Genomic DNA, 144,179 nt, shown 5'->3' with positions numbered 1-144,179 from the left:
AGTAATACAGTGTTCATGATATTAATTGATACTTCTGTGACATTGATTTGATATGAAGTGTTTTTAGGGATTAACAAATATCTTTTATTAGTTTGCAGTCCATGTTAGAAGATCTACTTGTGGCTACTGCTGATGGATTTCTCCATCTCATTCACTGGGATGGGATGACCAATGGGAGGAAGGCCATCAACCTATGTACAGTTCCATTTTCTGTAGATCTGCAGTCTTCCCGAGGTAGGTTTTAGGGATTCTATTGGTTATAACAGTTACCTCTTAGTGACATACCATCTGACATAAAATATTTTCTCTGTTCTTAAGCAGAGATGGGAAAATTTTGCCATTTGTAAATGGGAATGAAATAGCCTGTTTAAATCAGGTTTTCTCATTGAAGTAATAAGTAAATATCTGAAATGTCTGTTAGTTTGCAATATTTCTGTGTTCACTTATTTTTAAATTGCTCATACTTTCTCAGCAGGTTCACTTATGGGATTTGAAGATGTTTACATCAGAGATATGGAATACTGTGCCACGCTTGATGGCTTTGCTGTTGTTTTTAATGATGGCAGAGTTGGTTTCATTACACCGATGTCAAGTAGATTCACTGCTGAGGTATGTTTCCTTTAGCATTTCTACCATGCACAATAAATGTGTTTTCCTTGGTTTCTGCATTTCAGTCGGCTTTTTACTTTACATTCTGTTCAGCTTACAAAGAAACTAAAATTTAACATCTGCTTAAGAGATGACATAAGAACAAGGCTGCATTTTGTAGCATAATTTGAGCTAGATTTTTATAGAGTTGGTACCACTGGGAGGCCATAATTGATAATAACTTCCATTTATTCATTGAAATTGTCATTACAGACTGTGTCTTATTGTGTTAGACCAACAGCCTTCCTGTTAGAAGTTACAAGTGGGATGACAGGAAGTGGTATCTCCTAAGTACTATGTCTAGGACTTAGTTCTTATCAAGTCTGTCTCTTTCTCATAGTGACAAGCATACTTCAGAATTTCTTTTACAGGAATCTTTTCTAAGTTTTCTCACCTGTAATTCAGCCTAAAAACTATTACATTTTGTTGTTAAATATCTGTGTTTTAGCTACAGAATACTGAAAAGAATAGATCTATATCAGATTCCTTTACCCACTTAAAACACTTGTGATCTCAGCTGTTGCAGATGGAAACTTACTTTTATGTTTTTCTTTCTTTCTTCATTCTTAGTACCATCTACCATTTTTTTTTTCCCTAGACAGTGTTAGGAACTTTTTTGCCTTACAGGTATTGACTTATTTTGTTATTAATAAGTTTTTCTTACATACTGTTATCTCTCTCTAATTTATATTAAGAAGAATGAAACCTGTTTTGCATTTACTGGATTTTATTTGTTTGAGCCATGTCATTTGGTCTCGACATGAATAGAAATGTTGAGATCATAAAGGTCAACTGGCAGATGTGTAATATGGTGGACATGGATAGAAGCTGACTGCTATTAATAAAAGCACTGTTTAACAAAAAATCTTCTGAATTCCTTTCTCTACAGCAGCTCCATGGTGTTTGGGCACAAGATGTAGTTGATGGAACTTGTGTGGCAGTGAATAACAAATACAGGCTAATGGCGTTTGGATGTGCCAAGTAAGTTTTTTAAGGCTGGTTCAGAGCAGGGGGAGATTGTTTCATTATAAATCTGAATTAGTAGTTACTTCTTACTAAGTTGGGTTGCAAGAACTGTAAAGATGAAAATAATCAGTCTGCCTGGAGATAACATAATGTGCTGTCAAGGAGTCAGGAGAGAGGTGGAAAGAAATGGTTGCTTGGTTGAACTACAATTGAGATTCATGTTTGCTGTTCACGTCTGGGGAAAAAAAATTGAAAGATGGCTTGACCAGTAGCAAGGATTGGAAAGTGATACAATCCCAGCTAATCTCAAAGCAGGATTATAAAGTGAGTTTTAAGTAGTTAGTCATAGTAATATTGGACAAGAATCAGCACTTGGCACTCAACTGAGAAGATGCTCTGTGCAATTATGATTTGGTCAAGAAAAATATTGCCTGCTAGAATAACTGTGAATATTTGTAAATTAAATCTTGCAGAAGTGCTTTTAGTTGTGGTATTTTGCATACTGCTCCTTCAGGTCCCCCCTGTGTAATACTGCTTAAGCTGACCTTGGAGTGCAGCCTTTTATTTTCTTTGATTGTATTTTGCTTAGGTTTTGTTTTATAAAATTTTTAAAAATCTGTTTTATTTTTCATCTGTCCTCTTAAGAACCAGTATTCTTATTTGTAGTAACAATACAGTGTGTTGGTGTTTTCTCAGAAACAGGAATAGTTACTTTGATTAACTGATCATAGTATGCCTTAGTACATCCCTGATGAAACTTTGGCACTGAGTAACTACTGCGTTCCCTCATGGGTTGTCTGGCAGTTGGAAGCCATAAATATATGTGGACTGTATGTACATATGTATCTTAGGAGAATGAAGTCTTTTCAGTACATGAATTATTCTAGGGCTGGTGGTTTGGGTCCTCTGATGCCTTCTGGAAAACATCTTAGAAATTTGTTTCACAAAGTTCTTTGACTATAATTTGATTCAACATCTCTGTTCTAGATAAATTTGTTACTGGTGAGAGAAATAGCATCTTTTCTTAGCCTCTTGAAACTGGTAAGAAATCCAAATGGTCCGTAGTCTAAAGCATGTGTAATGTCTTCCAGTGGCTCTGTGCAGGTTTATACAATAGATACCACCACTGGCGCCATGCAGTTTTCTCATAAATTGGAACTGACACCAAAACAATATCCTGGTGAGCTACTTTTATTGCTAGAATTTTCCAGCTGCTTTTAGGGTATTCTCTATTTTTTATCATTGGCTAGTTAACCTCTGTTTGTTTGCATAATCACTGATGTGAATAGTATTTACTCCTGTCTGTTTATAGTAATTAAGTCTTGTGTCTTTGCACTTTTAGCGGCTTGCTTTTTAATTAACTTTTGGATGTGTTTTGTGTATGTGAGGGTTCGGGTGGGTGGTTTTTGTTTTTGTGGGGTTTTTAACTAATTCTTAGTCTTGAAATTAATTTTCAATAACCTCAGGAAATTAAAGGTTATTGCCAAAACTGATAATGAGTATAATAGAACTGTGAATTAATTTGAAGTGACTGATATACAGAGTACAGAAAAAATACTGAGTAGTGCAGCTTTCTTCCTGCACTGCAGTGTATTTTTTCATGTAGTATTCTATGCTTGAGAGTAAGAAGCATATGAAGTAGGTAAATTGCATCCTCAACTGAAAATGTGTGTGTCTATTGGTTTTCAGTTAAAAAACAAATCCATAAATAAGTTTTACAGTTGTGTTAAGTGCCTCTATTGTCTGAAAAATTATTTTATTAGAATTGTGGTTCTGTGGTTGTCTTATAGCAGTGTACTTCTGGCATGTTTTCCTGTATTATTAGTTTCTTATGAAACCAAGCATGCATTGGAAAGACACTATTTTTTGTTTGCTACTTATTCACTTTAAGATAGTCAGTTTGATAAATGCATCAGTTAATTGAAAAATCAAATATTTACTTCCATATATTTTTGTTTATACTTTTACAGTGAAACCAGTTGACGGACTTTCACTGTTTTCACTTACTTTGTTGTCTACTTTTAAACAGATATTTGGAATAAAACAGGACCCGTTAAACTAATCAGATGGTCACCTGATAGCTGTGTTGTGATGGTGACCTGGGAATGTGGAGGTTTGTCCTTATGGAGTGTTTTTGGTGCTCAGCTTATCTGTACTTTAGGAGGCGATTTTGCGTGAGTATTTTTAATGACATTGTAAAGAGTTTATTAGAAGTGTTTGTTTTTATAATTGAAAGCATTTAAGTAGAAATTAATTCACTGAATTAGCTTTTTAAAATTCTCTTTTTCCTTTATGATTTCTTAGATATTGATATATCTTGGCAAATATTTAGGAGGGGATCATTTAAATATAAAGAAAAATATATTATTTTTATTTTATAATAGTCTTTTTGTCTGTAAAAGAAAATTACCCTAGAAGTAAGCTCGAGCAAGCAAATATTAAAATTCCCTCAGTGCCTGTATTTCAAATAGTTTATGCTAGACATCTGACAGTTGCATTGCCTTTTCTGTAGTGTTGTGGATCAAACAGGCTGTACCATTTGAGATGAGGTTCAATGTAGAACCATATGAAAACACAAGATAGGAATTTAATTTATTATTCTGATGAAGTCATTTGCAAACTCAAACTTGTTCTATTCTGTTTTTAAGGTATCAATCTGATGGTGCCAAAAAGGACCCTCTAAAAATCCGTTCCATGGTAAGCAGGAATGTAAAAACACTGTAGTAGGATGACTCTTAATGTTTTTAATTGTTTTTAGTATAACAGATTTTCAGAAAATCAAACTGTCTTTCTTTTGCCTAATTAGTTTTCATAGTATGATGCCTTTACTACAATGTTTTATTGAAGGACAAAAGGACAACTGATGAATTTTTTTCATGAAGTATGCATGACATGCCTTTTCTTGCCTTTGCTTTTAATATTAAGAATGAACACTTGTGATTTTTACTTAATTTTGCTTTTTTATCTGGTCTGTATTTCAAAGTGCAGTCAGACACAGATCAACATTAATTGTAGACTCCCTTATTTCTCTAAATTTACTAGCTGGCCTATGACACTTAAAGTAACTTTACTAAGATTATTAATTCCAGAGAAACTGAACTGGTTTTTTTTAATACAAACTAGTTAACATTAAATCCAATCTTGCTAGTCTGTAAAATCAATAAATAAATAGAATAAATTAGAGTAAATTTTAAATTAGAACAAATTTCAGACACAGTCTACAAGGCCTCATACAAACCATGATGAATTTTTTGTAGTATTTCTAAAACAATTTGGTTTATTTATCATGACATAGTTGCTATGAATATTGACAACTCTAAACATGCATCCCAAGCGGAGGTACATATATGCAATGACAGTACTTTTAAATTTACCTCTTAAAAAATTTCAAAAATTGAAATTCTGATATAATTGAATTTGATGAGCAGCAGCCAGTGTAATTTTGGAAATCAGGATTGTTTCATACCTGGCTCTTTGTTTGAATTTTTGTTTGTTGCCCTAAACTGCGAACTAAGCAGTCTTCACTACTTATGTGGGTGTCTTTGCACAGTTACGCTTCATTTAATCATTACTTTTTTAACATAAGACAGGAAATTATTCAAGCTAGATTCTTACTGTACCTTGTGAATTTTACTGTTTGATTCTTATAATGATATGGTTTAGAACAACAAAATGTGTGGATTTTTTCCAGGCTCATGTATATCATAAGATCAGTTGCAATCAGTTTCTGTAGTTCTTGTTTTATGAGAATATATAGTATTACATTTATATATGTGTATGTAGTGTTGGGCTGGTAATTTTTTTATTGTTATTCTTTTACCTTCAGACCTGGGGATCAGAAGGGTATCATCTCTGGGTTATTGATGGGAGTTCTTCTTCAAACATGAAACCTGAAAGAAATGCAAATAATGAAGCTCAGCAGTTTGGTATTCTGCAGTTTCAGTTCATCAAGAGTGCACTCACTGTTAATCCTTGTATGGTAAGTTTTTTTGTTGATAAATATATCCTTGTTTTAGATCATACTTCCAGTTTTGGGTGACCTCTGAGTTGTTCTCTCAGGTTTTAATTCTGTTCTGCAGCCATTAGAGTTGTCTTTCTTTTTTGTCATAGAGCCTTTAAAATGGTACTGTGAAAATATTGCTATGAAATATTTCATATTGTTTACCTAGAATCTCTTAATATATTCATCATGTAAACATAAATACATAATTATATGTATTTATACATTTATATGTATTTATAATACATATAAATACATACAAATAAACCTTTGTTTTCTGTATGTGGAATTCAAAGTTGCTTTTTTTTCTTTTGTTTTGTTTTTGTTTGGTTTTAATATAGAGTAACCAGGAGCAAGTCCTCCTTCAAGGAGAAGATCGCTTATATTTGAACTGTGGAGATGCAGCACAGACTCAGAGTCCCAGAAATACTTTGGCACACTCTGAACATAACCACACCAGGGAAAGAGGCCCATTTTCAGATGGCAGTTTAGATTCTCAGGGTTTAAGCACTTTACTAGGACACCGGCATTGGCATGTTGTACAGGTAATTGATCCTGGTTGCCCGTATGTGCTTCGTGCTTGCAAGAATTTGTAGGAATAGAATATGCAGCTGATCTCCTCACTCTCTGCCGGACCTTTTTACTCTGGTATGAGATCATTGCCTTTTTATTGTCTCTGGGGGTTTGCCATGGTGCAGCTTTTTCTCATTGACAAAAGGTAAAGCGGTGTTGGTCCTATCAGCCTTGTGGGTATGAGTTTGCCTCCTAGCCAATAAATACAGTCTTAAAGCTTTTATGACTTGGGGAAGGAGTAGTTAATTACTTTCCTGGGCTTTGAAAGAGAGAATAAGTGCAACACACAAGAAATAATTTAGGTGTTTGTTTTTTTTATTTATGCAAAATGCTTTAAAATATATTCAGCTGATGTATATAGTCTTCTGAGTCCATCTGTATTTTCAAACATAAAAAATGGCATCTATTTAAGCATATAACTAAAGCTTCACAATATCAGACTTTCAAAGAAGAAATTGTTTCCAGGGTAGTAATGGGACTTCTATTTTTCCTGTAATATAAATAAAAAGATAAATATCTTTTAATCTGTAATTCTAATGTGTATTCTTTGATGTTGAATTGGTGACACTTTTAAAACAGAGATTTCTGAAGGATCCCCAGTATTTTGTTCTTCACATAGCACATGAATCAGTAGCATTAAAAAGTATTTGATTCTAGGCATATCAGGCAGGTTCTAGATACTGTTGAATTTCCACTTTAGCTGGCCAAGTAGCTCTTCTGTCTTCTAAAACTGGTGTAGGAAGGAGATATCTTTGTTCTGTGGTAAAAGTAAAGCTGAAACAATTAGAATTACTGTGCAGAGCAGCATATCCATAAAAAAGGACAGTGCCTAGGTCTCAATCAAGAGTACCTACCTTCCTTGTGTGAGATCGGAGAATGGAGTTCTAGGCTGATTTTGTATCATCCCATGTGACGTGAAGAATACCAAATTGAGATTGATCTGACGTATTCCAGTAAGGTTCTCTCATAGGAAGGCTTTTGGATATGCTGGTGTATATTTGTGACAGGATTAGAAATTTCATCCCTATACTGAAAGTCCTCTCTGAAGACTGTATTTATCAAAATCTTTATTTTTCTTTGAAATATTCTCTTAGAGAGGGAAGTAGCTGGGAGGAGAGATGAGCAAATTGTGACTATTAATCTGTAATATAATATTAATTGGTGTGTGTTGCTAATGCATTTCGATGTTTTGTGTATTCAAAACAGGGTAACATTTAGGCATCAATAACTTTTGGTGAGTGGGCTGTAATTGTATTTAAAAACAAATTTCCAACATTAAATACCTTCACGATAGTGTTTTGAAAAGAAACCGACATTGTCCAAATTCCTGTAGGATGTGGCAATTAATCGGTACTTTAATGGTAGTTGGTATAGTCATGTGGTTTCCATTTTCTCTTTTTTTTTTTAGATTCATAGTACATATCTAGAGAGCAACTGGCCTATAAGGGTGAGTTATTTTAAGAATATGTTCATTCTTATTTAAAAATATTGGAGGGTTATCCTTAGGATTGGCTGAACTCTGAAAATGAAATCATTAATTTACATTACAGAGAGAAAACTGTGTTAGCAAAGTATGAAACGTGAAGATACTTTACACGTTTTGAGTCTGATGTTGTTGCCTTGTGGTGCATATTTGGATAGGATATATAGTTTAAATAAGTTCCCATCTGAGGTTCTGGCGGCTTTTATTTCTTTTTTACAGTTTTCAGCTATTGACAAGCTTGGACAGAATGTAGCTGTTGTTGGCAAGTTTGGTTTTGCACATTATTCTTTACTCACCAAAAAATGGAAGCTATTTGGAAACATTACCCAGGTGAGAGGTTATGGAATTTTATTCTGGTGCACAGGGAAGATTTTATTTGTTGGGATGTGAGACTTGGAGAAAATTAGAGAGTATCATTTTCAAGTAAACGGCCTGTAGACACACTTGGGATTAGGGTTGCTGGTTATACATGTGTTTCTCATAAAGTGTCTGAAACACAGGTCTTGTGGTTTTGACACACTTAATTTGTGTCTGAATATTAGCAGAGTGTTCCAATTTTGCATGCATATAGTCAGTCAATTCCATTTGTTTTATCTGAGAGTTCATGTGATGTAGCTTTGGATGTAAAGCTTGTAAATTCAGGCTAGAAACACAATTGAGAGAGTCCAGGGATGCCAGTAGCATGAAGAACTGTGGAACTATATTTTGTAGGATGAGGTTTGTCCTTCACATAGTAGTCTTCAGTACTTTGGTTATTTTAAACATTAAGAACTTCTTATTCATAGTCTTGCCACTAAGCATAAAGCTTACAGAGATGATGCATGGCTTTAAGAAATTACCCATATAATGTACATGTCTGTGTGTGTAAGTGTATAAAAATACATACCTATATGTCATCTGCTTGCTTTTTTCAGGAGCAAACTATGATGGTAACAGGTGGCTTAGCATGGTGGAATGACTTCATTGTTCTTGCATGTTATAATTTAAATGATCACCAGGAAGAGGTGAGATACTTTTCTTCAAAGTAAACATATAATGATTAAAATATCTGATCTGTATGACAGTAGTATTATAAACATGAAATTTATTGTGATATTGTGAACATGTTTATACATGATAAACTTTGGTGGCTTTTGGTTATATTCAGAGTTTATATATTAATATATAAGTAATTCTTTGCAGAAAATTTTTGTTGTTGTTATTAAAAACTGTTTACTGCTGACTACAGTGAATCTACTAGTTCTGAAAACTTTGTGACACTTTTGCATATTAGCATGAAGTGTGTTCTGAGATACCTGTTTACAGTATTTTGGGAGAATTTTGCAAGCTTTTAAACTATATGGGCAGAGGAGATTTACTTACTCTTTGCTTTTTAAAACTGGTGAATAAAATTCCTTCCTTATGATTGTGTTCAGTACTTCAGCTTTGGCTGTACTGTGCTTTAACTGCTTTAGTTATAATAATAAAATGGATGCAATGGATAAAATACTTGATGAAACAAAAACTCAGTAGTGTGTCTTGGTAGAAATTCTTGACAACCATTCCACAATAAGAAAATAATCAAAAGTGGAATTACTATTACCTTCCTGGTAAACAGAACATGTTTACAAACTACTCCTTTTCGTTTTAGCTGAGAATCTACCTGCGAACGTCTAACCTTGACAACGCGTTTGCTCACATCACCAAAGTGCAGGCAAACACGTTACTACTGAGTGTCTTCCGGGACATTGTGATATTGTTCAGAGCAGATTGTTCCATTTGCCTTTACAGTATTGAGAGACGGTCTGAGGGGTGAGTGTCACTATTGGAATGCTTTTGCAGTAAGGTACCTGTGGACCTACTCTTAGTCTGAGTAAAATCCTACAGTAATACAAAGGTATTTGATAACTGGTGGAGTCAGATTTTTAAAATACAGAGTGGTGTTATCTTTATGCACAAGTTCATGAGTGTTTTCATTTGCACGCATACTGATAGGCCCATGCAAGGTAGAGGTAGGTAGTGGCTGATGTATGCACATTTCCAGCTGTCTGAACAAACATGTTCCTAAATTGTAGGAACTTGAAAACTGAATATGAATAGGACAAAAAGGGACTAAAAGACACCCACATATTTGAATATTTTAAAATAAAAACATGTTTCTAATATTAGAAGCACTAATTAGTGAAGGGAAGGTGGCAGCAGGCCTGCAAAGATGAAAAGGTTTGGTCTTGGTGAGGTGTTGAGGAATTGTTTTAGTACAAAAGGAGTAGCAATGTGAAATATGCCGGGTGCTTTCAGACAATTAAGATTAGTGAATCTAAGGAGGAGATAAAGATTCAGAGATGGGGGGTTTAAGTCCCTATGTAGGTGATTTTTCTTACAGTAATGGTATCTTCTTTTTAGCAAGAGGGGACCTTTTTGTGGTAGAAAAAAGCAAGTTGTTGATGAACTTCAGAGAAAAATATTTTTAATGCTTTTGAAAAAGCTCCCAACAGAACCCGATCCTGGAAACTGTCTCATTGAAGAGTCAATAGAGTCATTTTCTGAAGTATCTGATGTTGTCTTCTATCCATGCATAGCTGTATTTCCCAAAGTATCAAGATCAGTAACCCATTTTTCTGATGTTGTCTTGTATCCATGCATAGCTGTATTTCCCAAAGTATCAAGATCAGTAACCCATTTTAGGTTTGTTTGGTAACCCATTTTAGGTTTGTTTGGTAACTTTATATAGAGTAGATATGTGGGCATTTCTGCTGATTCCTGATTAAAGGAATGTCATTTGTTTCACAGAGTAAATTGTTTGCTAAGGGTAAGTTGCTTATTTTTGTTAGGTTTACTTCAAGGTAGTTATTTCATGTTAAGTACTGTTGTAAAATTTCTAAGTGTAGTCATTTTCCTTTCAGTCTTAATCCTACTGCCAGTATCCAAATTCTTCAAGAAGTATCCATGTCTCGGTACATTCCTCATCCTTTTCTTGTAGTGTCTGTTACGTTGACATCAGTGAGAACAGAGACTGGCATCACCTTGAAGATGCCTCAGCAGGTAACAGATCTCGAAATTTGATAGAATTGGTGCCTGAATTTGTTAGCTTACTCTTTAAAGATTACCTGGCTGATAAATCAGTCATGAATCAGTGACTCTTCTATATGGTAAAATCCAGAACGTGCTTTTTCTGATGTTCACTATATAGACATGTTATGTGGGAATTGGGGATGAGGGGGTGGATAGAGATGTAAGAGTTTAGATTTTATTTCGTACCTTCTCTTCTTAACTTGAAAAGTTTGAGACCAAGTCTTGGTGAACAAATTAAATTTAACTCTATCAAGGGTATGTTGCTCTATCATGTATTAACTGTCAAAATCCAGAACAATCCATGGCATTAGGACTTACCTTTCTTGCAACAACATGCCCATTACTCAAAGAATAAATAGAAAAAATGAAAAGATGGCATATTGACCCTATGAGGCACTCTTTGTAAATTCTGCTACAGCCAAACAATGACTTAAGATGTGAAGATCCCTGTCTTAACCTTCAGAATTTTGTCAGGGCACTGAAAGCACATGCAAAGAGAACTTGGATTTTTGTCGTAAATCAAAACGGAGTAGACTTAACTGAGCAGAATAGTTTGCTTTCTTGACACACCTTAAACAATTTTTCTCTAACTGCAGCTAAATAAAAGTTCAAGATGCTGTACAAGTGTGGCTCAGCTCTTTTTGGCTCAGCTTTTGGGTTGTGTACCAATGTTGTCTTTGCAGTCAGATACTGGCAATCATACTGTGATGATACTGATAAGAATACAGACTTTTATTTTTCTTAGAATGCTGCTGGATTGCCCATTTTAAGACACATGGTTGGAAAAAGTCCATATTAAACACATGGAATGAGTTTGGTGAATAAGAAACCTTCCAGTATTTACTCCTTTGCACAAGAACTTGTTCTTGATTTTTCTGAGTCCTTCTATATTGAATTCAGCTGTTAGTCATCTCTGTAAAGTGGGACATTTAATTTACATTTTTTCTGGGTTTTTAATGTGGTTATGAGTAAAATTATAATTCAAAAAGCTTAAATAATTTGCATAATATTCTTTCTATCCTTAGGCTTGTGAAGCTGAAAGTATTATGCTTAACTTAGCAGGACAACTTATCATGTTGCAAAGGGATCGATCTGGACCCCAGATACGAGATAAAGATAATAATCCTAATCAAAGAAAGCATGTGAGTAAATATATGTGGAGTACTGTGTATGGCTTCAAAGATGGCAGTGATGGAAGAAGCTATGCAAAAGAGTGGTCCAGACATAAAGAAAATAAGACTATCAGCAAGGCAGTATTTGTGCTTACTGACGGAATTGTTGGCTGGAAGTGTATGAGCATTTGCTTGTGTTCGCTAGTTATATTGAAATAAAAAAGACAAGTTTTAAGAGTAAAGATACTGCCCAAAATTTCATATGCACCAATAACAGAAAATCTCTAGTCTGTCCAGAATGGTTTTTTGTGTTTATGGAACATTATCATTTTTTGCAGAGTACATTTACAGAGTTCTTGGCAATAACAACAATACAAATAAATTACTGAACTTTCAATTCTTCTGAGCTGATGAAAACCAATTCTATGTGAAACAAGCACATTGGGAGACTGAAATTTGGAAAATTCAGATAAAGATTTGTCAATTCTAGGTTGGACTTGGGGGCTAACTGAAGAAGCAGAGAACAGGTTTTTATTTTTCACCTTTATTCTTATCTCTCTGCTTCCTGACTAACTATTAAGGAGGTTACAAAAAGAAATGTCTTGATTAATAGTTATAGGTATTAAGTGGTGTTTTGTCACATGCTAGGATGCAGATAAGAGAGAAGCAGATTTGTTTCTTCTCTGTTAGAAGAATAACATGTTTGAAGACAGTACTTAGCTGAAAAATTGAGTTCTTGTGAATAGGGTAAAAATAAAAGGAATAATGGATACTCTTTTTTTTTTTTTTTTTCATTTTAAATAGCTGCCTTTTTGTGCTCCAGTTGTCCTAGCCCAGTCTGTTGAAAATGTATGGACTACTTGCAGGATTAACAAACAGAAACGCCACTTACTGGAGGCTCTGTGGCTCAGCTGTGGTGGGGCAGGTATGAAAGTCTGGCTTCCCCTGTTTCCCAGAGATCATCGAAAACCGCATTCCTTTCTGTCAAGACGGATCATGCTGCCTTTCCACATCAACATATACCCATTGGCTGTTTTGTTTGAAGATGCCTTGGTTCTTGGTGCTGTTAATGACACTGTGCTCTATGACTGTTTATACACTCAAACCAGTGCTAGAGAACACTTAGAGGTTCTCTTTCCGTTCTCCATTGTTGAGAGAACCTCTCAGATCTACCTCCATCACATTTTACGCCAGCTCTTGGTTAGGAACCTCGGTGAACAAGCCTTGCTTTTGGCCCACTCCTGTGCCACATTACCATACTTCCCTCATGTACTAGAACTGATGCTTCATGAAGTGCTGGAAGAAGAAGCTACCTCGCGGGAACCCATTCCCGACCCTCTCCTTCCCACTGTGGCGAAGTTCATTACAGAATTCCCCCTCTTCCTGCAGACAGTTGTTCATTGTGCTAGGAAGACAGAATATGCCCTGTGGAATTACCTTTTTGCTGCTGTTGGAAACCCGAAGGACTTATTTGAAGAGTGCTTAATGGCCCAGGACTTGGACACAGCTGCCTCTTACCTTATTATCCTACAGGTAACAGCACCAGATATATTGCAAGAGTACTGATATTTACTAATATTGCAGTATTTTAAAAAAAAGTCATATCAAAGTTGTGCATGTTCAACAGATCTTTAATGTAACAGTTTTCTGTTGATATTATGTCCAGTTATGAAGGGTGGTAAGATCATGCAGTGTAAGTAGTTAGTTTACTGTTTTAAATGGGAAAATTATAGCATGAAATTTATTGTTTATAATCTTTGGTATACTCGAATGTGAAGTAGTGTGGCTTGACTTAATAGAACTTCAGATCTTCTATAGTAAAACTAAATCACTTAATTATGCTTTGTTGCTTGCAGAATATGGAAGTTCCAGCAGTTAGCAGACAACATGCTACTCTCCTATTTAATACTGCCTTAGAGCAGGGAAAGTGGGATCTCTGTCGTCATATGATTAGATTTCTTAAAGCCATTGGCTCTGGAGAAACAGAAACACCCCCAACTACACCAACAACTCAGGTTTGTGATGAGAAAAGTAAATACTGAGCATCATGCCTTGTATGATTAATCTTCGTATTATATATAATGTTTGGTACTTTCAGTGTATGTTTTGGTTTTCTTGCTTTTAGGAACCTAGTTCAAGTAGTGGTTTTGAATTCTTCAGGCACCGCAGCATTAGTTTATCTCAATCAGCGGAGAATCTCCATAGCAAATTTAATCTGACAAAGACACTGAGTATGCCCTCTGGCCCCTCTGGAAAAAGGTAATGTCTTCTCATTCCCCACTTTATTAGGTAGAGGACTGACTTCTTACTAATTTAAGTTTTAGAAATAAATGATTTGATAGATTTGTCATAATCTCCTTCTACATTTTTTGCATTTATAATTTCACAACTTTTGTACTGTTTGTGTCTCATAACATTCTTGGGAAAATATATTCTCACACATGTAAATACATGTATGTATGTTTGTATGTATGCACAGGTATGCTTACATAGATATTGCTGACCCAAAGACTCTGAAACCACTGGATGTGGTACATATTACATGTGTAGTAATTTAAGTAGCTAGTGAGATCACGTGCCTCATATTTAAAGGACCTGTTTTTCTGAAAAATACATTTTGAACTGCTCACAGTTCACAGCATCACAGTGTCCTGCTCTGCTACCGTGCACATCTTGATCTGGCACTGTGTTTCCAAGCTACAAATAGAACCTTTTATGCCTTGGGGTGAACCCCTCTAAAGCTGCTGTGTACCGACTTGATATTGATAGGTATTACAGTTCAGAAGTAGGATTGAACTGAAATTATTATCTTTGCTTTGGCGTTTTTCCCCATCCTGATTTCTAAAACCATCCTAGTATAAATTCTGAATTTAGGAATTTTTGATAGAGAGTACTGTCTTAAAGGTTTGGATAGGAAGGGCTGTGGGCCAATACTTGACTATTTCTCTAAACTTTGCGGTGTCATCTGCCTTTTATCTCCTACTTTACTTTTTTCTGTATTGCTAATAGTTTAATGTTCTATAAAAACTGCTGCTGTTGTAACTTAAATCCTTTATTTCACCTACCTGTTGAGGCAGTGGGATCTTTTAGAGAATATAAACAGCAAGGAACTAGGGAAACTGCTTCTGCTGTTACATAGAAAGCTCCCCTTTTACTGCTCTGGTGACTTGATGTTCTGCATTTGTGGCCTTTGTGACTCAGCTTTATCAGTGTTCACTTGGCTGTTCTGTGCTGTGTGTGTAGGTGGAGTAAAGACAGTGACTGTGCTGAGAACATGTACATTGACATGATGCTCTGGCGGCATGCTCGGCGTCTGCTGGAGGAAATCAAGCTGAAAGACCTTGGCTGCTTTGCCGCACAGTTGGGCTTTGAGCTGATCGGCTGGTTGTGCAAGGAGCGAGCCAGAGCTGCCCGTGTGGAGGATTTTGTGTGTGCTTTGAAAAAGCTACACAAGGATTTCCTCTGGCCATTTCCAGTTATACCAGCTTCATCCATTAATTCACCTTTCAAGAATGGAAAGTACAAGACAGGTACAGTAGCATCTGAGTTTGATACATTTCAAACTCAGATTTCCCTCCTGCAATGCTACATCTGTGAATCTCTGTTCTGGTCTGTTCTGCCTCTGTTTAGCCAAGATAAGAACAGGCTGAGGCTTGCCACCTGCACAGCTTTCTCACAGAGAGTGTATTTTTTTAAGAGATTCTGTTTAGCATAGACAGTACCTCTCCTGCTTTCTCAGGTGTACTGAATTGGACATCACTGTAGATGTTGAACTCAACATGGAAATTGCTTCAGTGTAAATTCTGCTGCAGAAAATAACTAAAATCAATATTCTTTTGTAGTCTCTTGATGAGCTTTTGATTAACTTCTTAAAAATAAATAGTAATGTTCCTAATGTTTGAAATTTACTTTGTTAGACAGTAAGAACTTAGAAGACTTCTAAGCCTCCTTTATGTTACTGATCTCTCAGTTCACTACCTTACCTCCTTACAGCAAAGTTGACATTTGCTACCTTATCTCCATATGGCAAGGCTGACATTGCTGCCAAGTCTTCCTCTTTTTAGTAACAGCATCATTATTTACTTCTGTTGATGCTAACACTTTATTACATCATGCTTCTTTTATGCCAGTGCTCTCATAAAAAGCTGGTTAGAAATTCCTGAAATGCCTAAACTTGCTGCATTCCCTTGAATTTCATTGGTCCCCTTAATATTGACTTAGATGCAAGTTTTAGCTTCCTGAAATGCCAGGAGAGATCTGTCTAAATTTCCTTCTGGATACTTGCATGATTTTTCTATGGTGTGTTTTGATCTTTCTAGCTGTGGGGGAACAACTACTAAAATCTCAGTCTACAGACACCTTTGTAAACATGGAAATGGACACAGGGATTTCAAACACACCTCGCAGTCGTAGCTGGCTTGGTACTATCAGCTCTTCTCAGAGAGAGATTGATACTGTTTCATCCCATGGACCACACATGCAAGATGCATTCCTTTCTCCTTTGCTAAGTAAAGGTTAGTCACTCTTCCTTCTATCTGCTCATTGGAAGAATGTGAAGTGTGTGCTTATATTTTGATATTTGTGTGTCACTGTTGTATTGTCCCTTCTCAACTACTGATAAGAAAAATTCAGGAAAAAAAAAGAAAGGACTTACTGAAAAGTGAATCAAATTTTTTACAGCAGAAAGGTAATGCCCATCTTGTACATCTCTAAGTACATGAAGTTGAATATGGAATATTTGCTGAAGTTTCTATCTGTGGTGATAACTTGAAGTTCAATATTTTTTCAGTCTGGATAGGAAGAGTGTCCTACGTTGTGGTTTTTTGTTTCCTTGTCTCTTGCATAAATCAGCCTCTTGCAGGTGTTCGAACAGCTCTAATTGCATGAACTTTGTGCTTTTGGGTTTCCTAAGAATGATACTAGATATATCACTTATTGAGGAAGTTGAGGAAATTAGAGATCCATATAGTTGTATTTTTTCCTAAGGCTTTATGTAAATTGCTTTTTAAAAGGTGCAATGTATGACAAGCTTACTAAAATAGAAATTGTACTTTGTATGTATTTTTTCTGAACACAGAAGGATATGGGAAAAGTTTGTCAGACCATTGTAGTCTTTTTAAAATTTTGTATACTTCCTCTTGTCCTTGAGCATAGAGCGTTTTCAACAGTATCTAAATCATGTGATTTCCACTCCATTAGGGCAAAGATCTAAGTACGTAGTGTGAGCTACATTTTTTTTTCTTAATTTTTACAACTGTAGAGCCTTCTGTGAGATTCAGAGCATTTGGAGATGTTTTCTGTCTGCTTGGGCACGGTCTCATTTTATTTTCACTCCTTTTTCTCTTGTTTTTTAAATCTGGAGACTGCAAGAAAATAGTTACGTCTTTTCATTGCATTGACTTTACTGCTGTCTGCCACTACTGGTCTTTATATAAATAGGTGTATGTGGGGGTTTTTGTCTGAGCTGGATGAAGACCTTTGAGTTCAATGGACTTTGCTACACATTTTGAAGCAGTTTATTTCTAAAGAAACGAAATGAATAGCCTTCAAAATATTGCAAGCTGAATTCTAATAAAAATTTCAGAAATTACTAATCCAGCACTGGTATTTATGGGCAAGAATATAATCAAATAACCTTTTGACTTCCTAAACTTTTTCCAAGAAAAGATGCATATGCTTTAATATGGAAATAATTCTCAAGAGTAGGTGCCTTCATGACTCACCACTGTAATGTTTTTAGCTTTGTTACTGTTCCTCTGAAAATTCTGTTACTGCATGTGCTCTTCATGTTTTTACTGGAAATACTTCTTTTTGTATTTTGTGCTGGTAAATATTTACATTACAAAACATGTGAAATCTTCATGGTTTTGTGTGAAGAAAATAATTTTATATTGAAACTTCATTTTAACAAAATTTAAAGTTAAATAAGCAGAATTTTAGACAGACTGTAACCCTTCCTGGACTTAATTCTATGACTATAGTATGCAAGATGCTGTATTGGTGCTTTTATGATGATTGCCAGCAGATAGCTAGGATGCCTTACTGATAATAATTCTCCTGAATTATTTTTACTGGATAGAAAAGCTATTGCATTCCTGCAACATTAGTTCTACCATCCAGTGTGACAAGAAGAATGCTGAAGCGGGATGGACAATATGCCTGAAGTAACTGTGATGCACCGTAAAGCATTACTGTTTGTCAATTTTTATAGGAAGTAGTTCAGAAATTCTGAGTCTTACTAAAGTAAGTAGTTTCTTTTTTCCCTTATGTTTCTGAGTGTTTTTGATAGGTGATGAATGCAGCATTGGTTCAGCAACAGACCTGACTGAAACAAGTTCTATGGTGGATGGAGACTGGACCATGGTGGATGAAAACTTCTCCAGTCTAAGTTTAACTCAGTCAGAGCTTGAGCAGCTCTCTCTAGAGCTGGCCAGTAAAGGGCCACACAAGTCACAGGTGCAGCTGCGGTAAGTAATGACACCTTTGAGACTGAGAATTGCTGGCTTGCAGCATTTGGAGAAAGAAACAATCTGCACAATCACACTGCAATTTTTGTCTTGGGAGTAGAAAAATAAACAGCCTTTCTCTCCATATAGGTATTTGCTACATATCTTCATGGAAGCAGGATGTCTGGATTGGTGTGTTGTCATAGGCCTTATTCTCAGAGAATCTTCAGTTATCAACCAGGTTTTCAGTATCATGCAGTCCTCTGATATTGATGGAGAAATCTGTCAGAATATTAAGACTGGCCTAGATGCTGTTGACAAGTGGGCTTCTACAGATTGGTAAGTGTTACTTTCTATCTTCACTTTCATTTGAGCTGTAGATATTTTGTTACCTAAAAAGTAACAAAAGTTACTACCTTTTCCTTATCTCAAACCTCACTTTAGAGAGTTGTAATCAAACTGGGAAAAAAAACCCCAAAACACAAACCAAACCAAAACAAACCCAGAGCTTTCCAACTTTTATTGTTTGATCAGGGTTGCCTTTTTCTCTTTATTTATAAACATTTCTGCTTTTCAGGCACATGACAGAAGTACTAATTTTAATTCATTTATGGTGTTTCATCCCATTCTCTTCCTAGCCCTGGGTACAAGCCATTTCTAAGTATCATCAAACCACAGATCCAGAAACTAAATGAAATAGTAGAAGAGCAAGTACAACCAGAAGCATTTCAGCCAGTGAATCCTTCTAAGGTTCCTGAACAAGCGAACCCAAGAGCTGAGGAAAGCAGGACTTCATCTAGCCATGGCACTAATCCTCAGAGTGATGCTGGAAGCAGCAATGCAAGCAGACATGAAGAGGACAAGGCTAAGACAGAGGATGAGGATTCATTCCAAGAAGGCAGTTATGACTGTGTTGTGTCTTAAATGGAAGGTGAACAACCATTTGTTCCATTTGTTCAGGTGTGAAAGGAAGCAAACCAGCTCTTAGATCTGCTTCTGTGTTTTGGATTTGAACTCTCTTTTTAATTTTGTTTGTTTGTTTTGGTTTTTTAATATTTCAATCTTTGAAATTTTTAGTGGGGATAACTAAACACCAGTTTCATCAAATAATTTCAAAAGGAGGCATGACTCTTTTTTGATGCAATGGCCAGACTGCAGCTTTACATTTTGATACTTTAAATAGTGTTGGAGAGTGAACACACATGGAGACAGATTCAGCCCGTGTTCATCAGTACCTTTACGTCACCAACACGTTCTGAAGAAACTACTTATATCTTGCTTGAGTTTAAAAGGCGAACAGGGGATTAAATATAAAAACTGTTTTCTTTGCAGCTTGCCTGCCTAATAAATGTCTGATCAATGCAGTTCAGATTGGTTTGATACCGATATTTTGTATTAAAGGACTGTAAAATATGTTGTATGTTTTTGTGAATAATCTTGTACAAATACTCAAGACTGTACCATATTTGGAGGTACCTATGTGTGTTTGCATGTTTCTAGATGACTAGTAAAGTTAAAGCAGAGTTGCACTTCTTTCTGGATGAGGCATACTTTACTGACCTAACACTGACACAAGGTGGCTTACCTTTTTTTTTACTGCCACTTAACAGATCTTGTAGTTGGGTTAAGGGACTGCTGAAGGTTATTTATTTAATTGTAAATTCTTTTCTGATAAATGGATTTTTAAAATGTAAATAATCATCATATACTCTTGCTATGGAAAACTAGTTTAACAGCTCATACTTAAACATTTTTCAAACATTTTATAATATGCATACTTCTAACTAAGACATATTTAACTTTCATACAATGTTATGAAAACCTGGCTGCAGAAGTCTGTTGCTTTGAGGTACTTATTTTTTCTAGCTGCTGTCCCTATGTAATAACTACCTGTAACAGTATTAATTTAGATATTAGCTTGTTTGTACTGTGCAATCTGAACAAAAATGCAACATTACTCATTTTATACACGATAAACTAGTTTATTTTTTATAACATCATTTGATTACTGACATGGACCAAACTAGTCATCCTATGGTAGTTACAGCATCTGTTGCTTTTCTAGTGTAGTTACTAAATGCACATCCATTTAAACTCTGAAATTAAGACTATTCACAATTAAGTTTTAAATGAATTGTGGTTTCATCATCTTTATTTCCTTTGTAGATAAGATCAAGTGCTTTAAAATGTACAGATATTAAACTGTTGCTTTAGAATGGCTTTTCTAAGCCAATACAACCAGTACAAGTGCAATAATCGCGAGTATTACGTGGAAAGCTGGAGCTATTAATGAATGCAACTTGAACTTCATTTTAAGAGTTGAAACTTGAGACTGAAGTTAGAGGAAAGAAACTCAGTCTGAGTCCCAGCATTAAGCTTATTCTGCATTGTAGCTACTGGTTACAGATAATGTCTATCATACCTACAAGCCTGTTGTGACCTGACGTCAAAATTCATTATTGTTTTAAGGGGATAATACTTAAAGCTTTTTTTATGATAAAGAAACCTGCTTAATCTATGTTAAAAGAAATAAAAACTGTGCTTCAAGTTAATATTTTTCTGTGGTTCTGTGGTAATGACGTAAGCCAAGCCCATCCTGGTCAGCGTTCTGCTGTTCAGGTTTTGGATCTGTGCAAGTAAAACATACATTAACTGATATATTAACATTCTTAATATTCATATCTTACTACTGTGCTACTGTTGTTTTGCAGGTAAATCTTTTTAGTTGTGAAATTTTAGAAGTTTGTACTTCTTTAGTAGTAATTATCTCTATGCAAATCTTACATGCTAATTTTGTATTTTGATTTCACTGCTGTTATACTTGTAATTAAAAGACAAATATATTCAACTTTACTTGAAGTTACTCCTGTGAAAAAGAACTATTTCTGACTGCAAGCCATTCAGGTAGGCCATCTTAGAGAGACAAAGCTCTCAGAGAAGCCACCTGATGAAATTGTTTTTTATACTCCTGCAGCTTGTTTTTTACAGGATGAAGGAATAGAGCCTTTGCCTTATTAGTGCATCTTTGAAGTTACATCCACCTGCTGCTGTGAAAAGAGATGTAGTGCGTTTAGGTGGCAAGGGTGTGGTGGCAAGGGAGGGCTGTGTCAGACAGAGCCAGTTCCAACAAACATAAGCTGGTGCCTCCTCTCTGTAATTTATTTAACAAGGAGTAAAAAATGCTGTGGAATATGAGTGAGGAAGAGTCCTGCACAGTCAGCCAGGCCCATAATGGAGGAGCAGGTGGAGATAGTCCAGGCACTGGAACAGAGATTCCCTGGAGCCTGTGGCTCAATGCAAGTAAATACACACATTAAATTATATACCAACAGTCTTGCTAATCAGCCTCTTAGTGCTGTGGTACTGCTCAGCAGCTCAATCCTTTAAATGATGAGGAAGAGGCTCTACACCTGCAGCCCACTGTGGAGCACTCTGGAGCAGATACCCACAGTGGCAGCCTTGGAGCACCCACACTAAGCAGGTGGATGGATGAGCCCTGAAGGAAGCTGCAGCCCAAAAAGCCCACACAGGAGTAGATTTCTGGCAGCAACTGTGGCCCACAGGGATCCATGCTGGAACAGTCTCTTCCTGAAGGACCACCCCAGCAAGAGGAGAACAAGAATCCACTTGGAAGCAGTTTATGAGAGACAGTATCCCATGGAGCAGACCCCATGCTGGAGCAGGGCAATAGTGAGGAAAGGAAGGAAGCAGAGAGGAAATTGTATAGACTGACCATGACCTGACTCTTAACTGACTATCCCCAGTTCTTCTACACCACGGTGAGAGAGAAGGCAGAAGAATGAATCTGGGAAGGAAGGGGAGGTTCGGGGAAAGTGTTTGGTTATCATATTTTAATTTTAATTGGTAATAAAATAATTTTCCCAAGGCCAGTTTGTTTCATCTGTTGTGGGTACCAGTGAGTAATGTCCCTATCTCAACCCATGGATTTTTCTCATCCCATTTTCTCCTCCTGGTCTGCTGAGGGGAGGGTCAGCTGTTTGATAGGTACCCATCAGCTACCCAGGGTTAACCGTCCACAAAAGGTCTAGTCATCCACAAATATGCACTATTTAACTAAAGATAGGAAAAATGGGCCACTTGACCAGATGAGGATAAACATCTTTTTATGAAATCCCAACATGGTGGCACTCTTTTCACTTTGTGTATCCAGCTCACATAAAACTGGCTGATGTAAGATTTCCTCCTTCACAACAATTTGCACATCATCAAGTTTTCTTGATCTGTTTCTCATCCTGTGCAAAACTGTTCCAGAAAAACAGGAATACTCTGTATTCTTTGCTATTAGATCCTTTCACACCAGGTATACCTACAAAACTGCTTGAATCAAATTGCGTTTCTGAAGGTAATTTTTCACTTTCACTTTTGTCAACCCGAGTAAACTAATTTTTCCTCAGCATGTTTTAGGTCAAAGAAACCAGTTCAAATGGTTTTCAAGCCAAAGTGTCTCTAAGCTACAGGTTTGAGACCTACTGTAAGCAGAAATACCTGAATTCATAATCTAGGCCAGAACCTGTACAAAGGAGGGAGAGTGGTGTAAGTCATCCCAGTGTTTAAACAGAGAAAAGAGAGATACAAACTTGAGTGTTCTGTTTATCATGTGGCCCCTGAAATGGGAAATTCCTTGGGCTTACTTATTCGGAGAGCACTGAGAGAAGGCTTTAGGAGTCCAGAGCTGGAGCCTAAAGCTACTACATAGCAGACACAAAGCACCTAACTACTCTTTCCTTTTTTATCCAAAAAACTCCAAACCCCCCAAAAAACCCAACAAATACAAAAGAATAAAACAAAAAAATCCTGCCCGAACAATACAAAACAAAAACCTCAAAACAAAACAAAACCACCCAAACAGAACAAGCCACCACCTTCTCCCTTGAAAAAAACATCTCCAAATAAACTCTGCATGGGCAGCCTTCTAAGATGGTTACTTAAATTCACCTGTCCACTTAGTGGCTTTGAAGCTTCTATTTGTTCCATTCTCAGAACAGATCGAAAGAACTATTCCTTTTTAGATGAATCACTGCTAGTTTTTAGGACTGATTCTTTAATCTTTCTGCAACTGATTTTTTTTTAAAAACATGTTTGCTGAGGAACATTGATGCTTGACACCCTGCTTGAAATACAGATCTCCCTAAACTGGCTTATACTTCCTGCTCAAGACTCTGCTTTAATGCTTAGCATGTTCTTAAGCTGCACCCACAGTTTTGACAGAACCATGAAGAGTTGCAGCCCAACAGAACCTCTTTCACAGTGAACAGGAGAGCCTGGCTAAGTTCTAGGATCAATTTATTCCCCCGAGACTGAAAGGGATTTACATGAAGGTTGAGAATGAATGTTCTGTGTTCAAAACGGAAGCCAGTTACATAAATTAACAGTAACCACAGAACGTAGGTTTACTGATCTTGCATGTCTTTCTACCATTCTCCACCAAGACCACATACCAAGTTCTAAAATGGGTCATCCTGCAGGTCCCTTCCAGACAATTATCAAAAGTCAGATTATGTTTAGCCCTCAAGGGAGAAAAGTATGGAACAGCTTTGCCATGCAGACAAACTGTTCTTCAGCTACAACTACCTGCTACAACTACCTCTGTATAGACTTGTCAGATCTTGTCTATTGGTGTTTGATTGGTGTTTCTCCAGGAGAACTGCAATCCAACACAGACTGACAGACATCAAAGACAGGTCTTACTAGCACAGAACAGCCCCACTCAGCTCAACAGTTTGTGTATGATAGCTGAAATTTTCCTGTTCATTGCACCTATCCCAACACTTCTTTCTTCAAATGCATGCTTCTACTTGAAAGACAATCTTGAAGGTATGGTGACACACTGTAAGGATGCACTAGATTGCATAACAACAACATGTAGGGGTCTCCTTTGCTTAAATTGATAAAATGCTTAGTACTCAGCTTCAGAAATACATATTTTAATAGAAAACATAGTAGATTCTCAAAGCCATCAAAATGAGGGGAAAACCAGAAGAAAGCAATTGAGAAAATGCTGTGGATGTAAATTGTTTCCAATGAGCACAAGGTAATTTTAACCAACTGTTTACTGCCTCTACTAAGAATAAATAATGTTTCTACTCTATGCCCTTGTATCCTTAAAGTTACTAGCTGCTTGCATTTCATACATTTCAGAGAGTAAATCACACATAGCTTTTTTTAGGAGAAATAGTAACCCACAGTAGCAGAAGATTCATCTGCTTGTACTTGAATAGGGAAGCAGATGGACACAAACAGAGAATTTTCTCATCCTCTTTTTTTGTCTTAGATTAACAATAAAACTGGTCTCAACCATCAATTTTGCAAAGAGCACTTAGCTTGGCTCCCAGTGACTCCTCTGTATCACATCTTTTTCAAAAACCACCCTCTCCAGGAAACCAACCAGAATTCCCATTTTGACTTTTCTCAACTCAGATGATTTTTGCATTCTTTGGCCAAGCTTATCTTCCACACAGCTCTAACACCAGCTGTCTAACCCAGCAGTATTATACTGCTCTTAGCAGTATTTCTACCCCAAGTTCAAGTAAAACATTACTGCAATGAATGGAAACGCAAATATATAGCCTTTAATCATGCTAAAAATCAAGTGTCACCAATCAAGTTTTGCTTTTATTTACAAAGACAGAAACTTGCAACAAACCAGATATACCTCATAATAAATTTATGTAACAAGGATTAAATCCTGAGACAGCAGAAGTTATTGCTTCACTTAAAGTTTCAGATTGCCAACAGGCATTTTTATATTTTTGGCTCCCCATATGAATTCTTCACACAGCACTTCCAAAGCTTTAAATCATAAGGAAAACACAAAACTCAAAACTAAGAAAGATGGTAAATATCAGTGCAGCTTTAGTTAACTAGCTGTGCATCAGCTAGAGTACAGTACAACACATTCGTTGAGATTCAAGACACAGGAGTTTTAGTTTATAACTCTGATTTTCAAATCATTAATAGCACTTTTAAATAATACAGGGATTGTACTTTCAAATCAGATACAATCAAGTGATGATTAATGCACATTAATGTATAAACCCCCAGGTTTTAAGATACTGATGGCCAGTTCATTATGATTACAGTAATTAAACCTCTTACCCTAGTTCATGAGTTAGTTGACAATCTCTGTTAATGTCCCTTGACCAACCAATGAAACTGGTTCCTTCCACTATTACACACTACTACAGAACAATCTAAAGGAAAAATACCTGACTGAAGATCTGTTATCCATCACAGCTCACACAAATTAACTGTCACACAATTTTCTTTCATGTGCTCTGCAAACTTATCAGTACTAGCATGTTTCTACTCGAAATGATGCCTGCACGAAATCTGCTCTGCATGACATTAGGCAATACTCATGAGATTAACTATTTAAATTTGTAGTGTGATATTGATATAGCCAAATGTTTTATATATAATTTGGAAAAAACCATTAAGTTCCTTCAGATATATCAAGTTCTTTGAATTTCAAAAATTACCCTTAACTATTAACCACTGCACTAAAAAACCCCAAAAAGATGGTAAGTATAAAAAAGAGGTCAGTAGCTTCTGGTTTCAAAGCTTGCCAATTAAAATTGGAAGATACTCTAAAACACAGACATTTATAAAAATCCATCCTATGAAAATAAAATAAGAGCAATCCAGAATATTAGACATCTTTTCAAGATTACTCTTTTAGGTGCTTTTCCTTAAGGAAAGGAAACTTTATTTTAAGAAATAGTAAAATGTATTAGCAAGTGCAATACTGACACACTACCGAAAGTTTCTCCAGAGGAGATACCAAAATTACCCAATTCTAATAAATTGGAAGGAAACTAAAAATTTAGAGTAGGTTAATTATAAGACATCCACTTAAAGGAGTAAGGACTTAGCACTCTCATGTATGAGAGAGCAAGTCACATGCTCATGTGCTGATAGTGAAAGATCCCAACAGGAACAAAACCACAAGATGGTAGTTAGGTTGAATTTAGCCACTCATGCTGTAACACCAGAAAGACAGGAAAAGGGGTAGGACTAAGTTTTTTAACAGAAACATACAATTTGGATAAACAATTACCATGTCCCATCATAATATTGATTTCTCTGCATTGTGCATTTGCCAAGGACTCAATGCAACCAACATGAGTACCACAGCTATCAGTGACTTCATCCAGTGACAAAAGTAATGCCTGGGACTTTGCCACCTCTGCCGTGCTTCCACAGGAACAAACACCTTCTAGCTGGAGATCAGACTTGAGTAGGACGGATAGGATTGGTAGGTGATACTCCATATATCAGTCAAGTACAGTTGTATTTTACACAGTATCAAAATAATTCCATGAAGCCCTCCCATTACAATTGCCACTATTTATTATGCTAATATTACCTCGTCAAGTGTAGTTTTCATTTTAAGAAACCCACTAGCCAAACTGCCACTTCAGTGGAAGAGCCAAGGTGAACTGCATTCAGAAAAGTATCATTATATCCCCAAGATAGCAGTAGTCTTTAAACAGTCAAACTGCCAAAGAAACGCATTTGCTGAAGTATTTTAAATTCTTGCTGAAGTCTCTGGCATCTTGTTAGAAAGTGCTTGCCATAAGGGCATGCTGCATCAGAGATAACCCTATCAGCCCTGCAGCATTGCTGTCAAAATTAAAAGACAAAAAGATCATAGGTACAGGACCAGCCAGAAGAAAACGTCCAGTTTGGAAACCTCTCCAGTAAGGCATAGAGTTGAGGTGACTTTTGATCTTCTCCAAAAAAGTAATGTGCTGCTATGGCAAGGGAGACTATTCCATCAGAATGCTTCTCTGGGGCCTGAAAATGAGAAAAGGACAACACAGTCTTTATGATTGTTCCTGACACTTCAACATATATCAATTCAGATGTAGTTTTCTATAGACAGTATCTGTCCTGCAGTTCTTTGTCCATCCTGCAGTTCTTTGTCTTCTGTGTTAAAACACTCCCTATCTTCAACATATCAGTCTGATTACATGACGAGTTCAATTTGAAAGGAACTGGCAACCAGATGTTTAGATCACAGTGCCTCTGATGTGTTACACAGCTTCCACATGCTCCTGCTTCAGTGTTTGTCTGTTTTGCTGACAAATCAAGACATGGACTCCAACACAGTGTTTACACTGATCCTTCTACAGCAAATCCCCTTCTGCCTAGCTTTGCCTCTATCTGGCTCACAAGGCTTGTCACACTTGAGACTCCAATCTACCTTACTGAGTACCCTTTGAGGATTATTTGTGTTTAGACTGCCTGGTGCAGGAAGGAAAAATGGGCTTTCTGACTTTTCAAAGATACTTGTAATATTTACTCAAAGGATAAGTGCTAAACCTAAAGTAAAAACATACATACAAAAACATACTGCTAAACCTATACTAAAAACATACAGGTCTGCAAAAAATTATTCCTTTGCAAGTTAGAAGGGTGGGGAGGCAGATAGATAATAGATGGACAGTACTATGCTCTCTAAACATGGTAGGGCTGAGATTAGGTGGGTTCAGTGGAAGGCTAGGCCTGGGCTGCTTAGGGCAAAGGCTGAGTAGAAGCTTAGGTGGAAGCAGGACATAAAGTTATAGGGTGAGAGCTATAATTTGTTGAGTCGAATCCCACTCAAACAGGAAGGCTGGAAGCCTTGCTTCCAGCTGAAAATAATGCAAAAGAAAATTTAGAAAACAAAGGTTTTACAGCTCTCTTCAGCTTCAGGACAGGTACATTTTCCACCAAGGATTCTATAATTCCCCAAAACCAAGCAAACAAGAGAAAAGAAAGGGAAAGAGAACTACTCATAATAATAAAAAGTAGTAAGGATAAAACTTCAGGAACTGTGAGGGGAAGATCAGAGAAATCAAAACTTATAATCAAAGACCATGCAGACAAGAAAAGTATTTTTCCCTTGGCTGTTTAGAAGCTGGTGGACTATCATGGGAAATACATGGGAGCTGATGTATAAAGCTGACCTATCAAAAGAAGGATACTAGAATTAAGATCTACCAAATAAACCAAAGCATTAGGAAGTTACAGTGACACTTTTCACACAGGAATGCAGCCGTGGTGGGAAGAGGGTGGACCAAGGCATCACCAGTTTCCAGCAGTGCCGCACTCACCGTCAGTTCCACCCAGAAGTGCCAGGGAGCTGCATGCAGCCCATGGGAGTAGAACACAAAGTAGTCTCCCCCCAGGCTGGCGACCGGCGTTCCATCCCCGAGGGACCAGCGGGACAGCGCAGAGCCCACGCGCGGCCGCACGTACAGGGACATGTGGCTTGGGCCTGCAGGGACAGAAATGTGTCCACAGGGATCAACAGGCAGAGGCAGAGTAACCACCTGCTTTCCCTTGGAACAGCAGGGCATCCTTGAGCTACTATTCATGTCTTCCAAAGCACAACAGAAATGTCTTCTATACAGAAGATGCTCCAATTTTTCGTAAGCACTGGGATAAGTGTGATGTTAAGGTAACAGAGGAACACAGGACATTTTATAATAATAAATATAAAAAAGACTTATACATACTAACATATAAAATACTACAAGACCCAGCTTAGAAAGGACCTTCTGTAAAATCAAGACTTACTCAAGACAGATGAAGTTACCAGTCACAGAAATAAGAACTGCAAGACTTATTTCTCTTCTTATAAAACTACTCACAGTTTCTAGTGTGCTATGAAACTGAATTAATTCATGCTAATCTGAGAAAGCTCACTATCTTGGGAACTGCACTAGAACCTGCAGTACTGGAGTCAAAGCCTGATTTATTATGGGCATAAAAATAAACACAAATCATAAACCAGAAGCTTCAGTCACTCACCAGATACTTCAAAGCTTAACCTCACAGAATTCCAAGGCATCAGCTTCTTGGACAGAAGTTTAAACTGAATGGGGCTTCTTGGCAAAATTTCTGGAGCAGGAAGATACCAGTTTTTCCTGTGGAGAAAAAAAAGTTTCATGTTATTCTCAATGCAACACCCTGAGGTCAGAAGACAAGAAGTTTCTCCATAGTAAAGCTGACTGTGCTGCTGCTACATGAAATATTCAAAAGATGTTGATTCTAGCAGAAGACAGGTAAAATCAGCTTTTGGCCAGACAAATATTTAAAGGTCATATTAAGAGAAAAATTGTCACTAGTGTGTCAATTAATTACCTTCATCTGCCTTAAATTACAAAACAAACAAGTGAGAACATTTTCACCTTCAAACAGATAAACTTTTGCTCTCAAGATTCTTGTGGTGTGAGAAACAGCCACAGCAGCTGGTTTCCTTCTGTAGAGACCTGCTACTCTAAACATCCTCTGCTGTCAGCTGCAGTGAAGGAAGGGAACAAGGGAGAAGATATATATCCTCCTCCTCTGAACTGCCCTTTAGGAGGCCCCCCCTTCACCTTTTTCTCCTCTGGTGCCTACATCTAATTTCCACACATTCACTTCTACAGCTCCTGCAGCAGACCCACGGCAGAAGACACAGACGAAGGATTATTTACTTTTAGACCAAGATTATCCTTAGTTTTTCCTCCCTTATGTAAGTGAAATTGCATAAATGACCCCTGTACTTTGCAGTAAAGTGCTCAAATGAGGCAGAGTTCACACAAACCGGAACATGAAATGGACTGGCAGAATCCAAGGAAGGCCACAGAAGGGAGCCTGCTCCTCACATGGAGTTCTAATGGTGTCATTGATTTCAGGTACATGGGGTGTTATGTGAGATATTCCATTATAATCGAACCCATTGATCCATATACCAGAGTCACTTTTAACCACATTTCCATCTAGATCATGAAATCTTCTGCTCGTATGCTAGAAGGAAAAAAAAAAAAAACAAACACAGAAAGATAATGGAGCCTCTGGAGTTTGCAAGAGCCATAGGTGATTCTGAAACAGCCTTAAGGTCTGAAATACCTTAAGGTCTACTGCATTTTCAGTAGGCTTTTCAGCACTGAACATGTATCTGAGTATTTATGAATGTAAATGCAAGAATTACTCAGATAAAAAACATATCATAAAAACACTATCAGAAGATGACTGTTTTAGCCCACGTCAAACCATATTCACTTTTTAAATTACCATTTGTTATATAATTCACCTACTTAAACCTCGCTAAAACCCCATGCTCTTCTGACAAAGGTGAGCTGAACACAGAGTGAACAAGAGGAACATTATCAATTGTTTCAAAACCAAGAATAATCATTAGAGCTTTTAAACCAAGAAAGAAAGGGGATATTAAGCCTTGAAAAAACTAAACATTCTTGCAACCAAAAGAGGTCATACAACATGCAGACATTTTCTTACCTGGAGAAAGACTCGCTTAGGCTTTGGATTAGCTGCATCAGAACTGTAAGGAAAGAAGATTCCACTACAAACGAGAATCAGAGTGACTACAAACACAGTAGTTAAAGTTACTAGCGTCGTTTTTGTACTTTTGACAAGGTAAATGAAGTTAATCTAGAGAATAAAAAAAACAGTCCAGTTATAAAACTGCAACATATAAATATAAAACACTACTTGCATAATTCTAAAATTCAATTATCGAACTGAAGGTACATTAAAAAGAAGTGTCTTTGTGAGGTGATACTTGCAATTATGTCTTTTTAATCTCAGTATTTAGAACTAGTATTTTTAAGATGATTTCTTTTTTAAAAAGAAATAAAGTGAGTAGTTCCTGGAACTTTCAAAATTTTCTTGTTTTTAAAACATCTGCCAACAAAAAAAAAAACAACCAACCAACAAACCAATTTTTCCAGGTCCTATGGCAGCAGAAAAAACCCACAAATCTGAGTATTCTTTTTGAAGTTTGTATACATATTGTTCAGTCATATATTACACCTAAATCAAATCTCTACTCAATCTCTACTCAAAATTTGGCATTACATTTCGTATTTTACATCAGTCTGTACTACATCACCATAGAGCAATATAAGCTCTTCTTCAATGATCTTTCTTTGACTAACACAAACTGTGGAATCTTTGACATATGTTCTAGAACTTCCCTGTAATGTTTAAGATACTGTCAAACTATCACTAACTTCCAGTATTAATTAAAAAGCACATCTTATTCTAAACTATAGAGAAAGCTCCAGGGTTTTAAACAACATTTGCAAATTCTACTTACAAAATAGGAAGACAGGATTACAGTGAAGATCACAATAAATCCTGCCAACACCATATCTGGTGGAATTTCTGAACCACTTCGTCCCATGACAGGTGTAAACATTTCAAACACAGTCCAACTAAGATACAGCATATACAGATAGGGAACAAACATCCCCAGCATGTACATCGCAATAAACTTTATTGTGGCACCTATACAGAACAGGAAAAAACAAAAAAATAGAAGCTTAGGACATAAACACACAACTTTATTGAAATATCCACAAGGATATACTGCTGCAAGTCCCAATACACAATTCTGGTCCTCATCCCTAACATGGATATGGGACGATCTCATTTTGCACAGCTAACACCAGTATAATTTTCAAAACCACCACAAAATTAATCTTGTATTACAAAAAAAATTTGAAACATTTACTGTCCCAAGCATCATTTAAATATTATTATATTTTTATGAACCTTACTGTTCATCAAAATTCTGATCACTTATTAATATAGTCACATACTGTTCTTACAGCCTGAGACCTGGGATGTTTTTCAGTGTATTTTTTTAAAGCTTCTCACACTTTCAAACTGTCTTTAGTTCAAGAACACTTTTTTCATTACAAAAATGTGACTTAGTTAATTTGATTACTCAAAGTCAATGTTTGCGATTTCTTTTGCTTAAATAAGAGTAGGGGTACAAGTTTAGAAACATCATATCTACCCCTCAAAATCCATACCTTTTTGGCTGAATTCCTTGTGGATCATCAGCTTAGTGAGTAAAGGAAATGCTACCCACAATGTACAAATGAATGCTGAACAAAGGCCCATGTGAGTCATCACAGCCAATGCTATGGACCAAATCATCAATGAGGCGTCAAAAAAAACATCTCCCAGGAACTGCTCATTCACATTCTGTAACAAAAAGAAGTAAAAACATTTCATTACTGTGCACATTCCATAGGTCCCATCTCATGAGAACACATAAAAAAATCCACATTCCTTGTATACAATTGTTTTCCTTGGGCAAAACAATTTTGAATAGCACCATCTCACCATCCTCTTACCATAAAGAATTATCCATGACAGTATAAGTTTTTTATTAATTTTCTAAATCTGCTGAAATAACTTGAAAAAGATATTACACAGGCTGGGGAAGAAGGAGGAAGGCAATGTACAAATGACAATCCCAAAGAATACACAAGGCTAGTGTTTCAGGCAAATAGAGCCTTTTTTAAAAAAAGTAACACAGCATATTAAAAAACTGTGTAATACTTATGGGTGAAAAATTATCTGGACCTCCTAAAAATGTAAACTTGTTTTTGAACAGCTATTAAAAGACTTATTACACAAGCACTGTTATTAATGCACAAATATTATATTGGTCCCTCTTTAGGTCATGCCACAAGCTGTCACTTCAGAGGTCTGTTTATAAAAATATGTTACTTGTTTTGAATAAAAGACATAATATGTGAGACAACAGCAGATATGTTTCGGGGGGGGGGGAAGAAATTTAACCATCAAAAATATGATTTGCTTTGGGTTTGGTTTTTTTTTAAATTACATGGGCAATTCTGCAGTGTTTGCATGGCATGATTCCTAACTGCAAATCCTGCTAGTAGCACAAGGGACTGCTTGCATGAACAATGGTTATCAGAAAGCACCTACTTCAGTTTCAGGGTGAGAAGGAAAAAAAAGAGGAGAGTGAAGAAACATAAAAGTTGCCAAACCAATTTCAAAACATAAAGCTTATCAACTCACAAGTTGTTGAGCCATGAATCTGCCTCTGATAGTTAAGGAAGAAACTGGCTTCCAAAATTTTTATGCAACTTTTAAGTCAAATGCAAGCAACATTAACTGTACAGTGTAGTGCAAGCTACAGCATGCAGCACTTCTGATTTTCAGATGGCTGATCTGATGATTAGGCAATCAGTAGCCATGAAGTAGACCCAGAGCCTGAAATGTCTTAACAGCTAATGAAAGTAACAACCAGCTCATCCAGACAACTGGAAAACGGTAACATTGCATCTATTTTATAAATGGCTCATCTTTTCCACAAAGGGAAAACACAAAATACATACATTTAGTAAGATACGTGTACCACTTAACACTCCCCTTCCCCAAAAACTTTCAAAAAACCTACTTCCAGAGAAAGACACAATGGATCCACTCAGAACTTTTCATACAATCAAATGGCATGAAGTTCTTAAAACTTTTTCAAACATTTGTATTTGGATGACAACTAAGGCTTCCTAAATTCCCTTGCCCAAAACCTACCCAAATGGCCGAGACAATATAAGTAACAGCAAGCTGAATGACTAAATATTACTGCACCTAAAACCTCACCTAGCAGGCCTGAGTAGTCAACTTCTGCCCTGGAGGAGTGTCATCTATCAGATACCTCAAGATTATTCGTATTTAACACAAAACCATATGAGACTGTTATAATCCATAATTATGAAATTATTACACACGTTAAATCACATTGGTTAGTCCATAAAAAAGAATCCTAAGCAAAACAGGTAAACAGACAGTACTCATGACAAATGACAGCAATGGAAAAGTAACACACCAAATCCTCACTGAGCTTTGCAGGGGCCTAAATGACTTTTACCTATTGCAGAGAAGAACACAGACAGAGCTCTGTTACATCTCCAGCTGTGGTCAAAACAACCATAAATCAGAATAATCACAGAATTGTTTAAGTTGGAAAATACCTTTGAGATCATTTGATCTAAGCCTTGCACTGCCAAGACCACTGGTAAACCATGTCCCTAAGTGCCACATCTTTTAAATACCTCCAAGGATGGTGACCCAACCCTTTCCCTGGGCAGCCTGTTTCAGAGCATGATAATCCTTTCCATAAAGAAATGTCTCTTAATATCTAATCTGAATCTCCCCTGGCATAATTTAACATTTCTTCTTGTCCTGTTGCTGGTTGTCTGGGAGATGAGACCAAACCCCATCTGGCTATACCCTCCCTTCAGAGAGTTGTAGAGAGTGAGAAGGTCCCCCCTGAGCCTCCTTTTCACCAGCCTGAACAACTCCAGCTCCCTCAACTGCTCCTCACAGAACTTGTGCTCCAGACCCTTCCCCAGCTCCACTGCCCTTCTCTGGACCAGCACCAAACTTACTTTCTTGTACTGAGGGGCCCAAAACTGAGCAGAGGATTTGAGGTGTGGCCTCACCAGTGCTGAGTACAGGGGGCCAATCCCTGCCCTGCTCCTGCTGGCCACACCATTGCTGGCACAGGCCAGGATGCCATTGGCCTTCTTGGCCACCTGGGCACTGCTGGCTCCTGTTCAGCTGCTGTCACCAGCACCCCCAGGGCCTTTTCCTGTGGCAGCTTTGCAGCCACTCTGCCCCAGCCTGTGGCACTGCCTGGGGTTGCTGTGACCTAAGTCACAAAGGCTCCTGTCTTTTTTATGAAACATCTCCTAAAGGTCAAAGCTGCTTTAAATCACATAGCTCTTACCTCTCTGATTTAGCAGAACAATGTCTATGTTTAGATGAAGCAATTTTTCACAGTGACACTTTAAATACTAAAAACTTTTTGCTTTTTTTTAGCAGCTCAAATTTATCTTCCACAGATTAAACACCTCATTGCCCTTCAACAATAACAACAAAGCCTTGCCTACCTTGTAGAAGAACTTCTTGGCTAGCATGTGCACAAGAATGAGCTTAGCTGCAGCTGCAGTGCCATAGAGAGACACAGAAACATAGAAATGGGTGTACCAAGAAAGAGCCCGTCCAATGAAGGAGACAAACATTGCTACCATAAGGACTGCCACCAGTGTGCACACCCAGCTTGTCAGGGTTAAGCTGAATGCAGTCAGTAACTTCTTCAGGTTATGAACAGCTATAAAGAAGAAAAAAGAAGTCTCATTCAATACTCGTGCATTCTACTGCAGACTATCATCAAAATTTTAGTTACCCCATAGTGTAACTACTTTAATGACCAAAATAAAGGGATCCCCTGTGAAGGTATCTCAACAGCATAGTTTGCATCACTTAGCCTAATTCTTTGCATGTCTGTTTGCAACATCCCTGCTGCAATGTTTATTCCCAGAATACTGGTGTATTTTGCAGATTACAGCTTTCTTAATTTTCTAGCAAAAATTTTACTAGGGGGCCAGTGGAGCCATGGTTCCACTTTTAAGTATACAGAAAAGCCCAACAAGAAACCCAACAAAAAACGAACCAAAAAACTCCAAACCAAAATAAAAACTCTCCCTTGAAAAAATACAAAACCAAACCAAACCAACAAACCACCAAAAAAACCCACAAGTCCCTCTCCTCATTCCCCCCAAGAACAACAAAAAATTTGAGTTGCTTTTCTTGTAACATTTTCTTACTCCAAAAATGTATTCTGGATTTTGAGGAGAAGATGGGGGTGATTTCTTAAGCCTTATTTCTTTTAAATAAGCATGTTCCTACACATACTAAGAAGGTCTAACTAGATTTAAGTTGGTTTACACTCTATTAAATTTTGCTGTCATGTTCCCTATTTTTCCTTACTTGGTCCTGTCTACAGACAAGTGTTGAAGAAACATGGTTCTGACACCATATCTGAATTAACAAAAAAAAAACCCATAATATGGATACTTGGCTTTTTTTTTTCAATTTCCAAATCTTTAAAAGATTAGATTTTAACCTTCATGAAATGATAATAGACAAAATCATGATTCATAAATGCTAGACATCTAGGCCTACCATATTCTTTCACCATTATTAATACTCAGATGCAAGATTTAAACACAAAGCAACTCCTATGGCATGCTGCACACCTAAAATTTATTTCTGAAGTTCAACTAATCAGATGCTGTAATGGCCTGAACACTTTTTCACCTGCGCTTTTGCATCTTGTAATTACTATTTATTGATGAGTAATGCAATTAAAAAACCAAAAAAGCAAAAAAAAAAAGACGAAAAAAACCAAACAAAAACACACCTAAAAAAAAACCCCAAATACAAACAAACAAACAAACAAAACCCAAAATCACCTAGACTTACCTCTGGGTTTTGGCTGTAATACTTTTTTGCTTAAATAAAAAAAAGCAATTGCTGATGTAATATAGTTCATAATTGTGCCAACACGAGCAGGATAAGCCAGGACAAATAAACCAAGTATATCAAAGAACACAACATTTCCATGTCGATACTCAAAAGATTTAGCCAACTTTTCTGATGTAGCTAGGTATTTTAGGACAGCCAGAATATTGTCACCTATTAAAGGAGCAGAGGCACAGTATAATTATATCAAGGTTAATAAATTACCACACAGCATTTTTAATATAACCATTCTGAAAAATTGTATAGAAATATCCTCAGCAAAGGCATGAATACACAAATGATTATACTCAAACAGGTATTTGACAATATACAAATAGTATCTTCATGAGTTATTCTTTCCAGCTGTCAAAATAAGTATACCTGGGAAGTCTCATGCACTTAGACATGACCTCAGTGAAGGCAACAGTCAAGCTTTCAGCCCACAAACTCTTCTTCACTTCTGATATTTAGCACTGGACTTGAAGGCTAACCCAGAGAAGAATTTATAATTTCCTAATCTTCATCCTTTCCTAACTACTAAGCGATCCCTCCAGGTTTCCATGACTATGAATTACCTGCCTTTCCTTCCCTACATGACTGTAAAGACAAGACCACTATTTTACTCTGTAGCCTCCAGGAACCAATCACCTTTTGCTTTTACACAGCACAGCCAAATGAGAGCAATCATTCTAAACTTTGATTTTGCTTTTATTAGACCATTAAAAGTGCTTACTGGCTGTAAAGTTTGTCTATTTTTCTTTTTAATCTGTCATATATTTAATGGGACAAGTTCTACATATAACCATCATGACCAGTAAAATCATCTTTCCAACAGGAATTTAAAAGCATTACTTTCTGTCCTGCAGCTAAATTGGTGCAAGGAAGTGTTTAAAACCCTAATTCATGGTGGTCATCTAAGCTGGCTTCTGTATGAACTTGAAGAGTAAATAGTCAAAATCCTGGAGGCATTTAGGATTATGCTAGCTTTTCCTGGGAAATTAAAGTTCTTCATATTTTTTTTTACTGCATTCTGTCAAATAGCCTGCTATGAGCACAACCTGTTGTAGAAAATAAATCCTGTTTACCCAGTCTGCATGCTACCACATAAGTTTGCCTGAGGTTCATTCTAATCCAAAAATCTCTGTTGGTAGATCAGTCTCTATTCCACCAAACTACTCAAAAGCTTCTGATGAAAAACATTAACCAATAATGGGACTTACTGAGATAAAAGGAACACAGAATGCTGAATAATCAGGTATCAATGGAGAGACAATAACTTTGATTTGAAAGCAACTGGGGAATCTAATGTCACTAGATGCTGGTAAAGTTTATCTTCCCAAGCTGACCAACTATATTTCTTTTTTATTTAAAATGTGTCTATTCAGTTAATTCTTTCTTTGTGTTCTTGAGAACACAACCAACATGTATTAAATGTGTCATTAAAATTATTAATTTATACTACAGCAGTCTTACAGCAAAATGAAAAAGCAGCTACAATACTACTCTTTGGTAAATTATTGAATCCTTAAAATACCAACCTGCTCTCTGAATGGAATCTGTCAAAATTCTGTCTGATGTGTCATATTTTGTATGGTAAATGTAGCCATTTTCAATAAAAGCCAAATCTATTCCTACAAAAAGAAAAGCAGCATTTTTAAAATCTATACAATCCTAAAACCCCAAAACAAATACGTGAAATCCTCCCATATACTTTACAGAAAATGCTGCTCTACTTTGTAACCCAGTCATTATCCTAAGAGATGAACAAAGTAGTCTTCTTTACAGAAGGAAAACTAACTGGACTTCCAGTGTCTTTAAAAGAGAACAGCTTTAAAATATTTTAAAGTATCTGTCCTTTTGCATGCACCCATTCCCAGGACATCTGTACCTAACTGGAGAAACACATGAAAACACCAGATCATCTCAGTCTCATGTACAAGATGTACAAGGTGCTTGCCAAATGCTTACTTGCAACACTTCAATAAATGTTCCTGCTGAAAAGAAATAAAAAGCAGTACTGTGAAACTACAGAGCACCTTCTCAAAATACCAGGTGCGCTCTTTGTACTTCTAATGTGTAAACAAAAGTATTTACCAAAACCCAAAGGTTAAACCCTCTGCTTGATAAGTTATACATTCGGTGTATCCCATTCACCTGTTCAGCTGCATATGCAAAAAGCTGCTACCTGCAATCTGAATTCTCACAATTTTTAGCAAATTAGGTCTCAATTCTGAGGAACAAACCAGTTGTTAAACTTAATTATTTTTTATTGGTTTATAAAAGAAACCCCAGAGGTCAGTGAGAAATCATTTACCACCCAGGTATGATTCTGAACAAAGAACACATTGTACAAAATCAGCTACTTTATTTTCAGACGAGAAGCGTACTTCAGAACAGTACAGAATATGTCAGAACAACTGCTTTGTACCAATAATCAATTAAAAAACATCACTTTTCTTGAAAGTGACTCCAATGACAACCTGTCCTGGACAACAAGGACTTTACAGAAATTTACAGTCTTTTGAACTGTGTTCATTGAGTGAACATTTCACATTTCTTTCCCACGGTTCATTCTCCACAGAAAGGAGAGCAAGCTGCACACAGATTAACAAAACTAAAAAGCTTCTGTCCAGTCCTTGATTATGGAAAAAAACAAACAAAACCCACCAAAACCCCCTAAAAACCAACAGCCAAATCCCCCCCAAAAAACACCACCACCAGTAAGGAAAAAAACCAACCCACGACAACCAAACAAAAACAACAACAACAAAACAAAAAAACAACAACAATAAAAATCCCCAACCAAACAAAACCCAAGGAAAATGAAAATGCATTAATGACTATGTCACTATCTCTAAAGAAGATGAATTTGCTTTATCTATTAGGTACAGACATTTCATTCCTGCAAGCAGGTTATTAACATCATGTACCAAAATGTTTCAAACCAGAATACTTAATAGAGTACTGTTAATTCCTGGAGTATTTTCCTGATTTTCAAGAAACTTTTCTACCAGGAAGCTTCTTTCTGGAAAACACCAGTCATCTAAAAACATCCCTAGCAAACTATATGACAAACTCAATCTAAAAACTCTTTCCTTAGGAAAGGAACAGGGAAATTCCCACCCAGTGTGACAGATCAAATTTGAGGATGTTCAATAGTCAACCAGAGATGAGGGTCCTTGTTATAAAAATGTAATGTATATTGACATGCCTTTTGATAACATACCTGGAACATTGCCAAAATCCCTGTAGATACGGAAGTCAGTATCTGCTGGGATAATGCCACTCTGAAATATTTCCTGTGCCACCACAGAGGCAAAGGGATGTTTGGCTGCAACTACATACGCTTGTACCAACCAAGGATTCTCAGGTCCTAACAAAAGATGAGCAGAAAATTCACAGCAAATATATTTTGAACTTCAGGTAGGATATGCATTCTCATGGTAACAAATAACACAAAGTAACTCACTGGAGATTTAACACTCTTGCCCCGCAGAGCATATAGTAAGCACAATTGTGTTGGATGAATGACTCACACTTGAGAGAAAGAATTAGCTACACCTGAGGGGAGAAAAACTAAGCCACTGTTGCCTCCCGTGTTGGAGAGCAACAATGGCAGAGCAGAGAAGCCTGCCAAAAAGACCTAGCATTAATTAAGAAGTCACAACCTTTAGCCAAGCTTCTAATCCATCATGTATCACACATCAGTACTACTGTTTAGAAAAAAGTCTGTCCCCCTAAAGCATTCAGTGCAAGTAAACACCTAAGGGCTTCATCAGGACAAGAATGTCTGCAGCCCAGCTAGGATGGGGCACGGGTCTAACCGCAGCCTACAAAACACAGAAGTTTTGCTGCTTCCTGAGCATGAGATGGAGTTCTAATGCCAACATCTTCCAGATTTTACAAGAACTTCTGTGAAAAATAAATAGAACATGTGAAAGTATGAGTGTTAAGATAGATGTACTACCAAAACACTTTTCTCCTTTTTATCCTAAAGTAAAAGGAAACCCAATTCTATTATTCTGCCCTCCACAGGCTTCCCACCTATGAAGCAACTTCTGTGGTAGAGCTTTAGCCTGTAACTATCTAAAGACTAAGAACAATTTAAATGGTGCACAGGACTGGGAAAAAGGCGCAGATGTTCTCTTGTCTTTTGCTTATGAGTCATTTTCAATATTCCTTCAAGTCTGCATAATTTATTATCAAATTATCCTAGTGTAGAAATTGGACACAATGCAAGCTCATACCTGTTTGAAAAACAAGTTCTTTTCCTCCTACACCTGCTGCCTCCAGGTTAATAAAAGCTCTGATTGACTTGGCCCACTCATGTTGTGTAATGAAGCCATGACTAGCCTTGATGGGGAAACAAAAAAATATAGGTCAAATATCTACCAGACAAGCCTAAATGTTATTTTCCATCATTCAAGACTGCATATAACTCAAGGCAAAAGGCAGAAAACACAAAGAGATGCAGAAAATGCAGGTCTTCTATTTAAACTAATATATACAATATCCTTAATCCAAGTGCATGCTTTCCTTTGAAATTATACACATTCTACTCAGAAAAGACAGGTAATCAATGAATATTTCAAGAGATTAAACACAAGCTACATCTTTCATTTGTTAAGAGCTTTAATATACTGCTTTGATGTATAATTTTTAATTCTGGCACATTCTCACCTGTAAAATATTTTCTTCTGCACCATTAAATAAGAATATGACAGCATGCTGCAGGGACTGCGATGATTTTGAAAGTGTGTTGAGTATTTCAAGCATCACCGCACAGCTAACAGCATCATCGCTGGCACCTTAAAATAATCAGCAAAATAATAAGGCTTACAACAAACACACAGATTTGTAACAAAAACAAGAGAGAGAAAATGGTTTATGCTATTGCAGTTTTAATATAACTGCAGTACAATTGTGTTAAGCTTTAGTATATTTTTTGGTGCTGCTTGTGCCCTCTGTCTATACCAGTTGAAAGCAACAGATGAAAGAAAAAATAAATTCAGAAGTTGGGCAAGTGAATGACAAGACATCAGATTCAACACTACTGTTCAAGAGAAACAGACTAACCAGGCTACTAGGAAAGCAATGTGATAATTATCTATTTTCCTAAATACAACATGAACAAATAAGGATATAATTTTCATTGACAGCACTCTCAAATTTTAAGAAATATACATTCCCACAAAAGTCACCCTGAAGTGCTCTACACTGTTACAATGCATTCAATTAGGAGGACAAAACCTCAAAGTAACATAAAGCTAAGACTGCAAAATAAAGCTAAGGAAATACCAGAATTCACACCTTTAAAAGTCTCCATAAGGTAAACATTATATAAAAGATTTTCATGATCAGATGCTTTTCACCACCCTTCTTTCTTTGCAGAAACCCCTTTCACTCTAATCTCTGTTGTCTTTGAGTTTCTCATCCAACTACAATCTCACACCTCCCACGCCCCACTGGTTTTTTATCTTGATTAAGCAGCCATCTTTGAGTCAAGGCCTCCCATTTTCCCACTTCCCTCACTTTGGTGCAAGCTGTAGCACCTCCCTATCCTGCTCTAATAAATAAAATCTGGGAGAAAACAGAAATTTAAACCTCATTCCTGTGGGCCTGGGTTGCACGGATGTTGCTGACATGCACTGAGATGCCAACAAGTTCAACACTCCTCAAGTTCAGGAGTCAGCATGCTATTTAGGTACACTTGTTAGCTGCTCAAAATGTTCAATTTACACATTAAAGAAAAAAAAGAGCAGCTTTTCCAAAGCTTGTCACCAGGCAAAACTTAAGAAGTATCTGCTACGAAAACAACATATTCCTAATATAAACATAAATCTTAGTCTAGGTTTTAGCTTTAGTTTATTGCATAGAATAAGTAAATTTGAAATCTTTCCAATACACAATTCTCTATCCTATTTCTCAGAAATTATGGCCTTGTTCTGACAAAAGCTTTCCATAGATCACCACCCAAATACCTGATTTAAAGCCCTGATTGTCACAGGTTTTCACTAATTTCACAAAATACCACAGAACATTCTGAGTTGAAAGGGACCTTAACTGCTACCTCAGTTTATCAGGAGTCTGCTCTTAGCCACATCGAATTATTTTATTTAAAATGCTGTATTGAAAACTCAGCAGATGCATATAGTTTACAGTGAGGTTAGTAATTTACCTACCTTGCTGTGAGGCTAAGAAAAATAAAAGTTACTGGCTTCAAGAGATACACATCTGACAAAAGCAGCCATGCTGCCATAGACTATTACACAAACTTGCAGAGAAAACATACCCCAATACCTCATACACAACAAAACTGACAGGAGGTTGTCACAGATTTTACAGCAGATATCGTTAAACTAAGAAAACCACATCATGTCTGCAATGATAATTTCAAGAACGTTTTTGCTGTCAAGTTTATCAGAAAATAATCAAATAGGCCATATAAACTAAAGAGTAGTAGAATCAGAACAAGAGACATATTTTAGGACTTCAGAGTTTATGTTTTTTTCTTCACAAGGAACATAATCTTTCTGTTTTTTAAAATAAATTATTTACTGAGATTTGCTTCACACATTTTGTGTCTATAAGCACCACAAGCAGATTATATTTTATTATGTGATTCTCAAATGTATTACTCACTGATCTTTGAGTCATGCTGATTCTGGTTAAAAGCCCACCTTTCTGGTAATGAAAAAAAGGGCTGTAAGCAAATAGCTAAGAGAATACGGGAGAACAAAAGACTCTTGCTTAGGTAATGTGCAAGTGGCATACTAAGAAAACAAAAGGCAGAGCAGCTCCTTGCTGCTGTAAAGGGCTAGGCTGCTTTGTGATTAAGAACAAGCACAGAGGATGATTTCTGGCTCCTCTGCAGTTTTCTCTAAAATCCTATACAAACCACTCCTGTGTTTTTGGCACTTCCAAGCAAGGTTGGTGAAATATTTTAGTATCTGAGTAACTGCAAAGAAAATAACTGATGTAAACATAATCCTGTTTTATAATCCACAGAAATCAACACACAACTTACATAGGACATCAATTTGAAAACAATTTTTAATTATCATAGTACTATGCTTGTGAAATACTCTAAGTCTTGGTAGACATACACAGACTATACATGCAGTAATTAGCATCTCTGCATTTCCTCAGTCACAGAGCATGTATAATAATCATGCATTTATTAAGCTAAATTTAGAAGCTCATGTTGTACAAATACAATTGAGAAAGAGACGTTCAATACACAATTTATGTTCAGAAAAAAGGCAGGAGTCCAGCAAAAGCTTTGTTTCTCTAGCTAACACTCAACTGTTTCCTTAACAATGAAGACTAGTCACATGTGCTACAAACCAGAAGGCTCGCCACCAAAAAAATAAAATATTGTGTGGGATGTAAATGAAGAAACTCCAGTAAAAGCTGTACCATTGGTGAGTGCCATCTGTGGGTGTTTTTTAACTGTAATAACAGGCACACACCTGTGGCTGAGTGTTACAACAGATTTCGTGTTTTAGATCCATACCTTCCTAGCTTTGTTAAACCCATAAATTTACAAAGCAGTTTACACCCTTGCTGCAATAACAATTTTAAAGGATTAGATTTTAAAAATATAGAGGAACAAGAATAAGAGAGTACGCAAAAGTGACAATCAAACCAGCAGGTAAAATATATTCACACTATCAAGGTAATAGTACTCCAGCCTTTGATGACTACAGTCTTTTGAGATAGAAGCTTTGAATATGGAAAGAAAAAAAAACCTGGCATATCTTAAGCATATCAGACTGAAAATCTGAGATACCAGTAGAAGGAGGGGAAAACAGACTCGTTAATGCGTGTGGGCATAATCTCTGGCACAAAGCATCCTGTGAAAGGAAAACCAGGATTAAATCAGTACAGAAGTATGAAAAGACCTGGATGATGGGTGGAAACAGCACATAAAAAATATGCATAAGCAGTGAAGTACAAGAAAGGCAGATATATCCAAACTTCCCAGAAATCTAGATAAGCATCTGTAAATCACTGCCTACCAGAAAATGAGAGTGAAATCCTGAGTTTAACAGGATCAACCTGTCACTCTAAACAATGAGTTTCACTGAGACCAAGCTGACTAGTTGGCACGTGCATTATTCTAGTATGGCTACTTGGTAGGAGAAATCCATGAGCCAAGCCCTGCAGCTCATGTCACACACAGAAACATGGAACAAACACACGGACCCACCTGGGGTATTTGGTACGGAATCAAAGTGACAATTGGATAACACTGCATGCTCAGCTCCATTGCGAGGTTCCAGCTTTACTACCACATTGGTTATGTTTGCATAGTAACTAGTAAAGCCCCCTAAAAAGTCAATGCTGAAGGAGCCTGTGGGCCTCTGTATGTCTACAGATATCTTGTGAGCATCCGTGCTTTCTCTTTCTATTTCCCTGATTTGTTCTAAGAGGTAGTTAACTGCAAGAACTTCATTTTCTGGACTTCCAACTGTTCTGGGCCCAATTGCTGTAATGTTGTCAAGATATCCCCTGTAAGACATAAATTAAAACTTAAGCATCAATACATTTAGTATGTAACTTATCTACAACTGTAACATTTTTGTAGATGGTTCTATTTCAAAACTCAAGGCAGGCAGAAGAGGCTAAAGCCAGTTAGATGGTAACTTGTAATAGGAATATAGGCCTGATTAGGACTTCTTCTTTTTAACTATTTACCATGACAGTAAGCCATGGTATTGGTTTTCTGATCTGAACATATCAATTTAAAAAGAAGCAGAAGGGTGAATGGAGAAGCTAAAGATTTTACCTTTAGCGAGGTTCTGTATATGCGTATATGTCTTTTTCTGAATGTCTGAAAAAGCACACTTTTATCAAGACATACACCTGATGCTAACACTCCAAAACTGAAATTCAAGTGATAGTTTTAGTCTTCCCGACGTCTCGGTGACATAACAACTGAAAACTTGAAGCTTTCCCAGCCACTGAGCACTACACGAGACTACTGGAACTAAACTATGGGGGAGGCGCTGCTCCATCAGCTCCGAGCACTCGCCAGGGCACAGCGCGACACGACCCCTCTGCCAGGGACCGCCACCCACCCCGGCCGCCTCCCGCCCGGCGGCCCCGCCGTACCTGGCGCGGGAGGCGCTGAAGTCGCGGGGTCCGGCGGCGGCGGGCGGGCGGCTCAGCAGCTGCCGGTGCGACACCTGCGCCAGCGCCCGCAGCCCCAGCAGGTACAGCAGCACCAGAGGCGCCCCCCGCGCCTCGGGCAGCGGCAGCAGCGGCCTCCGCCCGCCCCGCTTCTTGCCGCCCGCGCCGGGGTCCCCGTCCTCTCGCGGCGGCGGCCGGCGGCGGTCGCGCTGTGCGGCGGTGGCGCGGAGCCGCCACCCGGCCGTGTCGCCGCCGCGCTCCATGGCCGTGCCGTCCGCCCTCCCGCCGCGCAGCCGCCGTACGGGCACGGACGAGGGTCAGAGCGCGGCCCGGCCAGGCCCCGCCCGCCGCTCACGTGGCCCGGCACAGGCCCCGGCGGTGGCGCTGGCTCTGCAGCTCTCGCACCGCCGGTGGGACGGTCGGGTCAGAGGGCAACAGCGAGTCGCCTAGTCCAGGCTCCCTGCTCAAGCAGGGTGATCCCAGACACATGGCGCGGGATTTGTCCCTACTATTCTTGAATATCCCCAATGAGGGAAAGTCCACAGCCCCTCTGAGCAATCTGTTCCAGTGCTCAGTCACCTGCACCGTAAAGATAAAGGTTTCTTCCTCGTGCTCAGGTGGAACCTCCTGTGCATAATTTTCTGCCCATTGTCCTCTTGTCTTCTGCCCTCGTGTCCTGTTGCTCAGAGCTGCTAAGAAGAGCCAGGTCCATCCTCTTGGCACCCTCCTTTCAGAGACTTACACTGAGAATGCCATCTTACAGACATATTTTTTTGAGGCTGACCAAGCCTAACTCTCTCAGCCTTTCCTCATAAAAGAGATGCTCCAATTCTTTAGCTGCCTTTGTTTCTCTCTGTCAGACCTGCTCCAGGAGCTCTATGTCGCTGTTGTCCTCAGGGGCCTGTAACTGGGCACAGCCAGTGCAGCTGAGCCTGGTTTGGCTGCACACTGAGGCTGGGAAGCCCTCAGCAGTGACTGTCCAGGGAAGTGGTGGCCTGATAGAGGTGAAGCCCTGGGCCCTCTGTGCAGCCACAGCTCCAGGGGGAGCATCCACCTGACCCTGCACCTGACCAAAGATTGCCCCATGTGCTATGTGCTGCATCACCTTGCTCACAAAGGTGTGCAAGGCTTTCCCTGGTTTCTTGCTTCTTTTAGTTGTTTTCAGTGGTTGGTTGGTTTTGTTTTTGTTAAAGCAGAAAGGAAAGTTCACAGTTCACAGAAGTAACAGTGGTGCCATGTAGGGGAGCAGCAAAGTGCCTCAACCCTAACCCCCACCCTAAAAAACGTAACAGCACTGGTGGTTCTTGCAGGGTTTCACCCTCCACTGCATTATATCTTTGGCATTTCATAGTTGTAGCAGTGCCCAGGCTGGAGCTCAGGTAGACTGGGGTGCAGAGCAATAGTGCCAGGAGGTGCTAGTGAATAGTGGCTTCTAGTGAACTTATGCTAAGGAGAGCACCTGCGAGGATGAGGCCCGAGCAGTGACAAGGACCGTCACTCATGCAGCACTCCACATGGTTCTCCTTGGGAGAGAACGCTTCCTCCTGCTCTCACACTGCCTTTGAATGATGGCACAGAAGATGACCACTTTTTGTGGTCATTTTCCCTATGTTTTTCATACTGCTTTCCAGTGTTCTTCACCATTTTTGAAGATATCCTAAAAGATACCTACTTTTTGCTGCTTTGTGATGTAATCTGGAAACAAAATATGTCATGATCTAAAGAAATGGCAGTTTCAATAAATCCAGTGGTGCAGATAAACACTGAACACTGCTCCTTTCTACCCTGCCCTTATTGGCATATGAACACTAATAGGATTTGCAATACTCTTTGGAATTAAAAAGTCTGAAAAAAGTGGTGCACTGAAAGGTGATGACTATGCTCTTTGCACACCCCAGGTTCTTTAGGAAATTTCCATACTCAGGCTTAGCGAGTTTTCTGATTTGCTTCACTGCATCCTCAGTACAGACAACATTATTAGTGATGATTTATGATTTGCAACTCCCAATTACGCTATGACCCAGTAACACAGTTCTAGGCTGAGAGTCTTGGTTTATTCTGTTTGTTCAGTTTTTCTTCCTTTCTGCTTTTGTCTCACTTACCTATGTTACCTCTCCCTTCACAAGCGGACAAACATTCCTACAGGTTACATTCTCAAAAGTAGATGTTACATTAGAAACTACTATGAAAAATTCCAATATAATTTTTTTCAAAAATATTCAAATATTTTTTAAAAATACCAGTGCAGAATTAGTCCAGTGAAAGATTTGCAACACAAATAACAAAGTAAAACAAAACAAATCAAATGTGACCCCCCCAAATATGTCATGGAATGGAAACTGCCCTTTGACAATGTCATATTAATAACCTGTATGATGTTTAGTACGATGAATATACTTAAGAAAATATGGTTTTAAAGAAAGACAGGCCTGCTATTGAATGTAGGTCTCTATTTCTCCTTTGAAATTCTTGTGTAGGTCTTGAAGTTATATAGAGAAGACAATCAAGGAATCAAATACAGACTTTCATCTCTTATTTTGATTTAAAGCATAATATCATCAGTGTTAAAATACTGGGGGGCCACCAATCCCAAAAGACTTACCTAGGCAGGGACAGTAGCTCTCCAGCAACATATTTTGTTTCGCATCAGTTTTACTATGTCTACATTATTGATCTGAAGCATTATGCACAGTTTGAGAAGTAGGAGCTACACGTCATTTGTTAACGTGTAGCTTTCTTTTGGCTCTAGGTGTACATGAGGATTGGAACTCTAGAAAAATTTCATTGTTTTCCTTATAATTCTCCTTTTATTTTTTGGGAAATATTAGAACATTAAACCACCCCTTGTTAAGAAAACGTCTTGAACATACTAATTTTTGTCACAGTCATATTCTTACAGATCAAAACAATTTTAAAAATTCTGCCAATTCAAAATTCGGAAGTAATTTTCTGCTTTCGATCAGAAAGACTTTGTATGCCTGAAAGAGCAACAGCCCTTTTATCTTCTGTTCTGAACACAGCATTTGGGAGGGCACTGCGGGGTATGAATTAGACTGGAATTATAGTGCTTACATGTTTTGACATGACTGTAATTTCAGGGTCAAATTTATCAACAAACACAGTGCCCTTTATTGCTCTGTTAGTCTGGAATGACCAATTTAAGATAATTGGATCTGATTTCCAATCAAATTATTCAGCATAAATTCAGTTTGACTTTATGTCAAGAAGGCTGGTGTTTAACCTAGTATCTTGCAATCCAAGCTGGCTTTTTCTGTCCGCTCACAAAATAGGAAAAACCCATGTTCACTGAGCATTAATTATACTTGTAAACTTTGTTTTAATCAGAAAAAGTAAAAAGGCAATTCCTTATTGATAAGGACTATGGGTTGGATTTATTTTCTAGTTTAGTAGCAAAACTAAGTTAAGTCATAGCAAGTTAGCATTCTTGCTTTACAGAAAAGTACAGATATAAATGTTTTATATGCTAAGGCCACCATCAGCTACTTAGGGCAATAGAACTAGAACACTATCTTCCGAAGAACATTCAGTTTTGACTAAAAATAAGCAGTGATGAAATAGCAGGTAAATTGTTCCCATTGTCACCTTTCTTATTCAAACGTGACTTACTGTGGTATTAATTTCTTAGCTTCCATTTTCCATCCATCGAATCTTCGTACATCATTGACCAATAAATTGAAAATCCCTTTGTTACAAGTTGTCTAGTCTAGTGTAGGTGTTAATACATCATGATCAAGACCCCTCTTACATTCATCTTCAAGCTTAAGTTTTATCAACTGATGATTTTCCCGCCCTTTCATGCTCCTGCTAACCATTCTGATGATTTCAAGTTTTCTAGTAACTTACCTGCATTGCTAAACCAACAGAAGTAGCATTGCAGCACCTACACCAGTGACACATACAAAGGTAAGATCATTGCTACTATGCAGGGAGGCAGAGATCTTTATTTGCTTTAACATAAGTATGTTGCCACAGCTCTGAAGTGACAGTTCTGTCTGGCTGTCTCGGGAATCTGGTTCTGTCACTGCAGCATGTTCCAGCCATCCACTCAGTGTCCCACAGTTTCTCTGACAGACCAGCTTTCAGTGAAATTTGGACTCAGCAGAAAACTCTGTGAGGAAGAAGAATCAGATTTTACATTCTGAGTTTCCAGGACCTATTATGTCAGCCTTTCCTTAGTGTCAGATGCGGGCTTGGAAAAATCTTGCTTCCCTGCACAGAAGGTGGTGTTGGGATCACTGAGCCTTGCTGCTGCAATAGAGCTAGATCTTTATTCCTCCCTCAGGCACAGGTCTTTCATCTCTTCAACCACACATCCAGCAGTTACCTCACTCCTGTAACCACAATGTTATAACTAGAAGCTCATACTAAACCAATTTTCTGCCCTGTCTTCAAGGTGGATTTTTTGGGCACTACTACCAACAGTCCAGTTGCCGTCCCTTAATTGTGGCCTGGTTCTTATTCTGTGTACTGCAAATGTTTGCCTTGCAAATTTTGTAAGTGTTCAGTACTGCTCTGAGTCAACACACATTCTTCATTATCTGTTGCCATCCTAGTTTTAAAAATGAAACTAGGAAGAATATTTTCAAGAATATTGAAATATCAATAATCCATCCTTATAGAAATACAGGGCAGCCTTGTGTAGCCTTGTATTCAGTTCAATACAAGCTGATGTCCATTCTCAGAACTCTTCTATACAGGCACACTTCATGCTGTCAAGGAAACTGGCACTTCTTTTTGGACTTTATTTCCTCACTTTATCATCTTTCCACAATACAGCACCTAGCCATGGATAGCACAGTGTGTCACAGGTTGGTTTAAGAAAATAGGACAGGAAGTCTAATGAGCTTATATCCCTTAATGTCTGTGCTCTCAGCTGAATCCTTGCAAAAATCTTTTCCAGACATCAATGGTGGGACATTTAGGGCTAATTTAGCCAAACACATCCATCTGTTTCCTAAGCTATGAAGGCAGAAAATGCCTTATTGACACTCCAGATATACCCAAGAATTGGGCATTTTCACCTTCATGCTATAATTAAAGCAGAATGATTAGACCCTGGTCACTCTTTTCAGAACAGGAAGTGGGAGAAGCCACCCACAGATGCTGCTAGATTGATAGGGCACAGAGAGACTCTTGTTTGCATCAGCACTGTACTTGACCATTTTGATTTGGTAAGCAGTGCATTACTCTCTTCCCTGTTTAGCAGTACTCATTTCCTGTGTCCCCTCCTCTTCTTACCCTATAATTTTGTAATAGAAGCTATAATGACAACCAAGAATTACACAGAGAAAATGAGCTGATTCTTGCTTGTTGAAAAACAAAACAACCTTTGTTCAGATAAATATACCCTCCACTTGCAGCCAAGTCAGGCTCTATGTCACCCTCTTCCCTGTAGATACTCTGCCCCCCATTCCATGCAGGCTGAGCATTTCCTTTGTTATAAAGGGAGGCCAGGGACTGATGTTTCCCTGGGGAAGGGAGCAATCAGCACACCTGACTGTAATTTCAGGACAGCTTTTTCTTCATTTGCTCCCAGCCTGTAAAACTTCAGTCAATCTTAAACTAATAAGAATTTGTTTAACTGGTAATCAGATAACCAGAACCCAGTCCAAAACCAAGCCACTTATTCTTCTTTTATTTGTTAAATAGCTCGCTTTTTACAGTATGACAACTTCTAACAAACCCTAATCACTCACTTGCTTATTTGCTACCTCTTTCTGCTCTTTAGCCCCTCTGATATCTGCCAGCTATCCTGTCTCCACAAAACACACCTCTTTTGTAATCCTAACTTTATGCAACTGAATCACCACCCTGGTTCTTCTTCTCTAATCATATCAAGATTAATTTTTTCCTTCAAGACTTTAAGTACCTCTGTATTCATCCACATTAATTACGCAGGTTCATTTATCATTCCATTTCAGCTATTTTGGCAGTGATGTCACCATGTTTATTTCTTACATAACAGTTTTCCAATCTTTTCATATGCTATCTCTCCTGCACACAGTTCTCTGAATATTTATGTTCAGGCTACCTCTATTACATTAGTAATCACTTAACACCACAAATCAAACAAAGTCATTTTGATTCAGTCATTTCAATCGATATTCTCTTAGCTGATGGATCATATGACCTGGGAGTGTTTTATCTTGGCTTACTATCTGTTTATCAATGCTGTCAGAAGGCTTTGGTCAAAAAAAAAAAAAGAATATGTATGTGATAAGAGCAGGTAATTCCAAGCAGACAGACAAGCATGATCACCACGAAAGACTGATGAATGCAGGAGGCATGGTTTCAATAAGCTCTCTGCTTTCCATCTGAGCACAGCTGACTATGAGGAGACTTTATGCTAGGCTGGCTTTCAACATATGTGCAGTTTATTTAAATAAGAACTTCATTTCAGAGACTTTTTTACCATATTTTATATATACTGCAATAATAACAATTAAGAGGCAATAGGTAGGTATGTTGTATCTTCTTCAAAGACAGCCCTATTCCCATTGAGAAATCAATGAAGAAATTCTCTGGTGGTGAAAGGAATGAAGTAAAAGTATTTTGAAATCAGTGGAGATGAAATTATTTACAGCAGCCGAGAACACAATCACTACTTTCAGTTTCAACAATACTGAGAAAAAGGCGTTTTAGAAATACATACATATCGAGCCTCTGTTCCAACCATTGACAATTTCATTCTATGAGCCTAGTAATAAAAGCCAAGACACACTAACTCCTGAATGGTTCAATATATTCTTTATGACTTGACAGACAGCATTTAAGCATAATCTCTTCATAATCATGAATCACTGTTATTGAAGTACAGATGTTCCAGGGAGATTCTCATTTCACTCTACACCAAATATTTCATGGAGCAGTCTACCTGTGAATGTATTTCGTGCTTACTCAAGCACTTAACTTGGAAGCTAACTTGGAACTAGTGAAAACTGAGCTGACGAAATAGATCTGAGGAGAAGTGACTCTTCTTGCCACCTGGAATAAACTTTTTTTCCTCCAGTGTATGAATGGAAACATGAAAGTTCTTGTAAGAGTTTTCTGAGATGCTTAAATGTTGAACAACAAATAATGTAAGCAGTTTAATAGAAGTGCAGTCTACAATTTTTTTCTTACTTTTTAAGTAGAAATAAAAGATAATTAAATTTTATTTGTAAATTTAACATGTGGAGAAAACCAATAGATGATTAAGGAGAAGTACTGTACACAGGTATAGCATAAAATTTCTTCTGTATGTTAACAGAAAATTGTGAAAATATTTTAGCCTGATCAGATGAGCAAAATGTACTGTGGTCTTAATGCATAATAGTAGTTCTGGATAACCCAAACTACATAGTATGAGTAAAGACTAAATGTTTTTAGTAGGAAGGACTGTAGAAAATGAACATTCAGTGTAGTACCGCTAAGACCATTCCGGTTTTAAGAGAGAGTCATGACAGGCCATGACAATATTCCTTTGCACATAATCCCCAGTAATATCAGTGAATATAATGTTAAAAATAACCTGATGGACTGACCAGTGAAATATTCCAGACTTCATTATTTTGTCCATAGACTTGAATTCCCATGACTGTAATACAATATTCAAGGCCCACCTATTCCAAGCATCCTGACAATGAGGAAGTCAGGCAGAAAAACCAGGAGGCTCACTGGGTGAGCCGTGGGTTCTGAGGGATTGGGCAGAGGAAGTGGCTGAGCCACAATGTCACATCTGAGAAGTAAGTCATGGCAGTGAAGCTGGTGGAGCTGTCAATGACTGGCAAAGGGGAACCATAACTACTGTTTTTAGTGAAGCAATAAGGAGCCCGTGGAACTGCAGGCCAATCAGTCACACCCCTGTGCCCAGCAACATCATGGGTCAGAATGTGGTGGGCTCAAGGGGCATGTGAATACATTGGTTGTATACAACCACCATATGAATTTTGCCTCTGGATTAAGCATCTGTCAAGTTTCATTCCTGGCTACTTTTTTTTTCTGCCTTCTGCATTGTAAAAGCACACAATAAATTTTGCCAAATTGGGAAACTGCGCCAGTGTAGCGAACAGCAGGGTCAGTTCACCAGTCTAGTTCACTGCATGAAAACTCACATGGTAGTGAGAAGGTGAAGTAGGAGTGGCAGCAACTTTTCTATCAAGACTGCGCACTAATTCAACTTCAAAAACTACCCCATAATTTTCCTTTGCCATATTTTTGTCTTCTCCAGCCCTAAAACATACTCTAAATAATTTTCCCAGCAAAGGAAGATTAGAATGTCATGTTGCAAACTTGCTGGCTTCGCATTCAAATATGCCAAAATATGAAATATATCTGTTTCTCTAGTTATGCAGGTCAACTGCATATTTATACTTCTCTTAGCACACACAAACTACACAGATTATTAATCAAGTAATGAAGTAAGTATACAAACATGTAAATAAAAATACTACAAAATGGAACAAGCTACTGCCCACCCTGCCCCCCCCCCCCCCCCCCCCAACAATTACAATAGCAGTGTGGCCACTACAACCTTAGTGCAAGGTAAATTGGTAGGAAAAGGAGTAAGTTCCAATAAACCAACAGTGAGAGCTGTGAGAGAAAAGTTTTACAAGGACCAGCAGTATTTAACTGGGGGCTCTAAAATCACACAAGTAAGGGACTGCTCTGGTGTGGAGAAAGGTTCAAATATGCATATAGCATGCTCAGGAGAGCACATTCAAGCTTCCTGTAACTTCTGTAGTTGCTGCAGGCTATGTGATGCTCACTGCAGCCAACATCTGCCCAACAGCACAAGCAGAGGGAAAGCCACAAATGAATTTCAAATTTGATAAACATTTGCAGTAAATGCCCCAGAACACAGGGGAGTCTGAAGCCAGCTGACACATCTGAACTTTCTGGTTGGTCCCATAGTTGAGTTCAGTAGAAAATATGGACAGCAGTCCAAGGCTAGTGTAAGTATAGTGCAGATAAATAACAAAATCTGCATTCCTCTTGTAAGTTTCCTCCACCCATTTCTGATTTTGTTTCTCTGATCTCTAGTCAGGACAGAACTTTGTTTTTCTGCGTATAGGTGGAGTCAAATGATTTTTGAGGAGGGGAGGAGGGATTCTTATAAAATCCAATGCTTACATATCCTGAAAGAGACAAATTGGTTTGTTCAGCTAGCCAGATGGTAGTTCAGATGAGAGTGACGACCTGGTAGTTTTCAGCACAACTCAAGAACTTACATACAACTGGAAGGTGAAGGAAGAGTTTCATATCCCATACAAGCCTTGGCTGAATAAGGTAATTTCTTGATGCTACACTTGATTTTTGTTACTTCTAACTGGTTGCTCATAGCATTCAGCCCCTCTTTACCATCCTAGTATGCTTTGTCAATAAATTGCTATAGATCATACTCATTAGACTGACTCCTAAAATGATGCTGTGAAGTTAGAAAGGAAAATTTAATGAAGAATTCCTTCTGTATTTGTGTCTGAGGAGAAGTAACTAGTATGACCCTACTGTAGTTGAAGCTCTAGTGACAAGTGAGCATCAGCAGAGCCAGTCTGTGTTAGATGAAAATTATAAGGTATCTGAATGTGACAAACATAGCCTGATCCTTGCCTGTGTACCAAGTCACATGTGTGGAGGAAGTTTCAGCATAAATTACAATTGATTTCTTTGTTTCTTTCCATCTTTCTTCTAATACAACCAATAAAACTCGACTATTTAATTAATCTGTTGTTAATTTATTAAAGCTATATTTTGTACTTAGTTTTACATAGCTCCTGTTTCATGGTATCAGCCTTTGGTAAAAGTACTTTTGTGTCTATGTATATTAAGTATGTTTTTCTTCCTTTTCTCTTTTTTTTTTTTTTCCTAAGTCCAAATCCAAGGTAATAGTACAATATTTGCACAGGAAACCCAAACCAAAAACCCATTACAAAGTCACATTTTTTTATCTAAGTGTGGAAAAACTTAATACTTGCCCTTTTTTGTCTTCTTGGGGGACCTATATCTGTAAAGTATCACCAGCTCACAAGGAGCCCACTCAGCCTCCATTCAGAGACAGTGAATACATTTTTTTGGGGAGTGTTAAGTATGAGTTGCATGAAAACAACAAGCTTAGGATTCATACTAACAAGAGTTTTTTCTTGATTCCACCACCATGTTGTTTTGCAATGTGCAGCAAAAGTATTCAACTAATTTGCTCTTTTGTAAAAAGTAAATTAGAACATGGAGCACAAGATAACCAAGTAGAACAAGTATCCATCTTCACAAGTTTATGTGGCACCCTAAAATGCAAGCAATGAGATAAGCATTTTATAATTTATTTTTATTATTGTCTGATAAGCTTTTTGAATAATTGGCATGAATCAAAACAGAAATAGCTTGGAGAACTTGTAGAGCATTAATAGAGGAACAGCCCCAGTGCCTCAGAAAGTGTCTTTGTAGCTATCCAGGTGCAAAGATAAAGGTTGCACTCTTGCCTGTGTGTTCTTGCTGGCAAAATTTGCCATGAGCATAATAACACTACTAACAGAGCTGTCTGCTCTTGCTGACGCAGACACCAAGCACAGGCTTTCCTGATTTAAGTCCATGTCTCACAGGACATCTGTTCCAGCTGCTATGAGAAATTTTGGAGGTAGGAGTCAGTGGGATGCTAGACAGAATGCTTATGCTTCCAGGCACAGCTTTACATTTTTGAGGCACCTTGTGTATGACCAGGCACAACAGAAGGAGCAGTACCCTACAGGTACTCCTTTTTATTTAGAAGGTTAACTCCAGGGACAAAATGAGTAAGTGAGGATATTAATACCTTACTGTTTACCATTACTCAATAGTTAAGAGCAAAAGGAGATCCTATGTAGCTTTTTTCAGCTTAGGGTGTTTGCAATTACATAATCTTATAATAAATTTCTCTTGCAAGTGAAGGAGGAAGAAAGCAAAGTGTGGTGTCAGAAACATGTTCCCTTATTGTATTATCTATGCTTTCTTCTACTCTGTTCAGGCATTCCAGCAATTCCCTATAGGATGCAGCTGCACTGCTTTCAAATCCATAGTGCTGCTGGAAAATAACTACCTCATTAATTAATAATGGAACTGAAATAGTAATTTTATTTGGGAGTTACATATAACACTGTGATCATTAAAAGGAACTGAAAGATGAATTCTGAGCTGTGACATAAAAGATATATTTGTGGTAAGGAAACATGCTGTTCATTTAAGTTTTGTGAGCAGTAAGGCCCAATTTATTCTCCTCCCGGGACAGAGTTTGCCTAATGAAAGTGAAGGGTGCTGGGTGGTGTCATGCAGATTTTATCATGCCTGTTTTAGTCTGGGTGTTGCCTGGTAAGCAGCAGGATTTCTTCTATCTGTCTTGTGGCCCAAATTATAATCCCTTGCCCAGGCATGTCTTTGCAGAATGCAGCAATATCAGTATCACTCTCCCTAGGCAGGCTCATTTAGCTTGAGTGTTGTGTCCTTTTTGTGTTCTTCCAAGCCTCAAACAAAATTATGACCATGCTACTTGAGCTCAGCATTGTCAGAATGCTACAGCTTCAGCTTGATATAATTTCTGTATTTTCTTATAGTAAACTGAGCACTAATACAAGCATTAATGCGTCCAACTTTACAAAATTTATGACCTTTGAAAGTATTAGCTACAATTGACAACTGAGAAAACAGGCACAGCAAGATCTGACAACTTGCTTAAGATGACCCCAGAAACTGTGGGTATGAAAACCTGATTCTTTCATACAGACCTCAACACAAGGCAGTCTCTCCCTCTGTTGTGGCTGTTCTAAGATTTTTTAAGATGTGCAAATGAGTCCAGTGCCGTGTCAGTCTAGATATGGGGCAGTAGAATGATTTTGTTTCTGATCCCTACAAGGCTCTCATGGCTTCTTCTCCCCACCCTGCTGCAGTGATTCAGATCCTCCTGAGATCATGCACCTCAAGGGAGCAAATCACAAGACTAGTGACTGCTTCTTTGTACTGGATAACTTCAAGTGGTACGGGTTCCCTCATGCAGCTCATTTTTCCCAGGTGCACAGAGGGTAGAGAATTTTAAGTATAGTATATCTTCAGCTATCTCAAGTTTCCCATTCTCCTCCTGAGATAGGTCTTTTTTGGTCTTCTGTATCTTGTACAATATCCCTGCTCAGCATTTAGTGTCCATAAAGAAATCAGAAAAATGTATGAATGTTTCTCTCCCTCCAGCCAGATCCCAGGTCCTCCATGCACTGCATGATTGCTGCATGTTTGTCACAAAACTTTTAAAGGGAAATATGCTTTTTCAGTTTTGTGCTTAATAAGATATTCTTGCCTATGAATATATCTTTGCAAGGATGGATGTGCACCATTTTGGCAAAAATGCTTGGCATTACAGGAATGATTAATATTTATAAATGCTAAAATGTTGAGGACCCTAAAATTCTTCTATTTTTGAAAATCTTCATGTCTGAATATCTTCCCATTATCTTCTCTCCTTGGTTCACATCTGCATACTTCTTTTGTTTTCTTAACTCTGTACTTGAATTTTTTTAAAAACTTCTTTATTCAGTCTTCTGTGTCTTCAGACCTCTGTTACTCAGGTAATATTTTCAGTCAAACCACTGTAATGAATGTTGTATTTTAACTTGATAATTACTTGTGTAAGCCATTACTAGAATATTTTAATTAATTTCTTTAACCATGGGCCTTCTACCAATTTGCAGATCTGTTAAAAAACCTCATCACCATCACTACCACTCCAGAAAAAAAAAGGAAAAAACAACCCAAACACCAGAGAAGAACTAAGAATTAGAAAAGATGCAGGCTAAAGACAGCAATCCACCAGACGGTGGCTATGGATGGGTTGTGGTAGTGTCAGCCTTCATGGTGATGGGCCTCACTGCTGCTGTCCTCAAGACTTTTGGTCTGTTCTTTGTTGAAATCCAGCAGCACTTTGATGAACTTGCAAGCACCACTTCTTGGATCACATCAGTAACCATTACAGTCTTTCATTTAGGAGGTAGGTAGTAGTACTCCTCTAGCATTTTATTTTAATATTAATCACCTGAGAAAGTTTGGAAGTCTTCCTTAAAAAAGCCCCAATCCCAGCAACATATAAGGTCTAGACTTCCTTCAGAAGTCTCTACAGAAAATACAGAAAAATTTCAGAAAATTGGCATTTACTGCCTCATATTTGGAATGGGTTAATAACAAAACTCTATAAACATAGGAATCTGATTGCTTGAAAAAACATCATTTACCTAAACTCATGATTAAGTTTTGCTACAGGCTTTGAGTTAAACTCACTAGGAATAATAGCCACAGAGCTAGTTGAATCAAGCTCTTAAAACAGTTTGTGCAAGCTCACTGATCTCAGTGTGACTGTCTGAAGTACTTTTTCAAAGTACTTCAGAATACAAGGATTGTGACCCCATCCATCAGGTAAGCCATCTGCTACCAAAATTATTCTCAGTCCTGCTTTTTCCCACTTCTTTTTATATTCACCAAGATCCCCTTTCTTTGCATGTATTACCAACTCTGTGTCTTCTTCACCCCTCTTACTATGATTCCAAGTTACTGATCTACCAGAAAACTCACAGGGTTAAAAAGAAAAAAACAATCTATTCACACAGAGAGAACTCAATAAAGACATGGCCATGCAAGCAGAGAGTAGAGGAAGATAGAGTGAAATATCCCAGTCAAAGGCAGTGAGGTCAAATACCACATCACATCAAATGAAGGAGGGAAAAATAAGAAACATACTGCATTTGACTCAGTTTGGTTGTTTAAAGAGTCCTTAGTGCCCTGCAAACTGCATGATCCTTCACATGATGTGAGGATTCCAAACATGTGCAGGCTTGAACTGTACAGAATTTGTGAAATCTGCTCTGCATATTCTCATAGAGATATATGGTTGCTATAGGTAAATATCCTTACATAATAAATGCTATCATAATTTTCTTTCTGAAGACACTTCTTTGCATAGACACTGTATAATTACGTGCATCCTACTCAGTCCACACCTATCAGTATTATTGCTTGGAACTCCAGTATTTCCAAACATCAAGAGCAACTGATCTTTCTTTGAAAAATGTATTCAGAAGGAAAAAAGAGTAACCCAAAGTCAAAGTAAAAAGATAAAATAAGTCATGAGTTGAAAAGATTTTATCAGTTCCATAAACTATTATCCTTGATGCCTGCTTGGCAGTGACAGATATAATTAACAGAAAAAAAAATTTGAAAAACCTGCTTCACAGACCACAGAAATTAATAAATGGTAATCTATCAATTTGGTTAACAAAATAGATGTATCACTGACATATTGTGATACTATTGTGTCATTCAGGCATTTGAAGTTCATGAGAAGAAAAACCCAGCACAGGACGGAAAAACTTAACAGTCCTGTTTTAGTTAGGTTTTGTTTTGTTATAGCATATATTTACATTGTATAGGAATGTATGAAGGAATAGAGCATTTAACACAATAATATCAAGTATAAACCAGAAAAATAATATATTTGCCTAGCCACATGGGAGGCCAGCCTACTTCAAGGAAGGCAGCTATAATTTTCAGCAGAAGTTGCTTTTCATCCTTTGAAATCCATTGAAAATAATCCTCTTTCAGTGAATAAAGCTTGGTGGTCAAACATTCCAAACCCCCTCTATATAGTAGTTTATAAATGTCTCAGGTCAATACATAATTGTCCTCATCTTCTTCTGCCTTGCTTCATTTATAGGGACCAAACTTCCTGATGAAAATCACCTGAGCCTCCAGTTCTTTGAGCATGTTTCCTGGCCTGCTTAGTTTTTCTTAATGTCTCTCTCTGGGAAACTTTAAGTGTCACTTGGCTCAGTAGAAGGATGATCACTGAATTATTATTTTTTCCTATTTGAATCCTTTCAACAGCAGGTCTGTTTCTTGTGTTGAAGGAGAGCATGTGCTTCCACTCCCAAGGTCTGCACTTGAAACAGGCTGTTCAGTTTACCACAGTAAGGATTCTCCCCATCACCTTCACCAGCCTTCTCTGGCTACTGATGTACACCTCCCAACACCTTTCTCTTTGTACTCTTGTTGTCATCCCTTTCCATTGCTTGTGCATTTTCTGTGTGTTGCCCTTGTCCTTTCAAACTCTGGAGTCAAGATATTTTTACCCATTTCCAGTTCTGTGGCTAGCTTCTTTCTTTCTCTTGCTACTCCATATTTAATTTCTGCCTGTTTATTCTTCTTATTTACTATTTAAGAATTGAGATTTGGTAATATTTCTGCTCCAGCTGCAGTTCTTTTTCTTGTCTTCAAGAACTTTCATGGATGTTACCCTGTGTCTAGTTTTCTCTTCTTTTTTTCATCATATTTTATGATTCACCAACTGCATGTACTTTATCATGTCTCATGAACTACATCTTAAGATAATGACTGAATTTCAGTATCATTTTAAATGTTTATAAAAATATCATATTTTTGCTGTAAAACCTGATGAGACATTTGAAGTTTGTGTAACTCCTGCCAGGTCTTTCTGCTGTCAGGCAATGTACATGCTGAAGACTTTGCAACAACTAGTACTCTGTCAGGTTTATTTCACTCATCCTAGCTACCAAATTCTCTTAATTCTGATTAGCACAGGTTAATGTACAACAACCTGCCCCTACAAAGTACTATGAAACCTTCCTTGCCGGCTGCTCTCTCTTAATAATTGTCTTCCTACTTATTTATATTTAGAAGCGTGGTCCCTGTTAACTGAATTCGGTTCTATGCATGAACTCCAGTTCCCAGGATATTTAACAGATTTTAGGGAGCTGGTTCATGCCAGGTGGTACTTGGGAACCCCCTAGTGGCCACGGCCATTTAAAGAAATCCTACGGCTTTGACCTCGACTCTTATGATGCTGATGGAAAAAACCAGCCAGGCAGTAAAACTATCCTTAATTAAGCAAAAATATCTCTGACATTTCAGGTGTTTCCAGACAGTGACTAGAGACCAAAGCAGCTGCTGCACCATCAGATCTGTACCACCTGCACCTTTGCCCTTGTGTTGAAGAGCCACTGCATTCTGTTGTGAGAAACTGTACAACTAAATAAAGATTTAAGAAATGAACTGCCAATTTTCTGTAAAAAGTATTACCACAAAATAAACCCTAATTTTTGGTCGTTTATAAACTTTTAAAATTCCATTAAGGGTTGATTTTTGCAAAATTCTAGAAAACAAAAGTTAGTTTTCTCCAGAAAGTTTTCATGCCAGACATATCAATAACACATTCTCAATAGTACAGTTTTTATAGATGAACCTATAGATTCCGTGGCTGAATCTTCATCTTCTGCTAAAACAGTCCGTGAGGTTCTGTCTTGTTGGTAGTTGTATCCTTACACGAAAGTCAGTAGAACTGTCCTACTACAAGGAAGGCACTAAAATGCTCTTTCCCTTTAAAAGAGTCCACATATGTTGAATATGTTTTCAAATCTGTGCCTCGGAACAGTAATTTCTCTATCAGCAAGAATAAAATTTTGAAATTTTGATTGACCTCCTACCCCATCCAGCAGAATTAAGACTGTTTGTGTCAAGCATTATAAGGGTAGTCACCGTTAAAATGTTTTATTTATTTGGCCATGTTGATCAGATTAATGTTCAAATGTATTTTTCTTTCTCCAATTTTTCTGCTTATCTAGCCCCTGTTGCCAGTTCACTGTGTGTACAATATACCCATCGGACAGTTGTGATCACTGGAGGACTTCTGGCTTTTTCAGGAATGGCATTGGGATTTTTTGGACTCAACATGGTCTGGTTGTATGCAACAACTGGCTTTCTACAGGGTATGAATTTATGGCTTCATGGCTTTCTTCCACCAGCAACATATTTGAGGGTGCGAGTGGTAGGAGTTTTAAAATCTGCTATCTATTTTGACTTTATGAGCAGCCAGAACAAGCAATGTTCTTTAAAAGTGATTTCCCTCCCATTTCACTCTGGAAATAAGAGTTTGTACAGGAAATCTGCATCAACAAAGAAGGCAAATATTTAGATGCCAATAATTTACACTTGCAAATTATATGCAAGCAGAAAATTAAATGTTTTGTTTTTCATTCAGAGATAAGAAATTTGTGAAGGTTTAAAAAAATTTCATAAAGGGAACTGAAGTAAAAAGACAGGGAGATCCCAAATTCTATACTTTGTATCAGCTTATCTTATGGTTTGAACAGAGTCCCAGGCTTTCATTTTATTCCAATCCTTTCCTTTACTTCAGGCAAAACCAGGCCAGAAAGTTGTCTCCAACAGCTAGAAGATTTTCCTGGAACAGGAAGCAAAGCTAGCAGGGAATAAAATAAACCATTCTGAATTCTGCACTGGATGCCTGAGAAAATGTCTGGAATTTGAACCCTTTAGCAGTCCTGCCAAAGAGTCTAGGGAGCCATCAAAATAACTCTAAGTTAGAGCAGGTTTTAAATTTGCTCAAAGCAGTTGAGCAAGAAAATGAAGAGCAAATAGAGGCAATACACCAACTTCCCTCATGTCCCACCTCACTCATGTCTACCCTGAACACAGCTCAGCTTAACTGGCTGGTCTGACTTAGTACCAGCCGTTAACACACACAGCATGGACAATGGGATCTGCCTAGCTTCAACCCCATGACCATGGGATTTCTCATGCACTGGCAAAGCTGTGAAACCAACTTCTTTTTTTTTTTTTTCTAAGTGAGAATGTAATAATGTATATACTTCATGTTCTGCTTTTTCACTTGAATATATACAATGTACAGAATATAATATAGTCACAAGTATATCCTTACACCTACTCCAGCTAAGCTCATGCTTCTTCTGGGCAAAAATGTTTTCTTTCTAACACTTTTTAACTTTGCAAATGTAGAAGCACTGACTGCTTTAATTTCTACCTTCACAAAATACCTCAATAGTGTCTAACCTCTGCTATTTCTATTGATGTTTTTCAGGTCTTGGCATTTCTTTTTCGTGGACACCAGCCATTAGCATTGTTAGCCACTATTTCTCCAAGAAAAGGGCTTTGGCCAATGCTATTGCCAGTGCTGGAGAATGTGCCTTTGCATTCATCTTTGGGCCATTTTTCCAGTGGTTGATTGGTCAATACGGATGGAAAGGTGCCCTCTTGATCATAGGTGGCATCCAACTCAATATTTGTGTCTGTGGAGTACTGATGCGACCCCTAGCAAGCAGCTGCTTCCTTGAGGCCAGCCATCGTGAAACTGAAACACCACCTGGCAATAGTGCATCCAGGACAGACAAAGAAGATCAGTCTCCCATCAGGCCCAAAACCTTCAACTGGATGCTTGTGAGGCGACCAGAATTTGTACTTTATGCCATTTTTGGTATATTAGCTGCTATGAGTTTTTTTGTTCCTCCATTATTTTTAGTTCCACTTAGCTACAGCCTCGGAATAGATGAATCATGGACTGCATCCCTCCTATCCATTTTGGCTATGGTGGACTTTGGAGGCAGATTGCTGTGTGGCTGGTATGCCAACCTCCACGTTACCAAAAGCATTCATTTGCTGGCAATGGCGATTACATTGATCAGTACTTCCCTGATGCTCTTGCCACTGGCTAACAATTACCTTTCCCTGGCAATATTCACTGGCTTCTATGGATTCTTCTTTGGTACAACAGTCGCCATTCACATTACAGTGCTAGTAGATGTTGTAGGCATGCCAGAATTTGACAGTGCCCTAGGACTTTTCATGCTTATTCGAAGCACTGGAGGTTTTGTGGGGCCTCCTCTTGCGGGTAAGTTAAGACAACTCACTGCCAAATACAGTTTAAAAGAGGAAAGAGGAATGGTAATCTGAACTGAAAAGATCTGGATCTGCACTCAACTTCCCCCCTTTTTTAGCTCAGGGGCATCTGAGCCAAGAAGTACATAAAAACAAATAGTCAGTTTAAATCCTCTTCAAAATACACTGCTCCCTCTCTTCTGTGTGATTTTGGAGATGTCTTTACAACAAGAAAGGAGGGATGAAAGCCAGGGTTCACATGGTGGTCCTGCTTCCTGAATTCCACATAATGCCACTTGATGGCCTCCAACTATCTAGCTAAGAAAGTGCGCCTTTGGGACAAGCAGCAGACACACACTCTCAGAGAAGAAACTGAAATTTGAGAACACTGATGTTGCACAAATGTTGGTATTGTTGGGAGGGTTTCTACAGAAGTTCAAATTGAACAGCCTGAAACATTAGGCTATGCAAACCTCAAGGAAATATTCAGAGAAATGCCTGCTGGTTTTAGACAGCATTTGAGCCAGCTAGTATAATAAACAGGGAAGGCAGCACATAAAAACAGTGGGAAGAGAGAGCAGACAATGAGACAGCACATGGATTTATGGGCTGGCAAAAAGATATAGTCATCTTGGAAAAATGCAAGACAAATGAACCGCAAGCTGTAGACGCTTTGAAAAGTGATATGGCAAAAAAAAAAAAAAAAAAGACCAGTGTGACTTGTACAATGCAGATCTGAGTCCTCATCCAAAACTACAAGTGACTTTTGTGGTAATGACACTGCTAATGGGTTGCAAATGAGTCCAACTGAATACTGAAATATTTTAATTCACTTTTGAAATACAAGAACCAGGAAGATTTGTAGAGGGTTTGAAACAGAACAGTATCAAAAATGTGTTGGAAAGATCTGAATAAAATACAGTTTATAGTGGCTGGTCACTAGTACTCATTATCTGGGAATCAGTGCGACCCCTTTTTGTATATTTAGTGAACTACAAAGAAGATATGGAAGAGCAGGCAACCCTAAGTGCCTCTCAAGCTCTCCTCTCCTCCTTTGAGTGTAAAATCTAAAAGATTTGAGTTCATGGTTCCTGTGCCTATATAGGGCTGATCTTAGTTTAGATTATGGGCAAGGAAGTACCCTAAACATGGACAAACTTCCCAAAAGCAAGCAACCTTCATCAGCCCACAAAGGAATGTGCCATCATACCCACAGGACAGCTGACACACTGCTGCAGTGCTACTACTGTACTACTGTACTGTAGAGATTTTTCAGTATAATACACAATGGCATCATATATTTTGGTTGGCTTCAATGTCCCTGAAAACCAAGGTCTTTTTGTTAGCTTCTGTGACTCTTTGTAAAATGATGGCCTGGAAACCCATAACACATCAGACAAATTCTCCAATTTTGTCTCCAGCAGATGAATCTCCTTCCCTTCTTTAAACTCGCTCATGCTGTAGTTGTGGTCCAAATTACAGCAACTGGTGACAACTACCCCACAGAACATTGAGTTGCTCACAAACACAGCTGCACAGTCTGTCTTTCTGCCAGTACCTGCACTGTCTGCCACACTTTTGGTTGGAAAGTACTTAAAACTGTCTAATATATTGTTTCACTAGCAATTCACAAATGAAAAACAATGAGACATGAATTGTGTTTCAAAACACAAAAATGAAAAATGAAAAATGCTATACTGGGGTGATATTCCTTGTGCTTACGGTGTAGAAATCTGCCAGACAAGTATGTAGCCAGTACACTGCCTTTGTAAGAGGATATATTCACAATGCTGAGCTAATTTACATTCATCTGTTCTCCATCAATCATATTCCTGTCATTTGTTTCTCTCCAGGTCTGATTGTGGACATGGCTGGAAATTACAGAGCAGGCTTCTACATGGCAGGAGCCATTCTTGTCCTATCAGCTGGATTTTTAATTATTTTAGATCGACTCCAACAGAGAAAAATAAGAGGAAGCAAGATTAGAAACAAACCAGAAAAGTCAACGTTACCTTACCCCTCCCTCCATATCCTGAAGCATCAAACCAGAAGGTATGGAGAGCACAATGTAGTGGTGTGACTACATGAGACCTCTGACAGCCTCTCAAGGACACATGGAAGTGTTTTGTTTTTGCCAAACTCGCTATTATTAGCATTTAGAAGAACAGAAATTTTGGGTACGGCTGTTTGAAACAAAGGAAGAAAGTACTTAATTTACATGCAAAGTAGAGCAGTAACCATTACCATATTATTTTGATATTGAAGTTGCATTTTGACTAGGCAAGCCTTCAGTAGAGTCCCAGAGGGCTGTGCTAAATGAAATAGGCAAACCATAGCCTAAATTAAATTGCCGTGAAGCATGTGTGCAGCAGATACAAACTCTACCCTCAATCACAGACTGCAGCTATTGCTAAAAAAAAAGGAAGAGGCATCAGCTCACAAATGCTTACTTGGGGAAGTGGTGCCCAGTATTTTCAGTAAACAAGTTGTATCTGAAAGCACAAGTAAATGAATACAGTTTTGAGCTGAAGGATTTGCAGGTACTCTACAGAGCAGTGCTGGAATAAGATAAGAGTACTAGAATGGGCTAGATGACTTCCTGATGTCCCCTTCAGTCCCACATTCCAATTTTCCTAAGGCAAATACTTTGACTAAAGTCTCTATTTATAAGAATAAAAAAGAGTCTGTATCCAAACAACTGGGTTTTTTTGTAATTTTACTGTATTAGGGAAAGACAGAATTTAAGGGAGAAAAGGCTGAATAACATCTAGAAAGAAACACTGAAAGGAAAAATATGTAGCACTTTAAAGCCTTCAAACTATTATGAATATCATATCTGCCCTACTTAAAAACTTCATAAATTTTCACCATTGAAACACTTCCTCTGTGAAGTTGAATTTACTTAAGTCTCTCATCTGAAAGAATTACTTCTTGTCTCATAAGAACTAAAATTTAATTTAACTTACAGGGAATCAGCTGAACCATTAATAAATCAACTACCTGTGGGGGCTTATTGGAAGGAGAGGAACTGAGTGTGGATTGTCTTGTAGTAAGGCTCTGACACACCTGACAAAAATCCTTTTTTTTTTTTAAACTTATCAGTTGAAAATTTTAGATTTTTCTGAGTATTATTCTACAGTCTTCTGCAGCGTTCCTACTTAAAAAAACTCTTCATTTTATAAAGTGGAGGTGGTATTGCTGGAGGTGGGAAGAATGGGGAAATGTTTAATAGATGCAGTTTCCAGCTCTGGCACTCTGTTAAAATTCTGTATTTTATTTACAAGCCCTGTCACCAATTTATTTTGATATAGGCAGCAAAGAAGGCACTTAGTGGCACACTGTGATGGAAGAACGGGGGCATAAGGAGAAGGTCAAGGGAGGGGATTGCTCCCCGCTGCTCCATGGTTGTGCATGCATTTTGGAGCAGCAAAGCACAGGAAAGAAGTTGACAAAGATGACTGGGTTCAGGAGAGGATCACTGAGAGGCTGTGGAACCTCTGGTTCAGCCTCTGTGAACCTCTGTGGGCTGGTTCAGCCAGGGGAGCAGCAGCTTTGGGGGTAACAAACAGCATTCCTGGCACCAAGGGGAGGAATAGGAGATGCAGCTGGGCTGTTCACAGCAGTGCATGGTATGAGGGTGAGGCAGCAGCAAAGCTGAAACAGAGAGAGCTCAGGCTGAAGCTATGAGGAGAGCCTGGCAGCACGGACATAGTCCGGCATAGTTGAGCTGATAACATCCTTGGGGCTTTCATGGCCCGAATGGCTGAAATCCTGAGCAGCCCAGTCTGAGCTCAGAACTAGCTTTGTCAAGGCTCAGGCTGGAGATTTCCCCTGGTTCCCACCAGGCTGAACAGTATCTGCTGAGAAATACTTTTATTTTCTTTGCTAAATGCACTAAATAATATTAGTCCCTTGGAAACACTGTCAATCTTGTTGCTATGTATCTGTCTAATGGCACAAAAGAAGTCAAATCATAGAATCATGGGATACACTGAATTGGAACGGGTCAATCAGGATCATTGAAGTTCAACTCCTGACCATCCAACGAATCACACCACGTGCCTGAGAACATTGTCCAAATGCTTCTTGAACTCTGTCAGGCTTGGTGCTCTGACCACTTCCTTGGGGAGCCCCTTCCAGTGCCCAACTACCCTCCGGGTGAAGAACCTTTTCCTGAACCTAAACCTCCCCTGACACAGATTCAGGCCATTCCCTCGGGTTCTCTCACTGTCACCACAGAGAAGAGATCAGTGCCTGCCCGTCCTCTTCCCCTCATGAGGATGCTGAAGACCCCAATGAGATCTCCCCTCAGTCAGGCTGAACAGACCAAGTGACCTCAGCCACTGCTCACATGGCTTCCCCTCCAGACACCTCATCCTCCTCATCACCCTCCTTTGGGCAGGAGGCGTCCTCATTACCCTCTTTTACTCTGGCACCCAGAGCTGCCCCCAGCACTCAAGGTGAGGCTGTCCCAGAGCAGAGCATAGCAGGACAATCCCCTCCTTTACCTGGCTGGAGATGCTATCCCTGATGCCCCCAGGACATGGGTGGCCCTCCTGGCTGCCAGGGCACCGCTGACTCATGTTCAACTTTCCACAGACCAGGACCCTGATGTCCCTTCCTGCAGTGCTGCTCTTCAGCCTCATTCCCTAGTCTATACACACATCCAGGGTTGTCTCATCTCAGGGCCAGAATCTGACACCTTCCCTTGTTAAACTTCATTTGTTTGGTGACCTGCAATTTGTCGAGGTAGCCCTGCAAGGCCTCTCTGCCTTCAAAGAAGTGAACATCTCCTCTCAATTTAATGTCTTCAGCAAACTTAGTGTTCAAGTCCTGCATCCAAATCATTAAGATGTTGAAGAGCACCTAAGCCCTAAGGTGGAGCCCTGTGGAACCCCACTAGTGACAGGTCACCAGCCTGATGCCACCCCATTCACTGCAACTCTTTGTGCAGCCCATCAGTCAGTTGATCACCCATCACATGATGTGTTTACCCAGCTGTGGGCTGGACATTTTGTACAATTTCAGGATCATGGGAGCTGATCATTCTCATAGCCAGGGTACTCCAGCTCCAGGCAGTGGGATCCCCTTTGTCCCTTACTGGTGTTGAAAGTAGAGACAAGGAAGTGTTGAACATCTCGGCCTTGTCCATGACGCTGTTTTTGAGATGATCATCCTCATCCTGTAACAGGCTGATGTTATTTCTACACTGCCTTTTGCCATTAATATATTTGAAAAAGCTTTTTACTGTTTCAGCATGACAAATTTTCTCTCTGCAGTGGGGAGCAGCATCTCTGTAATCCTCCCATGTCATCTGACCTTGCTTCTGCTGAGCCTACACCTTCTTTTCTTGCCTCTACCTCCCAAAGAAGATTCCTGCTCAGCCAAGCTGTCTTCTGCCTCCCCTGCTTGACTTCTGGCATTTGGGAATTGCCTCTTCCTATGCCCTTAGAAGATGGTGGTTAAAATGTGACCAGCATTGACAGACTCCAGCACCGGCAAAAGCAGGTATCTTTCCAGGGTATCTAACTCACTAATTCCCTGAGCAGCCTGAAGTCAGCTCCCCTCATATCCAGAGCTCAAGTACTGAGTGTTTGTATTTATTTTGGAACTGCTTTTACTTCAGCTGCAGCTCCAAGTTAAATTAATTAATATTCCAAGTTAAATTTCACTGGACTCTTAATACAGGGATTACTTAGAATCACAGAATCACCAGTGTTGGAAGAGACCTTTAAGATCATCAAGTCCAACCATCCACCCAGCACTGCCACTGTCACCTCTAAATCCAAACCACATTGTCCAGTGCACATGCCTCTGAAACATCTTCAGGGATGGTGACTCTACCACCTCCCTGAGCAACCTATTGCAAAGGACTCTTTTGATCCAAGTTCTAAGAATGTAGTCAGTGTTGACTATACTAACTTTCTTCAATAGATGGCCTCAGAGGCCTAAATCAGCAGCCATCTGTAAGGAGTTTCTCACCCCAAAAGTTAGCAAAGTTAGTTTCAGTGGAAACAGGGTCATGAGGCTTTGGAGAGCACTACCATTCTCTTGAATCCAGGTATGTCCTCCTGAAATTAGATGCAAGGGAAACAATTCAACCTCACCTTGATAGCATCCAACTGCATCCAAAAGTTTTTCCCCTATGGCTGATCATTCTGCATCTCATGAAGAAAGCCCCACAAATCTGAACAATGCCCTTGTCCGGTTTACCACAGACAAAATAGGAGCAAAGGAAAACTGCCAGAAAGCTGTTCAGACATTTTTCTTTAGAAAAACATGGTAGAGTAACAAAGGCACCACTCTAATCATGACATTCTCTTGGCACAGCTTCTACGGGATTAAGACTACCATTCCTTCTTTTACTGTAAGATGTAGAAGTGGAGCAGAGGGAGATGGGTCTGACAGTAAGGACCACAGATTCATTTGGAAATTACTTGAGGAGGAAGTTTCTGTCATGAACCAGGCTTTCAGGATGAACATATTTATGGTGCTTGTGCAAGGCATTTGCACAGGACATGTTGCTCCCTGGAGGGGCCTGCAGTCAAGGTAGAAGCAAGTTGAGGAATAGCTTCTTTTCAAAAAGCTTCAAATCCAGCCTAAAGTGGAGTTCTTCAGTATGGAAGCCAGACAACACCTCCTTCAAAGTAAATCCCCAAACGATGGACAGACAAGGATCCTCAGGACAAACTGAAAGGGATATAATTCCTTATTTTCTCTTACTGTACTGTGTTACTGGTAATGTAGATTTAGCAGTGAAATACCTGTGAGTTTCCCATAAAATTCAAAACTAAATCAGGTTGTACTTGTTTTTCTTTGCTCTGTGTGCTGTAGGAAGCCTCAAATATCAGAGAAAAATAATTATCAATTAAAGGAATTAAATTAATAAAAATCCCAGAATCTTGTCCTAGAAAGATGGGATCATAATGTCAACAGCACAAAACCAACTAACAGCTATTCTTTTTCAAAGGTCAAGCCTGTTATTTTTAGTTACACCAGAAGCATTCATTTCCTACCTTTCACCAAGATTCATCAGAGTGTCCTGGATTTGCCACAGGTTTGGCTGTAAGAAAAAAGCTGGGTTACTCTGGGGTTTCTCCAAAGTACTCCTCTTCCATCCTCTACTCCTGAAAAGTTATCTTTGAAAACAAAACACCTTTGGAATCCATGTGTCAACCCTAGTGACTTTACACTGATGGAGTTAGCAGCACTGTATCAGAGAAATAACATTTTGTAAAAAGATTGAGATCAAAAGCAGGATGTGGTGTTTCATCTCTTCATCCATCCAAATCCTCAATAGCAGCATTCTGCATTTACATTCCAGAGGGCACCACAGATCCATGACAAAACTGTTTGGTTTTTTTTCCCTTTCCTGTTATACTATTAACAAGAGATTCATTCAGAACACATAATACTCAAGCAGTTGACATTTTACCCTACACATCACTTGAGGGAAGTAAGGGTCAGAGACTGGTTTTGCTACATGAAGAAATCACGTGGATTTTCTTTATTAATGTTTTGGTTCTCACAAGATCAAGCAGCTTGATCAAGCAAGCTTTAGTTATCATCCTCTTCCAGAAGTGAAGCTTTTCTTCAGGAAAACACATGATTTGATAAGGAACTTTACAACATCAGAGTGCACAAGGGCTGGCATGTCTCTTAGGAACTTGACAGACTGTAATAGCGTCCACTTACAGTTTTACATACATGGATATTTACAGAAACTTCCCTGCATCTCTTTCACCTTTGAAATTCCTATTGAGTTCATCTGAGTTAACTTGCCCAAATTAGCAAATTTATGCTCCTCACTGTTCATTCTTCCTGTACCCTTTGTTTTCCCCTCTGCAAAAACCGTGTTGCTTCAAACTTTTACCGGGTCCAGCAAAACCAACTAGATCTGGCATTAATAACAGAATGACAGAGTTTGGAAGGCACCTCTGGAGGTCCTGTGGTCTAACCCCTGCTGCAGCAGAGCCATTTTGAGCTGGCTGCCCATGACTGTGCCCAAATGGCTTTTGCAGATCTCCAGTGGGGGAGACTCGACAAACTCTCTGGGCAACCTGTGCCAGTGCCCAGTCATCCTCACAGAAAAAAGGGTTTCCTGATGTTCAGAGAGCACAGCCTGTGTTTCAGACTGTGGTCACTGCCTCTGGTCCGGTCTCTAGGCACTACCATGAAAAAATATATAGACAGGTCAGATTTTTACCATAATTAGGAAAAATACAAGAATCAGCTCCATCCTAGCTAAAAAATACTGATGTTAATACTTTTTATCTGACTTCCTAATGAAATGAATGTTGGTCAATCACACTGTCTGTTCTTTCCTGTGGAAACCTTGGGAATATTTCTCTGTCTGTTCTGGGGTGCCCTGACCCCCAGGGGAGCACTGACTTTGACCCTCATTCATGGAGAAAGCTTCTTAGACTTCAAGATAGACTAGAATCCTCAAAAGTCTGAAATAGATTATAGAAAGTAGTGTACGTGTATTACTTGGTGAGAAATTTAGGTTTTGGGATTTTTAGCATGTTGTGGATGGAAGCAAGATGGAGGGCACAGGGTGTCATCCTGCGTTTCTTCATGCTTCTTCTTCCTTCTTCTCCATGGGTTTGGGTGGCAGGTTGTAATTGGGCAGAAATTATGTGCTGCGGGCTCTTTGGGATCAGTTATTGGGTCAAAAGGGAAAATAATCTAGGTGTCAGTTCTAAATTGGATAGTTTAGTCTTAAAAGACCTTGTAACAAGAGATTGTTAGCCATTTTGTGCCTTCTAATGAAAAGCTGCCAGACTCAGAGTAGTGAGACTGTTTTACTGATAAGAAATAATAAACACTTGAGTCCAAACACAAACTACTGTCTCAAGTGCCTTCAATGCAGACCCAGAAAAACCAATGACTGGTATTCCCACAACTGGTGCCCTGTGTGAGGAATTTTCTCTTGAGTCTGTCAGCCATTTTTACTATATTTAGAGCCCTGTGCACAGCTTCAAAGACAAGTAAAACCTTAAAAAGGTTTAATCCTTCAAACTTAAAAAAAAAATTTAGAGGGACAGAGAGGCTCAGATTAATGATTCATTAGGACAAATGACAAGCAGAAGATGGCTCTTTTATCTCCTTGCTCTTTTGGCAGTAACTAACTGCTGGTATATCACAGTACCCAGACCTTTGAATCAATCACAGGCTGCCATTTCTTGCCTGACCTTGTAAATGGAATTACTACAGCGTTAACAAAGGCAAGAGCCCGGCTTCATTAGTTCTGCAGCCCATGGGATGTACCCTCTTTTTGTTGCAGTATTTGCTTCTCAGTATAGAATTAAACTCTACTTACCTTAATCAAAGACACTTCTGTCACAGGATAATGAGTTTTGGTCTACATATACTATATTGCACAGTGTTAAAATGGTGCAAAAAGACTGCACAAACAAAGCTATAGTAAATACATGCAAAAATACCAGTCCTCTCTAATAATATAAGCAGCCTTAGATGAAAACATGTTTGAATCTAGAAACAGTCTGCCCACTCTAGGAGCTTGTGCTTATTGGGCAGGTAAAAAGGTGTTGGGCTGTCTCTCAGAGCACATGTAATTAATCAAGAAATAACAGATTTTTCTGCTGCTTTTTAAGAGGGAAGGATGCAGAATAAAATGAGAAGTTGTCTCCTTGCCCCTTTCATGCTAATTAATGCATTCAGAAGCTGAACTGAAAGGAATTTAAACTCGTGATAGTCATAAGAGGACAGATCAAAGGAGAAAAAAACAGACCAAGTAAAAGAAAGCTGCATATGCCTTCAGTTAACAGACAGAATACAGGTCTGAAGAAGGTAAGATTTATATTTTTTGTTTTACACAAAGTTTTCAGCTTTGTTTAAAAATTATGCTTTAGAAGAGGCTTGACTGTCTCTAAGTGAACTCAATATGCTTTATTTCCTTGGCTAGAATTATCTTCAGTAAAGTCATTGTGTTTTCTAATTTACTTGTATAGGGTGGGTAGATTAGTGGGATACAATCAAGTAAGGATCTGTTGTTGTGCTCTTCACATTACAGAAACATGATTACGTGAGGATTTCTTCTTCACTATATTTGATGGAATAGATTTTTAACTGTTCAGACAGCTGTGATTACCACCTTAAGATTGGGAATAAAGATTGTAATATAAATTACAATTTTATTTACAAATAAAATTAATTACTACACATCTGAGTTTAGATTGTCAGCAGACATGAATCAGTATTCCCATCTGAAATTCAACAGATCTCTGAGAGCGTCCAGTGACTGAAAGCCTATCCCCTGAGTGTTTACAGGGAATTACAGAACAGAAAAACAACTATTGTTAAGATCAGTATTATTTTTTCTTCTAAATAGTTTTTCTTGTCCAGGAAAATTGCCTTTTTTTCTATAATCTCAATTTCGCTTTAGAAATATGCCATCGCTTGGTACCTAAACAGACCACATCAAATTCTGCAAACTTGTTACACTCAGCTGCAAACACCTTGATGTCAGTGATGATACTAATATGTAGACTTATAGTTATGGTTTTGAGCTTTATCCTAAATTGGAATTTAGTTGTGTGTGTATAGGAATCTACTTGATTCTGAAAATATCAGATTATCCTGCCTCTCTAAAATGCTCACATTAAAACAAAGAAGCTGAAAATATTAAGCTTCAATGGTAACAAATTATTTATCACACTGACACACTGTGTTTCTACCCTGTAGGTTTGAGCAGGACCAATCTCACAAAATGCCCAGAAGATATAACCACCTGGACAGCAACCACTTCAGAGGGAAAGGACATGTCTATTTTGCAGTGGAAGAGTAAGTGTAAATTAAAACCTATGTTAGCATGTAAGCTGGTGAAAAAATTTGTATTGAAAGAAAACCAGAAAATTGTATCAAAAAAATTCACTGTTGTATATAGATGGAGTGCCTTTTAACTATCTTATAGGTCTCTCTAATGTTTGTCAAGGGCCAACCTTAGAGAGCCATCAATGATATGAAAAATCAGAATTGCAGAATTCAAGAATCTAGAGTTAAATAATATGATCACAAGTCATCATCCTTTACCAGGTTTATTGAGGTTTATTTAGAATTTACTTCTACGGCTGTTGCAAGGTGGTCTGTACCCTAAATCTCTAGATTCACAGACCTCTCTTAGGAACCTCAAAGAGACATTGTCTCACCCTAAAGAATGGCAAAAACCCCCCAGAGAAATGGTTAAAAAAAAGAGCAAAATACTTCAGTGCCATACAAACATGACTCCCAAATTGTTTCTGCCAAATATTTTTTATCTTTGAATTACAATAAAATATGTTTGGTCTGGGATTATTAGAGACACCACCCAACTGCTCGTTTTACTACATAAGGCAAGTAATTCCAGTGTGCTTGGAATATCTGTATGTGAATTGTGTTAGTACTGGCTTACTGGGCCCCAAACTACGACTTGTTGCAAACACTCATACTGCAAGATAGCTGCTCTTCCATCAGCCCTGGCAGAAAGAAGAAACAAAGGGGAAAGCTCTCTAATAGTCCATCCAAAGCAGTTCAGTTCTTAAAAAAAAAAAAAGGCTGGCTAGTCATGTTTCAGCACTTGAAACTAGGCATGCTCACCTCTAACTGCTGTGAATTCTTGTGGCTGCATCTGTAAGTAGTTTTTTTAGATATGTGACCCTCTCCTTCCTGTACCAAAAGTGACCTTCTCCTTCCAGTACCAGAAGTATTCTAGATATGAGCCCTAGATTCTTAGCAGCAGAACTTCAGCTTTAACTGGAATGGCAAGAAATTGCATACACATTTTCCATACTAGCCTGTGAGTAGTTAAGGAAGGAGTTAGGTGGCAAATGTGCAGTCAGAAGTACCAGCTCCAGAAACACATCCTGGGTTTTCTCCTAAATTTGCCCTAAACCAGGACAGGGGCATACAGGCTAATGGATGGCTAAAACAACACAACATGTGACAAGCAAGAAGTCTAAAAATGTAGGGAGGGCACCAGTTGCCTGGAGAAGTAGTCCCTCCAAGTTTCAACTGTGCTGGCGAGAGTAGGAAAACCAGTGGAGCCATCTCACAACTTTGGCTGCATCAGAAAGTGACTGCTGTGAACTCTGTGTATGTTAGAATGGGTTTATCCTGATTCACACAGCAGTTTTTCCCCATACTCTTTTCCCCTTAATCATTTCATATATTCTTCTGTTCCTGAACAGGGAAAGAACAAAAAAATGGGGAATGAATTCAGTATTTCTCAACAGGGAGGATATTAAAACTAAAGGAAGGCTTTTTGTGACTAGGAAATTTGAAATTACTTTGTCAGCTTGCTTTTTGATGTAAAGTGGAAATGTGCTGCTTCTGCCAAGTCCTCAGCAAGCAGTGAGGGAAGGGTGTTTTACAGCACAATTTGCAAAATATATTTTCCCTAAAATGACCCAGTGATGCCAAAAATGTGCCTGGTATGTCATGCAAGAACTAAATCCTTATAGAATTCTTTATGAATAATTCAAAGGTTCTTACTCATGTTTTAAGGTTGCAATGTGTTTCATGCATCAAAAAAAAAACAACTTCCTTCATTAGAAGTTGTTGCAATATGATGCAATTATGATACATTTTAAATACTTGCTGCCCAAAGAAATTTAGCAAAGAAACATGAGCTGCATCATTACAGATGTGGCATTTAATTTAATTCACATTCACTTGCAATATCACAATGCTGTGATTTGAGAGACTTACAGACAGGTATGATTTTGGAATTAGTAGTCACTGGTAGATAATTATTTTCAAATAAATATATTTTTAAAATGTTTATAAGAACTTGGTAGAGAAATTAGCTAACAGCTAAATCTACAGAAACTAAATGAGGTTATTGATACTTTGCCTATTTTCTGAAGTAAATTCTGCTCCATGGCTTCCTCTGATAAAAAGTTGCTGACACAAACTTTTGGTGTAACCATACTTGCTCCTGGGAGGATGCATTTAGTTGTGGTGCAAATTTTGTTTTGCTTTCCCAACAGAGCTCTCGGTATTGGACTTTTCATTTTGGTGCTGGCAATTTTACTTGCCTTTGGCTGCTGGTATTACAAAAGACGTAGTGGCTACAAAAGTCTGCAGGTAAGTGTGGCAGCTCATTTTCTCTCATGCTATTATTTTGACAACAAATTACCTTGATTTGCATAACAATAATGCAGAGAACATAAAATCTGTAACAGGACATCACTATCTCAAGCAGTATTTACACTGACATATGTCACAGACAAAACCACATATGAAACACAACCTGCCCCAAAGAACATGCAAGTCAGACAAAGGGGTAAGAAGAACCAGAAGCAAAGGGACATGAAACCAGTTGCCCAACTTTGCACAACATATCAATAAAAAAATGTATCTGTAAATTTTGTAAGATCAGTAAAAAAAATTATTTGTAGAAAGCACTCTATTTATATTTACACAAAATGAAGAGACATTCAGTATCCTTTCATTTAAATAAAAGTAATATATTCACTGTTCATAAGATTTACCCCTAAATAAGGGGTAAATTAGAGTAAATCCAGGAAGAAGAGAAGGTAAATATGCTCACCTATGGGTGATGTGAGATTCATCCATGCAAAATTCGACTTGCAATTTTAAGATTTACAAAAAAGTGGACAGGTTTGAGATTTGTTTTCTAAAGACTACTTAAAAAATATTTTCATCTGTGTCTTCTTAGAAACTATTTTAAATAAAAGGTACAATCTCTCTCATAACAACTGCTGTTAGAAGTTCCAAAACTTTATTTTTTAAGTTTTGCTCCATCTTCTATGCAAGGGAGGTCTTTTTTAATTCTTTCAAGTGAAAGCTTGTTATGGTTTAACCCCAGACAGCAATTAATCACTGTGTAGACACTTGCTTATTTCCCACTGCCACCCTGGTGTGGAGGAGAATAGGAAAGAAAAGGTGAACTTCAGGGGTTAAGTTAGAACAGCTCAGTAATTGAAACAAAATATATTCATCTACTACTAATGATCATCATAAAAAAGGTGAGAAAGAGAGGACTAAAACCCCAAAGGAACAAGTGATGCCCAAAACAGTTTCTCACCACCCCTAACTGATGTCCATCTCATTCCTGAGCAGCAATCAGCTCCTCCCAGCCAAATCCCTTATTTTTACACTGAGCGTGATGTTCTCCAGTGTGGAATGTCCCTTTGACTAGTCCAGGTCAGGTGTCCCAGCCACGAGCCCTCCCTGTTTCTCATGCATCCTCTCAATGGCAAAGCATGAGCGACTGAAAAGTCTCTGACTTAGAGCAAGAGCTACTGAACAAAAACCAAATAATCATTGTGTTACCAGCATTAGTCTCATGATGAATCCAAAACAAAGCACTGTACCAGCTGTTTAAAAGAAAATGAACTCTACTCCAGCTGAAACCAAGACAAAGCTTTAGGCAAATACGTGTTTTACAGTATCTTTTAGTTAACCTAATATTTTGAAGAAGATATAAGTAACTGTTTGTGACTAAAAAACCCAGCAAAGGTCTCATCTAAGTCAGCAACTCCATTTCCTTGCTGTTTCTGGTCACTTTATCTCAGTCTCTTTCTATCCAATTATCCAGTTATCTATCCAATACATATATCAACTGGCAGAATACCTGAAAGCTGAACTTTCTTAGTGAAATGTTGCAAAAAATGAAGGTAATACTCAAAAAACCCCTTCAAAAATCAAACCAAATGTCTGTTTTGCATGTCCTGGCAAAAAGCATAATCTGTTTTTTGATTCCATCTCGTGAGAGATTTCTACTTTCTGGTTTTGAAAATCAATTTTTTCTTAGGCTATTTCTGGCTAGGGGAGAATTGGTACAGAATGTGTACAAAAGAAATGCTGAAAAAATGGAAAACAAAAAGGTTTGGGATTAAGGAAAAAAATAGCTGGCATAAAAAACAGGAGGCATTTGGGTACATGAGATGTCAGTTCCTGCATCAGTCTGAAAAATGCAGTACTTATTTTTCTGTCAATGTAGCTGGATTACACAGGAGAGAGAGCATATGTCTCAGCAGAGACAGCAAAAAGTGTTAGGTGAGGTATCTTTCTTACTTGCATTGTGTCTAATCCCAGATTCCAATACATACTGTATATGTGCTGTCAAGTTTTGCTCCAACTTCACAATCTCTTCTTCCTTTCACCTCCCCCATATTTCTTTATGATCTGTCACAGAGCAAAAGCTCTAGTGTGAGCACAATACGAAACGTGGTAGGTGAGGGAGAAATACTGGACTGCAAAATGGCTCTGCAGGACTACAGAGACTTTAATTCTGTGGTAAGTTGCAAGTCAAGACCTCACTTAAAACTGAGTAAGACATGGTGAGATAATATTGTTAAACAGACACTTGATGATTTCTCCCATGGTGTATTCTCTCCTACTTTAAGTCTTCAGTGCTTCAATATCAACTTAGAAAGTAGTATTTGGAAAAATTTGTACTGTGAAAAACTAAAGAAAAATATTACATCTACTATTTAAAATGCTTACTTTAAAACTATTGTCTTCAATTTGTATTTATTCTTAAGCTGTATGATCATTTTGCAATCTATTAGAATGATGCAACACCTGAATGCTGAAAAATACTGCAAAACCCCAAACATCTCCCTAACTGATTTTCTACCATTCAGACAAACAACAAAATTGTGTCTGTACACACTATACTCTGATAAGCATTATCAGAGTATATTATAAAACTTCAATGTGTTAGCTCTTCTAATTACAGAAAGATGATTGTATTCAAGCTTTCAATTTTCAAAATGGTAAATTAAGTGATAAGTATATATAAATGGGTGTGTTTAAATTGCTTTAGAATTGAGAAGAGGCTAACCTCAAACATTTAAAATAAGCTGCTTAAATTTTTACCACTAGAAATACCACAATATGCCTGCATCAAGACTCTTAAAACCTTCAATATTTGTCTGAATTATCAATCTAAAACCACCCCATATATATCAGAAAATTATTCCTACCTTTTTAACATTGAAAATTCTCTCTTTGGATGAACAATAGCAATAAAGTGAATCTGATGCAAAACCAGAAAACATACTACCAAAAAGTAACCTTAAAAAATAGACACAATGAATGAGCTTGGCTTCTTTAAGTCATAGAACTGTATCTAATATGGTGGTAAATAGCTTGCTGTGTGTTTAAGGTCATTTTCTTGTCATTTTCCTTATAATTCAATTGGGATATTTTTTGATCTTTCATACCCATTTTCCTTACCACAGGTACCTGATGCTCCACCAGCTTATGACAAAATTGCTGCAGATCAGTCACCACCACCTTATTCACCATGAAAAGATGAAATTTGAAACCATCAACATACTGATTCCATTCACTCATGCTCGCTCTTTATTTCCTGCACATGCTTAACATGCTTAAAGCTACAATCATACAAAAGAAAAAAACATGTCTTCATTAGCAGTTGCTGAAAAGTATTCCTGCCTAATTTACAGAACTGGTCCTTGAAATGCCTTAATAAATCTGAATGTGCTTTTGTTTTAAGCTTTTCACTTCTTGCAGTCAGATTAATACATTATGGTCTAGTCATCTTGAATCCTTCACAGGTCTACATAGATCTGTAGTGACACACTGTTCAGTATCAATTAGAGTAAAAAGTGACAGCACCTTTGTCTTCATCTTTCCCTTTCTTTAAAAAAATAACAAAAAGCCCCAAAAAACCAAAACAACAGACACACAAACAAAAAAAAAACCCCACAAAAAAACCCCAAAAAAACCCCAAAAAAACCTCAAACAACTATTCCTTAGAATGTAATGTAAAAGAATCTGTCACAAAATGAACCAAACAATTCTGACTACATGTCCTTTTACAAACTGTTTTCCTCACCAGCAGTTTTAAAATCTACTTCCAAAAAGTGACTATGTTTTACAACACACTTTAACCTCACATTACTTGTTTATGTACCTGTAATGAATTAATTCCTTATAAAACACAATCAATCCAGGCAACTTGGAGTCCATATTATTTCATACTGCAATGGATATAATGACATCCTCTTTCATTTCCTTGTGGCAGTCATGTGAGAGAGCAAAAGAACTTTGTAAATTTAAAGACTTACATGTAATTTCTTTCTAATATGATGAAACTATATAAGAAAATGCACAAAAAACATGTTTCTTGAAGAATACAGAATACAGCAGACTCCTAGATGTTAATTTCCCAAGCTTGTCAGAACACTAGCAGTAATACAAAACTAAGGATTTTGATATGCATAAACTAGCTACATACATTTGATAGTTACTGTTTACTCAGCCTTTTTGTTATTGCTTGCTTGCCAGATTATTACTTAAGATTATATGCAGATCAGTAAATTTATACACAAGGCCTAATATCTCACAGGAGAGAGCTAGAATGGTACAACATTCATTAAAATCAAAAGTAGTTACAGAAGAAAACTGATTTCATAAAGCAATTATTAACTGCTATTAGTAAAGAATCTAGTTCTTTGTCATGAAATACACAAACACAATAAAACAAAATAAGTTTTCAACACAAGGCACAGGTTACTTGCCTAACACAAACTCCATTTATGTTGACAAATAATAAAGATGGGTTTTTTGAATGTTTCGTCTGTAATAAAAATGTTTATATAGATTAAAATTGTTGGAAGGTAATAAATATCAGTAATTGCTGTGAAAGGTTATAATCCATCCATATGTCTTTATAAACTTAGTTTATATATTTATTTAAAAACTTAGAGACGTATTTTTGAATTTTAACCTAAAAAGCTGCTTACCTGTGTCATTTCCAATATCCGCCTGTCAGGAAAAAAATTGTGGAATTATTTAGCAACAGGAAGAAGAATACACAGGAAAACATAAAAAACACCATCTTATAGCTAGTAAGCACTAGAGATGTAGAACACAATGGCCGACTAATTTTCTTGCAGGACTGGCAAGATAAAACTCGGTGCTGATATCTTTAGCAGCTCAGCACTCAGCATTTCTCTACTCTAGGGCAGCTGCCTTTCGAAAGATTGTAGCACTACAGTGGAATAGAACTGACATATGCAGTCATTTTCTCATGTCTGAGAAAAAAACCAATTAAAAAATTAATAGAGATTATTTACTATGAAGAACTGCTTAGAGTTCAAAAAGCTTTACTTGATTGCACACATTTTTAGTAGTGTCAGAATTAAATATATTACCAGATGTTGCAAAAGCTCATGAAGAAGTTAATACTGATGAAGTAGAAATGTGGAACTATGTAAGGCTAAATTGTTAAAACTCTTCAGCAGCCAGAACTGGGACAATTAAACTTTGAGCTGAATTTATAGATACTTAAAGGATAGATAAGCCCTCCTGGTAACGTATCCTTAGTTTTCAGAAAGTCATCTCCTTTTTTCTTCTGGTGAAAGTAGTATTTTTACTTTATAGACACAGTCAAACAGTGGTCTCAGATTTAAGTGCATTAAAATAAGAGCATGAAATAGAGCTTCACAGAGCACTCAAATAGTTGTAAACTTCATTACTCGTGCTGAATGCCATTCTAAGTTCCATTTTTCAAATCTGGCTCTATACCCAGTGATGGTACATGGCAGAGTCTGGCTGCTGACTCATTAAAACAAAGAAACACTGATACAAGACAGGTCAGACCTTGAAAACAAGAGACCTGTAATTGCCAAAGTTGCATGATGCAAGAACTGGTACTTTCTGTATTGCACTCCATACCACTGCACTTTACCAAAGACTAGTTAAAACATTCCAGGACATCTGCTCCTTTAAAGAGAAATGCACAGAAGTGTTTTAACTACTGTACATGGAGAACATGGTATAGGGTGGGTGTTCAACCTTCCTGGAAAGTATTTCAGATTAGACAGTTATATGACCCCAGCAACTGGTCACCAAAATTTAGATTCATAATTTCTTTAGTTTGGTCATGTATGTAATAGAGAGGACATAAAAGTCAAAGACCTTCTGTTCCTCTGGTTTTTACCCGCTTTGCAATCAGGCTGCTATCAGATGCCTTGTATTACAACTATAATTTTGAACAAACATGATATTTGTGCTTCATTTTCTGCCATCAAAAAAAGCTAATGAAGAAATTCATGGGTAATTTGAGTTTTTCCCCAGAATGCTGATGAAGAGGTGGCTGGTCATAGCTGGAGAATGATGCTCTGCTTGCTGCTTATCTGCACTATCAGAGCAGCAGACACACTGTTATTACAGCTTATCTGTACAAGAGGATCTTAGGAACTTCTCCATAGCCATGCATGGAATCCTGACGTAGATGCAGAAACACTTCAAAAACAGACCCCTTACTAATATAGTGTGTTTTGGTTAGATTGGTAAATTAGAACGGCAATAGTAGTTACACTGTCTGTGTTTGGATTCCTGGTATGAGCCTGTTGGAGCATCTACTTTCTAATGCAGTTACAAGCCTTAATGTAGCCTTCAAAGATATTGAAGAAAGGTAAAATGCAGCAAGTCCCAGGAGTTCAATCTTCCTGGCATACTGCACCATGCAGGCAAACACCCTCTTGAGCAAAGAGTTGAAGGGTACAGGGTACCCAACAGTTGAAGGGTACATGTCAGAAAGTTATCATAAAAAAAAGTATCATGAACCTTCCTTAGGAAGTGCTTGCTTTTTTAGAGTCTCACTAGTCTAGTGTAAATGACTGGCATTTGGAGCTGTTTGCTAGGAGAATCCAGTGACATTCACCTCAGCAATGTGCTTTGACTTAACTTCTGCTACAGCTGGGGATGTATGTATATTATCTTGGCTCTAAGAACTGTATTCGTATTAGCCATATTGCTTGTAATTTTTCAGTGATATATTTTGATTCATTTTTATGTCTAACATTGGTAGAATATCCATTACTTTGTTGGTGTTATGTCCATGTACTCACATGACATAAGAGTACATTTTTTTGCCTTTAAAGGAACCTTCTTTTCACTTCTTATGTAAAGGAAAAATGTTAATGAATTTCTTTGTCTTTGAGAAGTAGCATTTATGCACTTGTACTTTTCTGTTGACTATGTACTAAACTGTGCAACAAGGCTGAAAGGTTGTTGTGTGTTCATGCCATTTCATTAAACATATTTTACAGCCCATTAGAGCTGAAAAGTGCTTGAAATTTCCAGTGTTATCTTTTGGACATAGGTCTGCACTGGACTTTACATGCAGTAATAGAGGCAAACGAGCAGCAATACAAAGTTTAAAAGGCTATCTACCAGTATTATCTAAACATCCCATATATGCTGCCAGCTAAAATCCAGCACTTGCGCACTTTTTGGAATTAACTCTCTATATTTTGCATCCTTAGAGAACCTCAAATTTTTACATTACTTCTTTTACACAAAAAGTATTTGACTCAAAGGCAGCAGTCTTAGATTTCTAATGAACAGAATGCTTCCATTGCTGCCAAAATCTAGCTCTTCTAGATGTTTTGTCCACATAGATTTTACTCTTGTGCCAACACAAAAGACATTTTTGGGGATAGTGGTGTTCCGAACTGCCTTGTGCTTACAGCAATATGAAGAAGAAAGGCTCATCCATCTTACCCTCACCCACCATGAACCATCTCTCAAATCCCACTGGGTCGCAACTCACAGTGGAACAGATTGCCCAGAGAGGTTGTGGAGTCTCCCTCACTGGAAATATTCAAGGACCATCTGGAGCAATCCTGGGCAATGCGCTCTGGGATGATCCTGCTTGAGCAGGGAGATTGGATGAGGTTATCTGCTGCGGTGCCTTCCAACCTCACCCATTCTCTGCTTCTGTGATTCTATGACATTTATTCATCAAAAAAGAACCAGAGACTACTGGGCCATATTTAACTAGAGAAAAAAGGACAGAATTTATAATCCATTGTGACAACACTATTGACATTAAATGTCACAGTTACTGCCTCCTCTTGTTTCCCCAGAAAGCTCTTTGCATGGGATAGCTGCAAACTCCAGTCTTGGTGGATTAACATGGATGAAAATCTGAACAATGCTTAAGCAGCACATGTGCTTTCACACTTCCAAACCATTTTAGTACAGCCTCAATTAGATGTTTGGACCACAAGCTTTATTTGCTCCTTTCCTGAGAGATACATCACATGAGTTAAAAAAAAGAGTGATGGCCTAATATAAATACTTCAGTCTTTCAATTACTAGTTTTGTGAAGTTTTTTCAACTCCACTACCTTCCATCTCTGGATGGGAGAAACAGAATTCTCTGCTGCACGTTTGCTATGTTCTCTGCATACACAGAAAAGCAGCCTTCCTTCTTCACAGTTCTTTTTTTTCACTTACCATCATCTTGTAGCTATAAGGGGAAAGATCTGACTCATTTTTGTTGAAAATAAGTTTCTTAAGAAAAAAGTATCATCTTCCAAGTTCTATCAATTTGTCCTTTCCCACCCACCTTGGCAAAAGTAATTGACTTCTATTTCTCCATAGCACCATGTACGCCTCAAGTAACTTACTGCTTCTGACATTCTGGAGCAAAAGAGTGGCCCTTTTTAGACATAGTTCAGTGCTAGATTTGATTCTGCAAGAAGAATTTTAGGATGGTTATCTGGAAACTATAAAAAAGAAAAACCTTAGAACTGCTTCAGAATTTGCATTAAAACAAAAAAAAAAACCATATGGTAAGTGTGACTATTCCCTGACATTAATATCCTGTAGAGAAATCCACGCAAGGATTAAAAGTTGTCAGGTGTCTACCTTGTTATAAATTACTCCTATTTCTCTATCTCCGGGAAACTCAACCTGAACATTTTTGGTATCAACACAGATTTAAGGAGCTTGTCTTTCTTACATTCATAATTCCCAGGATATGCAGCCCACACGATCTTCACTCCCTGGATTTTGGCCCCATTAACAACTTCAGTCAACTCCTCATTCAAACCTTCTGCCATCGAACACAATTCATGCATCGCTCCTTACAATAGATAAGCAGTTTTATGCTTTTATATCGCTATTACTGCTGCTCTGCCTCTCTGAATTACTGCTCACATTTTTGCAGTACCTGATTCTTTGGCTGCAAAATCTGCCTTTTCATGTCATCGACAAGCTCGGGCTGAGTTCACACAATTTTGCTGGAATTATTGTTGGCACTGTGTATACATACTGGGAAAATTAACTCATACTTGATCTATTTCTTAATTCTTTCCACTAAGCATTGCCTACTGGCCACTACAGCAAGTGAAACACCCAGTCCAAGGTGCAGCTAATACAAGGACAGGTGTGCTGCACCAGCCACATCATTTGCATTTCATTTGCCTAACTAAAACATTCACTTTCAGACATGGGCTCTCTTTTAAAAAATGTATTGGTTTTTCATTAATTTCTTAGGCCATGAAGGAGGGAAATACTTCAGATAGGCCTCTCCCACTTTTTGTCCTTCTAAGATCACATTGCAAAAAGCACTCTACTGGCAAGAACAATATTTTGAAGGCATAACGTAGTTGAACTGTAGAATACTGTCCAGGCAAGCCTCAAACAAATTACTGCAATTTTAGTATTGCTGTGTTGCTAATACGAATTGTAAATGTTCTTTAAAAATACATGTACACAATTCCTCCTTCTCGGTAGTAAAAATTTATTATAATTTTAAATTTTTAAATTTATTAAAAATACTAGCTTTTAATATTATGCAAATGAAATCCATCATGATACTACCCTTCCTTAATTATAAGGAAGACATCTTGTGACTACATAGTAATACCCAGTCACTAATTCCTCTGTTATTCAATTTCACTGCTGCATGTGATTAAAAAAAAGAATGAGCAATGATTCCATAAATAGCAACATGTTATGAAGGCAGAGCTCAATGTGTATGTTGGAACCAGATGGCAATGACCAATTGACAGCCAGAATAGTCTGATTTTATCCTTATTTATTCATTCTTGTGTACTTATACTTGAGATGGAATCAATATGAACAACTAGTTAAATAAGTATATTGTCTTCTCTTTATGACATCGGCATTGAAAAGCAAAGTTCTAAAGCCTGAAGACAATCAAAAAAATCACAATTGTTTCTTTACTATCTTACTTCTCTTTGCTGTTTAATTTTTATAAATACTATTTTTCAATGTTCCTCACATTCTTGAAAATAATTGCATTTTCCAAATATTTTCTTCATTGTAAAAAGTGAGAATAGGGGAAGATAAAGCAGTAATCTAGGTGTCTAACCTTTAGTTATGGATGGGATGCTGGAAGGAGTCAGGGGACCAAGGATTCTATTCCCAGTTTCTCCATGTTGCTATGAGAACTCAGAACTTCATTGTCTTCATCTGCAAAAGGTTGGAAATCATATTTATGTATATTTTAATGGACCTTCTGAGTAACAAACAATTTCAAGAAATATTATAAGCAATAAATTACATTTTCTTTGCATTACCTTTACATACCATTTTCATTAAATGTGCTTAGTTCAGCTGAGATTGTAATAAGAGACTGTAAAGACACCAAATTTCTGAAGAATTCCTGGACCAGTCACATATGAAACAATGAACTATCCTGATTTCCAAGTTTACTCAAAACATTCAGGTGTGATTACTGACTAGACAATTCCATAGTTTGAGAAAATAGGAAAATAGACCAAGATTTATCAAGATTTTTAAGTTTGCTTTTATGCCACTGTAGTTTCAAGGAAATTTTTTTAAATAACATTGCTCTTTGTCACATTTAGAAAGTGGCTTCTTCAAGAACTAAAAAATCCTTATCTGGATGCCCATCTGCTATGGTATAAAATGACCATACACCGATTTTATCTTGTATCCTATGCACAAAAACAATGAGATTTAAAAAGCATCATGTTGAAAATCATTACAGCAGTTTGCCTTTTTACATCTTCAAGAGACATAAAATCAAGAAAAATAGGAACAGAGAGTGCCAGACTTGCAGTGGTTTCAATAACCTGTTTTAAAGATCATGTCTTTACAGCTAAAATATTCTGCAAGTGGTATAGATTTATTGGATTAATTAAATGGAGACTGATGTGAAGTTGGTTTACAATTCATATTTCTATGAAAAAGTTAGTAAAAGGCTAAATAATAGTCAGAAACCAACCCACAAAGACTGAAATAATTATTATGAAGAAAACTCATCAACACACTGCTGAATAGCTCATAGGACCTTTAGAACACGCACTCTTCTGATACCACATCTCAAGGATACGGTAAAATTGAAAAGGTATACACAGCAATGACAGCAACTGATTACTTCCATGAAAGAAATAATTGAATTCACAACTTCTCTTTATTCTGGAAAAGAGACAATCAAAATGGCAAAGGTCTACATAGGCCATATGGGAAAATAGCAAAGAGCAAAGGCTCATTTTATCTTACAATATAAATATTATTTGCATCAAATTAAACTAGCAGGTGCCAGGTTTGAATACCAGAAAGGAGATTTATTTACTAACTCTTTACCACTGGATGCTGTGGATGGTCTTTTTACATACTTCCATGAATTCTTGAAAGGATTGGTGTATTTCATCAAGAGAAATACACTGAAAGCTATTAAATAGGAAAAAAAAATCACAGCTGTGTGAGGAATACTCTGGCTCACAGATAAGTGGATACTAAAAGAGTATTCAGACCTGGTTTTGTGCTCTTTTGGAATGCTACTGTCAAGTGCTTCAGGAGACTAGCTGATGCTGGGATTGATAGCCATCATAATAGGATAGATGGATCTTAATTCTGATGCAGTATTATTAATCTTATTTTTCTTACTATTTTGAGTCAGTGAACTCATCTGAGGTGCAGCTTACAGAGAGCAGTCTACATAAGTTAAGTTTTTGTGAGCACCTCTGGCCATTCTATTCAAAGGAAACACTCCTAACATAACAAACATTCATGCGTCAATAAAAATTATTTATTTACTTTAAAATTAATTTGGGCTACTAAAGTTCTGCACTACCACAAAGTATAAGCAAAACCAACTATGAACCACACACACTGTGGCAGCTATGGATGCCCTACAAATGCTACCTTTTAGTATATTTCTGACCTACTCCCATGAGACATATTAGTTTCTCTTCACTCACCAGGAGAATTTTTGCTTCCCTTTTCACATTAAACCCTTTGCCATGTTACACAGTGAAATCAGCACAGGTTTGAATGACTTGGCAGAAACACTTGGTTTGAATAGGTACTTCTATGACCTCTAAGACTTGTCAAATATTAATTGCTTCTACAGTGGCAGAATCCCTATGAGAAAATGGCAGCACACACATGAGAGTTTGAACAATGAAGCAAAATTAATGTAATTTTCTACTCATAGCAAAGCAAGACTATTATGCAGAATATGTCCATTCAGGTAAATAAAAGGATGTCATTCAGAATATTCAAAGTCATTAGTAAAGCTAGAATTTTGCATGTGATATAGTGTTTGAATATTGTATACAATCTCAGAGGGTGTCCAAAAGCAAGGCATTTTACAAGCTCTGAAATGTTGAATAAATTTTCTTAAAAGGCTGATTTATACATCTATGTTTATATGTTTCATTAAATGTCTTTTTAATTTCAAGTCGAGATGCAGGCAGTTTTGCTTTTTCATTGTGCCTGTGAATATAATCTACTTTTTTACAGTTCTTTTTGTGCTACTGGTAGCACTATTCATTTGGTGGTGTGCAAAAGGTACATAGCAAATTGTCAATGGGTATTTAGGTTCGCTTGAAAAAAAGCCTTATCCCTGACTGAAATTCATACTATTCGAAAAGAGTATTGAGAATAGGAATTTTATTCACAAAAATTACTAAAATTTGGTTTTACATAATGAATTTGCAAGCCTATTACATAGCAGTCTCAAGTCTTTCTCCAGTAGGATTTCGAATGTGAACATATGTCTGAGACTAAAAATCCATGAAAACTGTAATCAAACTAATCAAATTTCTCATGTTGTAAAGTTTATGTCTGCCAAATTATAAAATATTTATGAAAATCATAAAATATTGCCATATTAATTCAGAAAATTTCTTCGAAATCATTCAAGCAAGTTACTTGAGTCCTGAGTTCCTAAATTCAGCCTTTCTAACTTTTCTCTTTATTAGAATTATAGCATAAATCTTTCCATTACATTAGCACACAGAAAAATGTCATGCAACAATTTTTTCTCCATCAAGAACAACTTCAATATTAGAACCTTGACTTGAGCTTTCCAAACAATGTAGACAATTCACTCTACAGTAAGCATAAATTAGAAAAAAGGAAAAAACAATCATTGCAAGAGAAAAATCAAAAAAAGCAAATCCCAAGGTTCAACCAGTGAAATGAACTAAAATGAGTTGCTGGTACATATGGGTAAAATGTCCATGAAAAAACTGCCATTCTCTGCCATCTCCCTGTGTTGGAAAAGACACCTGCAGCATTCAACTGTAAAATCAAAAAAAATCAAAAAAAGCAAATCCCAAGGTTCAACCAGTGAAATGAACTAAAATGAGTTGCTGGTACATATGGGTAAAATGTCCATGAAAAAACTGCCATTCTCTGCCATCTCCCTGTGTTGGAAAAGACACCTGCAGCATTCAACTGTAAAATGCAGTCAGACTTAAAAATCCTTAGTACTGTAAACTCTACAAGGGCATGCAGACACCCTTAGTACCAGGTGTCTTTAAAATCAATTACAAAACACCTTCCAAGAGAAGTAGGAAAATTGTAGCAGGTAGCTTTTTCTGAATTTAAACAAACCTTATTTCATTCCAAAACTGACAGCTTCCATCTTTCCCAGCTCTAAGATAAGATGGAGATTTCTGATCCAGAAAGATGCAATTCCCCAATGAAATTCTTTTAATTAGTGCAAAAGGAAAGGTTCCTATGGAAGGCACAAGCCTTTCTTCCCTCCAGTTTCCCAGAACTTCAGCTAAATAGCTATCAGGTTACTTTTCAGAACAATTTAAACAGCAGCTGACAGAGGCAGTAAGATGTGGTCCTATTCTTCAACTCAACATCTGAACTGCAAAACTGTGTACAGCAAAAGGGGAAGGGAAGTAGAAAATTGAACAGGATGAAAGCAAAGGTTGAAACTTCATTTTTATGAAACTCAGTCTACAAACATGGCTAAATACAGATATGTAAGCTTTTATCCCCTTTGTCATAGCTATTTAAAAGGCAACTCTTATTCATAAGCTCTTCTGAAATCCTCCTTTCTAGTTTCTAAAAAAACCCAAACCAACAAACGCCACAAAAAATCCAACACATACAAAGACAACAATTCTAAAATCACCATCTTCCATAAGATAAAATGGGCACCCTCTCTCTATATGCAAAATCACAAAAGATATAAAAAACTTATCTCCATGAGCAGGCAGCTGTTAACTCAGCAGATCTGCAGAAAATAACCCAAAGGTTTTATCAGATCAAATGCTGAAACTAAGCCAATAAATACTGAATACACTGTATAAAAAGGGAAGGTTTATGCAATATGTAAATTATCCCCATTCAAAGTACTAATAAAGCTTCTTTTAATCTTGTATGATGTTTTAGCACTGTCCTTCCAGATAGACCACTTATAAGCTAAAGAAAACATACAGAGCTAGAAAGCATGACCAGTGGGAAAAAAAAATGGGTAGCTGTAATGGCTAGATTGAAGATTAGTGAGTGACCTTCTTACAGTTACCAGATAATGTGGAAATACATACAAGGCTGTAAAACAGAGAACAATGAATTGTTCAACAGATCTTTGAGCTTTAAGACAAAGCATGGCAGTCCTTAAGAGCAATCAGTGTGACTTAGACTGGTGTATAGGAAGCCATTTGTAGCCTTACCATTTCACTCCAGTTATTTAGGCAACATAACCAAACCATTAAGAATGGATGAAGTATGGGTTATCCTGCCCTATATCATGAGGAACAATAAGGAGGCCTTCCTTCCAAAACCTGTCAAATCACGTGAAATGTAAAATCAGAGAAGAACAGAAGAGATTAAACAATTTCATTCTACCATACACCCAAAGAAAGTTATGTATGTATGTATGTATGTATGTATGTATGTATGTATTCTCCCATGGTGTAACAGATACACATATTTTTAACTACTGCCAACACAAAGCAGTACAGCAACTTGATTTATTACCTGCAGATTATTCTGCATTGTTGCTAAACAGTACACTGGTCCAAAGTTACTAAAATACTTAAAAAACTATACATTATGTAAACAAAACATAAATAAGACAGCATAGTTCTTTGTACATATTATTTAGTACAGGTTTTTAGGAGTTCAGGAATATGTACAATTCTATACTGTAGATTGCATTTTTACAATGCATAATTTTTTTTAAAGAAACAAGTCAAAAATAAATTTGACAAATAAAAAGGAGATATGTACTGTCATAAACACACTGGCAAACAGTCCATAGTTTAAGATGGAACATGTGCAAATTGTGAGATTTCTTCAAACTGTTAAATGAATTAATTGGTCATCTCTGAGCCTTTTGCTAGAGAACTTTCTGAAAACTTCTCACAAACTAAAATTTTTCTTTCTCCACATCCCCTCAGGTAAATAGGTAAGAACTGTAACCTTGTTAATATTGAGTAAACCAATTGCTTAAAACATTATAATAAATTTTTCAATAGTTAACAACTTCCAAAGTTTGAAGAATGCCTCAGAATTTCAAAGTGGCTCATTTGTAGTAAATTCAGGGTGCAGCTTTGTCAGGTTTATCAAGGCAAGATGACTGAGATGCAGGGAAGACCGCAGTAGCATTTCTGCTAGTGGAACTAACAACAGGAAGCAGTGATGAACACAGGGAAGGAACTTTTGGTGCTGAAGTGTTTAGAGCATTCAGTATGGCTCCCTCTGGACTGACCAACAGTTTTTTGATAGAACCATCTAGCTGAAACACTGATGTGTTGCTTGGTAAATGAGAGTTCAGAGGATGAACAGCAGAAACAGAAGATGCAGCTACATTAATGGGAGACTTTGTCACTGAAGATACAGACAGAGTTACTGCAGACAGTGGAGTACATGAGCTAGCTGGAGTATCAAATATCTGAGGTGTTGCATGTACGATGGGTAAAGCATCTGCAGCTCCAAAAGAGTTCACAATTTTTGTAGAGCTTTTCAAAGGATGTTTTGGTATTTGCCAACTTAATGAATGACTTGGTGCTAGGATGATTTTTGAGGTTATTGGATTAACAGTTGGTACACCTTGAGGCTCTTGACCATGGTTAATTGTTAAAGGAGTCTGTTTTGTATTACAGGAGAGAAGAAGAACATGGCTGCCAGCTCCAAGGCCTTGCAGTGGAACAACAAAGCGAGTACCATTAATCATTATCTGAGTTCCAGGTGCCAAAGGCATACAAGTGTTAATGACTATTTTCTGTTGAGCGGAAGGTTCATTCAATGGAATTCCTCCTGTTTTGCTTGTTACAGGGGGTGAAGCTTCAGACATCTGAACAGCAGAAGCACAAGCATAATCATGACTTTGTTTCTCTGTACTGGGAGGCACCTGCTGGCATTGTAGGGTGGAAAGACTGGGAAAACTAATTACTTCACCTGTATTTGGTGATGGAGGGGGCAACACACTCTGAGGTTTGTGAATACCTGCATGGCTTGACACAGCAGCCGAAATTCCTGATGACTGAAACTGAACTAGTGTGGGCAACTGTCTTTTTGGTACTGGAAGAGGAGCTGGAACTGCTGCCAATTGAGGAACTGTATGTAACACCTTGTGGGGGGTGGCTGCAGGTCCAGGCAAGCTAATGACTGGAAATTGCAGAGCAGATGCTAAGTTTTGTGGAGATACTGTTGGGTGTGTTGAAATCAGCACAGACGAAGCAAGATGTCCTGTCTTCACAGTTGATATACCCACAGTATTTCCAATATTTGATGTACAAAGTCGATTACCCAGAACTGGCCTTATTCTTGAGGGATCATTGCCACCAATCAAGACAGTAGGCTGTGCCCCAGAGGAAGTTCCACTTGATGTAGAAGTGGAAACAGATTCTACTTGTGCATTTGCTGTTGTCATTGTAAAGGCATTTTCAGCTTTTGTTGCAACACATACAGATTCATTAGCTGACACAGCAAAACTTGGAACAGGAATCACAGTACTACTTGTCAAGGATAGGGCCGAGGCTGTCCTCTTCTTGTCTTCTCCTTTAGAAATGCCAGAGTGCAATATATTAACTGGTACAGCCTCCTGTGCACTGCCTTTAGTATTTACAATAGTCTGACCTATATTTAGTCCAATTTTCACATCTTTTACTTGAGCAATAGTTGGTGATGAATTTATTCTTATTGGTGCTCCTACTGTAGATGGGATCAAAACCAACTGTGGGCGCTCTGTGGCATTAATAAAGGTTTTGGTCAGGGAAGAAGGAAGTTTCTGTTTCAATGACTCTGCAACGAGATTGGTGGTTGATGGGCCATTGGCAATTTGTGTGTTAATGAAAACCAGCTTCTGAGCATTAACAGCAGTGGATGCTGGACAAGGTATAATATTGACCCCTGATGCCCCAGAGGGAGATAAAATTGGTGGATTTGTGATTAATGTAAATTTCTGGACTGGAGTACCACTGATTAACTCTCCATTTGTTGCAGAATTTGACTCAGATTGTGTAACAGATTTTGTTTTCACTTTAGTATCCCCTTGATGCTGCACAGAAGAATTTGGAGTTTTGACAATATTACACTGTCCAGTGCTAGTCACACTAACAAGGCTGTTTGGAGCTGCTGACACCAAATTGCTAGCTAATGGAATGGAGGATAAAGAAGAAGACACATGGCAGGAGTCCTCTCTTACTCGACACAAAGAATCCCCAACAGCTGGCTGCTGTAGTGTGAATTTGGTATTTTTCTCCATTGCCTGGGTAAAATCAGCAGGAGAAGCTGGAATGTTAACAAAAGAAGTTGTTGAGGGGGCAAATCCAGAAGGAGATGATTGTCCACTATGTGGGAGACCAGATGTGGCTGTTGTTACGAATGGAAGACTAGAGCATGATACTGCTGTGGTTTTTGGCACAAGAAAGGCCTGAAGTTGAGACGCGCAAGTGAAAACTGAACTAGGACATAAACTACTAGGTGAAATCTGGTCAGGGTTTGTTTGCACTTTAACAATTCCAGTGTTTCCACCTCGTGTTGTGACCAGGATAGATTGTGATTCTCTTATGCACACTGTCTTTAGCTCTTGCTTAGTTTCAAGGGAGTCAGTTTGCTGCTGTGATGCTACACTGTGAGAGGCAGAATCAGTGTTTGTAGATGCACTTAATGCTGTTGCTGGTGTCAAGGATTGGCTAGCTGTGGAAAGAGTAGGTGAAGCCAAAGACACAGGCAATGTAGCAGCCAAAACTGTAGTCTTGAATTTGCCACTGTCACTTTGGCTTACCTTAATTATTGATAAGCTATCTGCTGAAGTTACACTAGACAATGGTTGTGTAGTGTTCATGGGACCAGCCACTTGTGATGAGGGGGTAGTATTCTTGCTAAAAACTGTAGTGGGTGACTGAGTGCTATTTGCAGGGCTTGTTACCAGAACAGGTGTTAAAGAAACACTGACGCTTGGCATTTTTGTTGAGGTTGTACAGTGGATCTCAAATGACTTTTGTTGTAGTGACTGAATATCCTTGGACACAATTTTTTCTTCCTTCTGCTGAAGAAGAAAATTCTTAGGTAAAATAAGAACTTGTTGCATGACTTTTTCTCCATTTTTAGGGTCAATCATAGCTTGCATTTGAATTTTCACTGAGTTGTTGGGAACGTCTATTGGTACGCAGTGGCCATTTGGCATTTTGTATACCATTTGTAAAGGAGTCTTTGAACTGGCCTGGCAGGGCAATGCTGGTTTGATCAGTGATGATTCCAAAGCTGGTAAAACTGATTTTTCAGAAGTAGATACATTCATGCTTGCAGGAGGCAACAGTCGATTTGTTAAGGTCACTTTGTTCCCAGTATTCTTGGCAAGCAAGGCCTGGATGGGTTTGGTCCCTTTCAGAAAGTTTGATACCGATGTTGCAGGATCTGTCAAGGAAAGCAGCTCTAGAGCTGACCCTTCAAATTGTTTCAGCTCAGTCAAGCAACTATCCAACTGCAGGCTACTTTCTGAACTCTGGACCACAGCATCATTAGTGCTCAGTTTAGCTTTCTTCCTTGGTGAAAGCTCAGTAGTGCTTTGATCCAGACAACTATTTTGCTTGAACTGTCGTTTAATGCATTTAGGCAGTGTCTTCTGTATCTCTTTAGAAGCTGATTCTTTTTTCAGAATTCTGTTTTTTCCTGCAGGTAAATTCATCTCTAATAGTTTCATTTCATCTGCAAGGATATTAAAACAGAAACTGTGTTTTACATGCTTGCAACTGATACCCCTATAAAACAGTTTTACAGTGTCTTGCTAAAGGCAATACACTAGTTTACAAGAGTAAAGTTATGTGGAAGGAAATGTCTAATTTTTTAAGGCATCTGTTCAAGGATCTTTGCTATACAAAAAGGGGGTAATAAGGGAAGGAGGAAGTAATAAACAAGAACATACATGGACTGAAACCTGACCAGCAATGGGAGACAGTTAGGAAAACCAAACCTTGTAAGTTAGGTTAATTGACAACAGTATGTGAAAGCACAAAAATGTATATTCCAGCAAGGTTATCTTGAGGGGAGAAAAGGGAAAAGCCAGGAAAAAATATACAGTGACATAGATCTAACCAAACAAAAATGGAGACAATGTCAAGAAACAACTTCACCAATCACCCCAATTAATGGGCTATCAGGAAACTGCAGAGGCCTCTTGCAGGAAGACAACTTTCTGAACCTAATGTGATTATAAACCAGGGGAAATCCTGGAGACAGAGGCAGGAGGAGTAAGGGAATTGGTACAGCTATACAACCCATGAAGCAATCTGTAGAGATAAGGGGAGCTGCAAGGACAGCTGCAAGACGTTACAGCCTGTGGGCCTAGTGACAGCTGCTGGGGGGTGAGTGTCTGTATCCTCCCCAAATCCAGTGAGTGTGTATTCACTGATAAACTTCAAGCTAGACTAGCTGGTGAACAGGAGGTCCTGGGGGTCTGGGCTGGCCTAACAGTTGGACTTGTGAGTGGGGGATGCCTGTGCGGTGATGTGAATGCCATGTTTCACAGTGAGCATCAAGCTGGACTAGCCAGTGAGCAGGGGATGCATGAAGCGGTAAGAGGGCTGAAGATGCATGCAGGAGGGCCAGGTGGACAGAAGGGCCATGCATTGAGGTTTTGATTGCACGGGGCTGCAGGGGGTCCTCTCCAAGGAGAGAGGCCAGGAATTGCCTTGTGCCAGACACAGCTGACTCCAAAACAAATCCACTGCAGGACATGGCTGAGCCTGTCAACCAAGCTGGTGATGTCTCATGGATAATGCTTTGTAGAAGCATGTGATAGAATGGACCGAGGAAAAAGTGTAGAAACACAATTCTGTAGGCACCAAGGTAAACAAAGAAGGAGGGGTAATAGGTGCTCCAGGCACTGGAATGGAATGGATTCCCCTGCAACCCAGTAAGACCCCTGATCAAGCAAGTTTACCTGCTCCTATGGAGGAACCTGCTGGAACAGGTATGTATATTGAAGATACTTGAGAACCCCACTCTACTGCAGGTGAGGAGAATGCCTTGAAGGAAGTTGCAGCCCATGAAGAGCCCACTGAAGCAGGTTCCTGACAGGAACTGCGGCAAATGGGAGATCCCCACAGTCTTATGCTGAAAAACTCTAGCCTATGGAGAGGACCCACAATGGTGCAGTTTGTGAAGCACTGAATTCCATAGTGGGGACCTCACACTGGAACAGGGATGAGGAAGGAGCAGAAGGGACTAACTGTTAAGAACTGACCTCAATCCCCAGATTCAATCCTTCCTATGATATTTGACAAGGGAGGAGGTGGAAGAATTGGGAATGAAGATAAGCCTTGGAAGAAGGTGGATATGTGAAAGGGAGGGGTTTAGGTTTTGTATTTGTTTCTCACCATTCTACTCTATTCTTAATTGATAACAAATTCAACTTAATTCTCCTGAAGTGAGTCTATTTTGACTGCGACAGTAACCAGTGAATGATCTCTCTTGTCTGTATCTTGACCATTAAGCTTTTCCACATTGTTTTCTCTCCCTAGCCTCTTAAGGAAGGTAGGGGTGACAGTGGTAGGACAGGCATCTGGCAGCTGGCCAAGGTCAACCCACCATAAAATTCCACACAGATCTAACTATGTTATCACAGACATAGTTAAGCACAAAAAATGGCAAAAATTTCAATAAAGCAGAATTTTCATCTTGGTCATGTTTGCCTTCTTCAAATCTACATCTGACAGATATGCACCACAAGCCATTTTCATATTATCAGTGGTAGAGTTAAGGTAAAAAGTAGGACTCAAACTCACATGGAAAAATTAGGTTCCCAAACAAACTCGATTCAGCTCCTGAATCAAGTTCAAGCTACTGAATTCCAGTAAATGCTTACCATTGTCTGCGTGATCTTTTTTGGGAACTTCTATATGTTCTGCAGACTCTGATGATTTACCGCATACTACTGCAAAAGATTCTTTGCCAGAATCAACTTCACTTTCATCATTACTCCACAATTCTCTGGTAAATTTATCATGGTCTGGATGTCTTTTAAAGTCATCATAGTCCTTCTTCAATCTAGACCTTAAAAATAACAAAACTAACTTTACTAAAAAAACATACTTTTAAACATTAATTTTATTTCTATTTGTTGCCAAACAAAAAGTTGGTCTAGATTTAATTGCCTGTACCCTTCAAATAATTACAGTGTAGCCCTGTCTGCAAGTCTCTAAAACCAGAAAATGTGAAATGAGAGCAATGTCCCTTACTTTACCAAAACTGAATTCTATTTCATTAAGTCCTCTAACAACAGCAAAAAGACTGAGTCAAATGACCATTACTGTTTTACTGTATCCATATTCCTTTCCCTCCTTCATCTTTCCTGTGACAAATATACCTGTACGGACTTGAGTATTAACTGTAAAAGTTATAGTTTCTTACTTTGAAGGCAACCCCAAGAAGAGAATTCAGTAAATATAGTTTTTCTTAAACACATCATGCCTCTGGCTCAGTTATGAGACTGTATCATAACTTTCTCCTTAAGAACACTTTCTTATCTCTGGCCCATTAGAACAGCTGCTGCTATGATTTCCATAGGTTCACACTCCACTAAAGAATGTGCATATGACAGAAATACACAGGTACTTCACTCATTTGAACACCATTCATAAGCACATCCACTTACCTTGATACTGCTAACCTGTACGTGTTTTCATTGTCCCTTCTTCTAAACCATTTTTACATCTCCTGTTTACATGGGATGTAGTGGCTATTTTAGTTTACCAATACATTGAACTTCAGGATTCAGCTGGTGCTAACCAACACAATGCCCAGAAGGATTATTTAGGAAATGAATAAATAGATTATAGCAATTAACACCTTGTGTGGAATAGAATCTAGACTATTCTTGACCTAACCCTTATGACAGTAACAGTAAAATCTTAAATTTACTCATTGTTCTGCATTAGTATAACAGTTGTTTGCATTGAATGCAGCAATGGCCAACTGCTCTCTATGAGTTGTAGAGGGAGGAGCCATGAATGATGTCACAGCTGGTAGGGCATGAGCCTCACCAGTCAGCAAGCTATTCCACTCCCACTGAATGTGGCTGCAGGGCAGGTCTAGGGATGGTAACTGGCTTCAACCAAGAGCCCAGATTAACAAGCAAGTTTCTGATGCTGAGGCAGGTCTGAGATCAAACTGGAAAGTCAATTCAAAGTTTAAGATCAGGACCAGGATCCTGCAGTGATGGCTGCCAGGGCCAGGACCCAGTTGAGTGATTTCTGGGCAGCTCCACAGTGATGATGCAGGTAGAAGGTCAGTCTGCAGGTCAGTCCACATGAGTGGGGTCCGCAGCCAGGCACAGTAACTGCTGCAATTGAGCTGGAGACTGGCACACCCCCAGCAGAGACTGAAGACTGCAGAATGACCTGAAATGGGATCATAGACAGGCGGCATAGATGGAGAGCCTGGTGGGGCTTCTAAGGGTCAGTGAGATCTAGTCATTTACTCCCAGCTTTGACATTCTCACTGAGAGCAGACATTGAAGCCTGTATGAAGATGTCGTGTGGACAATACTTCAACTCTGCCATCAGGATTTTGAGCTTGAAGTCTAGGTGTGGAACAACTATAGGAGCACACTGGGAACTACTACTGTACTAAAGTTTGCGGTTTAATTTCCTTTTTTCTTTTGAGGAACCTCTGCTGTGAGGCCAGTGAACAATTGTAATCAGTGGGCACAAGTCACTTTCTCTTTTAAACCTTGCTGCTATTCAAATACAATTCAACATTATACTCTGTCATAATCTTGAAAAGACAGAGGATCTTTCAGAAGGGAAAGAAAAGGATTTTGATCATAAAGTCTGCTCCTCCTAGTTAAAGACAATAATAGAGAGGGAGGGAGAGAGGGAGGGAGAGAGGAAGGGAGGGAGGGAGGGTCAGTCCAGATGTGGCATCTGGAGGAAGAAGTGTTGCCCAGCCCTTCACACCTTGGAAGTTAAACACCGTTATTTAACTAGGAGATGTTAGTACCTCACTGAGACACCCTGTAGATAGAGCAGCTGCAGTGAGACTTATGGGGGAACTGATGTTTACACCACTGTAGCAAATTTTCCTCAATTGCTTTTTCCCTTTTACATGACACCTTTCTTCACCACTGTCACTGGTGCTACACAACTGCTTAGCAGCTGCATAATGAATCAGATCAAGACAGTGACCTAGAATCCTCCATACATCTTTCTTTTCTCCCCATGATTTGTAAACATCGCTCTTGAGATGGACCTGGTCCCTAGTATGCTATGTGTATGTCCAAAAAGTTATGTCACGGAAATACTCAGGCTTTCCTCGTTGAATAAACTAGGGTTACAGCATAAAACACACATACTAAAGACACAAGTTGAATTCAGTTAATTTGGCAAGTTATCTTGCACTCCAAGTGCACGCTTCTCAAGCTACCAGCACACACATACGTAAGATCTCAACTACACTGTTCCAGACTAAAATTTACTCCTATCAATCACAGCTAATATATAGCATTTAACACACTTTGGATGACAGTTCTGTGTTCTATGACCATATTGATGCAACACTGGCAACAAACAGAAGCTGGAAGCCACTGTACTCCAAGAAAGTTATGATCTTCTTGCCATTACTGAAACCTGGTGGGATGTGACTGGAGTGTGACTATTGATGACTACAGGCTCTCCAGAAGAGACAGGTGAGGAAAGAGAGAGGCAGAGGGGTGGCCCTCTACATCAGGAGGTAGACTGAGTGTGAAGAGCTGTCTCTGAAGAGCAGCCATGAGCAGGGCAAATGCCTGTGGCTGAGGATCAGGGACCAAAGCAACAAAGGGAACCTTGTGGGTGGTTTAAGTGCAGACCCCTGATCAAAGGGACTCTATTGATGAAGCCTTCTTGCTCCAGCTACAGGAGGCATCATCATGCTCACAGGCTCTTGTCCTGCAGGGGCACTTCAACCATCCCAAACTCTGCTGGGAAAGCAGCATAGCAAGTGCAGGCAAGCCAAGAGACTCTTGGAAAGCATGAGGGATTCTTTCTGGAGCAAAGGAATAGACAGCAGCCCTACCAGAGGGGATACAATCCTGGATCTGAAGGGCACCAGTGGAAGTGAGCTGATGTTGAACATCAGGGCTGGAAGGAGTCTGGGCTGCAGTGACCACACATTGCTGGAGTCTGCAGTCCTGAGGGGTACGGGCCAGGTGAGGAACAAAGTTAGGCCCCTGAACTTTAGGAAGGCAGACTTCCAGCTCTTCAAGGAGATAGCCAGTGAGATCCACTGGGAGACTTCCCTCAGGGACCAGGGAGTGGAACAGAGCTGGCAGATCTTTAAGGAAGTCTTCCACCAAGTGCAAGAGCTGGCAATCCCCAGGAGCAAGGAACTGGGCAAGGAAGACAAGGGAACAGCAGGGCTGAGTAGGGAACTGCTGGTCAGACTGAAGGGAAAGAAGCAAATGGACAAGCAGTTGGAAGTTAGGATGGGTGGCCCAGGAAGAGCTTGAAGAGACCTGGAATTGATCTTGGCAAAGGACACAAAGAATAACAGGGAGGGCTTCTACAGGCACGTTAACCACAAAAGGAAGGCCAAAGAAGGTGACCCCCTCTGATAAATAAGGGTGGAAACTGCTAACAATGAATAAGGAGAAGGCGGAGGTACTCAACATCATTTTGCTTCAGTCTCCAAGGGCAACATTTCTTCCCAAACCTCTTGAGAGGATGGACAGCAGGATAGGGATTGGGAGAATAAAGTCCCTCCCACTCTAAGTAAATATCAGGTTCATGATCACCTGAAGAATGTGAATGTACCAAAGAGAGGGAATTGGCTGATGTATTCTCCAAGCCACTCTCCATGATATTTGAAAAAATTTTAGTAGTCAGGTGAAGTCCCAGGTGGCAAGACATTGTACACATCTTAAAATAGGTAGAAAGGAGGACCCTCGGACCTGTCAGCCTTTCCTCTGGTGAGGAAGATCACAGAACAGACTCCTAGAACCTATGCTAAGGCACAGGGAGGTCATTTGAGACAGCCAGCACAGCTGCTCCAATGGCAAGTCCTGAGTGACAAGTTCAGTGTTCTTCTAGGATGGACTGACTACATCAGTGGACAAGGGAATGGCTAAAGTTGTCGTTTATCTGGATTTCTGAAGAGCCTTTGACATGGTCCCCTGCAAGATCCTTGTCTCCTAAATCAGACAGATTGGGATTTGACAAGCAGACCATTAGATGGATAAGAAATTAGTTGGATGGTGGCATCCAGAGGGTACTGGTCAATGGCACAGTGATGGACATCAGTGACAAGTGGTGTCCCTCAGGGGTACATACTCAGACCAAAGTTATTTAATATCATCACTAGTTACATAGACAGAGGGATTGAGGGCAAGTTTGCAGATGCCACCAAGCTGAACAGTGTAGCTGACACACCTAGAGGATGGAATGCCATCCAGAGGGACCTGGGCAAGCTTGAAAAAATGGATCCATGGGAAAATCTCATGTATTTTAACAAGGCAAAGTGCAAGGTGCTGCACCTGGGTTGGGGAAACCCCCAGTCTCAGCACAGGCTGGGGATGAACAGATCCCAGCAGCCCTGCCCAGAAGGGCTTGGGGTGCTGGTGGGTGAGAGGCTGGACATGACCCAGCCATGGGCACTCCCAGCCCAGAGAGCCACACGTGTCCTGGGCTGCATCCAGAGCAGTGTGGGCAGCAGGGCCAGGGAGGGGATTCTGCCCCTCTGCCCTGCCCTGCTGAGACCCCACCTGCAGGGCTGCATCAGCTCTGGGGTCCCAGAAAGGACATGGAACTGTTGGAGTGACTCCAGAGGAGGCCACCAAGACGATCAGAGGGATGGAGCACCTCCTGTGCAGAAAGACTGAGAGAGATTGGTCAGTCTGGAAAAGAGGCAGCTCCGGTGAGACCTAATTGCAGCCTTCTAGTATGTGAAGGGAGCCTTCAAAAAAGGAAGGAGAGAGACTTGTTCAAGAGCTGGTAGTGAGAATACAAGGGGCAATGGCTTCAAATTGAAAGAGAGTAGATTTGGATTAGAAATTGGGAAGAAATTCTGAAGTGCAATCATGGTGAGGCACTGGAACAGGCTGTCCAGAAAAGTTGCTGAAGCCCCATCCCTGGAAGGCCAGATTAGTTGGGGTTTCATGGAGCCTCATTTACAAAAGGTGCCCCTGCCCAGGGGGATTGGAATTGGATGATCTTTAAGGTCTCTTCTAATCCAAACCATTCTATGATTCTTTGATTTGACAGACAAGAATACTGAGCACCAAACCATTCCACAACAGAATTTACTAAAAGGGTATGACTATAGACTTCACATACTGGAAAACTAAATTCTTCCTGACAGTAATACTATCTGCCAGGTGTCCAGAAGGATTCTAAATTGTCAAAGACAGGAAGAAATTAACAGCTAAGGAAAATGAACAGGAATGAGAAGAGAAAGGAATAGGAAAAACCCAAAACTTGTATTTGGGTCCATTACTGAAAGCAAAATATTCAACAATATCCCAAATTTTCAAATAAGAATTTTAATTCATGGATGATATTCACAAAATGAGCTACTGAGGAACCAATGTAATATCTTTTGTATTATGTTTTTGTTTTTTTAAACATAACACCTTTTACACTTTCCAGCATTAGCTCTGCACCACAAAACAGTGTAACTTGCTTCCTTCACACCCAACATTTAAGAAGCCTCTCTTCCTATCCTTTGTTACAGAGTTCAAACCTCTAATCATTCCTTGCTTTTTAATTGTCTACATGGCAAAACTAAGGTACAATTATAGCAACAGCTGTACGGTTAACAGGAAAAAATGGCAGAGCTGAAAGATAGTATCTAATCTCTCCATGATTTATAATCACAGTAGTAGTTTCACTGTTACTAATACTTGCACTTTACTAGATTTAAACCTGTCACTATTTCACTCATATTCCTCTGACATACTTCTTTCCAGATGCATTTCTAATTTACTGTGTTACAAAGACCTCAAAACAATGCTTCAAGAATTGCTCTGTGGAGAATTCATTAATAGTTAATATAGGTAGCTTTACATATAGGTAGTTAGAGTATTCTAAGAAGCCCTGATATAGTCCTCTAGAGAAAGGTTTTCAGCACCTCTTAACCAAATAAGCAGAAATACAAATCCTAGCTGTCTTGCAATATACTATTGATCAGCATGCTTAAGGATTCTAGAGTGTTTTAGAGGAAAAAAACACTACCGGGTTAAGCTCAAATTTTTTTGGAGACAGTAAATCTGGAATATAAGATACTTCCTCCTACTAAAGTATTGCCAGTGCCTCACTCCTCTCCTCAAACTATTTTACTTTTATTTATTTAAGAAGCCAACTTATAGATCAGTATTTAAAAGGTGAATTTGGCTCTGTTTTTCATCCCATGCACCACTGTTGAAAAAAAAAAAAAAGCAGGTAATTACCTGTTTCTCTGAAATGCTTTAATTAGCTTTGGTTCCCATGGTAACAGTTCATTAAGCAGTCGTAACAATGTACCATGCAATTCCTTTACTGCTTGCTTCCGGTGGAACCATCTTCCCTGAAAACATAAATTCCATTTATTTATCATTGCATTAGACTTAAATCTTGTTAGATTTTACTAGTACTACAATAATCCTGGTACATGGATATAGCATATGAGGAAGACAACTGGAAGAAAAGATTAGGAACTTCCAGAGTTACATCCACCCTTCCAGAGTTATATCTATCTAGGACATTATAACTTTTATTTTAATACTACAGAAGGATAATGTCATAGTTGGAAAAGTAATACTGCAAGGATGCTCACTTTTCACAGGTCAAAATTAAAATCGAAACAGGATTCTACAAATACTCCATGTGCTTAAAATTACTTAAATGAGTAACCAACATGGGTAGTAATCTATTCAGTTCAGGGAAATCAACCACATTTGTACACTTTTCCAAGTTAAAATTTTTACAGAAAATTGCACCTTAATCTCATTTAAGAAAAGTGGTATAAAGTATAACATTATTATTTGCAAAAGAAACCTTACCACAATTTTTAAGGATAAAAATCACAATGTTTTTCTGTTACATTTTATTTAAAGTTCTAGAAAAAAAGCTTTTTTTAAAAGAGAAGTTTAGCAAATTTGTCTTTTATGAAGCAACAGACTATGCTGCAAAGCCCAGTTTTCCAACATATATCCCTTAAGCTCTTAATTCAAACATATAATTAAAAGTTTTATTTTCAAAACTGATATATGTAATCTTATATTCATGTTTTCATAAATCTAGAAAGTCTGAATAAGGAGAGAAGACATTGGGAAATTACAACCATGCTGGCCATGGTGCTGCAGAACACACCCCTTAACACCAACACATACCCCTTGTACATATTTTTTCCCAAAACTTTATTCTGTAGTTCATTGCACAAAAGACTGAACAATGCATATATATGTAACTGTTATAAAAGAGATGTAGTATAGTTCAACCAACTCTGTGCGTTTTATGTAAATGAAGATTTTAGCTCTCAACTTGTCAAAGAAGATGTAAAACACTAAAGAGACTATGGTTCTGTAAAAAAAAGAAGCAGGACTTGAGAACTTACTTATTTCATATACATATTTAGCTTTTGATAGTGCACATATCCTTCACAGCTTCCTGTGGTCTAGCACACCAAGAAAGCTAAGACAAGAAAATCTGGATAAAGCTTGTCACAGCTGCCTTTCAGCAGTCTACAAGAAAATCTTCCCAAGGACTTTGGACAATTTCTCTCTACACACTTCAGCAGATCTTTTCAATGTACAAGATCACTCAGCTTGAATGCTTGTTTGAAGACCAGGTATCTATTTTTTTATGGATAATCATTTACATGTTACATTACAAAACAAAGTTACCTTCATTCTTCAATTAAAATTACAAAAGCAAAGATTTCAAGTAGGATCATTATGCCACATTACCACATAATGACCAATGCTGAACACACAGACAAGCCAGTAAACTGTATTATAATTTCCTTCACTTGTGGCCAGTCTCATGCATAAAACCTGTCACTAATCACTACACCAAAAAACAGACCTTGTGCATACTGTAGTCTCCCAGAGCATTTGGCATCATCTCTTAAAGTCAGCAATCAACAGAATTAATTGTTAACATACAAAAGAATATTACATGCACAGACATCTTTTTCTTGTAAGGTAAACATTTTGCAGACTGTTTAAAATAACATATTTATGTACTGCAGAGCATTAGTGCATTGTCTCAAAAAAAAAAAATCAAATAGCAAAACTAAACAATGCTACTACTATTGTGAAATAGAAATACTCTACATGCAGTTAACATAGCAAAAAAAAGTGTGAAAATGCAATATTAAAAATACATGAAAAATCACTGCAAAGTAAAAACCCCAAGAAATTATTAATTTCTGAGCCTTATTTATCTTTAAATAAGGCTAAGGTCTTGGCTTTAGGAAAAAAAGAGTATTTATGAGAAAAATAAGTATCAGCTAACCACTGAATAAATTTGAAGCAGCAACTGTTAGGCAGCCAGCACATGTGCAATGTTTAGTCAAGAACAGACTTCAAGACTTTACTGACTTCATTAATACTTCACAGAAAAACAAATATATTACTTTTCTCTCTGCTTACAAAAACAAACATAAAAAGCTAGCCAATTCCTGCCCCCTAATTCTAAAGGATTAGCAGCTCAAGTAGGAGGCCTGTCTCTAGGGCTGTCCCCAAGGGTTCAGTACTGGTCCAGTATTGTTTAACTTGTTCATCAGTGACTTGGATGAAGTGGCAGATGCCTCCTCAGTGAGTTCACCAATGACACAAAGCTGGAAGCAGTGGCCAATACCCCAGAGAGCTGTGCAACCCTTCAGAATGACCTCAACAGGGTGGAGAAACAGGCAAAGAGGAACCATTCTTCCAAGTAATTTCAATGAAAATTTTATAGCAATATCATTTTAAAAAGCATAGATTAATTATTTCTCTTTGTTACAATTACTTATTTTTCTTAGTGGGGTTTTAGAATTGACCAAAAACCTGTTAATAGAAGAATGAACAAATTTTAGCCATGAGAAGAATCTTTTTTCCTCATAAGTAGTCAGGACTGAAGAGTATAGGCCAAAAAAGGCTGGAATAAAAAAAAATCCTTCTCTTTTAAATTATTGTGGTTTACTTGATTTTCTGTGCAAACATATAAATGCTAGATGTTATTATTCCTTAAATATTACACAGTAAAAAGAGACATTAAAAACATTTATATAATCTTAAGACCCATCACAACAAAATTTAACATTTCTTTTCATGTGCAATTTGATTCTCTAACACAGTCCGGTGCTAGTCTTTTATTCAGAGGGGGGAAAGGCAAATCAATAATTGATAAAGCTATGAGTTAACTCCCTATTACATAGCTGCCCACTAATTTCTATAGATAATACACTTGTTTTCACAAATATCTGCATTGTAAATTCTCAAAAATACCAAATGATACATTGTAAGAAATCAGCTACAAACTGAGGCTTAGGAGGTTCAGGCTGGATCTCCAAAGGTATGTTCATCAGAAACATACAGCACTTGTTCCCTGGGAAAAGATGCCAACCCCCACCCGGCTACATACTCCTTCCAGGCAGCTGTGGTCTCTCCTACGCCTCCTTTTCTTCAGGCTCAACACCCTCAGCTGCTTCTTACAATATTTATGTTTCAGACACTTCACCAGCTCCATTGCCCTTCTCTGGTCCCACTTCAGCACCTAAATGTCCTTCTTGTAGTGAGGGACCCAGAACTGAACACAGGATTTGAAGTGTGCCATTGGCCTTCTTGGCCACCTGGGCACTGCTGGCTCCTGTTCAGCTGCTGTCACCAGCACCCCCAGGGCCTTTTCCTGTGGCAGCTTTGCAGCCACTCTGCCCCAGCCTGTGGCACTGCCTGGGCTTGCTGTGACCCAAGGGCAGGACCCAGCACTGGGCCTTGTTGAACCTCACACCACTGGCCTTGGCCCATGGTCCAGCCTGTCCAGATCCCTCTGCAGAGCCTTCCTGCCCTCCAGCAGATCAGCACTCCCACCCAGCTTGGTGTCATCTGCAAACTGACTGAGGGTGCCCTTGATCCCCTTGTCCAGATCACTGAGAATGATATTAAACCAAATTTACATACCATGTTGTTCCAATTAATGACAAACAAGACACTATTTTTTTTCTGGAAACACAATATAAGGTATTAACACAGGAAAATAACAGAGGAAAAAAAAGGACTAGAGAAGTATACAATGTGACTTTAGGCTACGTCAGGTTACAAGTAAATTTCAAAAATGCGAACACAATAAAAATACATTTTACAAATGGGCTGAATGTTTCCGTTTAAATGCAGAGAGACATTCAACACATTCAACTGAAAACTCACCTTTTAAAATAAGGTTTCTGACATCCAGAGCAGCCAGGAAATGCTGACTCCACTCTCTGTGATCGGTGCACCAACATACACTATTCTGGTATACTTATCATGGAACCCCAAAGCAGACTGGAGCCAGGATATTGATACATGGGGTAAGGACTGAACTTTTTATATGAGCTTTTGTTTTGCTTTTAAATAAACACACACACACAACACCACAATATTAAGCAGTTTTATAAGATTGTCTGTAATCTTTACATTATATCCCAGGGACATAAAGTAAAGAAAATTAGTAATCTTATAAAACCATGCAATATTGTTGAAAAGGGGTGGTGGTGGAGGGAGGAAACTTACCCTTAATAGGCCTGCTCCATTCTGCTGCGGGGTTCTGTGGTATGTGTGACATCACCAGTCTAGCGTTTTCTAGTGATGTCACACAGAGAGGGAGTTGGCAATCACCAGCTGCTTTGGACAACAGATACCTAAAGAAAAGACATCAGTAACTTTTTCAAATCATATATGGATAAATGTTGAATATTCTTAATAACTTATTTATGGGCCAAATACTACAATTTCAGTCACTTCCAATTTTGACTGAATAAGAATGCATTACAAGATCATGTTTTCATACTATGCAAACTCACCTGTTATTGAAAGTGTTTAAATTTTGAAAATGCTTAGAGTTATCTTCTACAGTAGAAGTTCCTGAGAGTCAGTATCTTGCATTTTACTTTCAGCAACATCATTCTGAATATTATAAATATATAGCAACAGCTAACCAACCTCTGACTTTGTTTGAAGACAGGGATTAAGTAGAGTCAGGAAGAATGGCTTGTAGTAAGTTATAAAACAAATTCACTTATGACATCTCTTAATCAATTTTATCTTTTAGCATTTACCAGCAACTAATGAGAAGTTCTGACTCCAGCATGCACTTCCATGACCTATATTTCTGATCACACAAAGTTATATCCTAAAATGATCTCATACTCTCTTCTTGCTACTATAGGCAAATAAAGTAAAACAAACAAAAAACAACACCAAAACAAAGTGCAATAAATTTCTTGCTACCAAGACTGTCTTTGTCTCCTGATTCAGTTCATTACTATGAAATGGTTTTCATTCAAATGTTTAGCCACATTCCAATTTTCTTTAGGTACAATTACTACACAATCATCACAGTGTTGATCGATATACCACTTTTTTTAGAAAAAACATAAATATATATAAAATATATAAACCACAAAACCACAAGAGAAAGTTTATTATCAGCATGAGCTTACTGTTGAACCCAGAGCAGTGAAATTATCCACCACTGAATTGTCACGTTTTACTCCTCCATTAGAACTTCAAAGTTATCAACTAACTTACACCTCTGGAACTTACAAAGAAAATGGATGTATGTAGTATCTTAAACTGTTTACAAAACATCTATGTTTTTTAAGTTGTACTTAAGTCCCTCTCATATATCTGAGTATTTTTCTCTTCTTAACTCTGGATATAGGAGTGTTTCTGTATTCTTCAGATGAGTGTCTTAAAAGCAGCTGTTTTGCTAGTACTATGTGCTGACAGGAATGTCTTGAATTATTTCTTCAAAAGAATATACTGATTGACCAATATCTAAAGCATTGTGAAATGTTCTGAATACATAGTAGTATTTCTGTAACAAAAATGTATGAGTACACATTGATCTCTCATGCAGAACCCACACTTCCACATTTGGAACTGTAGAAAGGTATGTGGCAAAAGCGGTTTAAAGAAAGCTTCTCCAATAAATATATTTATTGGAGGTTTAGTCAGTCACACATGGAAAGGCATGAAAGTTCAAGAGAAAATAACTGTGCAAAAAGTAGACAATAAAGACAGAAAACTGGAAAAGCTTAGAAAAACTGAAGACCATGAAAAAAAATATTGAATGTTAGTGAGATGAGCCCAAGTTAAAAATATCACAGAAGATGATCAAGTATTGTGGAGAAGATTTCAAAAACCAAAGCCTAAAATTTGCCTTATTCATTTATATTATACAACTAAATATTACAAATGATCCACATCTTCAATCTGTTCTCAGAGACAGAAGAAGCTGCATGGATGTAAATGTGTAAATCTGTCTCAAAATTCAGTATTTTGGGCTCATATTAGTGTTTTCAAGAGATGCAGGCAAGACATAGAGAAGCAATAACAGAATTTTGAAGTGATTAAAATACAAATCAAGTTTTCAGGATAAGGATGTAAAAAGAGAGCATGTAAGATACATAACAGATGAAGATACATACTAACAGAGAAACTAAGCTTAAATTAAAAGAAAATGTTTCAGCTGCAAGACTTGAAGTCTATCTATTAATACCCTTGAACTCAAGCATTTATTGGGTTTCTCTTTTATTGTAGCTCATTTTACCTGCAGTTTAAACCTGCAAATAGGTGTGCATACACAGATTTCTCAGATTATAATATTTACTGTCTGTGTGCCTATCTATGTAAATACAGTAATGCTGATGAAAACAGCTATAACTGAAAACGCTTTACATGCAAAAGTCCCAAGCATGGCACATATTTCACCAGGGAGGGAGGAAGTGGTCAGGACAAAAGGAGGCAGGGATGGGGAGAGGAAATCAACCTCTGAATAAAAACTGAGTAAGATTTAACCCAATAATAAAAATGTTTTCCTAGGCTGCAAATGAGAAGACACAGTAGGTTTTTCCACTTCATTGTTTGCAAAGTTGAGGTCTGAATGACTATTAGTAAGAGCCCTAAACTATTTTTGATGGTTACATGAGTTTCTGCTGAAGGGAAATTCTTCAGAAGTCCCTTTAGATTTTTGTCAAACAGTTTCCCTGCCAAACATTTTCAAACACATAACAATATTTCCTATTTCCTCACAGAACAGAGAGAGAATATTTTATAAACTTTTAAAATGAACCATTTTGCATTTTTTTCCATGTATTAACATATTTTTAAAAATAAAATGTAGCTAATCAATGAAAAACCTCAGAAAGCGTCTCTGAGTTTAGATACTTACACCTCATGAACGAATTTAACAGCAGCTTATTCAGAATCATAAAAAACAGACAAGGAAAGTATGTTCCAGGCTGCATCAATATATTCCTTTTAATAGCCCCACAAGTTAATTTGTCTGAAGTTCTAACTATTTCTGACCTAAACCAGTGGGTTTTTCACTTTAAATTTTCAGGTGTACTCTGAAATATATATTTTTGCAGGTCACTTAATGCTGCAGAAAACCACAGTTTCCTTTCAGGCCTTTTGACTCACCTGCTAAAACAAATATCCATTTTCAAAGATAGACAAAGGCATTCAACCCCCTGGGACCATCTCATTATAAGCTCCAGGAACAATAGCAGAACACAAAACCTTTAAAAGGGAGGATTTTACTTTTTTAGCTACTTAGTCAAGAACATCAGGGTGTTACAGACCTCTGCAAACAATAACGCCTTTTCTCCAAACCACAATTAGTTGTTACCTTGGTTGGTGTCCTTAGACTAAGCAACCTTTGTCTGACTTTTCTCTCTCTCTAGGGATGATGCAGTCTCCTTTACAGGAAGGTACTGCCCATTATTCGTTTTAACCTTCTCAGGTTGGTGTCCTTAGACTAAGCAACCTTTGTCTGACTTTTCTCTCTCTCTAGGGATGATGCAGTCTCCTTTACAGGAAGGTACTGCCCATTATTCGTTTTAACCTTCTCAGCTTATCTGTGGAAATCCTGGGCTCCATCCTCCCTGTTCACCCTCTACACAGCTATGCATTTAACCATCAGACTTAGAGGGCATGAATCAAATCCAATAGTGCTACCAAAATAAAGTCTTGCACTTAGTAAACAAGACATCTTTCCAGGTTCATGTTAAAAACTCCATTCATTTTACTGCAAATTCGGCTAGCATCTGCAAAAAAGCCCTAAGTTCACTATTATATGCAAGCGCCTGCAGTCCTGTCACTTTCATACTACACAATGTCAAGTAGGGTTTGAAAAAATAATAATAAAAAAAATCTGCTATGATATGCAACAGTTAAGTACATAAAACTGATCAACCAAGCAGCTTAATTAACAGTTTCATACACACACAAAAAAATCCTTCACATCACATCAGAGGCAGATTATCTGAAAGGCAGTAAGAAGATTTTCATTCACACTGCAAGTCCCACTGATTTGACCAGACAGAGAAGACCTAGGGAAAAGTGGGATCCAAAATGCCAGAGACTGATAGTTCTTACCCTGTGTAGTGATCCAACAGAATGCATTACTTTACTGCCTCTTCTCTTACAACAAACTTTCTATATTAGATTGAAGTCTTTATGTGATCCTAAATATACTAGCAAAATGCCTCCCTATCATGTGTGTTTGTCAAAATTATTTTTCCAACAATACCACTTCAAGTGTGGAATTAAGCTACTTTACAAATCTTGGTCAATTTGCTAGTTATAGAAAATTTCTAGGAGCTCACATTCAACAAATGACCATGAATATTATATATACAGACTAAATACTCAAAAAACTTAGAAGAGCTAAAAACTCAACAAAATAGAATTTTTAGCCAGTATGTTCTTCTACTCCTACTTTACTGACTGCATGTAATTTTACCCACACCTTATCTATGCAAGAATTAGCAACAAAAGAGACCTAATTTCTACTAGTATCTAATTTTCATTGCTGTAAATTCTGGGCTTTTTCTATTGATTCAACCTTTAGTCCAGTTTTTAAAATTAAAGGATGCAGTTTCACATGTCCTAAGCAATATATAAGAGCTAGAAGACATTCTAGCTTAGACATTCCTTAGGGTATCAGCCTTTCACTAAGTGCAGATCATTAAACTTTAAGTCCTTTAAGTCCCCTTTCTGCACTTTTAATATTCTTCCTTATATTTATATTTCCTTCACTTATTTCCAAATGTTTAAGTACAATACCAAATCTGATTTCTCCTCTCCCTCTGGATATGTAATATGCAGTAAGGAGAGGAATTAGTAAGTAGCTGAAGGAATAGACTTTTTAGAGCAGCCTGATAATAACATCACATACAACTGCAAAATCAGTCCCATTTTCTTTTGCCTGAAGATGGACATTTCTGTTCTTACAACAACCACTTAACCTGTAGCAGAATACAAGCACAGGGATTTGTGCAACTCCATGATAAATTGCATTAGAAAACTGGTCTGGCTTACAAACAATTCACCAGCACAAATAAGTAGGTAGGTTTACCATAATCTAACTCTCACCATGCAACAGAAAAAAAAATTTTGCTAGCCTCTCACATGGGACAGCACAGAAAACAGAAGCTTCCAGAGACACAGGGAGTAGGAGCTATTTATTTGGCAGTAGTTTTGGCTTATATCAGTTGAAAGCATACGTGAAATTGCAGAATTGCTTCAGAACTGTGTCTAGAGTTCAAGTACAGAGTTGAACTCTTCAAAATTAAAAAACTTAGGTAAAATTTAATTTTCTACTCTAAACAGACACAGCAAACTAGCACAAAGCAAATCTCATCATGGGTATAACAAACTCACCAGGATTCAAGAAAAAGCACAAGGCTTTTTAAAAGGAAAAATACTACTCATAGCTAATCCAAAGACAATACAGGTATAGAAAAGTAAAGAACCAAACTGTTTTAATCAACCAAACAGTAAAAATACTTTCCAACATTTCCAATACTTTCCAACATTTTTGTGAAAGGAACTTGTAGAAATGCCAAAACTTAAAATTATCCATTACTTTCTATTACATAACCCTATTCTAATTTTATTATAACTTGCCAAACAAAAATCTGTCATGTCATTTGTTGTCTCAAGTTGATGTTGTGAAAAGTATCAGATACAACCAGTCCAACTACCTACAAAAAATGAGGGAAAACAGTGTAAGTTTATTCATACTAAAAAGGTCCTGTAGCTCAGCTCTTACATTACAGTCTCCATTACTTCCAAGTTCTGGAGAAGGAATTCCTTTTATGTACTCTAGAATGGTCTTCAAGGTAACAAAAGGGAGATTACAACTGAGAAAAGGTTACACCTGAAAGTCTTAATTTAAAGTTAAATAAGCTGTACTTCTAAAATATGTTATTATTTAACATAACAGTAAAGCTTGCCTTGAAAGTTTTTCTCAGCAGCCTGTGCTAGCAACTTCTACAACTGAAATTACCAAGGAGGTTACTTGTGAAGAAGAAAGATTCCTATGGCTTCACCCAGGTCATTATTGCAAACAAAAATCAATATTAAATTACCATGAAGTAGTAAGAACATCACCATCTTTCACTTAAAACAAGAAAGAAGTCAATGAACAGCATGTAAGTGCCATCATTAAAATAGATTTTCACATTAGGTCAAATTTCCATTATCAAATTAGAAAATTGTTTTACTTAACAGAATATGCACTTAAAAAAACCAGGACAAACTCAATTCTGGATGCTTCTGATACTGCCAGTGTCATTTGGTTAGAGCTGAAGAATGAAAGTCTGCATTTTCTCCAGTTTTTCAGACATCAAACATAATGACACATGGTGTTAGACTTCAAAAATGAAATCCTAAAGATTTTCCTTACAAAGCAAAAGTTCATTTTAACAAGTTCAAATTTATGACTATTCACCTAATTTAACATTTTTCTATTTGAATGTTTAAAAGGTAAATATAATACTTCCCAGATAAATATTTTTTTCAAAACCAGTATCTCGCTTTACTGTTTCCTCATAACCACTTCTTCAGCAATTAATCCTAACCCTTTTTCTCTACATTTCTAACAACACAAGTGTTTAGAGACACAGAATCATTATGTGATAGGTCTATAAAGACACAACAAAAGATTGTCCTTACCTCACAACTACTGAATGCTGAATGAATTGTATCTTAATTCCCCTGTACTTAACTGTTTGAGTTTTTTAAGACGGTGCAATTAGAACTAAACATAGTATTCCTGCTGAAGTCATGCAACTTACTTAGATAATGACATTATCAAATTTCAGTTTAAAGTGCAATTATGACATATTTAGCATTTGTCTACCCTTGAAGAAGTCATGTTCCTACAGTTTTACTAGCAGACTGAAAGTCTCACCTACACTAATATTATTGATATGCTGTAGCATATCAATACAATCTATATGCTATTTTAGCATATATATACTCTAACTTTGGGCTTTTTATCCTATTGCTGATGTAGCTCTTCTGATAACCTCTTGGGATTCTTATGATAAAACCACTTTACAATTTAGCAACTACAAAATAATTTCAAGATTAGGCTGGTATTATTCCTTTGTCTACATTAACAATTATGCTAATTGCACTGATACTTCTCTTTTAGAATCCTAACTTATTTGTCTCTCTTGTACCACAGCTCTCTCCCCTACTGAAATAACTTCAGAATATATTGATTCTTCATGAGACTATAAACTTTCACTTGAATTAGAAGCAGCCTGATTTCTAACATAGAAAAATCAACACTTCTAACTACTACTTTTTCATAGAAATTGCCACCACAGAAGTCCCTACCAAAGGTTCAATAAACAGAACTACAATGAAAAAAGTAGTAAGAGTTCTGTTGAAGGCTGTTTCAACTATTCATGTATTTAAACCCATCTACCATTTTAATAAGAATCACTGCCTTCTACAAAAGGCATGCTGGATTCTCTTGTCTGTTATTCCTTTGAGGTTTTCAGTTGCACAGACTCAGTGATCCGGAGTATATTGGTAAAATTTGTATCTCAATCTGATATCAAAAGCCAGATGGCATGTTTTCTGCTACAAACTCCTTCAATAAATATTAAACAAAGTAAATTTTAATAATACATGCAAAAAAAAAAAAAAATTAAGAATTCTAGCTCAGTAGAAATTCTGATCAAGACTACATAGGCAGATATGAGAATTCTATCCTGTAATTATTTGTTGGTAAGAACTTATCCTCAGGGCAAAAGAGTCACATGTTTAATGGAGATGAACTACTCATTTTAAGGTATTACCACTACCTGTATTTTGTTTTCGCATGGATAAGTGCTAACACAGGTACTGAATTCATAAAAATATCATAAAAACATTGAGAACAGAGCATCACACACAGGAAAGATTAAGATTACAGTCCCCAGGTATCAACCTTAGGAGATTTTCATGCAGTTACTGAAGAGCATAAAAAATTGAGTTGACAGGCCTCAGCAGGTAACTGACACTGTTTCATATCAATACAAGAGAAAGCTTTTAATGTCACATACCGATTTCTTTTTAATGTCCTCCAGATCTTTGAGTTCATTCTCAATCTTTGTGATTAATTCCCTGAGTTCATCAAGATTAGTGCAAATAAGCTAAAAAACAAATGAACACAAACACTTGGTGATGTGGGACTTGGAAAATGTACATTGAAATTAAATAAAATTTAAAAGCACATTATTACTTAGTGCCACCATTTCATTTGTATTTTCTTAGAGTATTTTTAAACATAAAAAAACCCAAAAAAAATCAGGACTTGTTGAGAAAAGAAAAATCTAAGTAGAAAATTCTATTATTCTTCAGACATAAACCATATCTCTACCTGTAAGCTTCCATTTCAAAATGTAGGTATTTTCTTAAAACTTCTGTGAATGACAACTACCAAATTTCTTTCAAGTACAGTGATGACTTAGAACAGCTTTAAGTACCAAAAAATTCCCTGGCAAAATAAGTATACTAGCTTTGTAGTATGCTGTGTTTATAACATATTACACTTGGTACAACTTTTCCTGACCATAACTTTATATGCTTACACAAAGTATTCCATCCCTGGATATATTCAAGAGGCATCTGGATCTGGCGATGTGGTTTAGCGGTTTCAGTGGACAGTGGTAGTGCTGGGTGGGCAGTCAGACTGGATAATCTTGAAAGTCTCTTCCTACCTTGATGATTCTAAGGCAACCTAGTCATCTACCAAATCTACCTACTTAATGTATATTTTGAAAAAGTATTATATTATTCTAATTCTTTTCTTTAGAAATCAGCTTATTATATTTTTTCCTTTCAGAAAATGGATGCTATTTTCTTGAAAAAATTGTCAAACAAAGGTGATCTGTATATTTTGTCTTACCATCATCTAGGGCAAGTTAAGTCTAAAAAAACTAGAAATTATTAAGATGTTAGGTTCTGTTGAATTATGTTATAATAAGACTTGTTTCTTCAGAGCACCCTTAGGTGGACATGTTTTCCTTTCTACTGAAAACATGTAGCAATAATTTAAGAAAATGAAATTAAAAAAAACAATACAAAACTCACCCTCACAAAAATGTTTTTATCAAATAACTGCTAAGTATTTTTCCCAAATCAGTAGTTTATAACAACATATTTTTACTTCAAATTCAAGTGCGGTTTTAGATTTTCAGCAAATTCATGTTAGAAGCAGCACTTTTGCTAGTCACTATTAAAAAACTGAATTAACACTTTTAGCAAAGTAAATTTCAGAAACCTCAAGTGCACACATGCCATTATTTTCATAACATTGTGTACATTTGAAGCATTGAGGAAATTGAGTGACTTAAATCAAAGTTTACCATTTTTACATTTATCAAGTTTAGAATAACAAATTAATAAAGAATTGGCAGTGTCTTGCCACAGACCGTGTATACAAAATTTACTTGTGAAAGGCATCTCTCTTGACCCAGAAAACAGAATGACTATGGGTAACTCTATGGATAATTAGGTTCAAAATGCATGCCCTGCACTTGAAGGAGTCCCAGTTACCTAAATTATAAACTGAAGCCAAATACTGGCTGTGTCTGGCCTGTGAGGAAATCCATGAAACTATATTATTAAGCAAAAAAGTACATCACAAAGTCCTTGACAAAAGTCAATGAAGGCATGGATAAAGGTTTTCCCTACACAACTATAATCAATTTTTTGACTATACACCTGACAATTCAGTTACTAAAGTCTATTTGCTTTTTATTTTCTCCTACGAGACCAATCCAAGCCACATCAATGCGAAAAACAATGCCAATAAATAAAGTTTAATTGCCTTGGGGTTGGGAGTGACAGGCAAGAATAATCAAATCTCTAAGTGACAATTTTCATTAGATGAGAAGTACATATGAGGATCATAACTGTGTGTCAATTACCTACTGATAAAATAAGGAAGGTAACAGCAGCTGAGCTTGGAGGATTTACAGTCAAAATGAGTTTAGCATTTTAAATACTCCAATACTGAACTGAAAAGCACTATAAAAAGGTTCAAGAAAAAACTTTAATTTTTTCATTCCAGTACAATTTGAGATGAGGAAATAAAGATGCACACTGACTGGGAAAAAGATAATTCTGAAACTTCTCTCACATCATCTATCTTAGAGAATGAAGCCAGTGTTTTGAAGGAAGGCTGAAAAGAACAGTGATGAAAATAACAAAGTGTAGTGTACTTTATACATTTTGATATGGACTCTAGATGCTATTTCTCCCAATGAGATTCTTATTTATATTTCAGTGTTCTTTGCTAATGGCTGGTAATTGGTGGAATTTAGCAATTCAATTTTCTGCAAACAACATTCCATTCTAATATGTTTTGTATGTTTTAATGGATAAGTTAACATAAAGGCAAAAAAAAAAGATACTAATGTTACAGTCTAATAATTTTGTCACATTTTGATAGCTTACTGGTAGTTTCACATATGGCTCTTGAAGAACATGCCTTCTAATCATCTGAAGAAAATAAGTGAAAGTGAAGTGAAGTGAAAAAGTGGTTCCATTTTGAATTATCAGAGAGAATGAAAGATTAGTTCCTATTCTGTAGAACACTACATGGTGGCTTAAAGATTTAGCCTGTAAATATTTATATTAATGTAATCTCATTAGTTGTGTACATGTTAACTGCAACAAAAAAACCACCACATGCGGCACAGTACTTACTACATAGAGACTTATTTTTCATAGGCAATAAGCATCCTGGTTTTCAATTGTATACCAATTATACTCCAATTGAAGTGGAAGATTCAGATATTCAGTAAAATTTCAAATTCAGTGTTCAACTTTCATGTTATGATGCAACCTCAGATCTCAGTAATCTCTCAAAGACCTTCATTGACTCCTAAGACTTCAAGGAAGAAAGACAAAAAAAATCTGCCCTGAACTTTCTAAGGGAAGACAGGGGGCTCAAGCTCCATTCTAACTTGGGATTCTCCTGTAATCAACTTACAAATGAACTCTTTAGCATCATAGAACCCAGTGTATTCCCCAGATCATTGATGCTCCTTCCTTGCCCCCTTAACTTCAGACAAACTTTTTGCGGAATTTTAACTCACTTCAACAGGGTCTCACGCTTTATTTCAAGTTATTTGTGTAATGACTGTTAATTATAATTGTATTTCCTATGAAGCTGCCCTTTTATCACTGACATCTATATGTGGAAAAGGTCCAGATAGCCCCCTCTTGGGATCTGCATTTAATATAGACCATAGATGATAAAACTGAAATTGTTAAAGACACACTGAAACAGAGCATGCATGCTCCTTTTCTCCTTAATTATCATACATGTAGGTCTATACAGCTATGTGTGAATGTACATGAGCTGAAAGGAGAAAAGACTAAATGAAACACTGGGTACCAAACCTAAATGTACTCTGTAACTGGGAAAAAGCTGCAAAACACTTCAGTGTCTCTTCTGTACAGCACTATAACTACCATTAATTTCTTTAAAATGTTAATGAGCAACTCAGAACAATAAGCAAGAGACAACTCAATAACAATCTATGAAGCTGTAAACCCACTTCTCCAATAATTCTCAAAATATTAAAACCAAGACTTGGTTTTTGTGCATTTTATTTGGTAAAAAGAATTTAATTTGCATCTCCTTTTGATTTGAGTTTGTTTTGTTGTTTGCAGAGCTTTGGAGATTTTTTTCAAGCAGTCTTGAGCTATATATTATAAAAATGGTATTCTAAATGTTAGATTAAGTAGCACTATTACCTTCTGAATTTTCACTAATAATTGATTTTGATTTGTATCACTGCACATAATCAGACACTTATTAGTACTCTTTTACTCAGCTTTAAAGCCAAGTCATGATTTTCAGAAGATCTATACTCAAGTATAAGAACCTAATCTTATAAACTGAAGTGCCTTCTGGTTGGGTTTGCGGGTTTTTTACATTTGTAGGCTGCAGGCACATGAAACATATTATACTTCTTAATTTATTAACTTTCACTCCAAAAGAACTAATATATAGACATGAATAGCAAAATTCTTGTGGCTATGTCCTCCCATCATATCTCACAGGGCCTGAAAGCTCTAAACTGTTTTACCAAATATTTAAAAAATATACTTGTACCTTCAACTACTTACATAATTTCATAAAGTTTGGCCATTTGTGTATGTGAGGAAAAATATATTGAAGCATAAATTACTAGACTGCCAAAAATCTTAGTATTATTCCAAATATAAAAGGTTTAATACTTGCAAATTCTTCTAGCAGTCATACCTCTTGAATTAGTCAGGTTGTTAAAAAGCTCCCTAGTAAGATTAAAACGCTCAATACTAATCAGTTTGAGCCTCACCTAAAACAGATATATGAGTCCTAGCTTTGATCAAAAGAGTCAGAAGTCTTTTGCCACATTTTAATTAAAGGTTTCACAGAAGATAAGTATACATTTAGATAGATATACATATGTTTTATTTACTAAAGCTAAAAGGTTGGACTACATTTTAGACAGACTACTTAAATGCAGTTGTTTAATCATGCAAGAAATTACTTCTGAACTAACTGTATATATCCATGGCCTGCAGAGAAAGTGCATGGGAAAAAAAATTAGACACCCACCTGTTTTCTGGAGCTATTAGAAAACATTTTAGTCACCACCATTACAATATAGATAAAGTCAGTGTACACTTAAATATCAGTTATCTCTCAACATTGTCTGTTACTACCCAATTTTAACACAAGAAATTCTACTAGCTCCATCTGAAACACATGATCATGATGGAAGCAACTGATTCAGGATGAGGGTATTACAAAATAGCCATGATTCAATGCCTACTGGCCAAACTTGCACAGATTGCTTTCTGAAGGGAAAAAAAAAAAAGATAGCCAAAGGAAAACTTCAATCCAAGCAGCCTTGAATACATAAAGAGCAACTTTGAACTGAAGTACTGTAACACTTCTACTACAGTACCATAAAATGATATTAGCATAACTAATACTCTTGTTACTTTCTATCGCCTAAGAGGTCCTAGAGGCCTAGAAATCACATGCTGATAAGGAATAACAGCTGCAAGCAGGGTAAGCACAGTTGCCTATAAAGTTTTTGCAAGTCCTTCACTTAACCAAGCCAGATTTCAATTCAAGAATCACATTGTCACACCTCATACAAAACCAAGTAATTTTAACCCAAACAGTTATATTTATCATAAAAATGTCTTTAACAAGTCCTAGTTTTTACAGGCTTTTTACTGTAACAGATATCTGGGATCATAAACAATACTAAAAATAGTATTTCAGCTGCACTTCATAAAAATGGTAAAATATTTTCTACCACAAGAAGGTGAAATGTACTTCCAAAAATATCCGTTTAAGCCTTAAAAACTAGAAGCTTCAGTTAGTATTTCCAAGGTCTCTATCAGAAACTAAAGGACTTATTTCATAGATATTCAGATTTCAAGTGCTTGAAACAAAAAATAAATAATTTACCTGAAATTCTGGTATGGTAGACTTTCTGATACCTTTCCTCTTCTTTGTGATTGCTTTTTTAGATAACGATTTTTTTCCTTGTAAGATTAAAAGAGAAAAGCTTCATAATGCTGTTCATTGTACTTTATTAATAAAACTAAATTACATACAGGCTTGTAAGTTAAACTGCAACTAACAGATGGTTTTCAGTCATGTAAACTTGATGAATCAGAACTAGACTCAGCAGAAGTAAGCATTGAACAAATATCTGTGTACTGCAATCTTTTGTGTGGAGTAGAAGGAAAAAAAAGACGAAAAAAGCCTACTACAGTTTCAATAACACAGCACCTAAAAATCTAAGTCACAAAAGTAACATTGACACCACTCTTCTGAAAGAAGTGAAATCCAAAACTTAAGACACAAACATAAGAAATGTAGCATCTTACCTGCAAGATTTGTTTCTTTGACACTCTAAAGAATTACACTTTAGGATCTAGGATATCTGTATCTAATGGTAAAAAGATACCCGGAAAACACTAGAAACCCTAGAAATCCCTGATTGAACATATTGAATTTACCCAAGGAAATTAAATTGATTTGTTTTTTCTGCCTGTGGCAATACCTAAAATTTTTAGAAGGCAAACAACTTCCTATAATGCACTTCACATATAGCTGTGCTATATATAAATGGATGTAAGAAAAAATCTCTGTGAAGATAACGAAGTGCTTTACTGCCTACAGTAAAAGAGTTCACAAATCATATATATTTCTCAAATCAAGTAGTTATGTCACTAAGCAAGACAGCGAAGTTTCTTATATGGTTATTTCTACATTCATATGGTAAATTCAAACAAGATCACCTTTAACCTGTTCACTCAGGCCAAAACCATCATTCTACCATTATCACTTGTTCACATTCAGGAGTCCCAAACAGTAATTTAAAAGCTTAAACATAAAGAGAAGAAAATAATTATTTAATGTGGAATTTGTTGTCAACTAGCATGACTGCAGGCACTTGGTAACAATACAAGCACAGGCAGATTCAATATTTAAATTAATGAAAATATTGCACTGAATCTTCTTCCTAACAGATGCTTTCAGTGTGTGCAAATGTGTATGTGCACATACATACAAATATTCATAGATGCCCATGCATCTATTGTTCCAGTTTCTTACACTGTGAGTTTCCTGTACATCTTACCTGACTCTGAAATAAACACACTTATGGGACAAGGCGCAGGGCTTGAAGAATCTAGATCTGAAGCTCCACATAAAATCAAACTACATTAAAATGAATAAAGCAACCTAGAAACTACTCATACTAAATATATTTAAAAATTTAAAGAGCCCTCAACTACTAAAAATAAATACTTACATATTTCACATTAGAGAACAAGTGATAAAACAGAGAAGCTTATTTACTAGAACAATAACCCAAACATTCTGACAATGGGCAAAAATGTCCACATTTTTGTTATACGCTTTACGAATACAGCTGCATTCTACTACTGAAAACAATGCTGTTCATTGCAAGAACTAAAGTAGACGCTTAGAAGCATTTTTGACAAAATGACTCAAAAAGAAGTCTGGTCATATGGTGGCTCCTTGCTACAGCCCTTTTAAAAAATGTTATCTGGAAAGAAAATGAAAAGACAAAAAAAAAGGCAGCTAGATTTTCTTGCTTCTTTACGAAAAGGAAAATTTTAATGTTTAAAATAGAACTTTCATTTAACTTGAATACTTTCAACATATTTTTCAACAAATATTTACTTGACTATTTTCAGCATACAGTTCTATATGATGTATGATGTAGTGTAATTTAAGAAGTAATAGTTAAACAGAAATATTCTCTTTTCCCTAACATATTCTTATGAAAAGGAGGAAAATTTTTAGAAAGAGTTATAAATTATTAGAAACCCAAATAAAATAAACATTTCTTTCTTCACATCAGCATCTGAAAAGCATGAAGTAGGAAAGATTCAGAGTTACAGACAGACCAAGAATTAAAAGAAACCATCTAGAAGCATAAGAAAATGAGCCTTACTCATTAAATTATAAATAGAGTCTGACATATCATAAAGCATAGCTGTTGGAATACATGCACCAAAAGACCTACAGAACTGCTGGTAACTGCTGTGAGCTAAGCATGTATCTGTATAGAGCAACATCACAGTCTTCTTCCATGTTTATGACACCAAATGTCCTATGGTGTAGGTGTTTTTTGATATCATGTATTAAAAATGTAAAAAAAAACCTTACACATACTTATATTATGGGAGGGAATTCATATATACAGCAAACTACTTACGGCAAATTCATCTTCTACCTCAGTAACACCTTTTTAAAATACAAAATTGATATTAAAAAGAAGTTTTAGTGGTAGTACTGATAATTTCTCCCTTTTAGAAAAGCTTGTATCTGGTTTTCCAAAAATTATTTCTCAGCTTTAAACAATGGTAACAGAAACCAAATGCTTCCCAATTGGCAGTTATCTGTAATTCATATATATTACATAGGTGAAATACATTTTTAGTAAGTACATAAAAATCCAGTTTTGTGATCTGGAGGTGTTATGTTCTGTGGCTATCCCCCTCAGCAGCCAGACTTGCAACTGTGTAATAAACCTAAGTATCTTTTCTATGTAATTGGTTATAAACACCCAGCTACTAATGCCTTGGGATAACAAAATCACTGGTGAGAGGGAACTTCTCAAATCACTCACTGAGGTCTGCTAGAGACCTTTTGTCCATAATACTGCATGAAGAAATTATCTCAAAGACTTATATTAATTCCTGAGCAGATGAAGTAATGTTTCTGACAGTAGTTAGATCACAGTGCATTTTGAAACATGGCACACTGTGTCTTTCAGAGCATACTCAACATACAAATAAACTTAATTATTGACTAAAAGCAATCAATAAGAAAAACCTTAGAACTTTAGCATAACCTTACCAAACCTTAGTTAAATATTTATAAATTAAGAATCTCATATACATAATTTGCTTAGTTCACCTACTCAATTCAACACAGCCTACTTCCTGTCCACATTTAAAGATATTCCAGTGTAACTTTACATTCACTAACAATTTACTGTGCCACAATCATTAATTATGTCTCCACACAGCCTTTTCCAAAAGGCTCCATATCTCAGTTTGGTTTCAGTTTAGAGTGGAAGAGACTATGAGGCATCTCACTCCCAAGAGGAGTTCATAGGAAATCAACATTTTATTAACCAAGAACCCCTTAGCCAGCTCTGTGAAAATTCTTAGACATTAAACTAAAGTTCAGTAGGTCCAGGAGAAATCTGACTGCCACAGGTTTTTCTTTCAGGCTGAAACAAATTCTACAGACACTGTCAGTGAATAGCAATTAAAAAAGTAACATAACTAGGATCTGAACACTAATTAAGACCATCCAAAAACCACACTAGGGAGATTAGATGCAACTAAAACATAAGCCATCTCAAGTTGGTCTTGCCATCTAAAGGTGAAGAAGGGGAAACAAAGAGATAATTCAGATCTGTTCTAGTACTATTTTTGGCATAAAAATGAGACTAATAAAACATGAAGCCCCACAAATGTTCTTGATGCTTGTAAATTACTTCAGCAAGAACAATATCATCTATAACTTCTTCTGCATTGGGATCAATGTGATTTGATTTTTACAGATCTAGTAAAACTTTTTATTATGAACTGTGGTATATGAGTTCTTGTGGCCTCTCCTTGAAGAACAAAAGCAATGTCAATCCATGCTTCAAATTATAATGTGACAACACAGTGGAATTTTGAATAAAAACTTATTTTAATAATTTTCTTTATAAGACTGCAACTTTTTTCTTGGGATATGGAGGAGGGTCTTGTTATCCCAGATGAGGGAACAGATGTTTTTAATATCAAACACTAACTCAGTAGTATTTGTCATGGTAGAATACAGTTAAGTTAGCCCTGTCCAATTGCAAGAATTTCTGGTTTTTTCACTAAATTCTAGCAGTAACTGCAGTGTTCTCAAATTAAACAACAGGCCCTGTTATCTTTCCATTAACAAATTTGTAAGACACACTTTATGTCTTTCAGAGATTTGGCAACTACTGTACGTATCCTGTTTCCTTTTTATCTTCTACGCTTCTATCTCACTCCCAACAGCTCTTCTTTACAAAATATAACATGATACAATCTCGAAAATGAAGCATTATTATCGAGTTTTGAAGCTTCCATATTGACACAGCATAAACTTTTATATAGTCAAATGAGCTAAGTCGGTCTGAACAAGTGCATTAATATTGCTGATTTACAGAACAATGTCCGAAACCCTATAAAACCTGAGTGGTACATGTTTCTGAAGACATGGCACTGAAGCTTAAGCATGGAGTACATTGTTACTTGCTGGAACACCTCACTTAATGTCTTCAACATGATCAACAGGCTGCTCCTTTATCTACAGGTTAGACAACATGACAAAGTTTTTACAACACTAAAAAGTCTCCAGAAGACTTCTGAATAAAAACTCTCAAGGACAGTAAACCAGGCACTACAACATTGCTGCCAGGCTGTTGAATTAATTTTCTTGAATTCATCCAAGCAATGCTTGACTTCATACACAAAACGTAATGGTACTCTAAAGAAATAAAATATATAGTAAAATGGACTTCAAGCAGGTAGACAGCCATGAATTTTCCAGAGCATGAGTATATGGTACAGAATTTACATCCAAGGTTCTTCTAAAATTGTGTGCTGTATTGGTGTTTTCTAGACCAACTGGAATAAAAAGAGATTCAATTTACATTTACTACAACCTCTGCATCAGGCACGTGACAGTTATTTCAAGCAGCCTCTGGTCCCTTCTATTTTCTCAACCCTACAGTTGTTTTGAATTTCATCCAATCCCTGTTTCAAACATGCAATTGTAGGATTCTCATGCTCTTGCAGCGTGCCTTGCACTGAAACTTATCGAACTCCAGTAAGAAAATAACATTTAAGAATTAATACATAGCATGCATTTGTTTACAGAACTGGTCTGACTATCTTTCCATAACATTCAGTACTACTCTGTCAATAATTCTGTCACAGAACACTGCCACAATAATAATCATCACCTTGGTTCAAAAACATAGATTCAGTACAGTGGTCACACCTTTTCATAAATTGTAAGAAAACGCTGTCACTATGGTAAAGGTCTTAACATAGCTGTATTCTCCACTAAGTTCTGCTCACAATATTTCTGTGAAGTTTTCAGATGGAAAAACTGCATGACCAGTCTATATTCACTATGGGTACCACTGCCACAGCAAGTCAGGAATATGCAAATCATCTCAATAGAAACACAAACTGTGGCTCAGTTACATTTAGCTGCCTAAGCGAACCAATAGCAGGAAAAAATAATTTTGTTGAAAAGTACTCACTCTTACATTCCTGATGTTCTCTTCTACTTTCTTTTAAAGAACATTGTAAAGAGTTATTATGACTAGATCAGATTTAAGTCAGGTGTCTTTGGGGACTCAGTACAAGCTTTACTAAACCACTTTTTCTGCTCTATATTGTAAGGGAACCTTTAAACAGAAGGTTTAATTTCAGACAGTCTTTAGGAAATACTACTTAGCCCTTAACATTAGGAAACATTATAAAACAAGTTATTGTAACGAATTGGATCCAATCCTATCCATTTCAGCCTAGCAGCATAGGACCAATGGAGATTTAACAACCATAGGAAGAAAAGCGCTTTCTTGCAATGCTGTAACGTTATTGCAAAATTTTCTCCAGCAAGGTCAAATGAAGAAGCAGTCAAAATAAGATGGGAAATGCATCAACATACCAGGAGATAAAGGACACACTTCTCCAAACTAGAGTCCTTGTTTGCCATTTGGGTTGTTATTCAGTTTGCTTGGTTTTAAGAAGACTGAAAACAGTGACACATTAGGAGAGCTAATTTACAAATGCAAATGTAAAATACATTAGTTTCCCTGAATACTACATATATGAACTTCAACTGCAACTCTTGAAACTTCTGTTTAGATGTGGGCAGAGGAATATTTTGGAAGGAGGAATTTGTGATTTAAATAGTAAGACAGTTCTTTGGCTGTTATGTGCAAATATTTAGGATCTAAATATTACTTAGCTTTAAATTTCTTAGCTTTAACTTTTGACTTCTAGCTACATGCACAGTCATCAGACCTTGGCTAGTTTCTTAATCTTTAGAAGACATTTTTTTGTCACTCAGATTCTTGGTTTTGGCTTTCTGCTTTTCAGATGAAATCCAATATTTATCTCAGTCTACACTGCTCTGAAAAGCACCCTGTCACTTCAAAAAATATAATGTTGGAAAGAATCTGCTAAAATCTAGCACAGATAGCTTAGCTCAGGACTCAAAAGGATAAAGCTTTTACGTTGCTTCACGTGATATCAAAAATACTACAGCTACCTGAACAATTTGAACTTAAGGTTTTTGTACCTTTACAGTTTGCAAATACCTTTGAAACTCTTTTCCAGTGAGTTAACTGAAATCTGGATTGTGTATCACTTACCTGAAACACTTAACCAGATGCTGCCCAATTCTGTAATAAAAATGTCATCAGCATAAATTCTGATGCTGATGCATTCTGATTGTTGGACCCAGGCCCACAGTCAAAGCAGTACTGTCTGGTGCACAGTTTCACTATGAATGACTTTAGATTCATCATCTCATGTAAATACTCTGTGATTTTTCATAATTTGGATAAGATAATATAAACCAGAAAATGGAAAAACATTTCCACAATTGCTATAATAGAAGATACCATAAAATGCCTTCAAGTGACACTCTCTGACGCTAACCAGTCAGCTACATTTATTGTCCTAAATATTTTTTGCAACAAATTAACTCTTGCAATGAATTTTGTTCTCTAAAGATACATTCTGCAAATGAATCACAGTTTGATCAAACAATGTTTTATATGCTTGTGTTATCAGGTAGGTAACTTTGACTCTAAAGTTAATATCCGAATTGTCTAATGCAATAAGACTCTCCTTTTTCACAAAATAAAGACTTATCAACTAGAAAACAACTTTAAAAAACATCTGTATCCTCCTAATTTATACTATAAGTAAAAATGCCAACTTACCAGACTTGTGCTTCTTATGTTTTGCTTTCTTTTTAATTAAAAACAACTTGTTCTGGATCTCAGACTTATAAGATTTGAATGGATGAAGATGAATCTCACGCTTTCTTTGCAAGTCATCAAGTTTTCTCTGTAGATTTTCATTTAGAATATCCTTCAACTTCTTTTTTTTCTTTTTCTTCTTTTTTGCTAGCATCTTATTTAGTTTCTTCTTATTTTGCAGTAAGGTCTCTAGCACCGTTTCTTCAGCAGATTCATGGTAATTTCTGCCTTGGTTTTCATTATAAGTGCCGTTGACATGCATTTGGCAAGCTTTCAGTGTGTTCCCCTGGAATGGACTCAGCTCAGGTCTTATTCTGGACATTTCAGCGCAACCTTGTCCATTCTCCACATCTGTTATTTCTTCTGAGCTAGGATGACCACCCATATCCTCAATCTCTCCTGAAGTAATCAAATTCCTGAAGTTCTCTTTATAACAACCAGATTTTTTGATGTCACAAACTCTTGAGACTTTTATTTCACAGTCAACCTTCATTTCCTCTGTAGTGACTCTGAAGCCACCTAAACATGGTTTTTTTTCTGGACAGATAACAATGTCCATACTTTTCTCTCCTTCTGTCTTGGAATGACACAGCAGCTCTCTCCCAGCAGAACTGACCTCCCCATTGCTTTTGCTTACATATTCATGTTTTACTCTTTCCAATTTAATACGTGGCACTTTTTTAACTTTGATGGGAAGAGATGGGAATTCAGGAGCCTGAAAAGGTTTTTGTTTGTAAATTCGAACATCTGCACCACAGAACTGTGGAAAGTGAACATATGCATTTTCCAAGCAGTCATAACCAAGAATTACTTCTCTGCATTCATGGATAGGCTGACCTAGCACCGCATCCTGAACATCCTTTTGTGTTTCATATACGAAATCACAAAGACCTTTTAGCAGCCATACTTTTTGATAGAATGGTAGCTCATGAAATGGTTTTTCCTCCAAGGGATTAACTTCTCCGAGAACTTTGAAGAACTGGGGACACAATCCAAGTTTTTCTGCAGCAGCATTAGGATTGTCAGTCTGCCCCACAACAGTATACCAGTGTTGCACTTTCTTTCTGAGTGCTGCCTCCCAAGTCCTGTAGGAAAATGTAGGCCTGCGATGTAATGTAGGTCTGCGATGAGGAGGACTTAACAAAGAAGTCATTATTTTAGATAAAAAAACATTACACTGAGGCATCAGAAGACAACGTTCCAATTCATAGAATACTATTTCAGGTAAATTTAAAATCTGTTGGGCCAAGCAAAGAAAATGACCAATAGCTGGAATCTCCCACATTGTCTCCATCCTTGTAGGGGCTGCTTGAGCTAAAAGTGATTTTTCCCATTCTTCTATTTCTTTCTGACTAGCTTCTTCTGCTTCTTTTCTTTCTTGATCTCTCTGCCTATTAAAAGAAATTTCATGAAAATTCAGATAGTAGGTGAACAAAAAGAAATGAGAGAGGAAAAAAACCAGAACTACAGCATGTCAAACATACTTATCTTGAAGTTAAAAAGAGCACAGTAATACTGAAGTTTTACTTCAGTTTGTCTTACTTTGCAGTGCAGAATGCATCAACCAAAATGGGAAATTACTGTCATTTTTTTCTATTACCACTAGTTTTAAACAAAGTCCCAACATAACTCCCTACTCTTCTGATAATTTCCTCTGTTATTTAAGGCAGCCAACACATATTACCAGCAAATTCCTTCTTACTTGCAACAGATTTCTTGGTGGGGAGAGGAGACAATGACTAGATTTTATTTTGTTTTCCCAATTACCACATCTAACCTACTTAGGTGTTGATTCACAGGTAAAAGGTCAGACACTGGAACTCTTAATGACAAGACACAGAGAACTGTTTTAGTTAACAATAACTTGCTTTTACAAACTTACTTTCAAAAATAAAATAGGAAGTTACATACAGATTAACAATATTACACCTTATTCTAAAATAAGCCAAGATACTCCATATTTTTCATTGGATCCAGTTAATTCCATGCTAACACCCTCATAAAAAGCAAAATTGACTATATAAGCAAACTTTATTCCACAATTTCCTTAATTAAATTACTAACTTGTAGCCAGAATTCAGTTATTTAAATGTTTTAATGAACATGTCTGAAACCTATCTGAGGATCATGTTTTCAGAGATGAAAGACACAGAACTGCCTACATAATTTAATTTTTATTTTATTTTTATTTCTATACAATATACATGAAGATATTTATTCATATGTTTGAGTATTTTAAATTTAATTTTATTTTTATTTAAGTCTTACCATAAAATGTCTGTGTCTTATGAAAGTATCTAAATATCTAAAGCAAAGAATTATATATAAACTTGGACTTCAACAGGCAATTTCTTTAGATATGAGGCTAAGTTTTATAGAAAGGCCCTTGCATTTGCAGTCTTACTTTTCTGGGACTGAAAGTATGCAACTCTTAGACATTCTAAACTAAGATGAATTATGGCTACAAGCATAAATCACAGCTACAAGTACTTTGAGTCGCCCACTAGGTAGCGAGAAATTGAGCCCTTTTTTTATGTTCCTGATAACTCATTTTAAAGTTGGGTGAAGAGCAGATGCTGCCTATCCAAATACAACTCATTCACCAGCACTGTGCTCTCCAACTAAAACACCCAAGGCTGCAGTCTTCCACACTGTTTAGAAAGTACCCCTTCTGTGCCAACCTCAGTGTATTAGATTTCTAAAGAAAACAAAAAAAGTAGCAGAATAACCATTTTCTCTTCTTAATAACATTAATATATACTTTAGCGATAAGCCAAAAGTTTAGAAACTTGCAATACATTTTCAAATAAAAATAGTGTTGAAAGTATGTGCATTTATATGTGCACCACTTTGAAAATTTGTACATACTGTAAAATGTGATCCTCACTGGAAATATGCAACTGACTCTATAGGCCTTCCAATTGCCAAGCCCTTTTCATGAAAGTGCTCAGAAAAGGTACTTCCAGAATATTTTTGGTGAGCTGAGAAACCATTGGTACAGAGAGGTCCAAATTACTTTAAAAACATGGCACAATTAAGAAACAAAACTGAGATAAGAAATTTGAAGCAAAATTACTTGGAGAGGTCAATAGATTCAAAGAAATATTAAACCAGCTATCTATTGACAGATTTTTTTTTTACTTAATAAGTGGTACAGTTCAAAATTTTAGGGTGTAAAGAGGCAAGCCAGTTGTGGGTTTTTTCTGTTATTGTGGAACATTCTGTAGAATCAACCATCTTTTGTCCAGGATCTGGGACTTTTGAGTATATCCAGATACATGGACTTAACAGTTAATTAGTACGGTTTTGCAGCAATGTACTTAAAAGAGGTGTATGAAAGCATAATTTTTATCTTGTTTGGTAAACTGTTCTACAGACTCTAGCAATAAATTAAAATCCAATCAAAATACCCTTTATCAAAACATTGTTATCAAGCTCTAGAACACAGAGTTGAGCAAAAATTAAGAGAATTTTACCAAAGAAACAATAACCCTAGTGATCTTTGATTTTTTTTGGCAAAGTGTGATCAGAAGATTAGTGGATTAGAAGAAAGTTCTACAGAGAAAAGTACTGTCTAACAGCTAAGTCAGCCACATAGCTTCAAATCTGCTGAAAATGAAGACAACCTGCAAAATTAAAAGTGAACTGGTCACATATGGGGAAAAGTCTACAAAGCTGTAAACTTTGGAAAAAGCTAGAAATATTTTGCTTCCTGAAGCAAATACTGTCTTACCATTGTGAGCCATGTTTAGACCCAGTCACACAAATTACTGTTAAAATAAACAAACTTCAAAGCTTCATTTTCCTCAAAGTAAAACATATTAACATTAAAGACTGGCTGGAATTATTTAGCTCTTAAATTTAGGAAGACCACAAAATCTCAGAGTTATTTACATGAACAATCTAAAATTATTACCTAACTGACAAGCTGAAATGCTACATCAGTGAGGTAACAGCAGAGGAACTGGCAGACATGATTTGCTTCTGGCTATCAGTGAGAGAAGCAGTGACAAAATCATGGAATTAGACCGTAGTTAAGCATTCTGGTAGTTTTTTATCTAATTATTGCATGAAAAACTGTCCAAGGATACATATCATAAACCATAATGCACTAGCAGGAAATTACTGTGGATGCTTTCAGTTAATATTAGAAGTTTTGCTACACTAAAATAAGAGCAGCTATAATTTAATTCAAAACTTAAATGACCTCAGCAATTTTTCAAGGAAGTGGTACTAAATTTGCTTTGTGGATGCACTGTATTGAAGCCATGAACTTGAGACCACAAGAGCGCCACATTTATTTACCTGAAAAAGCCATAAGGAGCTAGCCTCTTTAGAAAACTAGGAAGACAACTATTTAAAACTAAAACTAAATAATTTTTCTTATTACCTCTTTTCCTCTTTTGCTCTCAGTTGCTCCTCTTGTCTTAGAACCTGAACCATCACAGACTCAAACATGCCTGTTGACAAACCTACTAAATTGCGAGGTGTGGAACGTCGTCTTGTAGAAATGCACGCTGTTGTTTTTTCATCCTCCTGCCCATAGCATCCTCTAGATGTTACAGCTAATGATGTTTTCTCTCTTAAATGCCTAGGAGAAAAAAGCAAGCCAATTCACAACTATGAACTTCTGTACCAGTGGCACCATGCTTACTCAGATAAAAGCAGTTATTTTTTCCATTTTGAAAATTCCTTTATAAAATTTTAAACCAAACACATTAATATGACCTATGTTTTCACACCAGTTAAAACTGCATATTTACCACAAGTTACCAAATATTATTTGGAGATGGAATTCTCTTAGTCCACAAGTATTTGGAAAGAAAAGACTTCCACAAAACCTATGATAAGAAAGTATCCTTTTTAGCAGATACCTAAAAATAGGGGGCAGGGTGGTGGGTCTATTAGGGGAAGGGTTTGGGGATCTATTAGTTGGTTTAGGCTGGGGAAGCATACGTTAAACACCAGTTTCTTCCTATTTTAAACTCCAAAAATTGAAAGACAAAACACTACAAATTTGTCTGCAAAGTTACATTTTTTCTTATGTTGTTTCAAAAGACTCCATTAAAACTTGTATGAGTTTTTCACAACCTGTGAAAACATTTGAGGGACAGAGGAGAAAAATCCAACCTCCATTCAACAGGAACCGCCATTCTAAGGTAATTTTCTGTGGCTTGTAGTATTCAGGAATTATACAACCACTATTAATTGATTCCATTGAATCACTTGAAGGGGATCATTGACCTAAACACTACTCTGTAATAACATAAGAACGACTGTTGCAAGAAGTAGCTCTTCAATTTCATTTTACAAATAAAATTATGTTAAACACTTCAAACAAATTTTTCTAATTAAAAATTGTAAAAGAACTTTGAGACTTCTAGGTTCTGTAATCCTTCATACTTACAGGTCCTAGAAACTTTTATTAAGCTAGTGCACATAGACATAATGAAAAAATCTTTACAAATCTCTGAAGAGTTAATACAAGACAAACTCACTATATACTGAGGCAAGATTATCTTTAGGCAGTTCAATATTTCCTAATATTTATCTGAAAAAGACTGTCCATTAAATGGAAGAAAGACAAAAGCAATTGAATTTATTTTTTAGTAAATACCTATATTGCTATTTGACAACACAAAATCTTCCAAGTTGTATTTGGTTATTTATCTGCCAGCTGTAACTCTATTAAGCCAGGAATTTATTCTTTTTTAAAATCAGGTTTTACTTTAGCAAACTAGGAACATTCATGCCCCACTACGTTCAGCTCCTTCCTTTCTACCATCAGACTGTCCCAAAACTGCCGTTACACAGAAACAGTTTCAAATATACTGTTGCTACAGCAGCACTGAATACATTCACTCTGCTTTCAGGTGACTTCTGCACCACTTTCCTGAAGTGTCCTTCCTACACGAACAACGTTCTTACCAGCTCACAGTTCACAATGTATGTCACTAGCAAACATAATGCTGATGGACACACAGAGCTTTACATATTTCCCAACACTGTTCCTTCTTTACCTTCATCCTTCACCAAAAACACCTCTTGTTTTTTTTTACATCCAGATACTATGTTATTCAGAAGACCAGTGGGCTTTTCACTGTAAGAGGCCACCATGGTTTTCTGATAATGACTAAACTATGACCAGTTCAAGAGAAAGCATGTACTTCAGTTGTGATTAAAATTGCGCTTTCTACCATATATCTCGAGAGCTTTCTGTGTTTCAGCTGCTTTGGCTGCTAAGAAAGCAGTCCCTGCCCGGGACTTACATTTCAACTTACCGCGATTTCCATTTTGCCATTTAAGACTATACTATGGCAAGCATTGTCTCTCATTTTATGATTATGATTACCATTTCAAAGCAGGTAACTTCGGCTTAGTATTTTATTCCTACGTATTTTAAGGGCGGTAAAAATTTCACAGATTGTAAAAATAACAATTTCAAATTATTGCTAAATATTGCTAAATATTCATACAGAGTTTACGCAGTTTTGCGACAAAATAAAATAAAGAAAGAAGCATTTGACGTCTTGACAAGTGTTCCTCCATGCTCACAAAAGGCTTCTTTCAGAAGGAAAATCTTAGTCAGGAAATGCTGTGCTCTATTTGGCATTTTGAGGTTTGGAATTCCAAAGCATTTTGAATTAAGATTTGAATAGCTCCCAGCAGGAAACGTTAATCTTCATCAAAGTACTGAAAGTTCCAGGGTTCTTTCTGTTGGGCGGTTTTGTTCGACGCTTGTTTTCCTTTAACGGAATTTAAAGAAACACACCCTCCTGTTCTACTTTATGTAAAGAACACGCTGCACGGCCCCTATAGTTTCCTACACCTACCGGGATAGCAGCGCCAACTTCTGTTCCAGCATCATCTCCAGCTTCTGGGCCTGTTTGGAGAGCCAGTGATCCACACCGTGCAGCCGATAGCAAGTCTCCAGCATCAGCCGGAAGTCACACACGAAGTCTGCTATCCCTGTGTACTGCCCACTGGAAAATTTCTCTTCCATTTTCAATAGCCATATTCCAGCGGGCATCTGCTGCAAGGACTGGCTGCTCTTACGGCCCAAGAGGGAGCCAGAGCCTTCTTCCCCCAAAAATGCCTGATCCGCGAGGGGCTTCAGGAACGGCGCCGTCAGAGGCCGGTACTTCTCCAGCAGGAACTCGCGCAGGATGCGGTACCCCTGCTGCAGCTCGGGATTCAGGCTCTGCTGCAGGGCAGTGTTCCCTCCCTCATCATCTGCCTCCTTCTCAGGCTCCTCCATCCCACTCTGAGGGGCCGAGGGCCGATCCGCCGGGAGGTCTCCGTCGGATTCCATGTCTCCCGCCCCAGGCTCGTTTTCCGGCACCTGCAGGGGACCGCGGCGCTGCGCCTCGCTCGGCCGCCGCATCCGCACCGGGCTCACCTGCGCAAACAGACACCGCTCAGTGCCCCGCCGGTCCGGGGGGCGGGACGCGGCCGCCGGGGGAGAGGCACCGGCTGGGCTAGCGCGCGGCCCCGCCCGCCCGGGGACAGCGCCCTCGCCCTCGGGGCCCGCCCCCTTCTCCCCCCCCCGCCGCCGGCAGCACCGGCGCATCCCGCCCCCCGCGTGCGCCGTTCTCGCCGGCCTGGCCGGGACCTCCCTCCGCGCCGCGCGCGCGCTCCCGACGGGCAGGCGGCGCGTGCCGGCCCCGCGCGGCGTCCGTCGGGTAACGGGCGGCGCGCGCGGCAGCGCGAGCAGAGGGGAGGGTGGGGGCACGGGTACCCCCCCCCACGACGGGGAAAGGACGCGGACCGTCTCACCCCAGCGCGCATGCGCGCGCCCGGCCCGTGGCGGTACGCCTGCGGTGGTGGCGGGCGCCGGGTGGGATGTGACGTCATCAGAGGGCGCCCACTCGGAGCCGGCGGCGCGACTCAGGGGCGGCCGCTGCTGCGCGCGGGGCTGGGCGGGGCCTCGCGGCGGCGGCGGAGCCTCGCAGCGAACACCCTCGGGGGGGCGGGGGCGGAGCCTCGCAGCGAACACCCTCGGGGGGGCGGCGGCGGAGCCTCGCAGCGAACACCCTCGGGGGGGCGGGGGCGGAGCCTCGCAGCGAACCCCTCAGGGGCGGGGCGGGGCTGGTCCTGGCACCTCCCCCCGGCGCGGGCGGCACCGGTGGCGCGGCCGGGCCCCGCAGAGTGCTGCTGCCGTGCTGCGGCGGCTGAGAGAAAACTGCCACCTAACGGGTCTGTTGTCTCCCGTCAGAGGTGTGCCACAAGCGTTCAGCCGCCGAAGCGAGGTAGCAGCTCACAAAAGCACTCAGTTCTACACTCGGTTCTGCCCGACTTGCCTTAGGAGCTGGTGCGTTGTGAGGGGAGGCTGCTACTAACGACGCTGTCCTAGCCTGGAGTGCACTTGTAGTGCTCTCACGTGTGCCCTCACGTTTCCTGCAGTCCTGCTCACCCCTGTAAGAGATCCTAAGGGACCCCAGGGAGCCCCACAGTTGTAATGGTTTGCACAGCACTGCAAAGCACTTGGAGACACACCTCTGTGCGTGTCTTTGGTTTAGTCCTCTTCACATTCCGAACTGTATGAAAAGCTGAGGGCACCCTGCTGATGGGAATAGAGGGGAAGAGAATGAATGTAAGGGAGCAGGACTCTACTTCTCTACTTCTGCCTCTACTTCTGTAATGGCATTCTTGTTCTTCAGAAATCACTCCAGAGACAGACGTTGCTCATAATGGTGTTCCCTTAATAGGAATAAATGCCTCCACACTGCATGAAGGTGGGCTTGCTTGGAAGGATCATTGTGCGTTAAGACTGTAGTGATCCATGCAATAGCTAACCCAAGTGTAGCAACATACAGGATGGCCTTCAGGTCTGTGTTCTGCTGTGTGTATCGCATGCCCACAGGATAAAATCAAGCAGTACTCTGTTAGAGAGCCATGGGCAGCTCCCACACTGTAGTGGCATCTCTATAACTTGCCTCTATCTAAAACTGCAGCCAGAAATCCTTATGCAAACATTCTCTCTGACAGTAGAAAGGATTAATAAAGTTGGGATTTTTAAAGGAAATCCTCTTATACCTTGAATGACCATCATGGGATAGCCTTTCCACAGACAGAGTCTTCATGATGCACCCTCATTACAGATCCATTTGGTGCTGTGCTGCTTATGGTTTGTGGAATCTGAAATGCTGTAAGATAACCGTTCTCACTTTCCTTATAATATTAACTCTAAGAAATTGCATTTGAAATGATACTTCGCAGAGTCTGAATCCCTTTCTTGTACTGGGACCATAAGGACCAATATGTCCTGTTGCAAAACAGAGGGAATGCTGTGTTGTGTTTTCTTTAATAACTGATCTCAGGAATAGTGTTCTTCTTGTCTAAGTCCCACTCCAAGCTGAAAGTGGAGAATCATCATCTGAGGGGCAAGTGGTGGAAGGATTCCAGCAACATGTGTGGAGGTTAAATCAACTGTACGAAAAACATAACTGAGGAAAGCAACCATTCAAGTAACAGTGGGAATTTCTAGTGTAAATTAAATAAAACTAGATGAGGCTGCAGCTCTTTAAGAAGTTTTGTGCTTGTTGGATATCTGGCTTGTAGCACTCATGTCCTGGCTCATTTATACTCTCTGCAACAATACCCAGTAACTTAATAGACATTTTTGCTTCTTGCTATATATGTGGCCTTGCTTTAAGAATATAAGAACTTGTAGTCATAATTCTGCATAAAATTCATAGGCTGAGTAGCCACAAAATGTGTTCAGAGATTTTGGTGTGATAACATCTCAGCTATATTCAGATCTCCTGTCAAAAATTGAAATTTATGGTGATGAAAGAAATTAAGATATTGAGTCAACACTCTGAAATTAAATTTCAGTGAAGAATGGCCCGCATATGACAAAACAAGATAATATCCTTTATTGGGAGCTCTGACTTGTATCACCAAAGTATTTGAAAGAGGATATTGTTCCTAGGTATGCAATCAAAGTAGGCTAAAAATAATTTTTAAAAAAGGATTAGAGTGCAAAACATCATTGTATCAATCTATAAGAACTTTTTTGTATTTTCTTATGTAATAAGAAAAATACATTTCATTCAAGAAGTTCTGTGATAGATTATCTATGTACTTCCCAAGCCTTGCCACACGAGTGCACTGTTCAATAAATGCCATGTGTGATTCCTGCCTTAAATCTGAGGTAACCAATGTACCAGGGTAGAACTGCTGACGCAGAAGCAAACATTTTGGAAAAGTTGTAATAATGGAGTTTCGTTTTATATATTCAGTGTTAATAGGAGCTATGACTCACATATCATTAAAAAAAAAAAAACCAAAAAAGCAACCAAAACCAAAAAACAACCAAAAAGCCAAAAAACAAAAAGACAAAAAACAAACCAACAAACAAAAAAAAAAAACCCAAAACCCCTCCCAACCCCCCCCAACAATTAAAAAAAAACTCAAAAGTTTTCAAAGAATAAATAGAGCTGATAAATATTCTTACAGTTTCTGTCCATACATCTGAATTGGATATACAATTTTTGCAAAATGGTGTGATAGAGATTTGCATGCATTTTAATCATGTAAGTTTGGATATGCATGATAATTTCAAAGAATATTACACCAAGTGAGCACCTCTGCCTTGATATTATCACAAAGACAGCAAGAAATTTTGTCATTATAATATTACCCACAGTGTCTTAGGTGTGTACAGAACAGTGCAAATGTCAAGTGGATAAGCATACACCATGAGAAAGAAATGTGAGATATGCTTGGGAAAGAGTAATCTTCCATATACGGTTCGCAAAGGATAGGATGATCTAGCAAAGAAAAAGAGACAACTGTCAGAGATGACCAGTATCCTTCACGTCTGATGTAAATTTTGAGTGACAGAGCATCAGCATGTCATGGAGGTCACATTCAGGGGATGTAAAGTAAAGAGAGTATCACAGCCTGACCATGAAAGCATCCATGACTTCTACAGAGACACAATGATGATGTAAATAATTAGTCTCTTCCTAAACTTTGATTTGAGTATAAGTTTTTATCATATGCCCTAACCAGATACTTTGTCTTTACATTTGCTTTCAATCTGAAATCAGTGTTATCAAACTACAAAGAAGTTACAAATACTGTATAGACTAAGATGATGAATAGCTAAGCAAACCTCAGCTGGTTTAAATCCCTGAGTTACTTGTGGCCATTTTTAACACTTACCAAGATTTTATATGTGCATTTTCAGAGATTTATATACAACTCTCAAAAAATGTGTAAAATATATACAAAAAGAATATTTTAGTCTAAAGTTCTTAAATCCAAAGGCCCTCTAGTAGTTTTCTATCTTACAGACAAGAGATCTATAGCATTTTTGTAAAAGATATTACCTCAAAGAATTGTTTAGACTGGCAGAATTATAATGTTCATGTTAGGGCACTGAAGGGTTGTTTTCTAACAGGTCAGAGCTGCCTGTGACAGGATGTAGAATGAAAAAAGAAGGATGGTTTCTGTAGCAGCAGGACAGAATGCTAGAATACTTAGGAAGATAAGTAAAATTGACTGTGAAGGCCTGAATTCTTGTACCTTGAAATCACATTCCCTGCTTCAGGAGTAGTAAAGGGGGATTAAAAAGTACCTTCCACCTTCAACTTTAGGTTACACTTCACAAGTCAGAAAAAAAATCTTTTTTTTATATAATACACTTTCACTCAGTGTATAATGTACTTCTTCTTCTAGCAGTGTCATAAATAGTGACTGAGTGGCTCCCATTTTCCTTCATTCTGCTTCTTCTATTTCATACATTAAAGCCAGGGGTAGAAAGTGCAGGTTTCTGCTCCTGATGACCTCCATGGTGACATAGAATATAGCCCACATTAAGGGTCCTTGAACTCTTCTGTGAGGTGAGTGGATTAACATTGCTACTGGAGCCATTCAAACTGCATGCTCAAGTAGCTACATGTTCCTTCTGCTGACATAAAGTAATGGTAAATAAAATGAACACCAAATTCCAGAAAATGCTAACAATGTCCTTTCCGTTTGCAGGTCTGCCACCTGAAGTTTCCTTTTATGAGATGCACAAAATTCTTGGCAAAGAAACAGGGGGTATGAAGTGTGAAGAAAATAATCAATCTCTGAAATGTTTCAGCTGAGTTATTCTGCTGATCTTTTTCATCCTCTCTCATGTTCCACCACCTTTAATTGCATCTTTCTCCCTTTTAGGGATACGGTGCTACTTTCTAGCACCAGAGATACCATCATTGACAATTAGAATACAAACAGACAGAAAACAATTAAACTGTCTTTGAATTCTGCACTTTAGAGACTTTCCTCCTTTTTTGAGTCCTCAGAGCTGTAAGCTGTTTTGCATTCAAGCTTCTGCACCATGTAGTACTGAAAAAGTACAGTTCTCCTTAAAATAAGTAATTCTTAGCAACTTCAAGAAGAATTAAAATTTTATGATGTGTTACAATGCATAAAAAATCCATTCTCCAACAAAGACCATGACTAAGTATTTTTTAAATTAACATAAAATTATATGATCCAAATTTCTGTCATGATGTCTTTTTAGAACTAGAGAAAGAATAAAGCAATTGAGCACATTCAAATAGTTCTTTCTTGATTCTAGATGGCACGAGAACTGTATGGAGATGAATGCTGTAGGATGCCCAGCATCCACTAATGCCTAACATAGATGGCTGCTGCAGGAAGTGGCACAGCAGGATCAACATGATTTCCTGCCCAACCATGCCAGATGACCAGCAGAGACCTTCCTTTAAAGGGCACACGTTGAGAGCTGGAAATGTGATGAGGGAATGATTCTCCCAGATAATCAAGTAGGGTAAAACATCTAATCTCTCGGTTCAGTAATAAACTCCAGAGTTCAGATCCCTTGTTGTTTGCCATTTACACCTGACGTCTGGACATCCAGTATGTACAAGCTGATAACTAGGTCCTTAGCCAAGCTGGAAGAATAACTGATGAGATCAGGCAGCAGTATTTCATTTAGCAATGTTTGTCAGTCGCCTGCTGCTCAGCTGCTGATGTTCACAGAACTTTAAAAAATGTGTATTTTTTTCATCTAGGCTTCCTCCTTCCACACTCTTGCCAAACTTAGTCAAAATTATCCAGCAGATTAAAAAGTGGCTGGAGAGGACAGACAGACAACACAACTACATATGCCTCAGAAATATGCCTAGTCCCTTAGCAAACTAGTAGCAGGAATTTAGTAATCTCCAACACTGTTTATTTTCACTCTTCTCTCTGTAATTGTGCAACACAGGAAAGGCAAAAAAATGCTTCATACAGACCTAATATTTATTTATGTGAAAGGTTTTGCAATTATACTTTATTGTGTCTAATTGCGTACCTGAGGCTTTTTAAAAATTCTTGTGGTATTATAGGAATGGCAATTATTTCCTCTTCCCAATGCTGGAGAGTGGAGATAAAATACACAGATATAATTTTCATATCTAAGAGAGGTTTTGAGAATGATTAGTGCAGAGATTAAAATGCACAGAGAGCCAATGTTTGGATGACTTAAACATTTGTTCCATTCACTGCCCATTCAGTTCTTCTATAAAAATTAACTGTAAAGACTGTCTTATACAGTATCAGAGAAGATAAATCAGGGCAAGGGCTAAACTGTAGTCACACAGATATGAACGTCCACTTCTGACAGGGGAAAAGAGAACTCCTCCAAATATGTTCATGACATCAACAATTCTAGAGTATGTGTTGTATGTCACTGTTCCTGGTGGATGGTGTGAAAGAATCTGTGGCAACGCATAGTCACCTTACATATAGACACACCTTGCACATACAGCACACCTCAAGACAACTCTTATATGCTATTGTCCATCAATGAGGAGTATTGGAAAGACTGGGCAATATTCAAAAAGCATAAATTAAAAGGATTGTCTGTACAAACACCGACTCTTGTTCTGAAGTGTTGTTGCAAAAGTTACAGGAATCTATCAGCAGAATTTGATTAAAATGTAACAGTCTTTTGTCTCATTCAGCCACATCTCTTCTACATATCTGGTTTTATTATACATTCAAAGAGAAAATATAATTGTTTCAAAATAAGAGATTTATAAAAGTCAAAGTAATTAATTAATCAATATAAACCCCATAATATTTTCTTAATTTTTATTTCACAGAATCACAGTATAGTGGATGTTGAAACAGATCTCTGTGTGTCTGTTGCCTCCATGCCTCCATGCTCAAAGTGGGGGAAAACAGAATTGCTTTCTCAGGGTCTCATTCAGTTGGGTTTTCAGTACCTTCAAGGATGGAGGCTCCACAAAATATTTGCATGCAATAAAGACAAACCACTGTAGTCCAAGAAGATATTCTGACAGCCCCTATATTTTCTTCTATTTGCTGGCTTACAGCACCTCA

The 144,179-nt window shown here is 37.8% G+C and overlaps 5 protein-coding genes across 13 annotated transcripts in view; 3 read left to right on the top strand and 2 right to left on the bottom strand.

Annotated features, from left to right (window-relative positions):
* RIC1 (RIC1 homolog, RAB6A GEF complex partner 1) overlaps window positions 1-21,132 on the top strand; it is a 47,063-nt gene extending 25,931 nt beyond the window's left edge. For 2 of the 6 annotated variants that reach the window (XM_071425068.1, XM_071425073.1), the window contains 22 exons: window positions 92-234; window positions 473-609; window positions 1,538-1,629; window positions 2,706-2,794; window positions 3,644-3,788; window positions 4,263-4,311; window positions 5,441-5,593; window positions 5,956-6,159; window positions 7,596-7,634; window positions 7,890-8,000; window positions 8,585-8,674; window positions 9,301-9,461; window positions 10,553-10,691; window positions 11,747-11,863; window positions 12,638-13,366; window positions 13,690-13,848; window positions 13,959-14,092; window positions 15,077-15,363; window positions 16,153-16,347; window positions 18,111-18,300; window positions 18,430-18,618; window positions 18,918-21,132. In XM_071425068.1, the coding sequence (XP_071281169.1) occupies window positions 92-234; window positions 473-609; window positions 1,538-1,629; window positions 2,706-2,794; window positions 3,644-3,788; window positions 4,263-4,311; window positions 5,441-5,593; window positions 5,956-6,159; window positions 7,596-7,634; window positions 7,890-8,000; window positions 8,585-8,674; window positions 9,301-9,461; window positions 10,553-10,691; window positions 11,747-11,863; window positions 12,638-13,366; window positions 13,690-13,848; window positions 13,959-14,092; window positions 15,077-15,363; window positions 16,153-16,347; window positions 18,111-18,300; window positions 18,430-18,618; window positions 18,918-19,203 (3,838 nt within the window). In that variant the 3' untranslated portion in view covers window positions 19,204-21,132. Of the gene's footprint in view, window positions 1-91; window positions 235-472; window positions 610-1,537; window positions 1,630-2,705; window positions 2,795-3,643; window positions 3,789-4,262; window positions 4,312-5,440; window positions 5,594-5,955; window positions 6,160-7,595; window positions 7,635-7,889; window positions 8,001-8,584; window positions 8,675-9,300; window positions 9,462-10,552; window positions 10,692-11,746; window positions 11,864-12,637; window positions 13,367-13,689; window positions 13,849-13,958; window positions 14,093-15,076; window positions 15,364-16,152; window positions 16,348-18,084; window positions 18,301-18,429; window positions 18,619-18,917 lie in introns of those variants that run through there. The other 4 variants (XM_071425069.1, XM_071425070.1, XM_071425072.1 and 1 more) reach the window with 4 other exon arrangements.
* Window positions 21,133-24,847: 3,715 nt separating this feature from the next.
* On the bottom strand, window positions 24,848-45,873 carry ERMP1 (endoplasmic reticulum metallopeptidase 1). The gene is made up of 15 exons (XM_071425067.1): window positions 45,541-45,873; window positions 44,636-44,937; window positions 41,104-41,231; window positions 40,671-40,776; window positions 39,650-39,796; window positions 37,962-38,054; window positions 36,385-36,597; window positions 35,010-35,230; window positions 32,112-32,286; window positions 31,391-31,581; window positions 30,571-30,723; window positions 29,876-30,078; window positions 29,098-29,213; window positions 28,398-28,561; window positions 24,848-27,096 (listed from the first exon to the last, which is right to left on the bottom strand). The coding sequence occupies exons 1-15, from the start codon at window positions 45,819-45,821 to the stop codon at window positions 26,932-26,934; spliced, it is 2,658 nt and encodes an 885-aa protein (XP_071281168.1). The 5' UTR covers window positions 45,822-45,873; the 3' UTR covers window positions 24,848-26,931.
* Window positions 45,874-58,356: 12,483 nt separating this feature from the next.
* On the top strand, window positions 58,357-66,346 carry LOC139589501 (monocarboxylate transporter 13-like). The gene is made up of 4 exons (XM_071425949.1): window positions 58,357-58,558; window positions 62,199-62,342; window positions 63,473-64,279; window positions 66,120-66,346. Exons 1-4 carry the CDS (start codon window positions 58,357-58,359, stop codon window positions 66,344-66,346), a joined length of 1,380 nt encoding a protein of 459 aa, XP_071282050.1.
* Window positions 66,347-73,901: 7,555 nt separating this feature from the next.
* Window positions 73,902-80,965, top strand: MLANA (melan-A). Its single transcript, XM_071425064.1, has 5 exons — window positions 73,902-74,079; window positions 74,974-75,072; window positions 77,256-77,352; window positions 79,429-79,530; window positions 80,481-80,965. Exons 2-5 carry the CDS (start codon window positions 74,999-75,001, stop codon window positions 80,547-80,549), a joined length of 342 nt encoding a protein of 113 aa, XP_071281165.1. The 5' UTR covers window positions 73,902-74,079; window positions 74,974-74,998; the 3' UTR covers window positions 80,550-80,965.
* Window positions 80,966-86,788: 5,823 nt separating this feature from the next.
* BRD10 (bromodomain containing 10) lies at window positions 86,789-137,715 on the bottom strand. Of its 4 annotated transcripts, none has more exons than XR_011678920.1 (9): window positions 136,661-137,590; window positions 134,218-134,418; window positions 129,789-131,218; window positions 122,717-122,793; window positions 117,294-117,383; window positions 105,172-105,287; window positions 98,617-98,804; window positions 89,258-96,458; window positions 86,789-87,500 (listed from the first exon to the last, which is right to left on the bottom strand). XR_011678920.1 is itself a non-coding variant. In XM_071425066.1 (9 exons), the coding sequence occupies exons 1-9, from the start codon at window positions 137,679-137,681 to the stop codon at window positions 92,845-92,847; spliced, it is 6,360 nt and encodes a 2,119-aa protein (XP_071281167.1). In that variant the 5' UTR covers window positions 137,682-137,715; the 3' UTR covers window positions 88,449-92,844. The 4 variants fall into 4 exon arrangements, 2 of the variants coding, with proteins under 2 accessions (XP_071281167.1, XP_071281166.1); XR_011678921.1 differs by having other exon boundaries at window positions 91,976-96,458; XM_071425066.1 differs by lacking the exon at window positions 86,789-87,500 and adding an exon at window positions 137,604-137,715 and having other exon boundaries at window positions 88,449-96,458; window positions 136,661-137,226.
* Between the last annotated feature and the right edge of the window lie 6,464 nt (window positions 137,716-144,179).

Source organism: Agelaius tricolor, unplaced genomic scaffold (assembly GCF_023055355.1).
Source record: "Agelaius tricolor isolate 1412-34295 unplaced genomic scaffold, bAgeTri1.0.p SCAF_4, whole genome shotgun sequence".
Lineage (NCBI taxonomy): Eukaryota > Metazoa > Chordata > Aves > Passeriformes > Icteridae > Agelaius > Agelaius tricolor.
The sequence above is the reverse complement of the archived record's forward strand: the minus strand, read 5'-3'. Positions and strand labels throughout refer to the sequence as shown.

Bases quoted from the DNA above. Each gene is read 5' to 3' on its own strand.
- ERMP1 (XM_071425067.1), bottom strand. From the start codon at position 45,821: ATGGAGCGCGGCGGCGACACGGCCGGGTGGCGGCTCCGCGCCACCGCC. The intron at 40,777-41,103 runs GTGAGAATGTGC...TTCCCCATCAAG, and splicing joins CAGAAGAAAATATTTTACAG to GCTAGTCATGGCTTCATTAC. The intron at 39,797-40,670 runs GTATGAGCTTGC...ATCTTTTGTTAG, and splicing joins AGAACTTGTTTTTCAAACAG to GACCTGAGAATCCTTGGTTG.
- LOC139589501 (XM_071425949.1), top strand. From the start codon at position 58,357: ATGCAGGCTAAAGACAGCAATCCACCAGACGGTGGCTATGGATGGGTT. The intron at 58,559-62,198 runs GTAGGTAGTAGT...CTGCTTATCTAG, and splicing joins TACAGTCTTTCATTTAGGAG to CCCCTGTTGCCAGTTCACTG. The intron at 64,280-66,119 runs GTAAGTTAAGAC...GTTTCTCTCCAG, and splicing joins TGTGGGGCCTCCTCTTGCGG to GTCTGATTGTGGACATGGCT.
- MLANA (XM_071425064.1), top strand. From the start codon at position 74,999: ATGCCCAGAAGATATAACCACCTGGACAGCAACCACTTCAGAGGGAAA. The intron at 77,353-79,428 runs GTAAGTGTGGCA...GATCTGTCACAG, and splicing joins GTGGCTACAAAAGTCTGCAG to AGCAAAAGCTCTAGTGTGAG. The intron at 79,531-80,480 runs GTAAGTTGCAAG...TCCTTACCACAG, and splicing joins ACAGAGACTTTAATTCTGTG to GTACCTGATGCTCCACCAGC.
- BRD10 (XM_071425065.1), bottom strand. From the start codon at position 137,397: ATGCGCCGGTGCTGCCGGCGGCGGGGGGGGGAGAAGGGGGCGGGCCCC. The intron at 134,419-136,660 runs GTAGGTGTAGGA...TTTTTCTCCTAG, and splicing joins AAGTTGGCGCTGCTATCCCG to GCATTTAAGAGAGAAAACAT. The intron at 105,288-117,293 runs GTATGTGACATT...TTATGTTTTCAG, and splicing joins AGGACATTAAAAAGAAATCG to GGAAGATGGTTCCACCGGAA.